General features: G+C 47.1%; 2 protein-coding genes, 1 long non-coding RNA gene and 1 other non-coding gene across 4 annotated transcripts; 2 read left to right on the top strand and 2 right to left on the bottom strand.

Annotated features, from left to right (window-relative positions):
• The first annotated feature begins 1471 nt into the window (after positions 1-1471).
• GLP1R (glucagon like peptide 1 receptor) lies at positions 1472-34326 on the top strand. The gene is made up of 13 exons (XM_088024364.1): positions 1472-1549; positions 9363-9459; positions 10242-10349; positions 18709-18827; positions 19195-19301; positions 22534-22687; positions 23213-23372; positions 27768-27828; positions 28291-28360; positions 28483-28571; positions 28904-29042; positions 29927-29968; positions 34159-34326. The coding sequence occupies exons 1-13, from the start codon at positions 1472-1474 to the stop codon at positions 34324-34326; spliced, it is 1392 nt and encodes a 463-aa protein (XP_087880490.1).
• A 16427-nt stretch (positions 34327-50753) lies between these two features.
• Positions 50754-50826, bottom strand: TRNAR-CCU (transfer RNA arginine (anticodon CCU)). The gene has a single exon. It is a non-coding gene; the product is annotated as a tRNA-Arg (tRNA).
• Positions 50827-51190: 364 nt separating this feature from the next.
• Positions 51191-57993, bottom strand: SAYSD1 (SAYSVFN motif domain containing 1). The gene is made up of 2 exons (XM_028120745.2): positions 57710-57993; positions 51191-52581 (listed from the first exon to the last, which is right to left on the bottom strand). The coding sequence occupies exons 1-2, from the start codon at positions 57914-57916 to the stop codon at positions 52237-52239; spliced, it is 552 nt and encodes a 183-aa protein (XP_027976546.1). The 5' UTR covers positions 57917-57993; the 3' UTR covers positions 51191-52236.
• On the top strand, positions 57651-74947 carry LOC114222273 (uncharacterized). Its single transcript, XR_003611896.2, has 3 exons — positions 57651-57827; positions 58328-58390; positions 74132-74947. It is a non-coding gene; the product is annotated as an uncharacterized LOC114222273 (long non-coding RNA).
• The last annotated feature ends 46949 nt before the right edge of the window (positions 74948-121896 follow it).

The following is a 121896-nucleotide window of genomic DNA, read 5'->3' as shown; positions in this document are numbered from 1 at the left end:
TTGGGCCATGAGAATGGCAGTTAGAAGACCAGGGGGAACCCTAATGATCAGAGAGCCACTGCTCCAACCCTGGGCTGAACCTCTGGTCTTGTTTTATATGCGAGCCCTTGGTTACACCATTGCTCTTTGGGCTTTTCTGTCAGATGTAACTGAACAAGCGGAAGGTGACTGTAGATCTGCCTTCTGGGCAGGGGAGGGATGACAAGACTCCCAGGGACTGGAGGTAGAGCTTGCTGGAGTGGAGGATCCCTCCGGCTGAAAGGGAGCCCCTGGCTCCTCCTACTGGCTGTCTCCTCCCTCCGCCCCATTCCCATCCGCACCCCGACGACCTTCCCTCAGGCTGCCAGAAGTTTTGTTCTCCCCCTGAGGAGCAGTTACTCTCACAGACTCTCTTTCTTTCCCTTTGGGATGATCTAGACAGGCCCCCCTATGGCGGGTCCAGGACTGCGTGCTGCTGTCACCCCCCCCTTCTCAACAGTGACATCAAAGTTCTTTTGGGGCCGGGGTAATCCCCTCTTCCCATCCTTACTCCTTAAGGGCATCAGGGAAGTAAAAAGTCAATGCATTTTGGCATTCTCTTCCGCAGCCTGGCTGTAAGAAGGGAATCTGAGGGTAGCCCGTGCACCACCCGCCCCTCAACTCCTGCCCGCACTGTGTTTGGGGGTTGGGGGGTGGATCCAAAGGCAGGTAAAATACAGAGTTCCTACAAAGCGGGTGACAGAGACGCAGGAGGCACAGGGAACAGCCATGGGCCCACGTTGGCAAAGGGACACACGGTTCTAAGAGCCTAGTGATTCAGAACAAGGGCCTTGGGGGCTGCAGGAGTTGGGGGGGGAACTCTAGACCCTCCACTCAGGGCTCCATTGAACCATTTGTCCTCGGCTCCCTGCTCCTCCCCCAAACTTAGCTCTCCCGGGGCGGCCTTCCTGACTGAGCTCGGGAATGAGGAGAGGACCTGGGGAAGGCTAACCCCGCTGGGTGTCTCTTTCTAATCCTAGTCACTCTCAGCTCTTGGGGTTACACTCTCCGGGAGGGGTCTGACGGGCAGGGTGACCTTGGACAAGTCCCACGCGCTCGTCCGGCCTCAGTTTCCTCTGGGGTAGCCTGAATAGGTGGGGGGTGGTCTGGCTTTCCTTAGCGAGGGGGAAGCTGGGGGAACCTGGGGGAGGTCGGGGGGGCGGGGGTGGAGGTGGGGGGCGAGGGAGGGCACCGGCGGCGCTGGGTGCTGGTGGCAGGCGCCTGCGTTTCCTCAGCCCGAGCGGTCCTCGCCCAGAGCTCAGCTCCCGGTGCCCCCGGCCCAGGATCGACAGGCGAGAAGGGAGGTTGGGGGGAGGCCTCGGGGCGGCCGGGGCGGAAGACGCGGGACCCCGCCGGCCCCTCCCGCGGGCGGGGCGGCCCAGCGCCGACTCCTCCCCCGGCGCCGCCGGCCGCCGGGGATCAGTCGCCTAGCGCGGTTCCGCAGGTGGCAGCGATGGCCCGCGCCCCCAGCCCGCTCTGCCTGGCGCTGCTGCTGCTCGGGGCGGTGGGCAGGGCCGGCCCCCGCCCCCAGGTGAGACCTGCGGCCCCCGGGGGAAGGGGGGGAGGAGGGGGGCCACGGGCTGCGGGCGCGGGGTCCCGGCAGGGGCGGCCCGGGACTTGAGCGAAACTCCGCGACCGCAGGCGGAGGGAACCGAAGCCCCGGGGGTGAGGGGAGTAGGGACTGGAGAGTTGGGCGCCCTGAGCCGGGGGCTTGGACGGCGACCCGAGGTGGGGGCTCGGACGGCGGCTAGCCGTCCCAGCCCCGCGAGGCGCTCCCTGCCTGGCCGTCCCCGTCCCCGCCCCGCCCCCGCCCAGGCCACCCGCTGCCCCGCGGCCGCCCTGCGCTGACTTCTGCGCCGCATCGCCCCGGACCACTTTGCCAACTCCTGCTCCTCGCAGACTCGTCGTGCCCGCTGCCCTGGCACGGCCCTGGCTCGCTGACCTCACCTCTCCCACGACTCCCCTGAGCGCTCCCTGCGGTGCCTGCCCCCAGCCCACCCTGCTCCCTCGTCAAAGACCCTGAGAAGGCTCCGGGAAGACAGAGAGGGCCAGGGTGTGGACACCAGCTCCAGTCCCCCCTCACTAGCCCCCCAGCACAGCCTTTGACTCATAGCCCCAGGGACCTTGCGGTGGCAGCTTGTTGTCCTTCTTTCTGACCTCCAGGACGGAACCTGAGTGCCCCCCCCCCTCCCAGCCCCTGCGGCAAACACGTAGGAGGCTCCCTGCTCCTCTGGAAGCAGCCAGGTCCCCTCACACACTTGTCTGACCCCCCCCCCCCCCCCCATTTTGACTAACCTGGTTGACAACATATAGCAGAACACATACTGGGACACTCAGAGACACCTTGGTCCCCTGGATGCCACTGGCCAGTGGACCACAGATAGACCCCTGCAGCCCCTCTCTGCTGCTCTCATTGCCCTCCCTGCCTTTCCGGGGTCCAGGCTCCTGGGCTGGGGGCTGTAGCCAGCCTGCCGGTGGAGTGGGGAGTTGTCCAGAGATGTTGTGAGACACTAGAGCAGAGAGGAGGCGCAGGCTTGGCTGGCCTGCCCGGTGTCAAGGGAACTATTTCTTCCTACTGCCTCCTGTTCCTACCCCCAGACCTAAACAACTGACAGCTTTGGGGAGTGGACCTGTACAGGCTTTGGAATTTGTCCCAGCACAGGTGTGGGGGGGCATGATGAGGGGCCATTGCCTTGGTGAAGGCTGACTCCAGCTGGCTGAGAATCCAGATGTGGACAGATGTGACAGCCCATTTTCAGCCCCCCCGCCCCCAAATTCTTTTCCAGACTCATTCCCTCCCTCTCCCTGTCCCCCAGCTCATCTACTGATCCTGGCCACAGGAGACACCCCTGCTTCCCTAGCACCTTCCCCCAATCCCTCACCAGGCCTTGACTTCCCTGGTGTACTTGGCATCTTTCAGGAGCCAGGACTGCAGATGCATTAGCATGACCGCCCCTCTGGTTCACCTTTACTGCCTCGGGGCTGGGACTAGGTGGAGGTGAAAGGCCCAGCGGCCTCCTCCCATCCTGCTCCAGGCCGGGTTTGCAGACCTGGTTTGGATTAAGGGAAGAGGAGAGGTTCTGGAGGCTGCCTGTCTTCTCCCCAAAGTTCCTTTTCCCAGAGGAATGGGGCTTGTTGAACCTGCCCTTACTTCTGATCCCCTCACTGCTCAGCCCTGGGCCTGTGCAAAAGCCGACTATCCTGAAGCCATAACAGGCCTGGGAGGGCCAAGCCGGGCCAGAGGAACTAGGCTCTGAGCGAGAGGGTGCAGCCTTCAGGGGATGCTCTTGGGGGGAGGGGGGCACTGAGCACCCTTGGCCACCACAGAGATATGAGCAAAGGGACTTTGGGGCTTTGAGGTTAGACTGCGGTCCTTGTGACACAACCTCATGCCCGTGTAGAAAACTCTAAAAAATGGGTGAATTTTGCATTCTATTTTCTGTTCATGAGGTCAGCAAGACTAGAGTTACTCCCTCCATGTCATCGATGGGGGACAAAAGCTCAGAAAAGGAGCATTCCTGTGCAAGATGACCCTGTCATTCAGGAACAGAGAGAAAGAGGTGAGGGGCTGGGCTGGTGCCTGATACCCGATTCCCAGAAGGAAGAACAAAAGAGTAAGCTGTCCACCGTCAGGTCTAGCTAGGCTGGAAGCAGCTTCCTCGCAGGCGGGGGATGGCTGAATTGACCTCTAAAGAAGGGGGCCAAGGCCACTCCTTCACTGTTGCTGGAAGGACCACCCCCTCCCCCATTCCTTACCTCCCCAGGAGCCCTGGGAGGGCATTGGTCTATGTATGAGGAGACAGGCAAGCCTCTGACACCCAAAATTAGAACCAGCCAAACCTGGGTTCAAATCTCAGGTCTACTATTAGCTGGTGATCTTGGGTAGGACAGTGACCATCCCAAACCTCAGTGTCCTCATCTGTAACAGGAATCACAAGTTCTACCACAGACGGTTGTGGAGAGGATTGAGACCCTGGAACCCTGAAATGGCAGCTTTAGGCATGTGGGGGAACTAACTGACCCATTTGTCCTCCAGAATCTGGAAGCCTTCTTCAGGGCAGAATAGGGCTTGGAGAGGGGCTGTGGGAGGCCTGAGCCTCCGCATGCTAGTGAAGGGCGGAGGGAGTCCGGGGTGCACAGCGGTCAGCGTGGACTTTGTTCTGAGCTGGGCTCCCTCCCGGACACGGATCCCAGGTGGGGGCCGGGACAGGAGCCGCCAAGAAACCACATCCTGCCCTCCAATTCCTTGCTCTGAGGAAAAACAGGCCCTTCCTTAGCTGCAGCCTGGCCCTAGGCAGATTCCTGTGTGTGTGTGTGTGTGTGTGTGTGTGTGTGTGATAGAGAGACACAGGGATACAGAGATAGAGACAGGTAGAGAGACACAGAAAGAGAGAGACCAGGGGGAGGAGGATGTGGGTTTTATGAGCCCCTGTTTCTCTGTGTGTTTGTGTGTGATCCTGTGTGTGGCGGTCTGTTGGTGTGCAAGTCACTGTGTGTGAAACATCTCAGCATGCAATTGTGTATCCGACGGTGTATATGTGTTTGCAACACCATGTGTGATACTGTGTCTATGGGAAGGTTTCTGTGTGTGTGTGTGTGTGTGTGTGTGAGAGAGAGAGAGAGAGAGAGAGAGAGAGATTTGTGTGTGAATGGGTGTCTGCCAGTATGTGCTAGCATGTAGGTGAGAGAGAGCATGCATATGACAGAATGTGTGTTTCTCTGTGTACATGTGTGTGACGGTGTGAGCTGAGTATATGTCAGTCAAGGAGTGTGTGTGTGTGCGCGTGTCGGGGCAATGTCTCAGCATGAGTGCATACCTGACAGTCTGTGGGGGGGGGGAGTGTCATGTCTCAGTATGTAAGCATGTGCTCAGCGGTGTGTGGGATAATGTGTATGACAGTATATCCATGTGAGGGTCCCCGAGCATACGGCACCGTGCGTCAGTTTTCCTTTCCCTGCCCTCTGCTCACATCTCTGGAGCCCTTCAGAAAAAAATAATGAGGTCAAAGAGCCAGGGGTCTGGCAGCCCGGCCCTTCCTGGGCACAGGGGCCAGGGTGATGGTTTGGGCTCTGGGAGAGGGGCAGAGAGGAAGGAGGCTGGGGGTCTGGGGAGGAGCTGCTGGGGAAAATAGGGGCCGCATCAGTTGGGAGGGCCCAGAGTTGTCTCTGGATCTCTCTTCTTTGGGGCCCTCTCCCATTTTTCCCACCTCGGTGGCCCAGAGAGGCCAAGGTCTTGTTCCTCCTTCCCTCAATCAAAAAGGTTCCCAGAAAAGGAAAGAACTTATGCACACTGAGAAATAAAACTGCAGGAGGAGTTTTTCAGGTTGGCAGCCAGTCTTTGGAGACGGAGCGCCTTCCTGGGGTACTGGAAAGCCCGTCACCTCGAGAGCATCCACTGCATCGGCATCCTTCCCTGTCTGCTCTTCCTTCTAACACTGCCCACCGGTACAGGGCTGGATAATTCTTCAAGATGTTCACCTGCTTTATGTTGCTGGATCTGTACAGTAACTCTTTTTTACAGATGAGGAAACCGAGGCCCCAAAGGATTAAAGTGCATCCTATCAATCCCACATTAACTGCCAGAGCTGGGATTTTAAATCCAGGACTTGTGGCTCTCCGTCCAGTGCTCTCTCCAGCACACCACTCCCTCCTGGCATCCTCTTTCTCACCTCCTGCTTCCTCCTGAAACGCCTGAATCTGAGAGGTGCCCCTCCTTATTATAATCTCCACCTGGGCATCGTCTCTATTTTATCCCCTCATCCCCTTCAGGGAGATCTCACAAACCCTGGCAAGTCCCGATTCTAAAACCTTCCAACCTGCCCTCACCCAGCCCCGTAGCCTCCACCGCTGCCCTCTTCTCTGGGCCAACCCTTCTGTCTCCACCACTGTGACCTTCCCATCACCAGCACTGGCAGCTCCACCTCAGCAGGCTTGGAGCAGGGACTCATGCCATAGGAGGGTGAAATGGGGCTGGGGGCCGGTGGATGGGGCCTGCCCCTCCTCACAGCTCCCTGACCATGGGCATGGAGTCCTGAGCATCCCCATGTGGGTTTGCTGCTGGAAGCTGCCACACACTGAACAGGATGATCGGTCCTTGGCATGAAAATATGTTTGTTTCCTCCTGGGAGTTTGATCCTGGAAGTGAGGGAAGAGTAGCGCCCAGACCCCCAGGAGGCCAGGCTGCCCTGTCCACTCCGTCCTGTGAACAGCAGAAGTCCTGGGAAGGGCTGCACTGGCTGCACATTTTCCATGTGCCAGGGGCCCTTCTAAACATTAACTCACTAAATTCTCACAACAATCCTGGGGGAGGGGATAAATAGAGACTATTATTATTCCCATTTTGCACATGTGTAAGCTGAGGCTAGAAGTTAAAACTCTTACACAAGGTAACAAACTTAATTTGTGGGGGAGTTAGGGTTGGGCCTGGATCTGAGCCCAAAGGCAGGGCGGCTCACCCTGCACTGTGTTACTGCGTTTACCTGAGCACTTGGGCCCTGCTTACTGGTGGTCACCAGCCTTGTCCCAGACCAGAGCCTCATATCTACCCCAGTCCTGGCCAATGCTCTCTCCCCGGCCCAGAAATTCCTCCGGAACACCAGTCCTAAGCCTTCTTTGCTGACAGGAGCATCAGCGTCCCCACCTCTGCATCTTCATCCCTGCTGGGACATCGTGCTGAAATGCCCACCCTCCACTCTTGCTAACCCAGTCTCTCCCCCAGCTCACAGTCTCCAGAGTCCCCCAGGGCTGAGTCTAAACTGAGCCTGGCCCCAACCACCCCAGCGCTTTCACTCCTGCTTTCTCTGTCACGTCCGGCTAATAAGCCCTTGACCCCACCCACCCCCAAGTAGCCTGGGGACTCTTTCAGGCCAGGGCTCTGTCTTTCCTCTTTGTGTTCCCCACCTCCTTCATCCTCACCACCTCCCAAAGCCTGGCACAATATGGCTTCCATAAACACCAGATGGGGGAGAGGCCAGAGGTTCTGGTAGTTTGTGCTGTAGGTACCAGGGTGGGGAGGGGGGCGTGCAGTGAGGAGTTTGTGGAGACCCTGAGCTGGTGTGGGAAGAAGAGAGAGGACGCAGATTGTTAGGAAGCTCTCTATCTCAGGGTAGAAATATTCCCTGCCCTCAGGGAGCCCCAGTCTGAGGAGAGACACAGTCCTGCCCTCAGGGAGGCCCAGTCTGAGGGGGAGACACAGCCCTGCCCTCAGGGAGCCCCAGTCTGAGGGGGAGACACAGCCCTGCCCTCAGGGAGCCCCAGTCTGAGAGGGGGGACACAGTTCTGCCCTCAGGGAACTCCAGTCTGAGCGGGGGGACACAGTCTGAGGGGGAGACACAGCCCTGAGCTCAGGGAACCCCAGTTTGAGGGGAGGGACAGCCATGCCTCAGAGAGCCCCAGTCTGAGCGGGGAGATATAGCCTTACCCTCAGGGAGTCCTAGTTTGAAGATAGTTTTATATTAGAAGCTCTGCTCAGAGCAGTGACAGGGCTGCCTCTGTCTTGAACCTCCCTGGAGTGTTTGTGGCCATGTTGGCCATCATGGTGCTGTCCTTAGCCTTTAACCTCATTCCTATCCACACTCTGAGATTTCCAGTTTCCATCGGCTTCCTTTTACCCATGCCCTGCCCCAGACACACCTGCCCTATTTCCCAGCTGTGACCATGACCTTGCTTCCCTACTGCTTTCCTTCTAGAAAGGGAGATCGAGGAGGATTTCTCTCTAGTCTTTCTTCCCCTTTACCACCAGCTGCTGCACTGGGGACGGGGCTGGGGGTAGAAGGAAACAGGGTGGGGAGTGGGGTTGATCCAACTGGCCCTAGTGAAAATTCTGCTGACCCTTCAGATGTAGCTAAAATCAGGACACTGCCTTCAGTACTGTTGTGTTTTACTCCTTGTTCTTTTATTTGTTTGTTTTTTAAAACAAATCACTTGACCTTTGCCCTCAGAAGAGCTCCTTCAGGTGGCATCACCTGTGGCCTCAGCACCCTAACTCAGAACATGGCTGGGGCTCTACCAAGCTACCAAGCTTGGTCCCCTTCCAGACGCTTCCTATGTGGACAGGGATGAGCACAGGACAACCTGTGTCTTTATGGGAGGTGCCCTATAAACTGTGACTCAGCTTAAACTGGGGCAGGATTACCCAAAACCAGATCCAGCATATGTTTAGGGCACCATCAACAAGTCAAGGGTGCAAGCTTCTAAAAAGAAGCTATTTTGATTTCAGCACCTGTGTATATTTTTGTGATTTCAAAAAGTGAAATTTTGTTTTAAATTATGTATAAGCCCTAAATTTTATACAAGGGGCTCCCTGGTCATTTCAGCATCTGCAGCCTCCAAATGAGGAGTATTTATAATCTTAAGCCTGTTCAAGAAAAAATACAAAGAAAAAAGAAACACCATGCCAAGACATATCTAAAAGAAGTGAATAAAAATGCTCAGACGGGTCATTTCTCATGTGGGTGGGTCTGCTTGGGTCTCTGTGCTAAAAAGCCTGTTGTGTCTACCTTATCTAAAAATTGTGGTTCATATCTCCTTACTCACAGAAAGGGGCCCATCCAGGTCCAAGCCTGATCTCCCTGTTCTGGAACTTTCCTGACCCCAAGTCCTCAGGACTTCTTCATTTGGTAGAAGCTGAGCTGAATATTTGATCTCTCTTGTTACATTAGAAAGGGACAATGGGGGGGGGGGTCCTACTGGCCTCCCAGATAACCATTGCATGTTTCAGGAGAGATGTTAATGATGTAGCATTACCAGGCTCCATAGCATTAAATCCCACCACACCACATGCCCTCCAATACTTCATCATGGTCCTTGTTCTGGGGGACTCAGAGTCCTAGCCTTAGCTCTGCTCCTTGGGGTGCTGTGTGACTTCAACTGAGTCCCTTTCCCACTCTGGGCCTGCATGTCCTCTTCTAGAATGGTTGAAAGTGCAGGAACCTTGCGGGCAGGTTGACTGAGCACTGGGAAAGGAGTCCGTGGCAGTCATGAAGTGTTGGGCCCTCAGGAACTCTGCCTTCTAGGTGAGGTGAGAGGAGACCATGAATGAGACACCCTCCCCTCCCCCTTCACTCACTCCCTTCCCAAAAGCATCATTTCTGTAGACAGTTGCTGGCCACTTATAAATCAAGCCATGCACCTGTCTGTCGGGAGTGATAAAGATGTAAAAACACCCACCTGGAGCCCCCCTGTGGCAGTGACTTGCCCTTCTTCCCTCTCAGACATAGCCAGTGCCTGGGGGGGTTGGGGTTCTAAGGTCCCCTGGAGATGGAGAAACCAAGTGTGTGGGGGCAGGGGGTAAAAGAGAGGTTGGCTGGACCCAAGGGGCTTCCGTTTCTCCCCTCCCCCCACAGGGTGCCCCTGTGTCCCTGTCGGAGACAGTGCAGAAATGGCGAGAATACCGACACCAGTGTCAGCGCTTCCTGACCGAGGCTCCACCCCCAGCCACAGGTGAGGCCAGGTGGGGCCCTCAACCAACCAGTTCCCAGGAGACTTTGAAGCCCCACCTCACTCCCCACCCCGCAAGCCATGGTTGGGTATCGCTTGCCTCTCTGGGATGCCACATCTGCCCTAGGCCTTGGGGAGCCATCTTATTCCTCCTTGAGCCTCTCAGGAGTGGGGACCTGGCCTTTCCATTCTTTGCCTTCCTTCCCACTTCCTGGCCTGTGCAGGGGTGGGGGGTGGGGAGGGAGGGCTGGAGGCCCAACCAACATATTTATAGGAATAATTGTTTCAGAGGTCTTTATGGGGTGTGCTAAAGGGCAGAGACTGGATCCAGATAGGCCTAGGTTCAAATCCTGACCCTGTGATCATGGCGCCGTGACCACAGGGAGGTTATTCCAGCCTCATGAGCTCCGTTTCCCCCTCATCTGAGACGGATACTTTAAGAATAGGCCTATAGGGATTGTTTATTGAGCACTTACATACCATGCACGGGTATCCACGTAACATACAGTTTGTCCCCAAAAGGCCCTGTGCGCTCGGGATCAACCCCATTTTACAGATGAGAAAATAGACATTAAGTAACTTGCTCAAAGTTCTACAGCTGCTAAGGGCCTGAGTCCCCTTGCACGATACCTGCCGGGTGGGAAGAGTGCTTGGCATATGGTAAATGCTCAGCTGAGCTTAGCAGGGCACAGGTTTCGGCCCTGCCAGCCTCCATGGTGGGAGTGGGGGGGAAGTGCCGCTACCAGGCCCGGCGGGGACTCAGAGACTCCTCCTCCCGCGCCCAGGCCTGTTTTGCAATCGGACCTTCGACGAGTACGCCTGCTGGCCAGACGGGCTGCCGGGCTCCTTCGTGAATGTCAGCTGCCCCTGGTACCTGCCCTGGGCTAGCAGTGGTGAGTCCTCTCTCCTTCCCCCTGTGTCCAGGAGGCTGGGGGTGGGGGTAGCATGGGAGCGTGGCTGCCTTTCTGCCCAGACTCAGCCCTCCCTGCCCCAGAAGGTCTTTAGGCCTTCTAATGGGTGTCTGTCTGCGGGTCTTTCCCCGGGAGGGGGCAGTAGGGAGCATCAAGTATAATCTAGGCTAGGGCCTGTGCTGGCGTGGGAGGGGAGGGCTAGAGCGTGGGGTTTGGCTTAAGAGAGACATGTAAGCCCCCTCCATCCAGTGGTCAGGAAAGGAGCCAAGTGGGAACAGCTACTAGGGTTGGGGGGTTACCCAGAGCAATGATGTCTCTGGGTGTGTGTGTGTGTGTGTACGTATGTGGGTGTGTGTGTGTGTGTATGTACGTATGTGGGTGTGTGTGTGTGTGTATGTACGTATGTGGGTGTGTGTGTGTGTGTATGTACGTATGTGGGTGTGTGTGTGTGTGTATGTACGTATGTGGGTGTGTGTGTGTGTATGTACGTATGTGGGTGTGTGTGTATGTACGTATGTGGTGTGTGTGTGTGTGTATGTACGTATGTGGGTGTGTGTGTGTGTGTATGTACGTATGTGGGTGTGTGTGTGTGTATGTACGTATGTGGGTGTGTGTGTGTATGTACGTATGTGGGTGTGTGTGTGTGTATGTACGTATGTGGGTGTGTGTGTGTGTGTATGTACGTATGTGGGTGTGTGTGTGTATGTACGTATGTGGGTGTGTGTGTGTGTATGTACGTATGTGGGTGTGTGTGTGTGTGTATGTACGTATGTGGGTGTGTGTGTGTGTATGTACGTATGTGGGTGTGTGTGTGTGTACGTATGTGGGTGTGTGTGTGTGTGTACGTATGTGGGTGTGTGTGTGTGTGTACGTATGTGTGTGTGTGTGTGTGTGTACGTATGTGGGTGTGTGTGTGTATGTACGTATGTGTGTGTGTGTGTGTATGTACGTATGTGTGTGTGTGTGTGTGTGTATGTACGTATGTGTGTGTGTGTGTGTATGTACGTATGTGGGGGTGTGTGTGTGTGTATGTACGTATGTGGGGGTGTGTGTGTGTGTATGTATGTGTGTGTGTTTGTAGGTGCCCCCTCCCTCGTCATGGTACCCAGCCGCCTCCTGACCCCTCAGAGGTTCACTGCTCAGATGAATACAGATGGGATGAGAGATCAGGACATTGGTGGGGTTGTCTCTCCCCAGTGGGCTTGCCTCCTTAGCTCACTCCTGCCTGCAAGGGACACCCTGCACTGGGAAAGGTATGTCGTTGGAATGCAGGGACCTAAGGAGGCTGCAGGCGGGGCTCTGACTGGAGGGGTAGTCAGTATACCCCCACTGCTACCCAACTGTCCCGGACACCAGAGAGTTTAACACAAGACAAGCATCCTTGCCTCAAGGAGCTCATAGTCTCAGTAAAGGAGAAAAGACACCCTCATAATAATAATAATAATAATAATAATAATAGCTAATATTTATTGACTACCTACTATGTGCCAAGTCTTACCCTAAAAGCAGGGTATTCATTTACTCTTTACAACTACCCCATGGTTATGCTTGTTGTACAGATGAGGCAATTGAGGCCCCAAAAAGCATAAACCACGTGCTTCAGATGATGTGGTGAATGGTAGAGTCAGGATTTGAACCCAGACTATGCTTTTAACCCCTGTGCCTTGAAGGGGCCTTCAAGCAGAAGCTGGCCCAGAAGCAAGTGTGAGAATGAGGTCACAATGTGGGAAACCAGCAGTCTTCCTGGAAGATGTGGCCCTTTAGTGGAACATCAGGGCCCCTGGCAAGGTCTGACGTGGACTTCCCCTCAAAACAAAGGACTGAGGTCAGATGAAGCTCAAGCAGGGGTGCTAAGGAGGCTCTTTCCTTCCCAGTCTTCCCAGTATACCCACCTCCCCCCAAGGTGCTCAAGGGAGAGCCTGGGCTTGGAGAGAGGCACCCACCTAGTAAGATGCAGAGCAGATCAGTGGCCCCTCCCACAGCACTTCTCTGGCCTGTTGTAAGCACTTTACATCCCTACACTCACTTACTCCTCACAATAATCCCATGAGCAAGGACTCTGATTATGCTCTCGTTTTACAGAGGGGCAAACTGAGGCACAGAGATGCCAAGTGCCTTTTCCAAGCTCACAAGCTACAGAGTAGGAGACCCAGGAATCCATTCCAGAGTCTGGTTCGGAGTGTGTGAAATTGCTGCATGAGCCTCCCTTGAGTGTACATGCACGCACATGGGTGTGCATATGTGTATGTTCCTGTGTTGTGTGGCTCTGCGCATGAAGACTGGGGAGTGGCCTGGGTCTGCTGGCTGGGCACGCTCCAGGGGAGGGCAGGGAGCTGCCTGCTCTCTCCCTACAAATGAAAAAGTTGAGTCCCACAATCTAATGGTTCTGCTTGCCGGTGCTCTGAGCAGCTTTGCGAGCCTCAGCAGATGCCCGGGCCTCTTTGTGCCTCCGCTCGCTCACCTGGGCGACGGCATAAAGCCAGGTGATAAGGGTATTAGGAGGATTGCAGGTTCTTGAAAAACAGTTGCTGTTGATTTTTTCCAGCCACCCTACTTATCTGCCCCACCTCCCCAAATCCACAGGCTTTCCCTGCCTCCCAGAGTTTTGGGACTGGCTGCTTGGCCAGCCTGGGCTGGGCCTCTAGACCCCAGGGAGCCAGGCCCCGGACAGGGCCCATCACTCAGCACTAAGCTGCCCCCAGCTCTGCCTGCCCCTTGTGGCTCCATCCATCACCTTTAATTTTATTTGAGCAGGAAATAGGTCCTGGTGGTGCCCGTTTATGAGTGAACACAGTTTTATTGCTTTCTCCATGAAGATACTGGCCAATGCACAGGCCCCCTGCCGGGCTCCACTCTCCCCCCACCCCGACTCACCGAGCTAATTCACTCTCCCTTCTGACACTCAGGATCACCGACTCTGCCTTTCTCTCTCCTCTCCCTGAGTTAGGGCCCAGCAGAGCCACCCACCGTGGGCTCCCACAGCATAATTGCTGTCTCTTGCTTGTCCTGCTGGCCCCCTTGGCAGCGGCTGGCCCCAGGGGCTTCCCTGACCCCCACCAGGGCATGTGGAAGCAGGAAGGGGGCAGTGCTGGAGCTTTCTTGGGCTGATGAGGAGAATGGCCTATGGAGAAACTTCACAGTCTGAGTTAGGGATGGGGCAAAGGAACAGGGTGTCATAGACAGGGTCCTGGCGGGAAACACACCCAGCTGGGAATCTGAAGAGAATTTAATGGAGGGGCCACTTACCGAGACGGGGCAGGGTTAAGGGGCCACTAAGGTGTGTAAAACAACCAAGGACTGTAAAAGGGGGAGGCTTTAGCATTCCTAGACCTGAGTAGAGCAGGCATGGCGCTCTGGGGCCTCCATGACAGCTGGAGGTCATGGTGATGGAGAGGCCACCCAGCAGGGCTGTGGCCACAGAGGGGCCCTCCTGCCTTTTACTTGCTCCTCCCACTGGCCAAACCCCTAGAGGGCAGGGAGCCCAAGTGATGCTGTCCACAGGGTTCAGTCTTCCGGGGTGCAGGGCAAGGCAGAGGAAGGTGTGACCAGAGAAAGAATTAAATTTAAAACAATGACCAGACACTCGGGTTAGGTCTGTGTCAGGAGATAGGGGTGCCAATGAGACCTCAGGAGTGTGCTTGTGTGTGCGTTGAGGAGAAGGGGGTGACCCCTCACCATGGGGCTGAAGAGGTCAGCTCAGCGGCCCAGGAAGTGGTGCTGAGGGAGGTCAGAGCCCCCTCTTTTGCCTGGGGTGTGGCATCAGGAAGGCTTCCAGAGAGAGGGGACATCAGCACCAGGTCTGAAAGAATAGGGAGATGGAGAAGTGGGGGGAGAGGGCCTCCACGAAGGGAGGACAGCTGGGCATCCCCTGGAGATGGGGCCGGGCCTCGGGCCTCAGAGCCTCACGACATCCCAGGGATGGGACACCAGCCAAACCCTTGACTTCTGAGCCCTCTAATTCAGAATTTGGGATCCCAGAGGGCAGAAGCAGATGAGTCAAGGAAGGAACGTATTCAAAGGAGATGCTTGGCGTTAAGAAGACTTTGTGAACCAGAAGGCTTGAGTGGCTGCTGAGAGCCCATTGCCGCCTGAGGGCCATCCAGCAGCCTCGTTTACCCACAAACAGCTGATCTGCTCATTACAAATCATTCCAGTCTCATTAGCTGCACCTCCTCCTGATCTGTACCTGTTTGTTAGTTTAGTTCTCATTATAGGAAAGTCATAAAATGCTTTTAAAATGGCCTATAACTCACAATTCTCAGAAACTGACAGGTGCCTCCCTTGAGTCTTGTCAAGCCCAGGAGCTTTCTGGGTAGGCTGGCAGGCCGGCATTGCCCCAGGGAGACCAGGGCGGAGTTTGGCCCCGGAGGAGTTGTGGCTGAGGTGGTGCCCTGCTCCAGCCCCAACCTCACTGAAAGAGTGCCTTCTGGAGAAATTGGGATGGGGGGCAGCAGGGCTTTCAATGTGACCGTGTCTTGAAGGCCTCCTATGCACCAGGCACTTCCCATGCTTTACCTCCTAATCCTCACACCACAGACCTGGGACGCCATTATGGTTCCCATTTTACAGATGAGGAAACTGAGACCCAGCAAGGTCTTCCCGAGGTCCCATGGCTGGTGGAGGGCAGAACCAGGATTTGAACTTGGGTCTGGGTAGTTCAGAACCTGAGCCCTCGTCCTGCGCCATGATTGACGCACTACCCCTGCCCCCCACCCCAAGCTGATGCCTTCAGTTCCAGCCCTGCCTTTGACCCTCATTCCACCACGGCGGGGAGGGCCTGGGACGCCCCTCCGCAAATCTTAGCTTCCCGGTCTTTCAGCTGGGGCCCAGTAGGCCTTGCTAGCCCCGCTGCTGTTGCCAGGGTGCAGGAGCTAATGGATTCATGAGCAGCTCTCCACAGCCCTGAGAGCCTGCATCCACGTGGAAGGGCGGCTGTTAGCTTGATTACAGACGCCGCTGCAGTTTCCGGGAGGGGAAGTGTTTAATTGGGGGTTTTATTTCCAGCACCAGGGTCTGACTTAATGAAATATCCCCGGGCCTCCTGGCATGCGGCCGGTGGCCTCCTGGTGTTGACAAAACCAGAGCCAAGCCCCTGGCTGTGATTTACCAGTGGTTCCTGGGCCAGATAAAGCTGAGCTGATAAGCAGGGCTGGGCCCGGACCCACCCCGCCTCTAGCCAAGATGGGCATCTGGGGATCATAGGCCTGGCCAAGAATGAGCCCTGGCTTTTAATACTGGCCGCTAATGAAGGATAATTGACAGACACACTCTCATGGGCTCCCTGAGCTTCTCAGGGATGCAGTGATCCCTTGACATGGTGCCAGTAACACATCTGGGCATGTACCCCTCCCCATCTTCCCAGCTGGCCCTGCACAGAGGGCCCAAGAATGGCCCCTATGGGATCACGCTGCCAGGGATCCACACTGACCAGAGGGTCAGCTGGGAGGACGCTGGAAGTGTTAGCAAACCCAAGCCCAGAAGAAGGGCAGAGAAATGGCACACGGCCACTGTTGACTGTTAGCAGTGAGTTTGGCTGCTAACTTTTGACCTCTGAAGGCAAAGAGCTGGGGGTCCGGACCCTGACTCTGCTACTTCCTGGCTGGATGAACTTGGGCAAGTCACCTGGCCATTCAGAGGCTCAGTTTCTTCATCCATAAAATGGGATTAACTGTGCCTTCCTTGTAATGTGGTTGTGATGTTCAAAGGTGTCAGGCATGCAGCAGGTGTTAAGAAACTGATATTGTCAGTGTGTAGCTTGCAGAGAGGCTGTATAAGGGGCATGTGGGGGAGGGAATAGCAATTGTGGGTGCACCTGTGTTAGCTGTGATATTATTAGGGTATTATCAGGGTCACCCTGCTGTGGGCTAAGGCCTAGATAAATGGGCAGTTAGGTGATTTGTGCCCCAGTGCCATGTCCTCTCCCTTCCCCTGGACCCTCTGCCTCCTCTCTCTGCCCTTGCTGTCATCAGAATGGGCTGTCAGTGAGGGCTCTGACATCAGTCTCACTCCCTATGGGATCAGCTCAGATCCCCATCACTGCTCTGAGGTTATCCCGCCACTGAAGACTGGCTTGGCCTCATTTCAGAAGATTCAGCCCCTGGTGAAGAATTCCAGGCATCCATGCAGCAGATGAGAATGGCAATGGGGGCCTGAGAGGAGCCCTTCCAGTTGCCTCCCCTTCTCTGCCTTTGTCTTGGCCTGATTTTGTTCAGAAACAAACTTGAGGGGCATTGGGACTCGGCTCTTCTCACTGCCGGAAGTCCCGCCATTTGATTTTCAGGTTTTTGTTTCTCTTCCAGGTAAAGTCTCTTAGAATGCAGGTTTTTCTAGAAGCAATGATGCTGCAAGGTGATTTACCCTACCATATTTCCAGATACCTCTTTCTCTTGAAGAGGGCCTTGGTTCAGGTCTTGTTTATGAAAGAGTGGGAGAAAGGAGAAGAGTGAACAGGGAGGATGCACTGGGTGACTGGGGGTCGGTGATAAGGAAGGACGAGGGTCTGACTGACAGGCCCTGCAGGTGTCTGACACATACCCACAGTGGGCAGACCGGTGGTTTGTGAACTGTAAGACAGACCCCCGGTCTAGATGGCTGCGTGCCTGCTGGGCCCTTTCGGGGGTTGCCGGGCTCCCGTCATGCTCCCATCATGCTCCCGTCATGCACACATGCGAATGAGTCTCTTCCCACACACAGTTCTTACTGCTACCCCTCCACCTGGAAACTTCTGACTAGGGCCTCCGACGCTTCTCCATTCTCTCTCCCTCCCTCCCTCCCTCCCACTGCACCTTCATCCCAGAGCTGGTCCTTAAAATCTTCTAGTCCTTTAGAATTTTTAAATCTTTTAAATTTCATCCTGGCTCATTTCCCTATTTGATCTCCCTGGGCTAACCTAACCCTGTTTTGACCCTGGTTTCCTGGTCCTGGGGTCAGACTTACATTCTCCTCCAGAGAGGTAATGAGGCATTTCCTCCCAGACACAAGTAAGCCCCTCATTCCCTCTCATGACCTCACAGTGAACCGGGGGCCCCAGGCCACCCACCTCCCTGGGTAGGGGGATAGTGGGGCAAGGCAGACTTGATGTAAATGGGCATAGAGAACATCCTACCCCCAGCTCTGTTAGGCCTGTGTTTGAGCTCTCTTAGTTTGCATTTATGTTATTACTTTCTGAGCACTGTTTTTTCTGTGAGAATCTTCATTCCCTGAAGCCTGGAACTGTGCTTCCTCCTTCAGACTGGGAGCTCTCTGAGGACAGGGGCTGGATCTCTCCCTCCCCTCAGACCAGGAGGTCTCCAACGGCAGTCTGTATCCCCAACATCCCCATGGAAGGGAGGAGCTGGGTCTTCCCCCTTTGAATGGAGGGTCTCCAAGGGCTGTGCCTCTATCATCAACATTGTATTCTCTTTAGATCAGGCCATCTTTGAGGATAAGACTATGTCATTTCCATCAGATTAGGACTTCCTAAAGGCAGGGCTGTGTCTCCCCTCAGACTGGGGCTCCCTAAGGCAGGACTGTGTCTCCCTCTCAGACTGGGGCTCCCTGAGGGCAGGGCTGTGTCTCCCCTCAGACTGGGGCTCCCTAAGGCAGGACTGTGTCTCCCCCTCAGACTGGGGCTCCCTGAGGCAGGGCTGTGTCTCCCCTCAGACTGGGGCTCCCTGAGGGCAGGGCTGTGTCTCCTCCTCAGACTGGGGCTCCCTGAGGCAGGGCTGTGTCTCCCCCTCAGACTGGGGCTCCCTGAGGGCAGGGCTGTGTCTCCCCCTCAGACTGGGGCTCCCTGAGGGCAGGGCTGTGTCTCCCCCTCAGACTGGGCTCCCTGAGGGCAGGGCTGTGTCTCTTCCTTCCTCTCAGGAGCTCTGTACCCACCTGTTCCAGGGTCTGTCCTGTCTGTGGAGTGTTGGAGGGAGGCAGGGCCTGAGTCCTGAAAATCAGAAGTCACAGTGGGTGTCTGTGGAGTTGTCAGGTGGTGAGCGCCAGACCTTGTCAGCAGTGTGATTTGAGGCTAGAAGCAGGCCATGGAAATGGGCTAGAGTTGTCTCATCTCAAAAACATGGCTTCATCAGACTGCATCCCAGGGTGGCCAAGAGGAAAGGCTGAAGGTGGGGCTGGGTGGCCCTTAGTGACTGCCTTTCTTGTCCTGGGCCACATGGGCACATGGCAAGAGAGGAGGGCCTGAGTGTGTGAGTGTGTGTGTGAGTGTGTGTGTATGTGTGTGTGTGTGTGTGTAAGAGGTGTTGCTAACTCCTGAAGGTCAGCCCTGGGGGAGCAGGAGTGGCCCCCAGGATGGGGAGGAATGAGGGGCCTGTGGCGTCGGGCCAAGGCGCAGCCCCTGCGTCTCTCCGCCCAGTGCTGCAGGGCCGTGTGTATCGATTCTGCACAGCTGAGGGCCTGTGGCTGCGCCAGGAGAACTCCAGCTCACCCTGGAGGAACCTGTCAGAGTGCGAGGAGTCCAAGCGAGGGGAGAGAGTGAGTTGAAGATGGGGCTCTGAGGCAGCAAGGGGTAGCAGGGTCCCGGCATCAGTGGAGCAGGGACCCTGGGCATCTGGTGGGCTGGTCTGCGGCCATCTGGTCTATGCCCCTGCCTCTGGGAGCTCTGCACACCATGCTTGCTGGGCAGAGGTGATGTGTGTTTGCCCCACTGGCCTCCCGACAAGGCCCTAGACATCCAAGGACCATGGCCATAGGTTATTTTCCTTCTTAGTTCTGGGGTCCCCGGTGCAGCCTGACTCGGGGCTCCGCCTCTGTCCCTGTCCCCTGGGAAAGGGGAAGGAAGGATGTGGGAGAGGAGGGCGTGGGCTGCCTCATGTGCACGGTATCCCTCATGTGCACACAGCACTCCCCAGAGGAACAGCTCCTGTCCTTTTCCATCATCTACACGGTGGGCTACACACTATCCTTCTCCGCTCTGGTCATCGCCTCGGCCATCCTCCTGAGCTTCAGGTAAGAAGTGGGGGTCCTGGAGGGGCTGCTTCATCCCAGCTCCCCGCTCTGTCCCCAGTAGATGAGGGAGCACCAAACTAGAGTGACAGTGCTGCAGGTTCTTCTCTTAAGAGATCTTTGGAGAGGCTGTTCCCTCCCCACATACAAGGCTGAAAACACAGGATAAGACACTGTATACTTGGTCTAATCTCTACTCTGTAAAAGCATGCCAAGAATACTGCAGAAAAGAAAGACAAATACCACACATGAAATACACAAGGCACACATCCCCAAACCGTAGTAGTGGGTGTAGGATTAGGGGACGTCCTCTCTAGCGAGCATGCGAAGCTTAAGCAGGAATTTCTTATGATTTTAGATAAGATCTCAAGGATTTAAAGATTCTGCCCACTTTGGAGCTTATCAGCGCCATGGAAAAGGTCTTCCTACGTCTAATCTCGAGACATTCCTTCCAGAGGCCCATGTTCTTTCCACTCCCTCTGCACTTGGTGGGGGTGGATGTGGGGAGGGGGCGTGGGAGGGACAGCTGGGTTCAAGGTCGGGAGGGATTCTGAGTGCAGGGACCTCAGGCTATCAGCCAGCAAAACAGGACAGGCTTCATTCCTCCTGCTGCCCCCATGGCACCTGGCACAGTGAGTGCTGGGCACACAGTCAGTGCTTAATAAATGCATTCACTCAGTGAATATTCCCCCCTTGTATTATGAAGTATTTCAGAGATCTGAAAATACAGTGGCTGATACTGAGCACTCATGCACTCAATACCCAGCACAGTCACGCTGCCCTGGGGGGCCCTCCCTGCCACTGCCCGCCACCCCCAACCAGAGGGAACCCCCAAAGGGGCTACTTATAATCTCCATGCATCTCTATACTTTGCCACATTTGTAGTATCTATAAAAATATGTAGCTGCAGGTCTTGCATATTTTTAATGGCATGTTATACATCTCCTTTCGCAATGTTATTTTTGGCGTGGCATGTTTTTGTGAGATTCATTTATGTTGATACAGGTAGTTCTGTTTCATTTATTTTAACTGTCACTCCGTTGTATAACATGTTACAATTTATTTGTTGTCACTTCAATGGGTACTTGAGGTTTCCCTTTTTTTTTCCTTCTCTGAATTACAAACCTGGCTACAAGAAACATTCTTACTTATGACCCCTTGTGCATTTCTCCAGGGGCACATACCTCTGAGTATAATTGCCTGCTCTGAACACCATGTGCTTTTGTTAATTTATTAGGTGGAGTTGCTCTCCAAAGTGGTCATACCAGTTTGCCCTCTTACCAGTAATAGATGAGAATTCCCTTTGCTTAACATCCTCACCAATATTTACTATTTTCACCTAATTGTTGCTAATCTGAAGTGTGTGAAGTATCTTTAATTTGCATAGCCCAGATTCCTAGAGAGATTAAGCATTTGTGTATGTTTCATTTTGTGAATCACTTATTCCCATCCTTTGCTTACTTTTTAATTGGTTCATTTGGCTTCTTCTTTATTATTTTGGCCTTTGATTACATATTCTTGGTCCTAATCCAGGGTATATCCTCTCTTAATCTGTGATTTATTTTTTCACTCACTTAATGGTGTCTTTTATACATGGAAGTCCTTAATTTTAATGAAAGGGAACATATCAGTGTATTCATTTTTACTGATAAAATTTATCAGTAAATGTTATTAATTGATAAAGATAGATTTTGCCAATTGATTAAAAAGAACTATCAATTTTTTCCCCAAAGACCAAATTCCTTTATGGTCTTGTTTAAGAAATCTTTATTTATGCTGGGGTCATAAGTTTTGCGCATTCATTCTGGTTCTTTAATCCACCTGAAATTTATTATTGTCAATGGTGAAATTAAGAGATTTAATTTTATTGTTTCCATATATACGTCGAGTTAATTGCTTCAGTACCATTTATGATAGCTCATCCTCTCCCCCTTAGGTTTAGGGTGCTTAATCTGCCATGCAGCAAGAGTTGTCTTTGCCTGGGTTGGTTTCTGTCATCTGTATTCCTGCCCACTGGTCTATTTATCTGTCCAATTGTCAATACCAAGGGGCCTTACCTACTGTAAATTCATTGACAATCTCGGTTCTCTTATAGTAAAGGCCCTTACTTTGTGGTTCTTTAGGAGTGTCTGGAGTGTTCTTAGCCCTTGGTTCTTTACATGTTTTGAGAGTTCCAGGAAAACAAAAAACCAACCCTGTTGGAATTTTTAGTATAGCTATATTGAATTTATCAATTACAGTGGCAAGAATTGCCACTTTCAAAATAGTGAGTCTTTCTATCCATGAATGTGGGGTTTTGTCTTCTCTAGCAATTTTAAGCAAGTTTTATTATATTCTCTGTAGAGATCTTGCCCATCTTCTGTTATACTTTTTTCCATGTAGTCAATTAAAAAAATTATAAGTGAATTTTTAGAATTTACTTTTTAATTATTGCTGCTGTATATAAGCACACATCAGTAATATTGCTAGATGAACTCTCCTATCAATTCTAATAATTTGTGTGTAGATTATCTTGGATTCTCTATGAAGATACTCTCGCCTCTATGAATAATGACAATTTTGTTCCTTTATGTCCATTTCTTATTCATTTTTTCCCTTGCACTCTTCCAGCGGCCAGGATCTGTACTACGATGTTGAATAGGTAAATAGCTTTGTAAGGCTAGGCAATCCTTATTTTCCTGATTTTGAAGGCAATGCTTATAAAATTTCTCAGTTAAGAATGATGTTTGCTCCCGGTGTGGGTAGATAGCCCTTATCAGAAATGCCCTTGTATTTGCAGTTGGCTATGCGTTTTTACCTGAAAGGATATTGAAATTGTGTCTAATATTTTCTGAATTCCTACCATGTGCTTCATGCTTGTCTGCCTCTGTAAGGCAACCTCAAGGCATGTGAGAGGTAGGTCCTTCCCTCAGGAAGTAAAGCTAAGTCTCCACTGGGGAAAGTGGTCCTCATACAGGAATCACTTAGCTTACACATGACTCTGCAGAAAAGCCGATGCCGTAGAGGGAAGGATAGTGTGGATGGACGGTGTCCGTGACCACACACCTGAAAGGACTTACATACTGGACCCAGGGAATTTGGGGGGTTGTGAGGAAGAAGGGCATTTTCAGAGGAAGAAAAGACACAGTCCCAGAGGCAGAAACATGCCTGAGGGGTCCATCAGCTTGAGAACTGAGGCTTGTGGAGCAGACCCGTTGACCATCTTGCCAGAAAGGAGTCCTGCTTTCTCCCACAGACACCTGTACTGTACCCGGAACTACATCCACCTGAACCTGTTCGCATCCTTCATCCTGCGAGCATTGTCCATCTTCATCAGGGATGCGGTCCTCAAGTGGATGTACAGCACGGCCCCCCAGCAGCACCAGTGGGATGGGCTCCTCTCCTACCAGGTGTGTGACGTGTTCAGGAAGGGGCCTGGAGAGGGATGCATAGTCAGTGAAGGCCAGCCTCTCCCCACCCACCAAGGCCTGGCACAAAGAAAAGGCAAGAGCTGCTCCGCCTGGTCCTCAGGGAGCCCCCAGTCCGATGGGAGAGGCAGTCCACCCTGGGGAGCCCCCAGGCTAAGGAGGTGGACGCTCTCCCTGCCCCTAAGGAGTGGACTTTGGAAACGGACCCAGGCTTGACTACCAGCTCTGCTACTTACTAGCTGTAGAGTTTGGGGCAAGTCACTTAAGTTCTCTGCGCCTCAGTTTTCTCACCTGTAATGGGGATCATATTAGCTTCTCCCACCCACGATAGTGATTCAGTGAGCTAGAGCAGATCAAGGTCTTGGCACTGGCCCTGGCAAGAAAGCATTAGCTCTCTCCTCCTGCATTCAAGGTGGTAGGGTAGCAGCTGGGGCAGGATGGGGAGGGGGGTCAAGAGAGGCAGGGGGCAGAGCTGTTGTCCCCTGGGGACCCTTCCTCTGCCCCCAGGATTCTCTGGGCTGCCGCCTGGTGTTCCTGCTCATGCAGTACTGCGTGGCAGCCAATTACTACTGGCTCCTGGTGGAGGGCGTGTACCTGTACACGCTGTTGGCCTTCTCTGTCTTCTCCGAGCAGCGCATCTTCAGGCTCTATCTGAGCATAGGCTGGGGTAAGGCCCACTGCCATTCGGCTCACGCGCCCCTCTGCCCCAACCTGTGGCTTGGGAGGTGGGAGACCCTGACCTCTCTCAGAACTACTGCCTTCAGCCTACCCCCAGGAAGCCAGCTTGGGACTCAGAACACACTGCTGGGCCAACAGGCCCGGCCCACTGGATAAGTCTCTCCTGGGCATAGGACTCTCTGCAGGGTGCTGTGGTTACCCTCCCCTCCCTGCATAGCCCTAACCACTTAATGGAAGCAGAGGCCTCCCCCCTATCTGGCCAGGTACACCACACGCACCATTGGCGGCCACGGCACTGTCCTCAAATACTTCTACTTCTGAGACCCCTAGGGATGGAACCCCGCACCCAGTCCTTGATACCCAGGCCCTGAGGGAAATGGAGAGTCCTGGGCCTCAGGGTAGGGTGTCTGGAGGTGAGCGCTGAGGGGCTGTGGCTCTGTCACCCGATGATGAAGAGGAGGGCTCAGAGGAGCCTGGCGGGGCAGGGCTGGTCAGCCAGAAGCCCGCTGAGGAAAGGGTGGACCGCGGATGTGCCTGGAGCCCAGCTGGAAATGTTCTAGCCAAAAAAGTTTGCAGAGAACCATTGTGTCTTTTTTTTTGCTGGAACATTTCTGGTTGTGCTTCTGCCTCTCGCCACGTGGGATTCTGATGAGAACAGGGGCTGATACCCCCCCCCCCCACCGGCAGTCCCCCAGCCCCCACCCCACGACAGGGAAAACAGATGCAACAGTGCTTACTCTGGAGGGGCCCACGGGAGCCCCCCTGGGACGGAGCCAGAGAACCCTGCCCTCTGGACCTTTCCAAACTGCCTGTGTCCCTGTCCCCACCACAGGACCCTGCCCTCCACCTTGGGCTTGCCATTCATTCCTTCATTCCCTACAGTCGTTCCGTCCTTCGGCGGCCTCAGGCTCTGACCAAGGCCACCCCGACTTCCGGGGACTTACCGCCTCAGTCAAGGCCACATGACGTCCCCCTCTCATGCTGGTTCCTGCCCCTGAGCCTTTGCAAGGCTGTCCCCCATCCAGTCCGCCTCCTCAGGAAGCCTGCACAGGTTGTCTGGCCCTCTCAGCCTCCCTGTCCCTGTCCCCCCCCTACATTCCTTTCTGCTGCTATCCCTCGTTCACTTGGCTCTCTATGGCCCCACTGTAGAAGGGGGCCTCTAAAGGGGGCCATCAGTATCTTGAAGGCACCAAGGCCCAGAGAGGGCAGACCCTTATAGGCAGAGCAAGCACTGGAAACAGGCCTCCTGACTCCCAGGCCCTGGGCCCCTGCTGCCCGTCATGGAAAGTTCTCTGTCCTGTGCTGTCTCTGTAGTCCCCTGAAGGCCCAGCTGAGCAAGCTCAGGCCTCTGCGCAGGTGGGCAGGTGGCCTGGCCTCTGTGTCCCGCTCCCTGCTTCCACCCTTCCCTCCTCCTCCCACAGGCCCCACCCCTCTCTGCTCTGCCTTCCTCCCCTCCCAGGCTAGGGCAGTCACCCAGGCAGGGGGCAGCTGGAGAGCCCTGCCGCTAACTGAGGGTGGGTGGGGTTAGCTCTTTGAGAGGAGCTCTGGGAAGTCTGTCCTTAGGGTGGGGGATCGTGTCTGTCCATTCTGGGAAACAGCATCAGCAGGGTTAGTTCCTGTCTCCATGGCGACCCGAGGGCAGGAACAATCAGAGGGACAGTGTGATGTGTGCAGAGGAGCGGGGGTGGTTGGTGGAGGCTTGGTAGGGACACATGGCGTCCTAGAGGTTTCTGAATGGGAAATGGGGGAGGAGTGCCCATCCTTTCCCACCACCCCATGCCGCGGCTCAGGGCTTAAGGTCAGTGGGGGCACTGGGGTAGGCCTGGGGGACCCTCCTTCCCCCTGAGAACACCCTTATCTTGAGGAATTGGGATGGGGATGTACAGAGAGAGACAGAGGGGCAAGGACAGAGGACAGCCAGATCCACAAAGAGCTCAGCTGTGGGGCCAGGAGACCTAGCCCACGCTGGGGTGCTTAGAAACAACTTTTAGCTTCACATGTGAGCAGAAGAATCAAAATGAAAACTCTGACACAGTTGGGGAGTCCCCAAATGACACGTCAGCTTCCACAGCCATCTGCCAGCAGCAGGGTACCCCCATAACCTACCACAAAGAGGCTGCCGGAGCCGGGGGTGGGGCAAGTGATGGACAAGGGAATCCTTACTTCTCAGGGCCAGTTCTGTGTGACTTAATTTGGGCTTTTTTTTTCTCCAGCCTGTCTTGTTGACTTTCTAAGCAGCCAGCAGGAAGTATGTCACGTTTGCATGTGGCAGAGCCCTCGTGCCTGCATTTTTAAAAGGGCTTTGTTAAGGAGAGGCTGATGAATGAATGAAGTTCGCAGGGTCTTGTTGATAACATGAGTGAACTCCCCAGTCCTTGAGTGGGGTCTCAGGGAGAAAGGACGCAGGTGGCTGGGGATGCCCAAGAAGGAGGTTTCCATGGGTGTGCGTGGCTCAGGGAATTGGCAGGTTCTTGCCTGGAGAGTTTCCCTTCTCTCATCGATATATTGCTCCACTCATTCCTTCCTTCCATCCTCTCGGAGTATCTTCTATGTGGCAAGCTCTGTGCTATGTCCTGAGGCCTTTGGAAGCCACCCGTCCCTTGTGCAGTCTCATGAAGGCCTGTTACTAAAGCATCATGGATGCTCAGAGGTCTGGCTTGTGTGAAAATAAGTGGCCAAGGAGAAAGACATCCAATGAAGAATGCTGATCAGCTGCTCTTCTTCCTCCATCCCCTGTTTGCACTGTAGTTCTAGGCATACCAGCTACTCAGGAGCTGCTCTTGAGGACATGGATCATGGTGACAGGAAAGGCTATGAAGTGGGCTCCACCCTGGAAACGTGCTCTTGGGGGAGACCCCCCCTAAAGCCACACATGCATATGCACGGAGCCCCCCACCACACACTCACATCTGTGTCCATACACCTTGATACGCACACTCTTACCTATCTCCCTCCCTGAGAGAGGCACCCCCTAGGGACAGGTGTGGGGAGTTGGTGCAGAAAGCCACTGAAGGTGGTTGGCATGGGCGTGGGAGGGCAGCCCTGCGTTCTAGTCCCACCTGTGCCCTCCTGAGCTCCTGGTTCATCTCCATCTGTTGTGAGGATGGGCAGTCCATTTGAAGTCGGCAAACGTATTGAGCCCTCAGGGCGAGCCAAGCACCGAAGCTGAGTGAGGCTCTCCCCTGAAGGAGCTAGAAACCAGGAGAATGAGTTCCCTACTGCTGCGGACAGAAGACCCCACAACTTAGCTGCTGAAAGCAGCCATTCTTATTGAAGTTTCTGTGGGCACGAATCTGGGTTCAATTGAGCTGCATGCCTCTGGCTCAAAGTCTCTAACAGGGATGCAGTTAAGCCTTCGCCCTGGACTGTTGTCAACCCAAGTCTTCCCTGGGGTTGGAGAATCCCTTGCAAACTCACTCGCAAGGCTGTCAGGAAGTGCAGGTCTTGCTGCCTGTTGGCTGGAGGCCTCCATTCCTCACCACAGGGGCCTCCATGGGCTGTCTGAGCGCCCTTATGACCTGGCAAATGGTGTCCCCCAGAGCAAGCGATCAGATTGAGAGAGAGAGAGCCCAAGGCAAGCCTTGTATAACCTTTTAAGACAGTCTTTGATAACCTAATCTCAGAAGTGACATACTGTCACTTCTGTATACATTTTCAGTCACACAGACCGATCCTGACACAGCATAGGCTACACCACGGTGTGAAAACCGGGAGGTGGGGGCCACTGGGGGCCTTTCTAGAGGCTGCCTGCCACACCTGTTGAGTCTCAGCCGAGTGTAGAGTGGAGCTGTTGTGACCGTGGGCCACTGTGCGGTTAGTTGGGCTGTTGGCATCAAAATCAGGGCCCCTACCTCCCCTCCAGGCTTCTGCCCAGCCACCTGCAGTGTGTGCAGGTTGGGCACAGGTGGCTGGAGGGGCTTCTGGTGCCTGAAGGAGTTGATCGAGATGGGCATGTGGGCCACGGCAGGGGGAGAAGGGCAGCAGAGGGTTGGCCTGTCCCCACCTCATCCAGCATGTTCTCCCCACTCCATGGCCTGGTCCCTCTGTTACCTGGGTGTCTGCATCCTCATGCCTCAGCCAGGACTTGGGGGTGAGCTCCAACAGTGTGCCTGGGAGGAGGGGACTGCAGAGGACAGATACAGCCAGACGTGGTAGGATCCTCTCTCGGAGGAAGAGTCCGGGGAGCGGGATGGGGGGTCAGTGTTGGTGCTGCCTCCACTCTCCCATGCTCCCAGACCGGCCTGGTTCCACACGTGCTAGGAAGTGGTTTTGTGGTAAAGGCAAGGGGAGGGGCCTGGGGAAGGAGAGGCCTCTGGGTGTGCCTGGTGCTGGCTCGGGCCTGCCAGCCCCTCTCCCCTCTCTCTCTGTCCCTCTCTCCTCTCAGGTGTTCCCCTGCTGTTTGTTATCCCTTGGGGCATTGTCAAGCACCTCTATGAGGATGAGGGGTGAGTGTCTTGCTTCTGGGTCCCCATCCTCAGACCTCATGGGATTCCTTGACTCCTGGGGTGCGTCGCTACAACCCATTGGGAGGATAAACCAAGGGACCAGGAGCTTAATTTGTCAATTTAGTTTTCTAGTCCCCCTTCCCTACTCCTCCCCAGGACTGTGTGATGACAGACAGTGCTGGGTCCATGGGGTCTGTAGTGGTTTTTCTGTAATAACCATGAAATGCTTCTGCTATTTTGTGTATGATACTAGGCACACATGACTGCTCGTAGGTTCCTGAAGGGGCCGTGTGTATCTCTCTGTGTGACCATGTATTTAGGACTCTGGGTGTGTGTGTGTGTCTTGAAGGACTCTGCATGCGTCTGTGGGACTAGTTGTTGGGTAGCTCATAGTGGCCGTGTTTGTGTGCCCCTGGGCCTGCACTGTGAGCTGGGGCTTTGTGTGTCTCCCTTCCTCTTCAGCTGCTGGACCAGGAACTCCAACATGAATTACTGGCTCATTATCCGGCTGCCCATTCTCTTTGCCATTGGGGTGAGTGATAGTGTGGGGGCAGGGTTGGCTGTTCTGGTGGGCCCGGAGTTGCTGCGGGAAGGCCTGGAGACCATGGGTGTTTCGAGAGGACCTCCAGCCACCCTCTCCCCTCTGCCCCCCAGGTGAACTTCCTCATCTTTATCCGGGTCATCTGCATTGTGGTGTCCAAACTCAAAGCCAATCTCATGTGCAAGACAGACATCAAGTGCAGGTGATGTGCCTGAGCTGGCTCTGTTGGACGCCCTCAGCCCTTGCTTCCAGAAGGGACAGAGAGATCCTGGGGTGCTGAGCTTGGAGCCCCACATGACCTTCTTCTCCCACCTGGCCCACCCTGGGACCCTAAGCCTTGTCCTTAGCCCTGGACCTGGGGCAGCTCCTGGGCTTCTGGGGGTCTTGACCTCTACTTCCCCCCTGCCAGGCAGCCCAGCCCATGGTATTTGGGGTGGGAAGGGGCTGTCACCCCTAGATGTGGGGTTGGGACACAGAAAGGGGAAAAGAGTCCACTGGGAGAGATCCAGAACAATGTCTTCACCTCACCCCCAGGCTTGCCAAATCCACACTGACGCTCATTCCCCTTCTGGGGACCCACGAGGTCATCTTTGCCTTTGTGATGGATGAACATGCCCGGGGGACACTGCGCTTCATCAAGCTGTTCACAGAGCTCTCCTTCACCTCCTTCCAGGTGAACTCATGGTCGGGGGTCCTCACTTGCCAAGTCGCAGAGTGGGAGTGGGGCAGAGACCAGCCTGTACCATACAGATGGGCACCCTGGGGCCTGGGGAGAAAGAGGGCTGTGCCCAGGGTTCCATGGCTGCAGCAGAGCTAGGGCTAGAATCAGCATCCAGTAGCCCCCGCGTGGGAAAGAAGCCTTCCCAGAGGTAGCCTGGCTTCACAGTGGCCATCTACTGGGCTGCTGCTCGGCGGCAGACACCCTGCCAGGGGCTTTGCACACATTGTGCATTTTTATCCTCACAGCATCCCAGGAGCTGTGCAGGATCACCCAATTTTACAGAGGAAGAAACTGAAGCTCGGAGATGTGAAAACAAAATGTGCTTGGTCACATGGTTTCCAAAGCCAAGAATTCATCCTCTCCACTAGTATTAGATGAGGCCGAGGGTGTAGATGTATGAGAGCCTGGTCCCAGCACCTCAGGAGGCCTGTGGGAGGGCCACATGAATGTAGGCCCATGCACGTGCACTTCACATATGTGCGCACGCACACACACACACACACACACACACAGAGATCACAGTTCTGGAGCACTGAGTATGCTGAGTGAGCAGACGGAGCCATGGTGGGGAAGATGGCCCATGATCAGAGGACTTTCTAGGGTCAGACCTCCTCAAGGAGAGGGCGCTAGAAGAGCTTCTGCAGTATCTAAGCAAGGGGTCTTCTTGTTTCTCCAGAAAGGAAAGGAGAAGGAACCTACCACTCCGGCTCTGGGCCTGCCTGGGCTGCCCAGTCTGAGGAGGTGGATGTTGGAGCTGGAGCCCCAAGGAGTTTAGGGTCTCCCTGCAGGGCACCTCCCTCCCGCTTCCTCCCTGCTGACATGACTCTTGTTTCCAGGGGCTGATGGTCGCCATCTTGTACTGCTTTGTCAACAATGAGGTAAGGCCTAAGGGGGACAGTGGGGACACTTATGGGCTGCTACTATGCTTATGGGCTGTTCTAGAGTTGTCAATGGGGACTCCCATCCATCTTTTCAGCTGAAACCCCAAACACATCCCACTAGGCCCCAGAGCTGAGGAGACATCTTGTCCATGAGTTGTATTCTGTGCATGGCTCTCTCTCTCTCTTTCACACCCACACCCACATATGCAGGCATACCTTAATGGATGTGAACTTGGGGAAGACCCAGCCTTGTGTAAAGGGGTCCCGAGTGAACAGGTGGTGGTTAAAAGATGATTCAGGAGCAGATGTACCCAAGTCACGTACTGGGGCTTTAATAATCACTATCTTATTTAATCGTCACTGCTTCTTCCCTCCCCCATCAAAAAAAAAAAATCCCTGCTAAAATTATGGTTTTAACATTGCCACTTTTCACACATGAGATCATTGGAGATCAGAGAGAATAGGAAGCATGCCCCAGGTTCGGCCTGGGGGTGGCAGAGCTGGGATTGGGATGCACTCTAACAGAGAGAGGAAAGTACCCACTCTGTGTGTGCAGGGGAGAGCCCCGTGCACCATGGCAAAGGGCTGTGTTCCTCCGGGAGCTTTCTGCTTGCTGGAGTGGAAGAAGGGGGCTGCTGCTGACCCCCACACCCTCTCCTGCAGACCCTCCTGGACCATAGCCCTCACTTCTCCGAGACCGTCAGCCCCTGGCAGGAGGGGGTACCTGTGCTTATGGTGCCTGGGGAAAGCCCCTTCCACCCAGGTACCCAGTTGGATCTGGCGCAGATCAGGAGCAGCCCCACTCCATCAAACTAGATGCCACAAACACCACAGTGCCACCGCCCCTTCCTTCCAGGGGGGAAACAGATAATAGTACTAGATGTGGCACCGGGGTCTTCTGGGGAAGAAGCCACAAGAGGGTTAACCCCGGCAGGGAAGAGAGCGTGGGAAATCTCCCGTTCCAGAGCCTGAGGGGCAAACTGATGACTCTCTTAACTCTACTCAGGCCCAGGCGAGAGTTTATATCCGTGAGGCTGGGGCTCAGATGGCCCGTGGACACGGCTCCCTGAAGAGCTGGTGCTCTTGGTGTGGCTTCTGTCACTGAGTCTGATATCCCACAGTTCAGAGATCTCAAGAGTCTGCATACATACACTAGTTTTACTTGTGCTCTGGGTGTAGGGGATGTGGGGGTGGCAGTGGGTGGGGACCTTGGTATTTCAAGGAGTGATGAGATGGCTCAAAGAGCAATGTGATGCCATGGGAAAGATGTGGGACGTGGGCTTTGGCATCAGGGCTCTGCTCCCATCTGGGCCCCATCGCTTAATGAGCTGTGTGGCTTTGGGCAAGTCACATGCCCACAGTCTGATACCTGTTTCCTCTTCTGCAAAGTGGAGTTAATGATGCTCAGAGCACATGGAGCTCTAAAAGGGCGGGAAACCCTTCCTGAGTGTTTACTATGTATAAGGGGCTCACATGTTTTATTAAATGCAATCTATGTAGCAGGTGTTGTCATCATTTTACAGGTGAGAAAATTAAGCCTTGGCAAAATGAAATGAATAGCCCCAATTCAGCAGCTAGAAGGTGGTTAAGCTGGTGGACGGGGAGGTGTCTCCAATAATGGCTCAGGGCTGCAGGGGCTGGGAAAGGGAGGCAGTGAGTGGCCCATAGATGCGTTCTGGCCCTTCCTATGGGCCGGTCTCAGAGGGCCAACCAGGCTCCGTGTGGGGTGGGCCGGGGAAGGAGAGGAGGCCGGTGTAGAGCATACTCACGGGGCCTTGTCCTACAGGCCCTTGATCCATGGGAGGCAGCATGATGTGCCAGCCTACTTCTTCCCCACATCCGAGCCCTCACAAAGAACTTCCTAAAAACCTGAAGAAAATGTTGAGATACGAGCTCTGCAGGGGGGGCATTCCCCTCAGGAATGGTTCTCAGCTGGAGGGGTGAGGTGCTGCCTGGCCCTAAGCTCTGCTGCTTTATTTTCCAGGGACGGGGGCAGGGTGGTGGGTGTCCCTGTGCGGGCTAGAGAGAGTGAGGCTCCCTTCTATGCACTTCTGCCACTTCTCAACTCGGTTCCTCGCTGTTCCTGTTCCCCACTTCTCCCTCCTGTTCCCCCAAACCATGCCAACACACATGAGTGCAAGGCCTCCCCACCACTTCTGTGGAGAGTTTCCCGGACCTGACTGAGTCTCCTCCCAACTCTCTTCCTCAAAGCCCATCACCCATCACCTCCCTGCTTCACCCACCCCCCAAGGCTAGCCCAGCTTTGTCAGGAGGGAGGGGCGGGCACACATGCCCCTGGGCCCTGAGCAACTAAGGACCCCTGAGTCACAGGATCCCCAGCTGGCCTCTCTCCTTGGGCTCTCCCAGGCTCATGCTGTGGGGTCTAGGAGGCCAGTGCACTGCCCACTTCCCCAGAGACGCCTCAGGGCCTAGCTCCTCCAGGGACCAGGACAGACGTGTCACCTTCACTGGGCCACAGAAACACACGTGGCTCCTGGGCTGAGATCCCTGTCCACAAAAGCTGTTCTCCAGACCCAAGGTTGCCATGGCAATGCCAGGTACTTGTGACCTGAAGAGAAAAGATGGCCTGGACATGGGTCCTACCTCAGCTGCCTGGAGAGCGGGCCTAGGGGAGGGGAGGCCTGGGGGTGGTTCTGCTGTGGCTCACGTCCTCTGCCATGCCTCTGACCCAGGAGCCTGAGTACTGGTCCCAGATCTGCTGCTTCCCAGCCGTGTGACGTGGGGCAGTCACTTTGCTTCTCCCCACAAATGTAAACAGAAGTGAGTGAGCTTCACCCATTCCTCACAAATCCCAGAGCCAGGGGCCTGACCAGACAGGCCCTTCGAGGCAGGGAGTCAGGTAAACCTAGCGTGTGAGGAAGCACACTGCCCTAAGTGGTGGGACGGGTGTCTGGGACCATGGCGTCACGCCCGCCGTTTCACTGTAATAACTCAGTAGTGGAAGGAGCCCCATGTCAGTTGCTCATTTTGTCACTCGCTCCTTCCCTCAGCCCATTTACAAAGCATGTGTGGAGCGCCTGCTCTATGTGGGACACTGTGTTAGGTCTGAGGAATCCCAGACGAGGACGAGGTGGTCCCAGCCCTCGCCAGGCTGAGTGGGAAGGAGACACGCCTGAACCAGCAGGACCTAAAGAGTCCTGGGAGCCAGGAGGCCAGGGCTTAGGAAACCAGCTTTGAGGTCAGCCCCAATCTAGGTTTGGATCCTGGCTGAGATGGAGGGAAATACGGAAATACTCTGCACCTCAGTTTCTCCACCTCGCAATGGGCAAGAACAACAGGAACTACTTCACAGGGTTGCTGTGAAAGTCAACTAAAATAATCTGTGGGAAGCGCTGGGCATGTAGCAAGTGCCCAATAAATGGTGGCTTTTCAGGACAGTTGTCTTGACGGGGACCATCGCAGAGGTTCAGGAGAAGTGCTGAGGGTGATGGAGGCCAAAAGGGCCGCATGTGTCAGCGCTCTGAGAAGTCCCGGTCCTGTCCCTCTTCCTGCCGGTGTCCAGGAAATCACCTCAGTCTCTCAGGTGGCTTCCCACAGATGTACCTCAGTTTATCATCTTTTTCCCCAGCCTCTGCAGTTAAGGGCTGTGAGACGAGATTGGTCTCCATGCTGCTGTACAAGCAGAGGCCCCCATCAGCCTCTGGTGTCCTGGTCCCCACCCTGTTGGCGACCATGGGCCCAGTCTGCTCTGCGTCCCTCCCGCACCCACGCCTAGGTGCCCCCGGTGCCACTGCCCAGGAGACCAGGGCTGTCCTGGCAGGCAGGCTTGGGCCGCCTCGGCTCCACGCTGCTCAAAGTTAGGCTCTCCCTCCTCCTTGTCTCCTCCGTCCGGGCTCCGGTCTCCCACATTGCTCTCGCTCTCATTCTCTTCCGTTAAATAATAGCATGATGGATTGCAGAGGGGCCTTAGCTGAGTCACGGAGTTTAGAGATGGAAGAGACCAATTAGGTCATCAACCTCATCTCTCTCCTGAGGAGAGGCAGAAAATAGGAGACAACAATAAACAATTTTATTGGGATATTAATTTAGGCGCCCGAAGGCCTTGACTTGTATCTCTTAATATAATACAGTGGATTTCCCCCCTCCCCTACTAATGTAATAATGGGGCCATTTTGTGGGCAGTTGGTTTGCATGACGGTTTTATTTCCCTCCTTTTCCCATGGAAGGTCCAGATGGAGTTTCGGAGGAGCTGGGAACGCTGGCGGCTCAAGCACTTGCACATCCAGAGGGGCAGCAGCATGAAACCCCTCAAGTGCCCCACCAGCAGCCTGAGCAGTGGGGGCACGGTGGGCAGCAGCATCTACGCAGCCACCTGCCAGGCCTCCTGCAGCTAAGCCCCCAGCATCTGCCCTCCCTGTGGTCTTGCTGCTGGCTGGCTGGCCAGCCCAGGTCGGAGAGCCCCTGCCTGGGCTGGGGACGGGAGGGACAAACACTCGCATCCATCCCTGCTTTCCCTTCCCAAGCCCATCAGACAGGCAAACGGGCAGTGCCTCCTGGGACCCGTGGCCACATTTCCTCTGAGGAGAAACAGCTTGCTAATTTGATCACTGTGGCAGGAGGAGAGAAAAACCGATTGCTGCTAAACTGAGCAGGGTTTCTTCCTGTGAAGCTACCAGGCCCCTGGGGTACCCCAAGACAGAGCAGCAAATCAGCCTCAGACTCGCACTCAAGGTCAATGGCTTATTAGTGGGATCGGGGCGTGCAAGAGGAGGTGCTTCTGAGAGAGGCTCATATGATCTCAGCCAAACAGAGCTGAGGGAATGCGAGCCAACTCTGTTTGCCTCCAGTTGGGTCACCACCCCCACTGCTTCCTCATGAAGGGACGCTCTTCCCATGTCTGCATTGCTTGTTCATCTTGCCCCCTCACCTCACCACCCCGCTTCTCTATGGGGGCTTTGTTTGGGCCAGCAGCGGCAGCTATTTCTAGAAATGGCTGTGGGTGGTGTTGAGCATGAGTGCTGAGAAGGTGCCTGACGGGTTCCTTTGCTGGTGTCCAATTCTCCCATGGGTATCTGACCTGCCTGGGTGCCTGCTGCCAGTGTGCCCAGGGAACCAGGGCAAGCCCACAGCCAGGAGCCCAGCTCTTGGGGTGAGCTCTGAATTCTAGTCTAGAGATGCTTCAGAACCCTCTGGGGTTCAATGAGGGAACTTCAAGAATGCTTGCACTGGGGGATAGTGTACCTGCAACTGTTGGGAACCCAGAGGGCCGAGAGCTTTACTTCCACCTCTCTGGGGAAAGGCTTTTTATTTGTGACCAAATTATGTATCTTGCATGGGAGTTTGGGTGTGCCCTCTAACTTTAAGAGACTTCTGGGGGAAACTACCCCTCGCCACTGTTACCATGGAGAGGCGGTCTTTCCCTAACATTGGTTTCTTCCCCTTGAAAGTCCCCCACTTGAGACCTTGTATATACTTGATTCATTTTTCTTTATTGCTGTGAACAGTCTGCATGTGCAAATGTGTGATTCTGATTTCCCCCACCTGATGGAAAAAAGAACGAAATCATTGTGATTGTTTGTGGTGGTGTTGCAGGGAATGGAGTAGCAATGGATTTGACTCAGCCACAGTTTGAGCTCATCAGTGTTTTCCCTGTCTCCAGTTTCATCCCATAAACGAGCAGCAGAGAGGCTACAGAGGGGAAACCCAGACAGAAGGGAGACAGCCATCCCAGGGAAGCTGGCAATGGAGTCTGTGGATGCAAAGGAAGTTCCCAGAGTAGGAGAGAGCTCTTAGGGGAGTCAAGACCTCCTGGGAAGGCAGAGGGAGTAGCTTCGGGTGAATTCCTTTATGGGCCCATCTCTCCCTCCTTCTCCTTTTTAAATGGCGGGGGACCTTCCCCCAAAACCTTGCACCAGACCCATTTTCCTGTGCCTCTCAGAGAGCCATGTTATGTACAGGGGAAATAATAATGGGACATAAAACACATCAAGCAGAAAATTTCTTATACTTCAGCTTCAGTGAAGTGTTGTGTCTATGTTAATGGGGAAGTTGAACCTCAGGCTAAAGAAGAATCGTGCAGACTGGCTCCTGGAGAAAGTGTAGAGAGGTGGGGGATGGGGATACCCCTGCTTCCCCAGAATAAGGGAGGATTTTCCAATAAGCCCCACTCCTTGGCTTTCCCTTTGGATGGGGGTGGGGGAAGATGAACACCCATGAGTTGATGTGGGGTTCAGCTCTGGTGCCAGTGTTTCAGTTTGGGATAAACTGGAAGATTTCTAGAATCATTAATACATTGCACAGAAAAAAAAAAAAAAAAGAAAGAACCAGATTGATATAACCTGAGAGAAATAAATTTTGGGGGGGGTTGGAATTGTGGGGAGAAAGTGTTTAGTCAGGCACCAGGGAAGCTCAGTTTAAACTGTAAGTTTGGTTTAAACTGTAAGTAGAGTTCTTTTCCCAGCTGGTACTGGTGATTCCTGATCTCAGAAGGCTCATCATACCCCCGTGCTCCAACCCTTGTAACACTGAGGAACTGTTTCCTTCATAGATACATATCAGATACTGAAGAAATATTTTCTTTGCTCCAAGACCCACACTATTAATATTCATTTGATTGGCAGTGTACTCCCACCAAACTATTCTGAAGCTCTCCTATGCTAAATATAACTCAAAGAGATATGGGAACGATCCCATGCCATGTACTCCCACATTCCACTAGCTGTTTACATGCGTGACGCCATAAGTGTGGAGCTTGCTGCACACACTCTTATCTGCCTCTGTCCTGGGGGTACGATTGCTGACCAGCAGGTGTGGACGGTGTGTGTGTGTGTCCGCAGCACAGCCAGCAGGGTCTGATGACTTGCGAAGCGAGCCGGAGTTCAGCACTCTGGCCAGCTCCACTCCTTAGGGGCTTAAGTCGTGTCGACTACGTCTTTACCATGTCAACCTTTAGAACAGCTAAATCACAGAACTGAAACAAACCACTTACACTGCAAAGCTGCCTTCAAGATGACTCTCCAGATTGCCCGCATGATTTTCAATTGCCTCAAGGCAATCCCCACTGAAGCCCATACCAGTGGTGTTCTTGAAGACTCAGAGCAGGGAAAGACCTGCCCTGATCTAGAGAAGTGAGGAGGGAGGATTGCAGAGCTGACTTGCTGGAGGGTGGCTGGGCTGGGCCTCCCAAGTCCAGTGAGGCCTCTGGGAAGGATAGGTAAGAAATAGAAACAGCCATTCAAGATCCTCTTAGTAAAAGTTGGCAACATGTATCTGAAGTTTCTGTTAAAAAGGAAATGCAGCAGCAAAAGGTAGACAGGTCAGCTAGTGAAGGCACCACCTCCTCAGGGACTTATACTACCAAGAGGAGGGGAAGGCTGCATTTTACTAGCTCTTACTGAGTACTTCATTCATCCTTTTCTTAAAATTAAGCAATTGAGATGCTACAGAGCACACATATACATAGACACAGCAAGTTAGCATTTTGAATAGCGACTCCAGCGCTCTTTTAATGGGTTGGCTGAATGGTTTTCTGATGCATCTGTGCTTATTTGACAAGTTGCTCTGCCAGCCACATAGAGTGAACTAAAAGAACCAGAAAAAGGTCCTGGGCCTTCCCCTTTGGCTCTCTACTCTTCCTGAAGTTGGAGAAGACTAGCAAACTGAGCAGCGTTAATCTAGCAGAGATGGAACGGCCACCACAAGGGCGAATGGAGTCAGCTCACATCCACACCCTGAAAGCCTCAGTTGCCTCATCAGGGTGGGCCATCTTTCAGCAGCTCCTGTCTCCATCCACAAGGAGAGAACACTTGGGGCGGGGGGGGGGGGGGGGGGAGGGTGTGTCCTGTGCACAGCAGCACACAGTTAGGAGATGATGAGTCTGGAAGCATCCCACCCACTGTGAAGGTCATGGGACCACAGAGTCCAGGGTGGAGATGTGCGGAAGCCTGAGCTGTAGATGTTTTCTCTCTATGCACAGACGGAGTTTGCATTATTGCTAATGCCTGCGACGTGCTCAGGGAAGATAAAATATATTCCAGAGGTTTATTTTCCCTCCACTGAATTGATTCTAATCTACGGTGCTGACCCTGCTTTTGGCTCCTATGAGGAGCCAAACTCGATAAAAAACTCTCAGATAAAATATTTCGGCTTCCTCAACTAAGACAGCTATGTGAATGACATGCTAAGTATTTCAACAGAAACCAAGTTAGTAGCAACTCAAACTTTCTTTTTTCCAGCAACTCAAACTTTCTTTTTTCCCTTTCTGTTGCTGGAGTGGGGTTTTTTGGGGAAAGAAAATATGAGAAACTGCTGCAAACAACATCGCCATGCCCCTACAGTGTCACCTGCTGGCTCAAACCAGCTCTGTGGCCATGCCTGGAGGGCCAGAGCAGGAAGTGTTGTTAAGCAGTGTAATTCAAACACTTAATGCCACCGTGTGTCTACAGTGTATATAATTACTTATGCTCTGTCAGTGGATACAGATTGGCAGGAAGCAGATAAGCATAATTGTTTCCCCATTAACGACCCAAATCTCTTGGACTTTGCCTACATCTGAATCTATCAGAGGGGAGAGTTTTTGCTTCTCCCCTTTGGCCATTTTAGGCATTTTTTCCAGACCTGATCCAGTGGTGCATTTTCTCTCTGATGCACCCCAGTTCCTCCCCACCCCCACACTACCTCCCTCACCCCCACCCTCCCCATCCCCACCATGAGCTTCCCCATACTCCTCCCCCATCTAGCCATGTTAGGAACACTGTCCTCTCAGCTGTGACCAATTTGGGGGTGCAGCTGAGAGTGAGGCACTGCCAGGGCTGAAATGATGCACCGTACTCCATACTCTGGCGCAGTGAGGAACATGGCAGCCAGCGACTTGGATCCCAACTTACACTGGGGTTTTGCAACCTTTCTAATGGAGCCTGTCAAAACTATCAGTAATTAGTCAACCCGGACAATCTAGCATGACTAATTGCCACTGTGTCAAAGCAATCCGGAAGAAGGAAAACATCTATAAATGAGAACATTGGGATGTGGTGAGCAAAAAGCTCCAAGCGAAGTTTGGAACATATTAACAAGCGAGGGTCTTGGCTTCTTTGCAGGGGAGCCAGGGGGTGGTCAAGAAGAAGCGAGATTTCTCCCAGACAGGTCTGAACCTTGCCAAACAGTTCACACTTCCAAATCTGCAGTTCTAAGCTCCTCCCACTAAAAGTAATCACATCCTCAAAGCAGATCAACCTCAACATCCCATTGGTTTTGGAGGGGGTTCAATGCAGAGCTTTAAATGCACCAGGAAAGGGGTTTGCCAGGCTCTCAGGAGCTGGGTTTCTGTCTTCAGTGCTCTTGGGGGATGTTTGCTCTTCATGAATGTTTAAACAAGATGATTTTCATGCGATTTCTTAATGTATAAATTCATGTAAAATACGACCTGCATCTATAGGTAGCAAACATGTATAATTCCTCGCACAGACGTGAAATGGATTCAGGCTCTTCCCTAATTTGCTTTGTAAACGTCAAATGAAGTCCTGTCATTACTGTGTCTCTCTTGCTCTTCCTTTGGGAGGGGAGGTTTTCTGCAATGTCAACCCAGGTGACTCATGGTGCAGCAGGAAAACACAAAAGATGCCATTTCCAGCCCAAGGGGAAAAAAAAAAACCCTTGCTCATTACTCATGTCATGATTTTCATCTTCAAAGCACTTACCAAGTACTAATTTATCCATTGCAGCCTTTATACAGGGACTGCACTGCCATTTAATTAGAGAAGTTGGGTGGTCGAGTGGCTTAAACAATGACTGGCGGCCAAATGGACGTGTATTCTAATTCCACTCATTCATTTGATCTCCCCCATCTAAATGAACTCAGTCCATTAAATCCATTTTTTCAAAAATGTCACAAAAGCACAAGCCTTGTTTGCAGAGTAGCCACAGAATTTGAATGGAGCTGCTGTTTAGAGATTCATATTCAGAGAAAGGAACTTTCCTCCAATTTAAATAATCTCTCACTCTCCAGGTTTCTAACTCACTCTTCTAGAAGAGCAGAGGAATTGCAGATTCTCCCACTTCCTCCACCATTGCAGCTACCCATTTGAAGATCCATGTGCTTATCTGAAGGTTTCCCTAAATGACCTCTTTTTTAGACAAGCGTTGGGATTTGTCTCTTTCAAACCCAATAATTCTTACTCCCGAGAGCAAACAACAAATACAGCCAACTCCTGGTATCTGCATCTTGGCTGGGCTGGTCTCCCCAATCTTGCTTTTGACTTCATTCACTCTCCTGTGATAGTCTCACCTCTGTCTTTTTTTTTTTTTAAAGATTTTATTTATTTATTAGAGAGCGAGCGAGAGAGAAACATCATGAGAGGGGAGAGAGTCAGAGGGAGAAGCAGGCTCCCCACTGAGCTGAGAGCCTGATGTGGGACTCGATCCCAGGACTCTGGGATCATGACCTGAGCCGAAGGCAGTTGCTTAACCAACTGAGCCACCCAGGCGCCCCTCACCTCTGTCTTTACTCTGCCACTCAGCAGGAGAAATAAGAGGGAGCTCAGAGCTTTCTCTCCCTGCCCCATCCCCAGGGAAACACCTGCCCAAACCAATAATGACCAGCACATTTGTAGGATGTGGAAGCTGGACAGATGCAACCTCAGGAAAAGAGGGTATGCTATGGCCTAATAGGTCTTAACCTCAGCCTGCCCTCAGGGGTAAGGGCAGCTTTCCTGCTCTGCTGGAATTTTTGGCCTCCAGACCCACTTGTGTTCACATGCAATATAGAGCCACATTCCAGGGACTGATGCTCCACAGGTGGGGATAACTGAGGTCCACAGAGCACTGGTGAAGAATCTCACTCCTATGGCTTGTGTAGCAGCATTCCCAAGGGTTGGGAATCCCCCTCCCCACCCCCACCAAATCCCTCACCATCGCCTCAAAAGCCTATGCCTTAAACACGAGCAGTTCAGTGTCTTTCAATCCCTCCCTCTCTCCTCTCTCTCTCTCTCTCTCTCACACACACACACACACACACACACTAAACAGAATACTGAAAACATGGGGTCTCCCTTACCAGAAATAGTGGGGAGAAAACCCTAGCAGTACAAATGGGAATAGAAAACAAGATAGGCAGAACATTGGAGAAGATGGAAAAATAGACGCAATATTGGAACAAGGAAGAAGTAGAAATTGAGTGTCCTCAAATGTGGGAAGAGTAGGTGGGAAAGATGATGAGGCCAGAACCTAAGAAAAGTAAATAAAGAAAAACAACAGACTGTGTAAATGTGAGAAAGAGCTCTGTAAGACACGAGGAAATTGCAGAGGTGGAGGAAAAAAAAGGGGGGGAATTACCAGTGGCAAGCCACAGGGAGCCAAGTTAGGAGCCCCATCTCTAGCCAGTGTCATTAACTCCTTCCATAAATCTAAGCTCTTTCCCTGAAGAGGTCTCTAATCCTAAACTGTAATAGATTCTTTTCTTTGGTCCTAAGGTTCATTTTAACTAACATAATGATTTTAGAGAAAAAGATCACAGCCTAGAGTAAATCCAACTAAGTTTTTTTCTTTTTTCTCCCACTGATACAGGGCACCGGTTAGAATGAATTACTGTGGCTTCTCCTCATGTAGAACCAATAGACCTCAGGATTTATCTGTGTTGCAACCTCCCAGAATAAAGTCAATAGCTGAGAATTATAAACACAGAACAGTCCCAGGCCACGAGATGGACTGCTCTGGGGCTAAAGTAGGCAGGTAACACCTGGAGGGGATTTACAAGCAACTTTTTTTTTTTAACTTTCCATATCTCTAGGGTGAAAGAGCAAGGGCTTGAAATAATAAATAATGTTTACAGAAGACTTTTCAGTTCCAATGACCTAAGGTGGAATTAGAAACACAGCGCAGGACTTGGGCGTTTTAACTGCACACATGTAAGAGGTACAACAGAACGGCCATAGTTACTGTACCTATTAGGTCCAGTCTTCAACGATCTATAACAATTTATGGACATTCCTGGCTTATAGAGACAAGTGTTTTACCACCATATATTTTGCCCTCCAGAAAGCTTTAGAACTTTAAAAATGCCTAGACAATGAAATTTACAGTTTTATTGAACCTCAACTGGTATCCACCAATTAGATGCCACTTTACAATGAAGCCACCCTCAAGCCTTTTCATTCTTCAAGTCCTGATATGGGAAGCAGAGACTGGAGAACCAACATGCAGGAGACGCACCCTAAAGACATCTCATTGTGATGAAGCTAAGCCAATGCCCTTCCAACAGCATCCTTTGGAAAGGTACAGTGAAAAATCAGATGAAAAGACATGTACACTGGGGCAACTGGCTGGCTTGTTGGTAGAGCATGCCACTCTTGACCTCAAGGGTGTGAGTTCAAGCCCCACATTGGGTGTGGAGCCTACTTAAAAAAATAAAATTAAAATTAAAAAAAGACACGTACACTCATATAAAAGAATCAGGTTACCATACAAATTATACTGTGTTGGAATATTCTTAGCAATCAAGAGAAACTTCCATAACATGACACTTTACATAAGGTATTTACAAAAATACCTTCTCTCAGAAAATGGTAAAGATTACAAAGCCTGCCATCCAAGGCATGATGGGGCCACAAGTCTAGAAAAGATGCCATATCCATGGAGTCTTGGCATCAGCTGCAACCATTCTCTCACATTCTCCTGGGCTGGAACTCCGCCTGCTTCTCAGATACAGCCCTTCTTCTTTGCCTCTTAGTTTTCTTCACTGACTTAGTCTTGGTGTTCACTCCTCACATACGAAATGCAACTGCTTTTGAGATATTCTGCATCCATGGTGCAGAGCCTCTGAGGGTATGCCAAACCACCTGAAACCCAGCAATGCCCCCAAATTGGAGTCATCTTCGTAACGGCATGTGGGGCTCAGGCACCCTCTGTTCCAGCAGCCCACATGAACAGACTTTGTTCACACCTGCACTCAGAATGGTGCACTGGTATAGATTTCCAAAGGCTGCAGCAACGAGATCATGCACACCCTATGTAGACATTTTGGAATCCAACTTCTCTCTCCTCCTTGGGGCTGGATCCTCCAAAGCTGTCATGTCCTAACATCAATTTCCCACTTAGTCATCTCTCCTTAGCGAATGTCCTCCCAATTGCCCTACTCACCCTGCATTCACCAGCCTTTTATTAGGCATGATGCTTCCTCTGCTTCTGGGAAATGTACAAATGTTAGGAAATTCTCCTTTTCCCATAAAGAGTTCTTTGAAAATCATAGATAGGGGCAGAACCTGGTATCACCCACAAGAAGTGTCAGATTAGTTAAAGGCATTACTTTTTCACTGATGAGAATCTAGAACAAAGAATTCTTCCGTATCACTCTGTGCCATTTCACCGCATGAGATGTGTAGCCCTGCCGAAGTCAGTCTAAATCTCGGGGGGAAAGTCATTAGAAGGAATGTGATTAAAACAAACTCTGCATAACAAGTCCATTTGTGTCCATAGAGATGGTCCCCTGTAAACGAACTGCTGAATGTATAAAAAATACTCTGCCTATAAATGCATATGCTTTTTCCCTAGGAATCATCAAAATATGATCAATATCATTAGCAAAGCAGCGAGATGAAGTATTTATCATAGGAGAGAGGTAAAAAGGGACATGGACACATAGGGGAGGTATGCTGTTTTTACTGGGGGATCAGGGAAGGCCTCTCAAGTGATGTGACTCCTGACTGGGGTAAGGGAACAAATCCCAGGCTCATCTAGTGAGTTCTAAGCAGAAGGAATAGCTAGCGCAAAGACATGAAAGCAGAAGCTGCTTTTGTGTGTTGGAGGCAGAGCAAACTACAGCTCACTGCTTGGTTGTATAAACAAAGTTTTATTGGCATTCCCATTTGTTCACATATTGTCCCCCATGGCTGCTTTCGCTCTTCAATAGCAAAGTCGAGTCACTGCGACAGAGACAGTATGTTCAACAAAACTATTTACTGTCTGGCCCTTAAGAGACAAAGGCCAAACCTTCTTTTTGCAAAACCCTTGTGTCTAATCAACATGAAGGAAGTGAAGATAACTGGGAGAGGCAAGCAGGGGCCAGATCACTTAGGGCCTGGTAGGATAAAACCAATAAACCACCAACCAACCCCCACGTGAAAGACACGTCTCCCAGGGTTGGGAGTGCAGACATCATCATTTATCGCTAGCTTGCTCTAGTCTGCCTGTCTAAACTCTGCCTTGTTGCTGATCTGCAGGTTCTCAACCGTTTTTCCCCTGTGGCGGCAATGTGCACATGTGATAGGCTCCCATGAACATACCCCTGATAGGCCCAGGCAAGCAAGCAGGTGTGTAACACAGGGTCACCTTGCAGGTGCATTAATAAAATGGCAAAATGAACATTCACAAATAATAATTTCCTAATATTTTAAATGTGTCACAAGGCACAATGAGAACCACTGCTACAGACTATGTTTTCTAGCATTATTTTTTTTCTCACTGGAGCAAAACTGCAGACACAAAATGTATTCAAAGACCTTGCTACTCAAAGTATGGTCTGAAGACCGTAGCATCAGCAGCACCTTGGAACTTATTTGAAATGCAGAATCTTAGGCCTTGGCCTAGACCTACAGAATCAGAATCATCATTTTAACAAGATCCCCAGGAGATTTGAATAGTCACTAGGGTTTGGGACCACTATCCTGATTGGTCTCTAATTATTCTTTTCTAAGAGTTTGAAATATGGTTTTAAATTTCAAAGAGGTTAGCCTATTTATACTATTCATACTAGTGAACACTGGCTACAATTTAATGGTTAATAATACAGGACTGGCTAAATAATTGATACATTTATCTATATAGAAAGATTAGCGGCTGGCAAAATAAATATTGTAGAAGGACGTGAGAATTTATTCATAGCTTATCATTAAGTGAAAAAATATCAATTATAGGCTGACTAAGACTAAAACATGCTAATGAAATAACAGAATGTGGCTCTTATTAATCTAAACAATATAGTAATGATATAACTAATAAAATGAGGAAAGAAAAATGGATAGGAGGTGTAAAGCAGTATAGTTATGTTGATTCCTCATCTTTCATAGCCATAGGTAATAATATGTAATTTAAGGCTAATAAATCAAGTCATAAGTTATAATTATATTTAAAAATGTGAAGTCGATTAACCGATCAGTCAATAGGATTGAGTATTGAGGAATGGAGAGACGTAGGGAAATACTAACTTCTTACATTTGTTTTTTACATGATATTAACAAATACTGCCTAAAAATCCAAAGGATTAAGTAATGAAAGTGAAAAAAAACTTTGGAACAGAAATCTAAGTTTTCCAAATTATCAAAAGAAACACACACACAAAGGGGAAAAAAACAAAACAATACAAGAAACAGAGACCAAGTGGTAAAATTACCAATAAACAGAAAGCATAACATGTGAGGAGATAAACAAGACTCAATAAATATAAATGAGCTAAACTCATCTATTAAAAGAAAAATATTCTCGTAATGTATTACAGAGTAAAATTCAACTATTCTCTACAGACAAGCAACACACCTGACAAAAATGACTCAGGCTGAAAACTACAGTATGCACAGAGGCATGCTTGGCAAACACAAACAAAAAGCAAGCAGGGGTCCCAATCTTAATACCAGATAAGGATGAATTCAGGGCAAAAAGCAATAGGGAACACAAACATGGCTTTTTATAATGATGAAAGGAGACAATCTCTAATGAAAAATAGACTTTTATATATGCCAAAACCTGAGAAATACTCAAAAAATACTATAATCTCATGAAAATTATTGATTAAAAATAGTTACAGAGTCTGTCAGCACATTATAAGAACAGTACATTGAAATCAAGGGTTATTTATTCCAGGAATAAAAGGATGGTTTAATATGAGTAAATATACAAACTGATTACCTTAATTGGCCAAAGAGAAAAATCACATAATCAGTCTCCACTACACTGAAAGAGATTTTGTGAAATGCAACATCCATTCTTAATTTAAGAAGAAAAAACCTTTTAATAACATAAATACAGATGATAATTATCCATCCACTTACCACAGAGCCAGCAGCATGCTTACTGGGAAAATACTAAAACATGCTCATTAAGGTCAAGAACAAGACAAAGACATCATTGACCATCATTCTGATTTAACATTTTCTGGATGTTCTAGCCAACGTTACTAGATAAAGAGAAAAAACAATGTTATTAAAGAGGAAAAACAAGAGCTAGAAAAAGAGGAGTTAAATTTTACATTATTGGAAAAGAAAATAATTATCTATGTGGAAAATCCAGGAAAATCGAGTGAAACACCATTATAATTAATAAGAAAATTCAATAAAGGACAAGAGCTATAACAAATTAATATACCAAAATCAATAGCTTTCATATCTATATGTTATTGTTATATATATATATATATATATATATATATATATAGTTTTATATATATATAACAACCAGTTGGAAGAAGTAATATAAGTAATATAAGAAGAAGTAATGTAAGTCCTCAGAAAGCATCACTTTTTCCCAGGCACCCTAGTCTTCCTCCCGATTGTCACCTTTTTCCTAGGTGGTTTCTTGTGACCGAAAGGCTATCTCTTTGCCCCTGCCTATTTTTCTGGGGAGTACCTGATGCTCCTTCAAAGTCAGTACAGTGGCACCTTCAGAAGGCCAGCCCTTTCTGATTCCTGATACTCTGGCCCACATTTAGACATCACACTGTCATAGCGCTTACCACACTATCCTGTAACTATCTGATTATTGGCTGTCTCTCCCATTTGACTATGAGCTCCTTGAGAAAGGGACCTTGTCTGCTTTCTCTCTGTGTGCGCAGAGCCTAGCACCAGGCCTGGCAAAGATTAGTTGCTCTATCAATCTCCACATTAGATACTACATTAGGTTTCTGATTCTCTTCATAAGAAATAACCCAAACGTGAAGACAGGACAGACTGACAGATCAATGGATAAAGATGGGCAGGTAGACAGGGAGAGATATGACATATTCCAAGAAGGTAAAAAAGCAGGTGCTGGTTTGTAGATTATTATGTCTCATCTCATATAATCCCATTTATGGATTATAATTCTTTCACTGATGAAAGAATGAATTCAGTAAAAAAAATGTATTCAGTAAAATGCTGTTAAGTTGATTAATGCAAAAATGTATCTGTTTTGGAAATAAATGGTTACAGATTTTATTTGGTTCCTTTTCTAAAATATTTGTGACTTTTATTATGTTGACTTGTAGGATATTCTGATTTAGTTTTTAATGATCATTATTAATATTATTGGTTTCCCCAAATTAAAACCTTCCACTTTAACATAAAAATTAGAATGTATAAATACACTTCATAATCCAATAATCTTGCCATACTGTCTATATTTGTTAAAAAAATCTTAAAAGGTAGCTGAATAAGAAAATATGTAAACATTTTCACCAATGGCAACGAAAAGGTTAGGTGCTCCATAAATGAATGGATGAATGGGTAGGTGGATGGACAGACCAATGAAGGACACAGAGAATGCACTTTCCACATGATAGCCCAGGTGATCTCTTAAAAATGAAAGTTGGATCATGTCATTCTCTTACATAAAAATGTTAAGTGCATGTAAATAAAGCCCAAAACCTAAAAGAGAAAAAAGAAAGCAAAGTGCAGAATAGTGTTTATAGCGTGCTGTCATTTGTGGGCTGGGCAGAGCATAACAGGACATGGGGGAGGGAGACTCTACCCCTGCATATCTCCTGCGCCTCTTGAACTCTGAAATGTATGCATGTGAGTACAAAAATAAAATATTCTTTTCTATAGTTCCAACATGTTTTAAAATGAGCTTGTACTTCTTTTTGAAATAATTGTTTTTAAAGAAAACTTCAAAATTGATGCATCTTTAATTATCTTAGTCTTTAAAGCTAGTTCCTCAGTATTTTAAAGCCATGCATGTGGTTCTTTTTCTCTGTGTGCTCCAAATGAACAGTTCAGAAAATAGTAAACCTTGTGGCCCCTTTTTAAAATACACACCCATCTTTCTTTGCTTGGCTCTCCTATGCACTGTTTCCTTCCTATTTTAACATTTGTGATTTATATCAGTGGCTCTTGATCTTTGGTGAACTGGAGCTTGCCCCAGGGAAGCTGTTAAAAAGCAGATTCTCAGGGTGCTACTCCCATACATTCTTGGGCAGTGGGTCTAGGCGGGGCCCTGGAATCTGCATTTTAGCATCACTACAAGAGATTCCAATGCAGATGGTCCATAGTCTATACTTTTCACCCAAAATATTCATCTATGACTTGTTAAGAAAACAGTATTTTTCATTTAAAAGTGACAATCCTATGTAGTCTAGAATTTAGATTTGAAAGTGATCTCTCCTGATGACTCCTTCCCTAACACACACACACACACACACACACACACACACACAACTTAGATCTTTATAAACATCAGTATTATGTTACATGCCTCATAATGTGGTTCTCTGTGTATTTTGTCTTCTCCTCAGCTTTCTGAGAGATCCAAATCTTTATCTACCCCAATTCTCCAATGTTGCAAAATAAAAAAAGCACAGAGTTCAAATTTTACTTTCTTTGGCTTAGGGATCAAGTTTCTCTGCCAGCTGTGTACGTTTCTAGTATCCCCCTCTCCACCTCCCAACGAAGCTCTGATATAGACAAGCACAGTGCTAACCCCTTCAAGCGCCATGGTGCCTGCTAAGTCCAGAGACGGTCTCTTGTTTTATTTTAAAATATTAGCATAAATCATTTCTGGTAGCTTTCTGTGCCTTTCCCAGGACCTCTGATGAGCCCTTTCCTCTGTGAATCTTAAAGTGGAAGGAACTCCTAAAAAAGCAGCACAAGTGGTTCAGATAAGCATCCCAGTGGGTTTTCCACGTGACATAAATTATCAACTGTGGGGAGAAGGGCCCAGGATGTATAGCAGCAGCTCTATGCTACCCCCTGGTGGCAAGACACTCCATGTCATCCCAGCCCCACCAGGTATCCTGGCTCTCAGACTGACTTCTCAAGCTCACTTACTGGCTCCCCAGTAAGTTCCCCAAATATTTGCTGGTAAACAGTTAACAGTGTGACTGACAGGAAGCAAAACACGCAGTTAGAATTTTAGTTTCTTCTGCCCAGCTGAGCATCATCGTTCTGCCAATTGTGTAACTTTTTTTTTTATTTTAGCACAGAGCTTATGAGCCTAATCTTAATGAAGAGATCAGTCAAAAGGCAAATGTGGAAGACCTCCTAGACTCAAAGCACAATCCTAATAGCATAAGATATATATACCTAAACCATCACTGGTAAAACTCCAGAGGTTTTGAGAAAAGTCACTGCACCCACCAACTGGGACATTCACCCCTGTCCTGACCTGGAACCTCAGAACAGGTCAGGGCTAACTCGAAAGTGATTGTCCCAGAGGTACAACTTGGATGATTCAGCCTGAAGGACAGAGAGGACTGAGAGCGAATAGAATAACAGTTCACCAGTCTGGAGGATGCTCTGTGTCCCCTGAGATTAGATAAGAAATAACATGGGGTGGCTCAAGTTCTTTCAGTAAAGAATTTCCTAAAAAGTGCCTATATCTTGTACCTGGATTCTTCTTTAAGGGTCACCAGGAAAAAAAAAAATTTGGTCAGGAATAAATGTGCCCAAGGTAAGGGGGGTGCATTTGGGGTCCCTTCCAGCCCTACAAGTAGAGGTTCATTTAACAGTCTCTGTGAATAGACGAGATAGGATAATGTGAATAAAAGCAAAAACCAATTTTCTTGTAAGATTTGGACAGAAATGACCTCACCCGTGCACATAGCAATCACTGGGACTGAATGCATCTCTGGCATTTCAAGTTCCCTGGTGACAGAGGCAGCCTTTAATGGAAGCTGCTTGCTGAGCTAATGCTTGAGCCCTGAGTGGAAATTCTGAGATCAATAGGCCTTTCTAAATTCACGAAATCAAGACTGCACCTAAAGCTTAATGGTCTGATAAGAACAGCAAATACATACTGTCCTTTCCTCTCTTCCCTGCCATGCATTTAATTGGTTCACACACCACTTTTCCTAGAAGTTAATGCTGTCATTACATGCAACCTTTGGCAAGAGGTGAGCAAGGAGAGTTAACAGATCCGTGCACAGAAAATCTCATGAAAGATGGGCTTACAGCAATCAAGCTCCACCTCATTATAAATAGCTACATTTTCAAAGAATGCTAGGGAGGTCCACTCCTAAGTTGGGTCTCTGCTATGCTTAAGCAAAGTCTCCACTTTGCTGAGATTGCTAATTGGATCAAATGTTCCCAATTCAGAGTTACAGGCACTTTGTTTTAGGTAAAAGTCTGAATTACATATTTTTAAAATGAAAATTCTTTCCTAGAACAATGCTTATTGAACTGGGCATTGTAGTGAGTCAGGGATATTTCTTCCTTGTATCTGTCTTTTATGAAATGTAAAAGCCCAAGTAAAATATCAGGGAAATGAAGAAAGCCTTAAGACAGTAAATCAGGAAACAGTATCATGTATCTTAAATACAATCAAAACTTGCCTGTTTCATAGGGATTCTGCTGTTTCCCACACTTTCTAGAGGCCCAGTTAGAAGTCATGGAAGAAAAGACTTCTTTATGAACTAAAGGGAACTTGTGCTTAAGAGATAACTCTGAAAAACAGCTAAACTCCCAATCAGGAAAGGGCTGGAGAGAGATGCTCAGCAGATGAGAAAAATGTTCAACAAGGGCTGAAACACATGGGTTAGTTAGCCACAAAGTGTGATTCCTGAGAATATCCCCTCCGTACTCCTCCTATAACTGAAACTTATCTCACTCTATTATTTTTTTAATTGTTTATTTAGTTTAAGTAATCTCAATGCCCAACATGGGGCTCGAACTCATGACCCCGAGATCAGGAGTCACATGCCCTTCCAACTGAGCCAGCAAGGCACCCCCATCTCACTCTATTATTGATATTGCTTGTTTTACCTTGTCCACCACCCCACTCCCAGCTGGACTGTATACTCAGAGCAATGAGAATATGTCTGCTTTTTTCATTATCCTATCTCAAGTGCCTACCAGAGTGTTGGCACTCAATAAGTAAAAGTTAAATTTAAATTAAGCTAAGGTTTTGTTATAATAAGCAAATCAGGCAAGAATGAAAAAAGAATTCAGCAACAAGCATCCATTATTTAATAACATCTCATAAATATTAAAATGTCATAATATAAGAATAACTGAATTCTGAAGTTGAAAACCTATTGAGGAATCATTAATTTCTTAAAATCTTAAGGTTAGAAAAAAAACCATTGCTTTAAAACCAGACTCTTCTTACTTATCAGTATTATCCATGAAAAAGATATTTAATGGTTTGCTTTGCCCAGTTTTAATGAACCCAAACTCTAACTTTGTATTAGAAAAGGAAGGGCGACTGAAATCATGTCTGGTTACCACTGTTTACATAATTTCTCACCAGAGGCCACAGGCGACAGGACTGCTTACTCTAGAGCCCTCAGAATATGAGAACCACACGGAGCAGCCAGTAAGTCTGGAGTTCAACTTCCACAACTCTTATGTGAATACACTCAAGAATTTTTTTCTTGCTGAATTTATCATGAATAACCACTTACCAAATCTACCAATATTGACTTTGTGAAATCCCTCCCCACACCTGTGACTTAGGACTCTGTCTTATCTCCCCTCATTGAGTGGGAGCAGAATAACTGAGGAGAGTGGAATTTGGTGATGGGCAACGGGGATGTTTCTGAAAAGCAGATGCTTTGAAGATATTTTATTTTTCAATACCTTTAATGACCGAAAAAAGCAAGATTTAACGCAGGAAGGAAAAAACAAAAACCACAAAACAATGAAAAAACAAACAACATCAACAACAAAAACCCGAAAAAACAAAAACCGAAACTTAAACTTTCCGGGGGGTGGGGAATGCTCTAAATATGAAATGACTTAAGAGAACACTTATTTAATATACAGTCCTGATGTACCTCACCATTCCTTCAAACAGCTGGGTATTTTAAAGTTATCTCCTCAGCGCCCTTCTAATGCTCTGAAAACCACCTTTCTCAAATAATGAGACAAACAGCTTTCTTTCCTGAGTATGTAAGTTTTATAAATTGCATCAGATCCATAGTGAGTGTCTTTCAGGGGGTTTCACCAAAACCAAAGAAAAGTTCAGAGATAAAACTGCAGCAAAGATCGGGGAAAGAATGTAGAACTTCACAGTCACAGAACTAACCTGCAAGCTGTCCTTAGTCTTGGGCACCTGAAATCAAACCCACAAGCCCACGTCCAAGGGCTAGGAGGACCACATGGGAGGCTAGCTGCATAACAAGAGAGTTGGTCCTATCTCCCCTCCAGGGGTCTAAACTGTAACTCGCGTTCCAACTGCTCTGCAGTCAGGGTGCCCTGAATGGCTTCGCAGCCTGGGTTGAATACAGAGTAGGCACTCTTCTCTCCCTCTCTCCTCTCTTCAGGGCCTCGTGTCCCGACATACATCCAGTAGAACAAGGAGAGGACAAAATAGGCCAGGCCAAATTCCAGTTCCACAAACAGTCCCAGCAGGACCAACCAAAGAAGAACCTTCAAGAAGGTGATGTTGGTCAGGAAAGACTGGTCCCGTGGCGATGGCAGAGGAATGGCTGTATTCTGTGGTGGCTGTGATGTGCTGCTCCCGGGCTGAGCCACTTCCTAGGACACACAAACAAACAAAAGTAAGAATAAAGGGCAATGGGGCTCAGAGGATCAAAACCAATCTGGAGAGACAGCTCTCATTGCTCTGAGAAGGCTTCCGGCTCATTGATTTCTATTTTCTTGCCCTGCTCTCTAAAACAATCATCTCCAAAGAGCTCACATGCCCTGCTCAGACTGAATCAAAACTGATCTGCACTTAGTGAGATGTGACCTGATAAAAACCTTACAGCATTCAGATGGATTCCCATTTGTGGGAGTCACTTCCTCAGATTAGTCTGCTGCTAACAAGAGCTAATTTGTGCCCCATACAGAAACTCCCGTTATTGATAATGCAACAACCACACCTAATGCTTCACACACAGAATCAATATGTTTATTGATTTGATTAGATGAGCTACAGTTTTGTGAGTGACATAATTCTAAAATGAGGACAATACCAGAAACAAGAAACAAAACTCCCTTCCACTTATTAAAAACAAATCATCAGGGACACCTGGGTGGCTCAGTCGGTTAAGCATCTGCCTTCGGCTCAGGTCATGATCCCAGGGTCCTGGGATCGAGTCCAATACCGGGCTCCTTGCTCAGAGGGGAGCCTACTTCTCCCTCTGCCTGCCGCTCCCCCCTGCTTGTGCTCTTTTTCTGACAAATAAATAAATAAACTCTTTAAAAAAATAAAAATAAAAATAAAAACAAATCCTCAGTATAGCCACAACCTTTCCATGCCAGGACCATCCTACACACCCCCCCGGCCCAGGCAGTGTCTCTAATGGGACTCCCTCCCTCCTATCTCTTCCCTCTGCAAACCATCCTATGTAAAGCGGCTAAGTGAATTTCCTAAAACACCCACCAACCTCCTGTTCACAAACCTTTAACAAATTTTACTGCCTGCAAGTTAAAATTTAAACTTTTTGGGCTGGAATCCAAGCAAGGCCTTCCATTTATTCAACAGATAGAAATGCCAATACACGGGTCCCTGTGTTGGGTGCTAATGTGAGACACAGATATTTAGGTAGCTTTAGGGAGGCATGATCTCTAGTCTGACATTTTCCCAACTTTTTTGGGTATGGCTCATAATAAGAAATACATTTTGTACTGGGACCCAGTGTATATACATACAAAAAATAGAAAAAGCTTCACAAACCAACAAATATTCTTCACCACATATGAAATTCTCATTTTCTATTCCATTTTTAAAAATTTATCTTTAACAGAGGACTAGATCCTCTAAATTGATTTCACCACCCACTAATGGGTCACGATTTGTAGTCTGAAAAACAATGGTCTTAAAAATTCCCTGTACAACACAATCTACAATCCATTGCACTATCAATGAACCTCTACTCCAGTTCAACAGGTCTTAACACCCAAAGACATTGCACACCTGTAGCCTGGGACAGGCATGACTGGTGAACTATGTACGCTTGACCTCTTTGGCCATTAAGGAAGGGTGCCCCCTCTGTCTCCCAGAGCACTAATTGCCTGTCTTTTTCACTGAGCACCAAACTACTTGCCAGTTAAGTGTTTTTCTTTTAATACAGGTCACATATGTCCCTAGAGTGTTACCAGGAGGCCAATGGACTACCATTTATTATCTTTTGATGTCTCCACAGCCAAACATAGCACCCCACACATAGGTTCTCAATGCAGAGCATTACTTTTGGTTCATTTCTTCAATTATATCCCCCGTTCTCCCTGCGATCATTTAAGAAGGGACCACAAACATTATTTGGTCTCGATAAAAAACACAGGTCATCTGATTTATGTTGCTTCAGATATTCTATTTTGTTAGAACCTTTTTTATTGTCAACGTTGTACTTATTACCGTTTCAGTTAAATTGGAAAAGCCCTTAACCATGCTATCAGCAACACACCCCCTCCTGACACACACACACATTTGTTAAGTAAATAAATGTCCCTTTCGGATTTGACCAGTGTGCACAACAGGGAAATCACTGAAAGTCTCAGCAGGGAACTAATATAATATGATTTATATTTAAGACTACTCTGGCTGCCAGGTAGAGAATGGGCTACAAGAGTAGAAGCAGGGAAATTATGAGTAGCTCATGCAGGAGGCCCAGTAAGAGAGGAGGACTGGGCATAACGGGGGTGGTGACATACAAGTCAGAGAGAAATTATGGACTGAGGGATACGGAATACATTTTGAAAGTGTACAACTTGAAATTCACAGTAGACTGAATTTATTATTGAGGGAGAATAATGCTTATGGCCACCACTTACTGAGTGCCTTCAAGATGTCTGATCTCCAGTAATCCAGGAGACCGGCACTATTAATCCCAATTTACTAATACAGAAACACTGAGATGTTAATTAAGTAACTCCCCTAACGTCACACAGCGAGAGATAGGCAGAGATGAGGTTGGTGTCACCAGGATCCTAGGATGGTCTCCCTCCACAGCCCTTTGTACTTTAGCAGGGGCCTTTATGGGAGATGGTAAGGGGAAGGGTTAGAGATCTAGAAGGAGATGGGGGGGGGGGGCAAACCAACTGGCAAAGGGAATAAACAAGAGGAGAGAGAAATTCCTTTACCTTATTTGGTATTTGCTTTAGTACCAGTGTGGCTTCTGTTATAAAAGCTGTGTATGGTAGTGTTTGTGGTCATCACAGCACACAGAGGCATAGTTTAGGGGAAGTACTTCCAGTTCTCAAATACCAAACTCCTTCCCCTCTCAGGGCCTTTGCACCTGTGGTTCTTTTTGAGAGGAATGCCCCCTTCCCCTCACATCACCTGGCTGGCTCACTCTCTTCTACAAACCTCAGCAAAAATGTTACCATATGTGCCCTTTGCCTTGTCCTGTTTCTCCAAGAGTGGCTCCTAATTATGAAATGCCACCTCCTCAGTGAGGTCCTCCCTGCCCACCTCATTTAAAGTAGCACTCTGCACCTGTCTCCCCCAATTCACTAGTACAGTATCCTGTTTTTTTCCCCCTTTCATGGCATTCATTATTCCGCTCTTCGGTTTCTTGTCTGTTGCCTTGAACCCAAATGCAAGTTCTGTGAGAACAGGGCTTCATCTGCTCTTATCACCCTGTTTCCCCAGATTCAGGATAGGAGCTGGAACAGAGTGGGCACATGATATAATTTTGCTGAATAAATGAATGATGGTGAGGGAAAGGAAGAAATTAAAAGATGATTCCTGGGTTTGAGAGAGTGATGCAAAGGCTATGCTTCACCAGGTGACTCCAAAGAAGGAGAGCATTTGAGCAGTGGGTCAACCCGAGCCAAGGGTTGGGGTGAGGAGTCATAGGATGTGTGGGCAACTTGGGGCTAGATGGTGCACTGGGGGCTGCTGTGGGATATGCCTGGGGAGGGAGACAGGGGGTTTTTGCAGGACTGAAAAAGTCACAAGCATTCTGGTCTTCATTTGGCAGAAGCTTGTCACAGAAATATCTTATCTTGGGGACTGTTTTCCTCAAGCTAAATTGGAGAGTGGGGGAAGGAGGATATGGATGCTTCCTTATCAATGACAACCAAGAAGCAATTACAAATAGAAGGCTAAAGAAATTTCTGACAAGCCACCATGTGTCAGCAAAATTATTAAGAGAGATGGATTGTAAATTGGGAGGAAAAGAAACAATTTAATGAGAATTTTCACACCAGAGCAAAGCCAGGAATGATAACAGAGTCAAGGAAAATGAGCTTAAGACAGAGTCCCTTATGAAAAACAGAGTAATTAATAAGAACCAACTGTGGGTCCAGCATTTCCTGTCATCCTTTTGTCAGGACATCAGCTTTTGGGCTTTTAATAATGGAAACTTTCTCCAAGTTCAGCTTCTCTAGGTTCAATTCAATGATCTCATATTCCTTTGGAAATGAGACATACAGGCAAATACTCATTGTGTGGGTTAGATTTTGATTTTTAACTGCAGAGACGAAAAAGGGTAAGGGAAGCAGATTCTAAAATCTTGAGCAATTGTGCTCAGTGAGTTCTAATCAACAATAAAGTTATCCCGAGACAAACTGCATGCAAGGAAATGGATTGTTTGAACCCTGCTGCACTCGCTTTCTGTAAGTCTGATAGAACCAGGCGTGTCATGGAGAATAATATCCAATCAAAACTGAGTAACAATGAGTTCTCCTTGGTTTAAAAAATTGCCTAAAACCAGAGGTTATGCAGTAATAAATAAACTAAGAGAAATAATCTTAAGAGGAGTAAGGTACACTTCTGCTCCAATACATTTTCATTTTCAAAAGGAATTTTTGGCTCTTGAGATACAAAAGGCTTTGTCACACACTGTCATACATTGTCTCAAGGCACCGAATTTCCCTCGATGTTGTGTCCTGTATTCCAACATAGATCATCTAATCTCACACCTGCAAGGCACCTTGCCACTCTACTCCTGAGTGAAAACTAAATGAAAATACAAGATGTGAATCAAGTCCATCTGCAAAATAAGAGAATACCAAGAATTAAAGGGGGAAAAGTCTGTAATACTCATCTAAATAATGTTTTCACCTGAACATTCACTATTAAACTTGAGTAAGTTTCCCTAGTTCAATAGCGGTGCACAAGCATCGGCCACCTCTGGCAGTTAGAGCGACCACACTTTTACAAGTTTTGTATTCAAATGCCATTTCTAAAGCACAGGCTGTTTGGGCTACTGGCTGCATGTGACCCAGGGGGTAAATCAAAGGAAGCCTTAATTACTGCCGCTTTTTAGCAGTATCCAATTAGACCTTTTACCCTCCATTAGCGGAGGGTTGCGGCTGAAAGCGGTTGTGAAGTTTCCCGAAGCCAGAGGGCATCACAATAACTCAAGGGCAGAGGTGCTTTCTTCCAGGGCTCTAGACCCTCGCTTCCCGACTGGAATCGGGAGCTGCGTGGGTCGCGGGCTGGAAAGAAAATGTCAAAGCCACGGATCAGTGCTGATACGAGTGGCCGGAGACGCCCGGCCTATCCCCCGAGCAGGGGGGAGGCGCCAGCAACCCAGCTCCGCCAGCTGAGGTGGGAACCAGAGGACGGGGCGGGTCCCGCTCCTCGACGGGGGCGTGGCCTGTAGGCCACCACGCGGTGGGCGGGCGGTGGGCGTGGCCTCGGCCACAGTTTCCGGGGAGGCCACGACAGCGTCCCTGAAGCCAGGTCCCGGGGTCGAGGCCTCACTCTCACCTGAGCGAGGCTGGACTGGGCCCGGGCACTCGCGAGCCTCGGTTTCCACACTTGGAACCGTTTTAGCCAGCCTGGGGCTGCCTTTGGAGTCGCAGCTGCTTGCGCCTTCTCTCCTGAGGTTTGTGCACTCGAGCTCGAAGTGTTAGGTTCGGCAGCCAGCCCGGCCCGTTTCCTGGCCGCCCGAAACTCGGCTAACCGCTGTTCCATGGCGCGCGCGTCGCTTCCCGCCCGCCGGGAACGCGCACCCGCCCGCCGGGCCCCTGCCCTCCGCTGTACCGGTGCCCGGCCGCACTGCGCCTGCGTAAAGACGGCTCTGTGCCGCGCCTGCGTGCTGGCGGCCGGGCCAGCGAGCGCGGGGACCGTGACGTTCGTTGGGCGGAATATCCAGCCAATAGCCCCTTCTAAGTGCGCGTGGCCGTAGTGTCAGGCTCTCTGGCGAAATATAAGATTATGAGTTGAAAGCATAGGAGCATCTGGCTGGCCCAGTCGGTAGAACATAGGGCTCTTGATCTCGGGCTAGTGAGTTTGAGCTCCTGTTGGGTGTAGAGATTACATGAATAAATAAAAACTTTTTAAAAATCTAAAACATAAAGACTTATATTGTTCCCCTCTCTCTAGGTGGCTTTTCCGAGGAAAGTTCTTCAGAGCTCCATCTCACTTCAGGGATCCGCTCCCCATCAGGTAGAGCATGCCTTTAGCTGGTAGGCACTAGTATTGCTCTCCAGTTTCAGAGGGTCCCAGGGCATTAAGGAAGGCCCATCATCTCTGGGAGGTTCTGGGTCAGAAGGAACACAGGATGCAGTCTCCCCTTTTCCTTTGAACAAGTCTGCGACCTTAGCACTTGAAGGGTGACTGTCCGCTTGCTCAGCAGCGGGCCATGCAGACCCTCTATCATTGCTTTTGCCACAATGAAAAATACCTCTCCGTGTGTCTAGATGGGTCAGAAACGAAAAAAAAAAGTCTTTTATTGGGGTGCAACTTAAAATACACAAATCTTAAGTGTATCGCTCAATAGGTTTGTAATTATGAATACACCTAAGTACTTCCTAGAAAAAGAACGTTTCTGGTACCCTGAGGGCTCCCTTGTGCCCTCTCCTAATCACTACTCACCCAAAAGTTCACAATTCAGGTGTCCGTTAGATTTTTAAAGCTCTAAGCATCTAGCTAAGTGCCGCTCACATAATTGAGACTCAAATATCTCTTGGATCTTGCTGAGTTGGAGTCAGGAACCTAGATAAAATCGAATGGAGTCTTGCATTCATTTAACACGTATTTATCAAGACCCTGCTGTATGTCAAGTATTGTACCTGGCACTAGAGATGCTGGAGTGAATGAAATGAACCTATTTTATTTGAGCTTACATTCTAAATAGGCAAATGTATAACTACATATTTATATTTAATGTAATGTCAGGTACTGATTAGTGCTGTGAAGAAAAATAAAGGACTAGGGATGGTGGGACTGTTTAGAACTAATGACCAGGGAAGACTTCTCCGAGGATTTGCCATTTCCCCAGAGACCTAAATGAAATGAGTGAGCCATGTAGGTATCTGAAAAGGAATGTTTCAGTTGTAGGAAACAGCAAGTGCAAAGGCCCTGAGACCTTAAGTCTATGCTTGACTTGCTCCTAGAACATCAGGGAGGCCAGCATAAGGGAGGGAGAGAATTGAAGAAAATAAAGATTCACGGATATCCAGATGTAAGGCCTTCTAGGCCATGGTGAAGACTTTATATTGCATTCTGAGAGTGATGGTAAGTGCTTGGAAGACTTTGACTAGGAGACAACAGAATATGACATATTTTTAAAGGATCACACTGGCTCGCTTCAGCTGGGGTCCTGGAAGAGTGCAAGAGTAGGGGGAAAAGCAGTTAGGAGCACAGTAGGACAACAGAGGCTGACTGTTTGAGCTAGAGTAGTGGTGATGGGGGTGGTCAGATTTCAAATATATTTTGAAGATCTGAGCCACCTGATGTGTGCATGGATTGGATGTGGAATGTGCAAAAAAGGAATGGAGCATGATAGATTTCTGCTATACTCTCTCCCCCTCAGACACACACCCTGAGTAACCAAGTGAAAGATGCTGTGGCCCTCTACCTAAATGAGGGAAGACTAGGAAGAGCAGATTATGGAATGAACATGGAGAGTTTTCTTTTGGACATGCCAAGAGTCTGAGATGCCTCTTGGATATCCGGTGTAGGCAACTCGATGGTGAAAATGAGTTCAGGAAGAAGGCAGTACTGGAGATGCATATTGGGAATCGTCAGCATGTGTATGATATTTAAAACCATAAAACTAGATGAGATTAAAAGGTGAGTGTGGATAAGGAGGGAGGATATTTGAGGACTGAGCCCTGAATAGAGCTGGTTTGTAAGACAGAAAAGAATGGGATCATCATACCACAATGACCTCTTCTAGAGAAACCACAGGGAAAATTTCTTGCCTATCTTGGTGTCAGGAGTAGGTCTGCTTCTCTCAAGGGACTGGAGGTTCTTTTAGTGATTGTGTTTCCCACTTGATAATCACACTGAGACCTGAGAGCTGTATTTATGGTCTACATCTAGTGTGTATTTACACTTAAGACATGTGATCTGTGGGCTCTTATAATCAGGGTCCCTGGCAGGAAAAAATGACACTTTCAAACAGGGTAAGTAAGGAGAGTTTCATGAAGGAGTTATTACAAAGGTGTGGCAGGATGGAGGGAGCCAGTCGGGGTTGGTTCACAGGCAGCATTACCAGCCTCTAGGCCTCCAGCAGCAAGAGGATACAGTGGTCATCAGACCCTGTGGGACTGTAGTATAGGACAAGCCCGAGACAGGGGAGCCCTTTAAGGAGGACAGACCAGCTAGGGAAGGGGAGAGAGAGATCAGGAGGAGCACATGGAGACTATCCAGCCCAACACTAATGCCGTTTCAGCCCCATCTTGCTTTGATAACCTTATTTTCCCTTTGCTTTGTTTTCTGATTTATTATACATTTATTTTGTCTCAGTGCTTTGTAAACCTCTTTAAATCCTTTTTGGAAGAGGTTGAAAGAATGAAAAAAAAGTAAAAATGAAAGATAATTGCTGAACTACATTTCCCTTTTGGATAAGATTATGAGGCTAGTAAATAAGAAAGATCCCAAAATATACTTAATGTGTGAATTTAACATTTATTATGAAACAGTTTGTACATACCAAGTTCATATATATATATATACACACAGACACACAGACACACGTATATACATATATAAACCTGGGGCGAATTTGTATATGTATACGTATATATCATATTTGTAAGTTAAAAGTAATAAAATATTCACAGGTCCTGTGATATTTCAAATCCTTGGCCTCAATTCTCCACTCCTTGTATCTGTGCCATAAAAAGCAGAGTATACTTTCCCATCCCTTGACTTTGAACTCAGCCATGCAGTTTGCTTTGGCCAATAGGATAATGGCAGACATTATGCAAGCGGGGGCTTGAAGCGTCTTTGTCGCACTGAGTACACCCTCTCAGTACTCTGCCCTGCCATGAGATGAGCTTGTGTCAGCTAGCCAGCCTAAGAATAATGAATCATGTGGATATCGTCACGCAGCTGACCCACAGACCTGCCATTAAAGCTGAGGTGCCCAGCTGAGCCCAGCCTCAAATAGTTGACCCTAGCTTACCCCAAGATGTATAAAAAATAAATGCGTATTTTATGTCACAGAAATTTTGTGGGTTTTGTTATACAGGAAAAGCTACTCAAGAAAAAGATTTCTCTGTGTGCTTGTGGTCCATTCCTGACTCCGTCCCCCCTCTTCAATCTATTAATGTAGTGAGTTACATTAATAGATTTCTGTTAAAACATCCTACATTCCTGGAATAACCCCACTTCAATCACTTTATAAAATAGAAAATTCGAAACTAAATTCAGCATAGTGAATTTTTTTTTAGGGACTTTTGCATCTATGTTTGTTAATGAGGTTTTTTTCCTGTAATTTTCTTTTCGTGCACTATACTTGAAAGGTTTTGGTTTTAGGATTGTACTAGCTTTATGAAATAAGCAGAAGTGTGCCTCCATCCTCGCACCCCCTCTTCTAGAAGAGCTTGAATAAAATAGAAATTAACTGTTTCTTGAATGTTTGATAGGACTTAGTAATGAAACCATCTAGACCTGATGTTTTCTTTTTTTTTTAATTTTTTTATTATGTTAATCACCATACATTACATCATTAGTTCTTGATGTAGTGTTCCATGATTCATTGTTTGTGCATAACACCCAGTGCTCCATGCAGAATGTGCCCTCTTTAATACCCATCACCAGGCTAACCCATCCCCCTACCCTCCTCCCCTCTAGAACCCTCAGTTTGTTTTTCAGAGTTCATCGTCTCTCATGGTTTGTCTCCCCCTCCAACTTACTCCCCTTCATTCTTCCCCTCCTGCTATCTTCTTTTCCTTTTTTCTTAACATATGTTGCATTATTTGTTTCAGAAGTACATAGACCTGATGTTTCTTAATCAGATAAATAAATGTAAGCTACAGTTAAGTGGAGTCATAGCTGGTCAACACGATCTTACCCAAAAAGTGTTAAGAAATGGCTCACAATTAGTCTGTCCTGTCTGATGTTTTGGGGAGTAGCCTGGATGAAAAATTTAAAAGCCAATTTATCATATTTTCAGGTGATAAAAATGTAGTAGAGAAGATCTATAATTATGTCTGTAGGGTAAAAAAAAATAAACTGAAATGAATTTGATTCAGTTTATCATGATGAAAGGATTGTGGAGATGCTAGGAGCAAACTCTACCTCCTTCTAGATTTGCATTTATGTTTTTATATCTTCGTGTCTTAGTCATTGGCCCTGAGAGCAGTTTGTTTCAATAGGACTCAGAGCTTTTCCCTGACCACAGACTGGAGGGGAGGGGGCGTATGCTCTGGGTGCTTCAGCTGCTATGGTCTGTCTGGTTGTCATAGGGAGAGAGGATCCCCCATGTTCCATGCTCTTTTTGGTCCCATCCCTGTAGGTACTGCATGTCCAGTTCTGAGCACTATGCTTTTATGACAAGCCATAACATGTGCAGAGGAGAGTGACCTGGATAATATTTCTAGAACAGAGTTTCTCAGCCTTGGTACTTCAGACCTTTTGGGCCAGATAATTCTTTGTGGTGGGGGCTGTCCTGTGCCTTTGTTGGATTCTTTTTTTTTAAGATTTTATTTATTTACTTAAAAATAAATAAAGTGGGGGAGGGGCAGAGAGAGAGTGGGGGGAGGCACAGAGAGAGAGAGGGAGGGAGAGAATCTTAAGCAAACTCTGCATGGTGCCTGATGCAGGACTCAATCTCACGACCCTGAGATCAGATCATGACCTGAGCTGAAATCAAGAGTCATTCACTTAACTGACTGAGCCACCCAGACTCCCTGTCTTGTAGGATTCTTAGCAACATGCCAGGCCATAACCCATTGTTGTCAGTAGCATGCCCTGCTAGTTGTAACAGCCAAAAATGTTTCCAGACAGTGTCACAGGTACTCTGGGAGGCACATTTGCCCCAGGTTGAGAATGACTAGTCTAGAAAACATATTGTGGCAAGAGTGGTAAAGACAGTGGATGATTTGGGCCAGAGGAGAGGAATCATAGTGAAAATACACCAGTTATAAAAGGGCTATTGTAAGTGGGGGAGGAGAATCATTCTGTGGGGCTCCAAAAGGCAGAATTAAGGCCAACAGTCAGAAATTACAAGGTAATATATGTGGAAACTTAAAAAAAAAAAAAAAAAGGATTTTTTCAGCAACTCTATTATTTCAGCAACAGCGTGGCCTGCCTCAGAACGGTGAGTTCCCTGATACCAGCAATATTCAATCAAGCTGACCAGCCACCTTTCAGGAATGTTGTCGAGGGGCTTTCTGAACTGAGGAGAGATTTGGTTAGCCCAGATGATTACCAGATCTCTTCCAACTGGAAAACTTCATGTTAATGCAAGTAGAGCAAACCGGGAGGAGAGAATGGAAGTCTTTGGGGTATCGGGCTAAGAATATGTCATATAAGGTCTTGGCACCGCTGCCCCCATCCCCTCAGATCTCACTATGGCTGCACCTGCTGATGGCTTGTTTCTGTAAGCACCTGGGGGCTTTCTCTGGCTGCTCAAGTATGTTCAACTAGTGCATGAGGCAGACTAGCAGCAGAGGGGGCTTATTCCCCCCATCCCTCAAATAGCCTCCAACCAATTGTGGGTAGGAGTTGGTGGATAAATACCCCAGATCCCTTACCCCTCATTTGGGATGACCTGAGGTGTGTTCCAGAGTCTCCCAGGGATCATCAGGAGGAGCAAGCCTCAGTTGCCCACAGCAGTACCTGCTCATTAAAGCATCCTATATCACTTTTCTTCCCTTTCCTGTCTTACTTCCCTGCTCCACCGTCTGTGCTCCTGGGACTCAATTCCCTGGTAAACTTCTTCCCTTCAAATCATTATCTCAGGATCTTCTTCCAAGAGAGTCTAAGGCAAGATCCATGCAAGACCTAAGCGAGGCAGAAAGGGAAGTCAACCAGCGGGCTAGTTGGTAGTTCAGATTTACTAGACCTCTGTCTTGAAGTTTGAAGCAACCAAAACAGGGCTTTTAGACTGGCACAGTCTAAGCAGAATGATATTTGGAGATGGGAATAAAAAAGAGAAAGGAAGAGGAGGGGAAGGCCACCAGTGCCTTGAGTGAAGCAGCCCGGGCCAGCTTCTGGGAAGACGAGTTGGCCCACACATTACGTTGAGCCCTGTGGATGACAGGATCTAGTCATTCTATGATTCAGTCCTCCAAGGACTTCAGAGACCATTCAGTCAGCAAATGTTGACTAAAATCTTGTTATAGGCCAGGCCTTGTGCCAGGCTTTGAGGAACCCAGCCCTGAGGAGTTTAAGGTCTAGTTGAGACTCATTAAAAGACAATAACACATGAATCTAAGGGAGCAGAGGAGGGTCACTAACTCAGGTTGGGGAAGTAGTATGACTTCTTTAGATTCCAATGTGGGGAAACTGAGGCCTGCAAAGCAAGCTGATGAGGTTATATATTCCTGGGCATTGCTGTAGACAACAAATATTTCTGGGGGAAGTTCTTTTTTTTGATAGCACTACCTTTTGCATTTACATTGGAAAGTGTTGCCAAATTACCCCTTGACCCCCCCATCCCCACCCCCACCACCTGTTCTTGGCTTGGTGGTCACAACTGCTTTTGCCTGACAGCTACTGCTGGTTTGAGTTTTGCCTTTTTGGGTCCCCTACCCAATTTACGGGGATCTTGTGTTGCAGAAGAGCCCAGAAGTCTCTGCAGGTTTTTCCCAGTCAGTCCTGCCTAATCCCATTATCTGAAGCTTCCTCATTACCCTTTTTGGCAGGTCTTTAACTCCCTTTCCCTCCCAAGATCTCAGGTTGTGACAGTTTCCCCGCCCACCTGACTTGCCTGGCATGGTTCTGTTTTGAGTCCTATTGTGCTTAGCTATGATGCTCAGAGAAATGCCTCCCATGGCTTGTAGGACAGATGATCAGACAAAGCCGACAGAATTATAGCAAAAATCATCTATATGTAAATCCCATCCCCAGACTCTCCTTAAAATGATCTGAAAGTATTTGGAGAAGAACCTCTTTGCAATTTGAGGATGTATGTAAAGCATAACGCAGTAGGCATTGTGTTTCAGGTAAGTTTGTTCCTCCCTGGTTATGTATGGGGATAAAGTCAGGAGGAAGGCAAGCTTTTGACCTTTAAAATCCTTTGAAGAAATGGCCTGTTTTGCTAAAATATATATATGCATGCACCCAGAGTGCTGTATTTCCTGATTCTTGACAAAATTGGCTGCTCAGCCTCTTCCTTGGAAACTCCTGCATTTCTCTTTAGCTGTTGACCTTCCAGAGTCTTGCCTGAACACAGGGGTTTGGGGCCCAAATGGACCCATCTTTCATCCTAATAGCATTAGCTGCTGCTAAGGCTTGGAGGGAAATCTGGTCCCTTCTGTGTGACTTAGCAGCAGGAACACTGCCAGGGCGCGTGATTCTGCGTGGTTGTCGCCTGCTCAGCTGTTAGTCATTTCAGTGCCCTGCACACTGGGGAGCCGTTATTGCTCCTGTGGTAAGGTGGACATGATGGAGGGGAAGTGAGGCAATTCTTATGCAACATTCGGCCTCCTTCCAACTTGCGTGTTACTTGTTTAGGCTTGTATCCCATGGAAAGATTTTCTATCTGAATTCTTCCCTAAACCAACAACAACAAAAAATGTTTTAACCTTGAGGACCAGTTGAATAATTCACTATCAACAACAGACCCTTGTTGGGCTCCAATAATAGTTAATCTTTGTGGAATGATTCATGTGTGCCAGGCACTGTGCTAGACCCTGCAAATTATAATGTGCTGTAATTTCTTCAAGGACCCTTCAGGAATGCACTTGGACGGAGATTAAGTAATTTGATATCATACAGCGAGTAACTAGCAGGGCCAGGATTTGAACCTGAGTCTGACTCCAGAGCTCAGGAACCCACTTATTCCCACTTATTCTGCCTTCTTCTCTGTGCAGACCACTTTCAAGGATCTATGAACACAAACAGGTATGAATTGTGATCCCCGGCCTTCAAAAACTTACAGACTCACTGGGAAGATGAAACAAGAATGTGAAATGCTAAATAATGCCTGACACTATCTGCTAAGTGGTTCTGTCAGTGGAACAGACAGACAGGAACTTATCAGGCAGAGGAAAAGATCAGTGAAACCAGGTGGTCTAAACGGTTCCATCGAGGAGGATGGCGTTTGATTGGCCTCGAAAGATAGAAAGCACTTAAATAAGCTAAGAGGAGGAAATCAACCAAGGTATAGAGGACTTTGAACACATGGGTTCAAGTCCCAGCTCTGACATTATCTCTACAATCTGAGGAAAGTCCTTAGCCTCTTTATTGCTCCATTTCCTTTACTATAAAGAGAGAGGCTCAGGGAGGTGGCATGGAATGGGGAGAGAAAACAGAAGTTTGGAACCAGAAGAGTCGTCAGAGAAGTGGGGAGGGAGGAGGTAGTGATTTGAGGGGGGAGGGATGTTAACAAAATTCTCTCTTGACTTAAGTGGTGATTCCCTGAGTAATCACTGTGATAATCCGTTGAGCTGTAAAAGTCAAACAAAAACCCCTAGCTTCTAATTTTTATTCTGCCTTAGGCAAGGCAGTTGTCCCTCTATTTCTTTATCTATAAATGGAGGGATAATACCTCACAGGAGGATATCAGGATGAGCTGAGCTGATAGGGAGTGCCTGGCAGTACCTGGATCATTGTAGATGCTTAGTCAACATGGACAGCTAAGAGAGTAGGACACCAGCATGGTCCATACTCCGTGGGTAACAAAAGGCCTGGGAAGGAACAGAGGGAAGAAAATAACATCTTTCTAAGCCACACAAATTGGAATGCATGTGGAGAATTGGTGTGTTGGAAGGTGTTGAGACTGAGGAGGATACTATTCACCTGAGATGGTTGAATTCAAATAGTTTCCAGGTCAAAAAACTGACACATGGCTTCAGTTTCTGCCTTCTTCCCAGACTCTTTCACTCTCCAGAACTTGTTTGAACTAAAATAAACCTCTTTCTCCCTTAATAGGCTTGGGTTAAATTTACTCAACCATTGATCTCACTTCGAGTTTGGTTTGAGGTAATATTGATAGGCCTGTCAATCAGCCAGCCTCCCACAGTCTGTAGCAGCCACTGGGGATTCCTGTCCACCTCACAAGCAATCCCACTGGCAAGGACACCAGACTGAGGCCCTCTGTGAACCTGGATTTCCATTTGGAAGCTACTAATAGGGGAAACTGTAGAGCACTTATTACTAACTCTGATTAGAGTTTTCATCATGCTACCACACCCTCTTTTCTTCCTTCACACAAAATCCACTCCCAAACTCGAGCCTCCTTACTCCTCACTGTCCATCGAAACCCTACTTTTTAGCTGTGCTAATTTATAATTTCTCAAGCATCCTACGCTCAATACATCCTGCCTCAATATCTTTGCCCACACTTTTCCTTTTTCTCTGGGGCACCCTGTCCTCCCTTCTTCACCTATCAAGTGCCATCATCTTACATACTTGACTTAAACATTTCCTTCTCTAGAAATTGTCCTGGGCCTCGTTCCCCAGCTGGGGTTTGGTTCCCTTAGATATGTTCTCCTAGCACCAGCTGCATCCTCTATAGTGGCCTTTATAGCTAATAGCACCTGTATTAAAGTGGTTGGTTTACTAGTTAGTAGGATATAATTTAAGATTTTTGAGTAAAGACCAAAAATAAGAGCAGCTTGAACAAGATAGAAATTTATGTTTTCCTTCTAGGCATCACTTGAGAGTACCATTGGACAGTGACCCAGGCTTCTCTTTTGTTGCTCTGGCATCCCTAGAGTATTGACCAGTATGGTGGTGCAAGTGGCTCACTACCGCACCAGAATCCTGGCCTGCCTTAATTCCAAAGCCAGCCTCTTAACCACTAGGTCATATTGCCTCGATTAGTGAAACTGAGCTCATTGCAGATTGGGGGAGAAGATGTGAAGAATGTTAAAAAATTTCAAGGTATATTGGGAGACATTTTGAGTGCCTGGTGGGAGTGGAAGGAGAGGAGATCATGAAGGTTGGGTCTCATTATGCAGAACTTGAGTGTCCAAAACACATCTGATGATGTCAGTGACCTTCATTGTCAGATAGTGTCATTTCTCAAGCACATACTCCAAAATTACTGCCTCTGAAGTGAGAATCAGCTCCAAGTGCCTCGCCTGAATCTTTCTCACATTACTTTGGAGAGACGTGGGTCAGATCTTTACAAAGGGAAATGGAGAGGAGAAGCTAATACTCAGTGAATCACTTCTAAAGCAGGAGCCCAGGACCTGATCTATCAACATCTGAGCTATTTCCAGACCTGACTGATAATCCTAATCACCTTGGCACTTTAACAACAACAACAAAAAGCAAAAACAAAAACAAACAAAAAACCCACCAAAAAAAAAAAAAAACAAACAAACAGGATCCTGAGCCCCTCCGTGGCCCTGGAATTTCTAGGATGGGGCTCTGGGGTCTATATATTTTTATAAAATTCTTTGAGTGATTCTGATGAAGAGTCGGGTTTGGGTACCCTTGCATGTAGGAGACTTATAGCCGCCCTGTATTTAAGTGCACATTCACCAGTTGAGCTCTGTTTCCTTTCATGGTGACATTTTTCTCTCTTTGGACCTTTGGCAAGGTAATTCTTGTTTGTTGTTCTCTTTGAACTCTAAGTAAGCCCCAGGTTGTTGCAATGTCCTAAAAGTTTTAGACCTTCTCCAAGCCTGCTCAATGACAAATCCGTTCTCTAGAAACTTAAATACAGAGCTGAGCAATTCAAAATCTCGGTTAACTCCCAACCGAACCATTTTACGTATTGTAAGGGAGTTTGGAAAATCATTAGACCTCAAAACTTCAAGTGGACCCCTGATAGAGATTTTCTTTTTCTTAGATTTGACCATCCATATCCATGATTCTCATCTCATTAGTCCTCTGGACCAAACTTTCTGTCTTTAGAAAATTACCCAGGCAGAGACCGAACTCAATAGTGATAATAGAACATTTATTTAGTGCCTTCATGAGCCATGTGCTTTATATACATCATCTCATGTAAACTTCCTTGACAAGCTGGGGATATTAAGATTGTTAGTCCAGGGGTGCCTGGGTGGCTCAGTCTGTCGGGCATCTTGCCTTGACTCAGGTCATGATCTCCAGAAGGGTCCTGGGATAGAGCCCTGCACCAGGCTCCCTGCTCAGTGTGGTGTCTGCTTCTCCTTTTCCCTCTGCCACCCCCCTCCACTTGTGGTCTCTCTCTCTCTCTCTCTCTCTCTCTAAAATAGATAAAATCTTTTCTTAAAAAAAGAGATTAGTACAAATTTATATATGAAGACTCAGGCTCAGAAAAGGAACAGAACTGGAATTCAAACTCAGATCATTTGAGTCCAAATTCTGAGTTAATAAATTACTTCTCCCCAATGTGTGTGTGTGTGTGTGTGTGTGTGTGTGTGTGTGGCAGGGGGAGGGGGTGCTGTGTGGTGGCAGGGATGAGGAAGAGAACAAGGAATGGAGGTGGTGAGATAGCATTTCCTTGTCGGGACCTGATGCTTATTATCCTTTTCTGTCCCCATCCCACCCCTCGTAGCACCTTCACGTTCTCATGCCAGTAGCAGCCAATACAGGAAGTGTTTTATGCTCCAAGGCAAACTTGAGCAAAGAAAGTTGAGCTCCTTCTACAGAATCTAGCTTTCCCTGTGCATCATTTCAGAGCCTCAGTAGACCCACAAATATCATTTCCAGCTAATCACATATGCGCCAGACAGTTATGGTATACAATAAGTGATTAACACATTCAACTGATTCCCTTGAAGACAATTCACCAAATTTATCGGAAGACACTTTTATTCAAGATGCCACACATTCTTTCTTCCACATTTCCTTCCTTTGCTGATTCACTGTGTATTGTGCCTGAATCCTTTGGCTTTTTTAAGTCAACAGAGCCGAATGGGAGAAGCCCAGGCCTCTAATTACTGCTGGGAAAATGGCAGGTTTGGCTCATGGAAGTATGTGTGGGGCACTCTTTGGGATCAGGAGCGTTCTAAATCTGAGGCACTTGAAGAGAGAGATAACCATCAAATTTGGTTCAGAGCTTCCCTTGGAGATGTTGATAGGAGGAAAGTTATGCTGGATCCCCTTGGTCTATGGCAACTAGAGTGAATTCTCCTGTGGCGGCCTGGGCCCTCTAGAGCTTTAATTGATTCTAATGCAGAGTGGCTTAAAATAATTCACTCTTCCACAAGCTGATCTCTCATTTCCCAGAGCAGATTGAATTGTTCAGAAATGAGCCATTGAGAGAAATCTTCCCACTCAGTCCTCGATTTGTGGCATATCTTTCCAGAAAAGAGAGGCCAATGTAGGGGGGGTGGGGGATAGGGGATGGGATAAGGCTGGCTGGGCCTGTTCTGTGACTCCACATTTTTTTCTCCAGTCTGAACAGTCTCATCCTTGTCCCCCAAACCTGCTTGATGAGCCCAGGATAGTGTGCATTTTAAAAAACTATTCTATTCCTACACAACTTAAAACAGTGGATAGTTAAAAAAAAAATGTTAGCCAGTTGCAACTGTGTGGAAAGGGTGCCATGATCTAAGTTCTTTCTCTGATCCTATAACCAACTAGCTCAGTTTTCTCATCTGTAAAATGAGCCAGATGGATTCCCTGGCCTCTGAAGACGTAAATGTGATAAAATCCATTTCCTTATTCTAAAACAGGGTTTCCCAACCTCTGTATGAGTAACATTTGGGGGCAGATAATTCTTGTTATAGGAGCTGTCTTGTGCATAGTAGGATGTTGAGAAGCATCCATGGTTTCTACCTACCCCACTGAGTAGCACCCACCCCGCTGAGTTGCAACAACAAAAACTATTTCCAGACATTTCCAAATGTCCTTTGGGAGGCAAAGTTACCCCTGGTTGAGAACTACCTTCAAAAGCTCCCTATTGCCTATAAATAACGCATCATTTATTAAATATTGAATATTATTTATTGGTACTTACTAAGGCTAAAGAATAACCGAGTCTCAGTCCCTTCCCTCAAGGAACTCAAAGTCTATGAGGACAAACAGACAATTGTAATCTAGTGTGGCATATATAATGATCAGGATGCAGAGGAAGGAAGGGGAAAAATTTTGAGGGAGAAGACAAAAAAAGCTCAGAAAGCTTTTTGAAGAAACTAATGATTAAATTGAACATGAAAGGATGAGTAGAAAGTAGCTGGGCCTTAGCTTAAGGGAACAGCATGAAAAACAGGCCTAGTGGTGAGAAAAATGACCTACTTCCACAAAGTTGTTTGAACTGGAGAGTAAAGTTGAATCCCTCAGGGACAAAAAGATCCCCAATCTCAGCTGTGTGTGTGTTGTTTGTTTTGTTGTTTTGTTTTTAACATTCTATTCTGGAGGTGCAGTTCCGAACCTTAGAGAACTCCAGCCATTGTTCTTTTAAATCCCCAATGAGTGTGACGATGTGGAGCTCTCCAGGGTACTGAACCGTATCCCTATAAATTGCCCTTAATCAGCAGCTCTCTACCTAAGGACCTGCCTGAACTCTGTTCTTTCCTGATCCTGACGCCTGTGCATGCCTGCTGCCCTTGGCTGAAGCTATGTAGTGGGAAGAGCATAGGTTTACCAGCCTAAACAATTCAAATTAGGAGACAGTCAAATAAATGATAAATTTATTGTTATAAATTATAGCATGTCCCTGTGAAAGAATGTTACACAGTGGTGGCCTTATATATATATATATATATATATATATATATATATATATATATATAAAATTATTTGGAAATTTACATGTTTTCTAAGATACCTATAGTGGCATGTATTTCCTTACTCAGAAGAATATCATTTAACATAAAATAAAAATAAAGAGCCTTGAAATCAAAGGACTGGAATGTGCGCCCTCTTGTCAATACCTGTCTGATCTTGAGTCAGTTAATTTAATCTTCACTGGCCATTATTTACTCAACTACAAAATGGAAAAAAAAAGGATAAATTGTTAATATTTCCCATATGCCTATAATGCAGGCCTCTTGTGGATACTAAATGAGCACAAGCGCATGAATCTATTACTGTGTTGCCTAAAGAAAAGAAACAAACACTTGGCAAATGTTTGTTATTCCCTACCCCATCACTTAGATGCTCAGTTTTCTACTACAGCAAGGGCAAGCTTGGTGTATAACAAGGGTTGCGACACGTTTTGCATGCATGGACTGACAGTGCCTTCCCACTTCCCATTCCTGAGGACTCCATTAGAAACAGAGCTCTGCAGTAGGACTAACTCTTTATATGTTTATGTTATTTCCACACCTGGCTCCCAGTACATTAGCAACTAGCCCCTTACCCTCATGGCAGGATACTGGAGGATCATTCCCTGAGTATCTAACTATCTGAAAAGTAAATGCCTATTTTTGGTGTTCTCCCAACCAACAACTAAGCCAGATCACCCTACTTTGAATCTCAAAGTTGTCAGGCCCCATACCCTGCTCAGAACTTCTAATTAGCTTTTTACTTTCCCATTCATTGTCATGAGCATACAGCCAAATTTACATCTAAGGAAAGCCTGTGTTATGGGAGCTAGAGATCAAAAACAGAGGAAAAAAGCAATTTGGAAGAAACAAACTATGCAGGGAAGAAAATTTCCCAAACAAATTTTATGGTTAATATAATTTGAGAAATAAAAGAACTTCCATGAAACAAGAACAGGATGCTATATATTTTTAAAGAATGTTCAAGGAACATTGAAAAGCTCTTGAAAATGAGAAACTTGATAGAGGAAATGAAAAACTAACTGGGTAGGAAGATAATATCGAGGAAATTTCATCTCACTCTCACCTTCCGACTAAAAGAGCAAACATACATAGAAGGAAAGTAAGAGAAAACATTAAAGAGAGGACCATCATAGATGTTCAACATTAGAATAATGGCATTTCTAAAAAGAGACAACAGGGAAAATGGGGAAGAGTAGAAAATTCTTATAGAAATAATTCAAGAAGTTTCCCAGAATGGATTGAAAGGACCCACCAAGTACCAACCTAATAAATGAAAGAAAGAAACTTACAAGGTGCATACATCATTGTGAAATTTCAGATCACTGGAGACAAAGAAAAATATTCCACAAGCTACCAGCAGCAGGAAGTATTGTGTGTATATATATATATAATCTCAAAGATCTCAAATCTGTATAATATGTATATATGTGTGTGTGTGTGTGTGTGTATATATATATATATATATAATCTCAAAGGTCTAGAATCAGAATGACTTCAGATTTCTCAACAGCAAAACTTGAAACAAGACAATAGAGAAATTCAAAATACTGATGGAAAAATTTATCCCCATCTGGAATTGTATACCCAGCCTAAGTATAAATCAACTACTGTGAAATAAAAACATTTCTGAACCTGTACAGTCTCAACAGATTTCTCCCCCCATGTGCCCTTCCTCAGGGAGTTACTAGAGTATATGCTCCACAAAAAAAGAGTATGCCAAGAAAGAGAAAGACATCAAGTACAGGAAACATATGCTCCAGCACTGGATGGGGTAAAAGAAATACCCAAAAGAATGGTAAATGGTGGTCTCAGAATGATAGCTGTGTACCAGGCGTAGGGGACAACCAGGCCAGGTGGTAGCAGAGTGCCTTAGAAGAGATGTGTTGAGAGCTGTCATCATCAAGATTCCCACTGCTATTAATCTGCTGCTGCTGCTGCTTCTGCTTCCTTCTTCCTTCTTCCTTCTTTCTTCTTTATCTAAGAACAGAATTCCCAGGTGAGTCTGGCTGAGCCCACGATATGTTCTGACTTGCCTTAATCATTTCTAATGTGGCTGCTGCTTTTCCTACTATGGCATATTTTCTGATCAGCTGAGCATGCTCTTTTCATCCCACAGAAGGACCCTGCTTTGGTCTACTTCAGAAGCTGCAAGTAGGCTGTGGTAAAGCAGAAAATCCAGAGGAATCCACACTCTGAACCATATATCTTTTGGATACCCAATGCCTGGACTCCACTATAGACCTACCAGACATCTAACTCTGCTTTCGCAAGACCCACTCATGACCTTGTCCACCTACTTCCCCAGAAGAGGCTCTTGTGAGTAAACTCTTGAGGCAACTGAAACCAGATTGACCCAAGGACTGTTTAGCTTCTCTCGCTCCTGGATGCCTTCCAACATTGCCCTTTCATTTTTTGCTAGATTTATGCTTCTACGGAATACACATTGTTTAGAAAAATATACATAAGTGGTTAACCTATCAAGAAAATCAAGAGAATGATTAGCACAAAAGTCAAGATAATGATTACTTCTGGGGACGAGGTTGGAGGTTTTATTTAGGAAAGAACATTTGGAAGACTTTTGAGGTACTGGTTAATGTTCTATTAATCTTTGTGATAAGTATGTGGGTGTTAAACATACTATATTTTCAACTTTACATGTATTTAAAATACTCCTCCATACATATAATACACTTTACAATAAAAATTTGCATACCAAGCAGAGCCACCCTGTGAAATATTGAAATCATATGTTCATATGTACCTTCTGGGCCTTGAACAGAGGGAACTATGAAGAGGGACATAAGGTTCTCCCTCTCTCACAGCCCTAATCAAGATGCAGCAGGAATAACAAAATACCCAACCAGCAGTATGATGCTGAGATTTTTCACACCACTTTAATAAATTGGTTTCACAGCACGTGGAATCCTGTTGTAATAACCTGGATTCCATGAAAGACATCTCTGCATAGAAAAGCAATCCAGAACCATTCCTTAAGCTTTTAGCAAGAGGGTAGGAGGTAGAAGGCTGTGTATTCTTCCTTTGCCCCTCCTGATCCATTCACCGTGATCCATGCCCTGTCCACCTTGCACTGTGCTCCAGAGGCTGACTTCTATGGACTACATCACCCAGGTGCCTCTGTTCTTTGGCTTTTAGTGGGTTCTGCCCATAGGAAGCGCTGTCAGGAGAACAGAAGGCAGGAAAGAGAGAGGTCAAGGGAATTTCTTCCCCTCTCCCTCCCTGCCTCACCACCCCTTATTGTTTCCTTAATTCCACACACATCCCTTTGAATAGTTCCATATGAAATTTTCTTCAGTCAGACCATTTTGAGTATCTCTTCCATTTCTTGTTGGGACCCTGACTGATACTTTATTTTAATATTATTTACTTGTCCTTACTGAGTGGTACATTTTCATGTTAATATGGATTGTGAGGGCCCAAGCAACCTTATCCAAGGGAAGATGCACATGTAAAAACATCTCTCTCCACTGGGGGGGTCCGCAGCCGTGGCTTTTTGTGGAAAGGTTATATGTTGGTTTATTATTCAGTGACTATTACTGCTAGCTAAGTGTAGAAAAGCTTAGGAGAATTTACTTCTGGCTTGTGGAAATTTTATTCCTTTTCCAACTGTGTCCCAGAAAGAAGGAAGACTTCATGCAGGCCCTTGGCAGGGATGCAGCTTTCACCAGCATCTTCGCTTCACTTTAAGTGAGGGCTTTTTTGTTGTTGTTGTTGTTTTTTTCCACAGAGTGAGTCAGATGCTGACAGACTCCTAGCATTTCTCATCATCTTCCTGTTGCCCCTTCCCCTCTGAAGATCAAAGCTCACCTCAGGAGAACTTCCAGAGAGAAGAAATAGCCAGCGGAACCCCCAGGGCCAGGCAGGAAAACCCAGTAAACAAGTGATTGACGCACTTTGTAGACAAGCTGGAGGGGCCTCCACGCAGTCTCTGCTGGGGGTGAGCGTGACCAGGGGAAGTTGAGGAAGCAGTCCAGGATGGGGGTGGAGCCCCGGAGGGCTTGGGTAACAGCTCATTGTTCCTCTGGGTTCCCAGGGAATAAGGCAAGTCTCCAACAAAACAAACTTGCCGGGAGGACAGGCTATTTGTGTTGTTAAACACGGAAAGAAGGGAAGTGACTAGCTAGAGGGAGCATGGGTTTAAGTGCCTTATCCCAGGCGCCTTGGGACACAAAAGGAAGGAGGAGAAGGAGCTTGGACAAAAGGAGGCAGTGCTGGGTGTTAAACACATGGAACCTGGAGGTCGGCAGACCTGGGTTCAAGTCCTAGGGCTCAATTTCCTAGCTCTGTAACTTGGCCCTATTATCTAATTTCTTTGGTTTTGTTATCCTTACCCATAATGTTTCCTTGAAGATGTAATAAGGGAATGCACTTTGAGTGTCTGACACATAAAAAGTTCTTGTTAGGAGATTCATCGGTGAGGAATGGGAATGTGGGGAGGAAGCAGGGTGCTGCTGTATCATCAGGCACCTGGGGTGTAGTCAGGGCTCTGGCACAAATTCATTATGTGAACTTGAGCAAGTTACTCCCTATCTCTAGTGCTGAGTTTTGCCTCCCTGGAATGAGGGTGCTGAGCAAGATCTCCAAGGTTTGTTCTAGTGCCAAGATCTAGAATTCTAAAGAACGCTATCCAAGGTGTGGCTAGGAAATTCTCTGACTTGAAAGAAAAATAATGCAGAAGCAGCCACATGAGGTGTTTGTCCCCATCATACTGGTCTCCTTGGGAACTTTACTCCTATTAACATGATGCTGCCCTTTCTCAAAACGTTTTCAAATTCATTGGTTTAAAATTATCTGCAGAGCCAGTTGTTGGAACCAAATGAGAAGATCACTTCTTTGCTTTATGAGTTTCTTTTTTGTTTGTTTGTTTCTTTCATTTTTTGAATGAAAAAAAAAGTTCTCATTCCCTTAAGGCAAATTAGATTCCACTTCCAGTGTTGCCACTAACTGGTGAAAAATTGTAATTTTATGTCTTCTGACCTTGACATGGAAGATGGGGATACTAATACCCCCATTTGTAGTGTGGCCACAGATGAGCTGAGGACTGGGACAGCAGCACCAGCCGGGGTGCGTGGCTCAGGGTAGGCAGCAAAACATATCAACACGTCCATCTACATACACCCTCACTCTGCCACTCCCTCCCCATCCCGATCACCCACTTTACCACTTGATCCACTAAATAAATTCACAACTTGGGCACCTGGGTGGCTCAGTTGGTTAAGCAACTGCCTTCGGCTCAGGTCATGATCCTGGAGTCCCAGGATCGAGTCCCGCATCGGGCTCCCTGGTCAGCAGAGAGTCTGCTTCTCCCTCTGACCCTCCCCCCTCTCATGCTCTCTCTATCTCATTCTCTCTCAAATAAATAAATAAAATCTTTTAAAAAAAAATTCACAGTTCACTCAATCCACCGAACTGCCAGGCTCTGTAGAGGCAGAACCTAAGACTTTCTCCTCCTGTGGCTTTCCCTTTACTTTCAGACAAAATACTTCCAATACTTCTGGTCACCAAATATGTGGGAGTTTCTCTGTGACATGTAGCTGGCAATTCTCTGTGACCGGGTGTCCTACAATTAAACTCAATTCTGACACTTTGCCCAGGTAAAGTCAGATCCCTGACCCTCCCAGAGACAGTGTCAGATCCCACAGGGGAAGGGCTTAATCCTACAAGACTTTTCCTCCACTTCAGATGCCAATCCCAAGTCATAGGAGCCAGGTTACCCACAATGTCTGTCTGCCTTGGCTACAGATCAGACATTCCCATGACCTCCCTCCTTGGGTTCAATTAACTTGCTAGAACAACTCACGGAACTCAGGGAAACACTTAACTTACCTTTACCAGTTTATGAAAGGCTATGATAAAGGATACAGATGAACAGCCAGATGAAGTGATGAATAGGGTGATGTCTGGGAGGGAGCTCCTGTCTCTGTGGGGTTGGGATGCTTCACTCACCTGGACACAGATGCTTTCACTTACCTGGAAGCTCTCTGAACCCTGTACTACTGGGATTTTAGGCAGATTTCTTCACATAAGCATGATTAATTATTAACTCCATTTCCAACCCCCTCTCTGTAGAGGAGTGGGGAGGGGCTGCTGAAAATTCCAAGCTTCAAATCATGGCTTGTCTTTCTTGTGACCAACCAACCCCCAACCAGGAGCCATCCAGGACCCTGCCCAGAGTTGCCTCATTAGCACAAAAGATGCTCCTAGTGCTCGTATTACTTAGGAATTTGCAAGGGCTTTAGGAGCCCATGTCAGGAACTGGAGATAAAGATCAGATCTATATTTCTCATTATAAATCACAATATCATCAGCTCCAAATGATTTTCTTCCATTTCCAAAAATCAAATAGACTTTCAGAGGTAAAAATTTGCTACCACGAAGGACATTTCAGAGGAATGTGCTCAGATTTTGAATATTTCACTTTTAGACTATATACCACGTGTGTGTGTGTATGTGTGTGTGTGTGTGGTGTGTACACATTTGGTGTTTAATAAAATCCTCAACCCCTGTGAGAACAGCAGATAGACCTGCAACCAGCGCTGTGATGCTGAATCTACCTGGTTTCAGAAAGCCAGGGCTCAGGATGATTCCCAGAGACAGGGAGATGTCCAGGCTCAGGGCAGCCCACTCTGGGTGATGCTCTGTCAATCACATCACCCTTTGAAGGTTCAGTCTATTTACCCAGAAAATGGGGGAGCTAACACAAACCTCGTAAAGTTCTTTTGAGGATTGTAAGTACGAGTTTTATGAATGAGCAAAGAAGAGGCACCAGTGGGCAGAATGTTGGTTCTATGTAAGGCAGATTACACCAGATCCTGCATGGCAGGGAAAGAGCAGTCTGAACTCTGTCCAGTGCAGCCTCTGGAAAGAAAAGTGCCTTTCCTAGTTGGAAGAGTGGTGCTGTGTTCTCTCCTTCTCTCCCAAGGAAGTCATTCCTCAGCCTCTGGCCTAAAGCTGCCAGACAAGTTTCAAACATGTTTATGAATGCCTTCACCTGAAGTCACTTGATTGGTTTATCAGCTCTGGCCCTGGACACATTTCCTTACAATGAGCAGTGACATTTACAGCTTCAAGAAGTGCAAGGGAAACATTTTTCTTGCTGACTCTCCTCTCTCTCTAATGAAGCTGTCATTATAGTCTTCCAAAGGTGGACCCTGTCGGTCAAAAACGTACCATAACTTCCCACAGGAGAAACGCTGTAAATGTCACAAACTTGATAGTATTGTCGGAAGTGCATATAATCAGCTGCTTGAAAAGTGTAAAACAAAAGCCATGTTTCTTCCCATTCTGCAGCAGGGGCCAGCTTCATGGGCATGCAAGCCTGGCAGCCACACGGAGTCCTGTGCTCACAAGGGCTCTGCTCTTGGTTTAATAGTCTGCATTGAAAACTGGTGTTACCACAGTAAAGGAAGAACAGTAAAATTCATGCTAATAATTGAAAACTGTCATTTTTCTTTACTTAGAAGGACCTTACATAGCAAATAAATAATACCATGACCAGCAGAGAGACCCCAGAAGAAAGGAAAAATCTATTTTTGGACATCTAATAACATTGTTTTCCTCCCTTTTGAACAAGGAACTCTGCGCTTTCATTTTGCAAATTAGGTAGCCAGCTCTGTCTGCAGTAGTGTAGAAACAGCGGATGTTTTCATTGTAAGGACAGAAAGTAAAAATAAACACAAATCACGGGCACATTGGCATAACGTACCTAAGGATGACCACTTTAGGCAAGTTTTTTCTTTCCAATTTGTAGTCTATTCACTGTATGTATGTATTTATTCTTGCTTACGCTAAAAAGCTGTCTTCTGCTGAACACAAATTTCTCTCCATTTCAGTTGCATGGCATTTTGTCTGGGGTTGGATGTGGAATCCTTTCCTAGGTAACTGCAGTTTTATCTATCTTTGAATGCTTGTGAAAACAAGACTCTTCTTTCTTCCTCCCTTTCGGTGGTTCTCTCTCCTATCAGTCACGATAGTGTATTAAAGCCTCTGAGAAGTCGTGCAGCAAAAACAAACAGACAAAACATCCAACCTATTTCATTTCCGTGAACCCAGAATTTCAGAAATTTGTTATTTCCCAAACTGGTTCTGGGCCCCTTCTTTGGTATAACACCTTTCATCACTCTCTGTAGTTGGCAGTACAGCACAGCGTTTACAAACCTGGTTCTGGGCTCAGACTCTCTAGATTTGACTCATGCTTCCACCAGTGCCCTGGAGGAAATCTCATAATCTTTCTAAACTTCAGTTTTCTCATAAGTAAAATGGGGCTAATAATCCTCTCTCATAGGATTGTTGTGTGGATTAAGGAACATGATATGTGAAATATACACATAGGCACTTAATAAAGGTAAAAGCTATTGTTATTAAAAAATCTTAAGGAAGTGCTTCCCTGCAAAGCCATTCCTGCCTTCAGCAGTCATATCCAGTCTGTCTTCATGTTCCTGCCTCCCTGTCTCTCCCTGTTTTCTTAACCCTCAACTTGGGGCTCCTTAAGTCAGCACTCCCCAGCCCCCAGTGTGTCTAAGGTTCTCACTGATTTTATGAATCCCTCATATCCCCCTCCTGGGCTACAGCAGGGGTGGGGCAGGGCAGGATGCAAGGTTGCTTTTGCTACTCCATGATGAAGAATTTGCAGTCTGTGTCCTCATTTGGGAAATGTGTTGTTGTTGTTGTTGTTGTTAAGGAGCTATTCCTTTAAATGCATGCAAGTGTTTATCGCTATAAATATTGCAATGCAATAAAGTCTGGCTGCAGAGAGACAGATGCCCAAGCTCGGGTCTGAGCAACATCCAGAGGCAGAACATCATGTTAATGGAAGATTCCAGTTAGCAGAACTGTCTGTTCTATGCTGAGGTCCTAATGCCAAGCAAAAGCATCAGTGCAGTTAGTGAAATGCCCTGTGGCAGGGCTGGTGGTTGCTGATGCTTTCTCTGTTTAGATCATTATGAAAGCTGTCATCATGGGGCCCTGTCTCTCTCTGAGGAGGACCCAGGGAACCTTCCTGGACCTAGAGCCTTCCAGATGCAGAGCAGAGAGCATCATGAAGTCACCTTCAGTGAAGTCTTCTGTTAGCACTCAGGATTTGGTGTGGGAAACAGAAACCACTCTTGGTTTTTGAAGCCCAAAGCAATGAGACTTGATATAAGCAATTAGGTGTCTACAGGAGGATCAGAAGTCAGGGGCCACTTGAAGGCTAATGGCTCAAGGTCATATGTCCACAGCTGCAGCCAGAGGTCAGGAAACTGCTGCTTCTGCTACTGCTGTCACCATGACGTGAACCCACAAACCTGGTGACCAGCAACTTGGACTTGGCCTCAGGCAGCTACAAGCACAACTGTCCAGTCTTCCTTAATTCCTCCTTCTAAATCTTGCCTGAGTTTATGTCAGCCTAAAATCTCTACTGCAAGGGAGTCTGGCCTTTGAAAAAACTTCCAGCCCTTGTAATACAGACAGAGGGCGGAGGGACATGGAAGAGAGTAGGCTGGGTTCCAGGAGACCATGTCAGGCACATCTTCTAGACAAAACTAGAGTACCTTTCATTTAGCAAGTGCCTGATTTGCCAGATGCTATGTTAGGTGGTTTACATATTTATCCAATTTGATTTTCACAATGGTCTTCTGAGGAAGTTGTAATCACAGCGTTGCTTCACAGCTGAGAAAACTGAGGCTCAGTGAGATCAAATAGATTACTCAAGATCTGTGATGGTTCATTTTATGTATCTACTTGGCTAGGCTATGGTGCCCATTGTTTAGTCAAACACCAGTCTAGATGTTGCTGTGGAGGTGTTTTTAAGATGTGATTAACATCTACATCAAGAGACTTTGAGTAAAGCTGATTACCCTCCTTAATATGGTTGGACTTCCTCTAAACAGCTGAAGGCCGAAGAGTGGGAAGAAGGAATTCTGCCTCCAGACTGCTTCTGGACTGAAGATTGTGATATCCATCAACACCTGACAGAATTTCCAACCTGCTGACTGACCTTCCCTGAAGATTTCAGGCTTGCCAGCCCCTCTAGTCACATGAGCCAATTCCTTAAAATCTCTCTCAGGATAGGTGGGTAGGTAGGTAGGTAGGTAGAGAGATGATACAGTTAAATAGATAAATCAGTGGATAGTATATCTTTATCTAACTAACCATATCCATCCTATTGGTTCTGTTTCTCTGGAGAACCCTGATGAGTACAATGTCCAACAAGCAGTAAATGTTAGAGCTGAATTTCAAGCTCAGATTGTCCGACTCAAAAGCCCATGCTCTTGAAAGACAGAGTCAGACAGTCTTATGTTCTTAGACTTTCCTCAGCTCTCCCAGGGCTTGCGGGGAGCTCCACACTCCTTGGGGAAAAATGTCCATGCATTCTGGGACATCTCAGATAGAGAGGAAGCAAAGGTCTGTCGCAATATGTAGACCCAGGTTATGAGGGGATTGCTCTATCTGTCAGCTAATCATTCTTCCAGCATTTATTGACTCCTTGCTAGGGATCAGAGACTGTGTCGGGCTTTGTGAAGATGCCAAAAAAAAAAAAAAAAAAGCAAAACAACCACCATGACGGTATGGTCCCTGATTTCCAGTTGGAAGATGAGAGCCTCAAGTAGATGTGTCCCTGTTCTGGAAATCACCTACAAGCAACAAGGAGATACAAGAAACAGAAATTCAAACTCTGTCTCTGTTTCAACTCTAAGAAAGTCAGAACTCTAATTAGGGGGAAAGAGTGTCAAAAGATGTAGAAATAGATCAGGAGTGAGGGAGGGAAGAGCAGAGAAGGCAGAGGCTGCAAATGTCTGAGAGTTTGCCAAGCACACTTACCTGAGGTGAGGGCCACACACCTGAAATGTTAGAACCTCAATCCTTTGCTTAGAAGAGTGAGAAATGGGTGCCCAGAGCAGGAACCAGAGCTTCCCTGCATCTAGCTTGGTCCTGAGGAAGGAAGGAGATGGGGAAACTCTCAGTGTGACAGTGGGGAGAGGAGAGGTTTTCCTTAGTATCAGGCCACTGGCTGTCTATACCTACTGTCTGAAGAGAAGTGAAGACCAAACTTCCATCCCTGGGTTTTAGGGAAAATTCCTGCTGATTTGGATCCTAACTTCCTGGATGAACTCCTGCAAGTACCAGGTGGAGAAGAAACACTCTTCTCTCAGTTTATCCATCCAAAAGTCTATATAACAGTGACTTCTGCTTCTGAACAAGATGGCATAATAAGGACTAGACTTACCCTCTGCCTGAAGAAAGAAAAAGAAAAAACTAAAAAAGCAGACAAAATATTTGAAGCGAAGATCTTCAAAATATTGGATATCATTCAGTGGTATTCACTGAGTTTGGAGAGATGGGAAATTCATGAGATGAGTCCTACTATTGCCCCAGGAGAAAGAGAAACAGAGAATGAGAGAGCACGTGTGCTCTCCAGAGATGTATCGAAGGCCCTCCTGAGTCTTCAGCTGAATTCTGATAAGTGCACGCATGTCAGACCAACAAAAGAATATATACTGTATGATGATACCATTTACATAAAATTTTAGAAAATGCAAACTAATCTAAAGTGACCGAAAGCAGATCAGTGGTGCATGGGAATGGGGAAAGGGTGGGAAAGGACACAGGGAGGGATTATAAAGGGTCCTGGGAAATTTGGGGGGTGATAAATATGCTCATTCTTTGTGAAAATGGTTTCACGGGTGTATATAGATGTTAAAATGTATCAAATTGTACACTTAAATATGTGCGGTTTCTTGTATATAATTACACCAGAAGAAAAATACAACCAAAAAAAAAAAAAAAGACAAGAAATGTCGAGGAAATACAACATACTAAAAAAAATGGGTGGCCCTGGAGGGAAAAAATAAAACAGAAATCATGAATAGAACAAATATTTAAAGATACAATTCATCAGAACTTCCCAGAAACCAAGGAAGATTTGAATTCAGCTATTGAAAAGGGGCAGCTGATGGGGCGCCTGGGTGTCTCAGTCATTAAGCGTCAGCCTTCAGCTCAGGTCATGATCCCAGAGTCCTGGGATGGAGCCCCACATCGGGCTCCCTGCTCAGTGGGAAGCCTGCTTCTCCTTCTCCCACTACCCCTGCTTGTGTTCCCTCTCTCGCTGTGTCTCTCTCTGTCAAATAAATTAATAAAATCTTAAAAAAAGGGGGGGGCAGTTGATTCCAGGAAAAACAAAACAAAACAAGGATTCTCATCATCAAGATCTATACTAGTGAAATTACTAAACTTCAGATATAAAGGGTGAATCAGATTTAAAAAACCAAGATTAGGGGTGCCTGGGAGGTTCAGTTCATTGTGTCTGACTCCTGGTTTCAGCTCAGGTCATGATCTCAGGGTTGTGAGATTGAGCCCTGTGTCCAAGCTCAGAGCAGAGTCTGATCTTTCCCTCTCCCCATTCACACACAGACTCTCTCTAGCTCTCTAAACAAATGAAAAAAAAAAAAAAACAAGATTAGTGACTTGCTGAATTCAGGCTTCTCTAAGTCAATACCCATTGCTAGAAGATAATAGAACAAATTCAAATAATCTTTCAAAGGAAAGAGGGATCTAAAGTTTTTATTTAAAATTTTCCTTTAAAATTGTAATTCAATGACTTCTATTTAAAAGCTATAAAATTAAACATTTTATGAACATGCAAGAATTTAGGAAAGATTGTTCTTTTTTTTAAATAATTTTTATTATGTTAATCACCATACATTACATCATTAGTTTTTGATGTAGTGTTCCATGATTCATTGTTGGTGCATAACACCCAGTGCTCCACGCAGAATGTGCCCTCTTTAGTACCTGTCACCAGGCTAACCCATCCCCCCACCCCCCTCCCCTCTAGAACCCTTAGTTTGTTTTTCAGAGTCCATCATCTCTCATGGTTCGTCTCCCCCTCCGACTTACTCCCCTTCATCCTTCCCCTCCTGCTATCTTCTTTTTTTTTCTTAACATATATTGCATTATTTGTTTCAGAAGTACAGGTCTGTGATTCATCAGTCTTGTACAATTCACAGCGCTCACCATAGCACATACCCTCCCCAATGTCTATCACCCAGCCACCACATCCCTCCCATCCCCCACCACTCCAGCAACCCTCAGTTTGTTTCCTGAGATTAAGAATTCCTCATATCAGTGAGGTCATATGATACATGTCTTTCTCTGATTGACTTATTTCACTCAGCATAACACCCTCCAGTTCCATCCATGTCGTTGCAAATGGCAAGATCTCATTCCTTTTTATGGCTGCATAATATTCCATTGTGTATATATACCACATCTTTTTATCCATTCATCTGTCGATGGACATCTTGGCTCTTTAGGAAAGATTGTTCTTATGAACTCTTCCTGAAGAAACTACTAGAGGACCAACTTCAACCCAAATAACATTCAGAATGGAAAGATAACAAGGAATTATATGGGGAGCATTGCCTGGGAAAGGAGTCCATTGTTAGAATGGAAATGACTGAAAAGGATTTAAATATGTTAGAAGAGTCTGGAAACTTAATTGTCCATGAACTGGGAAGCATCGGTGCCTCAGAATATGGCCAAGAACAAATGGAGAAAAGCAGCTATATCTGACAGCAGTGGAGATGATGAAACCTAAGCTGATATGTCAGGAGTGGCCAAGTGGCCACTCCACCTGAGGAATTCAGGCCAGGCTGGACTTTTATCCTGTGCCCTTGGAACATAGAATTTTTACTGCATTCTTGAGAGTGGTGCATTTGCCCATTTCTTTTGGGGAGGACACTTGTTTCTATAAAGAGTAGAAGATAATGAAGTGATCAAATAACAGGTTACACAGTATTTTTAGATGATCTTGGCAGAATTAAAAGAAGTGATTGAAAATTTGTCCCATTCATTTTTGGTACAAGTAAGGAAATTTTCCATATAGGTCGTATTTTAGATTTTGGAATTATTGTTAATTTTCTGAAATGGGAACATGGTATTATGGTAGGAAAAGGTTCTTACTTACAGGAGATTTATGCTGAAATATTTAAAGATGGAATGTCCTATCTGTGATTTGCTTCCAGATTATTCAGCAAAAAAGTATATATCATACATAAAAAGAAGATATGGCAAAATGTTAACAATTGGTGAATCCTGGCGAGGAGCATATGGGATGTTCATTACACAAATCTTTCGATTTTTCTGTAGGTGTGACATTTCCAAAATAAGAAGTTATCCCGTTAAGAATAGAATATCAAAACAGCAAAGATTATCTTTTAGGGAAGTCAAGACCTAAAAAACATCTCCCTGAGGAAGTATCCAGGCTTAAGGTATAACCAGATGACTTGAAGAAATAATTCAGATACACAGGAAATGTGCTTGCTGCTTGGAGGACTGAGAAGGGCAAAATATGAAGAATTCCCTGGAAAGCTGACACTCTGTAGGAAGGTCACACATTTTTACTAGTGATTTTATAAGGCTTCCAGAGAGTGAAAAGAATCCCTAATAAAGATTAGCTAAGTAAAGTGAAGATGATGCCCGGACACTCTTCAGTTCAGGAAAAGAAAATCTCAGGCTAAAGCTGGCATGCAACTCTTAGGGAGAAGATTGGAATGAATGAAATATTGAGCTCAGAAAATGAATCAAATTTTATCAGAAGTCTCAGAAAGTCCTAAAAGAAGCTCTACTGCACCAAGAGGATGAAACTCCCCTTCTGAAGAATGGCACTGGGAGGCTGAAATGCCTGATGGCTGGGGGTGAGAAGAGAAATGGTCAAAGGAGACGGGCAACAGCTACCTCTCATCAAAATGAAGAATGGTTGAAAACCTAGAGTCCACCTCCAATCCAAACTGAGTCACGAGATGTCAACTAGGCATAGGCTAAAAGCACAGAGAAGCTAGACACTGACCCTGGGACTCAGCATTCCATCAAGGCTCCCCTGGAAAATGGATGCACAGCCTTGCAGGCAACGCCCAAGTTTTTAATGACCTGGGCAGGTGGAGAATTATGGCCCTGCAGGAGCAGGAGCGGGAAGAGGGAGAGCAGGTGCTCTCAGCTGCAGAGGAGGTAAAAGCTTATAAACAGAATTTAGGAGCAGGAGGATGAATTGAGGGGGAGGAGGGGATGAGACGTCATAAAACCTAAATTGCTCTTTTTGATCAGAAAGTCTGTGACAGCAGGTGTCGCGCTGGTGCTGTAGAAAGAGCTCTTGCTGGAGGGAAAGGCAAGCTGCTAGCTGGGGACAGAAAGGAATACAAGTAAAACCCAGGCACCAGGACCTCAAACACTCGTGACTATAACTCCAGGAAGACATGATTATCAAGTCCTACTACAGAGAGATCCCAGCTTCTTCCAGAACCTCGGGTGTCTTCTACCCAGGGCCAACTACATAACTTGCCGTCTTTGTGCAAAATGAAATTTCAGGTCCCTTGATTAAAAAGCATTTTCCAACGGGAAAATGCCATTAAAGGTACTAGAATACATGCTCTTTCTTTTCTTCTGGGGGCTCTTGATGTGGCATGGTGTTTTATCATCAATTTTATCATTCATCTTTATATTATCCTATGGCACTTTCACATGCAAATAGAAGAGCCTTTATAACATCAGCAGAATCACCAGAATTATAGGGTTCTCATTTTGTAGCTTATACACGTATATGTGTTTAGTTCTTACCGGAATAGTGGAAACACTGCACCAAACTAAATTTTTAAATTTCACTTCTTGATTCGTGTGCATTCCACCAACCTTCTCTCCCTTTGGCTGACTGAGGAGGAAGAAGGACTGAAGGAAAGGGAACTATTGTCACCCTGTCTTTGCCTTCCCTTCTGTGTCATCGTTTTAGGTGTCAAGTGGTTGGCAAATTCAAGAAAGTTGCATGAGCGAAGAAGATATGACAGTTCCTTGGTCATTTGTGTTTCTTAGACCATCACCACCTTCTGGCTGCATTCAAAGCAAGTTCTGGTTCTAATGGAAGGTGTGGCCTCTCTGGGCTGTGAGCAGCTCTGCTTAGTCCTCAAACACTGCTTATCTTATACATGCTGTCCCCCTTGCCTCACTCAACTCCTGCACATTGTGGGTCCACCAGAATTCTGTACTCATGAAGCCAAAACACAAGTTCAAAGAGAAAATTATTAAGAATTTCAGGATGGCGGGGTGCCTAGGTGGCTCAGTGGGTTGTCTGCCTTCAGCTCCTGTCATGATCATGGGATCCTGGGATTGAGCCCTTCAGTGGACTCCCTGCTTAATTGGGAAACCGTTTCACCCTTTCCTCCCTGCTCATGCTCTCTCTCTCGCTATCTCCCTCTCCCTCAAATAAATTTTAAAAAACTCAAAAAAAAAAAAAAAAAGAAGAAAAGAAGAATTTCAAGATGGCAACCGCAGAACGTTAAACCAAACATGGGGCCTGTCTAAGCTGCATGCCCACAAAACCAGCCCTGATTCTTATCTCCCAAACCATGATTTGTTTCCTGGGGGAATCCTTTGATCCTTAATGATCTGGATCTAGAAGGGAACTTGTGGCTGTCAACCAGCCTCTGCCCAGTTCTAGAAGCCTCTCTCCTTAACCATGATGGATGATATAGTTGATGCTGTCCCAGGAGTGCCAGCATGATCTTGCCAATAGGAGGATGCCACCACCCTGCGCGATTGGACTACCTCCTAACCTGTGGCCCACCACCTTCCTTAGGGACCTCCACCCATTTTCCTTATCAGATTCCCAGTGCTCTTCCAGACCAGAAGAGTCCCTAGACTGTCACCAGGAATAAAGGTCCTTCAAGCCCTTCATGGATATCCATCTTCTAGGTCCTTAGTTTCTTGGTGTAAAATCATACATTCCTTCTGGTTCCCATTTACCCCTCACCCTCTCACTGCCATCCAACGGGTGACCTCCACAGTTTAGCACAGGCACTGCCCACGCACAAAAATTGCCTTCAGTGTCACACAGGAAAATCCACAGGCTTCTCTTGGCCTTTCAGCCTGAGTCAGTGAAAGGAATTTTTGGAACATTTCACATTTCAGAATAAAATATACATTTGCTTTGAATACTGGACTTGTGTTTCCATTTTAAAAGTTCTTTTCCTTTGTGCCTTAGCCTGACCAAGAAGATCACCCCTGAATTTTGTAGTTGGGGAAAAAAATTATAATTATTCAAATAAAGATCACCCCCTAAGCATTATCCTGCTTCCCATTTTAGTTATAGTTCCTATAGATTGGGTAATTGATAAATATTTTTAAATGTTATGAAAATGTAATACATTTAAATACTTTTCTTTTCCAAATTCCAACAAACTGGTTCCATCCTAACTGTAGCAGATGAAAGGCCACAGCCAAGCCTCACATAAGGGGTAGTTTGACTGTCAACTTCTCTAAGGAGCCCCCAAATTCTGGTCCACTCTACACATTGATATCACCCTTCTCTGAGCTCCCTGGCTCCTCATTTTCCCATCTGATCACCCTCTGCCTATTGCTGAGCTATTGATTTTTTTTTTCAGAGAATATCCTTTATTTAGAGTATTTGGCCCAGAGTTTTTCAAAATGTGTCCAGAGACCCTGACATCAGAATCCCCCTAGGGGTGGGGGTCAGGAGACTACTAAAGTATAGACTCCAGCCTCCTCTGCAGACATTTGAAAGCAGAATCTCTGAGAATCTCAGGAATCTTCAGCTTTAACAAGTTCCCTAGAGAATTGTAATGCCTAATGACCTAGTCCCACCATCCGTTTTACATGTGAGGAAATTGAGGCCCTGAGGTCACCCAAGTCAGAAGCAGTGAAGTTAGGTCTTTTCTCTTTTAGCCCATCCTGAGTCTCTACACCAGGATGCCTAGTCCCCCAGGTTCTTAATATACAACCTGAGCCTCAATCATCTTGTAAACTCCTAAATGACAAGAACCATATGAATCAAAGTGAGTACCCAGCCCAGGGCTGGTGTGACATAGTGAATTGCTCTTTCAGCAAGTAGACCAGTGAATGAAGGAATGAATAACTCCCTACAGTAAGGTTTTAAAGCTTCCTAGCTCATTTTAACTTCACTTTTAGGTGTCTTTATTGCTAGCCATTGCAAATCCTCTTTGGCAGAGGGCTGGGTTTAAAAGAGAAAATAAATCGGGCGGATGAAAGCAAGGGGTTCCAGTGGGATAGAACCCCCCTGGCCTGCCTGCTCTAGTACCCAGGATGGGGCTTCCAGAAGAATGACTACACAGCAGAGCCATCACTCACTTCCTGCCTCAGCATGCCACCTACACCCTCCCTGCTTTAATGCGTGGCTGTGGCTCTATGTCCTCCCCAGACACCCAAGGTCAATTTAATCCAATAATCATAATTGTTTGTTGCCTCTCATTTGGGCTGTTGGTGCTTTGATTGTAAAAACACCCACCACCCTCACGGGGTCAGGGACTGGGAAGGAGAAGTTCATCAGTCTTCAAAGCCGCGACAATATTTCATGTCAAGGTAGCAGGTGGATTGGCCCACGCACACTCCAGCCCCCTGCGCCTCCCGTGCCTCATGGTTGGCTGTATTGTATTGATCACATCTCTAAGGACATGATGGCTACTCTCCTGGAGTGGGCCATGTGAATATCTTGGCTCTCAGATGGGAGGGAAAGGATCTTTGTCAAAGGCAGAGATGTGTCCTCGGAGATCCTGAGAGGACAATTACCAGGTCTCCTCTCTTTCCCAGAATGGCCTAATCCCAGTGCCCCCCCGCCCCGCTGGCCAACCAAGACCCCTACTCTATTTTTTTTAATTTTTTATTGTTATGTTAATCACCATACATTACATCATTAGTTTTGGATGTAGTGTTCCATGTTTCATTGTGCATAACACTCAGTGCTCCATGCAGAACGTGCCCTCTTTAATACCCATCACCAGGCTAACCCATCCCCCCACCCCCCGCCCCTCTAGAACCCTCAGTTTGTTTTTCAGAGTCCATCGTCTCTCATGGTTCGTCTCCCCCTCCGATTTCCCCCCCATCATTCTTCCCTTCCTGCTATCTTCTTCTTTGTTTCTTAACATATATTGCATTATTTGTTTCAGAGGTACAGATCTGTGATTCAACAGTCTTGCACAGTTCACAGCACTCGCCATAGCACATACCCTCCCCAATGTCTATCACCCAGCCACCCCATCCCTCCCACCCCCCCACCACTCCAGCAACCCTCAGTTTGTTTCCTGAGATTAAGAATTCCTCATATCAGTGAGGTCATATGATACATGTCTTTTTCTAATTGACTTATTTCACTCAGTATAACACCCTCCAGTTCCATCCACGTCGTTGCAAATGGCAAGATCTCATTCCTTTTGATGGCTGCATAATATTCCATTGTGTATATATACCACATCTTCTTTATCCATTCATCTCAAGACCCCTATTCTTGAAAGCGATGGAAAGGATCGGTGGATGAATGGAATCGCTTCAGTTAAATGGGACGAGTTTTAGAGCATCTGAAGTCAAAGAGCCCCCACAGATCTTTGAATCCAGCACCCTCATTAGACAGATGAGGGAAACGAGGCTCTGAGAGAAGAAGATTGGGGGTTTTAAGACTTCTGATTGGATGTCCAGAATGTTAATAGGCCTTCATTCTAGTAAAAAACAGCTATGTACTAAGGGAAGGGCTGCTTCTAGCCCTTGGGATCCCTTCCTCCTGGAGACACAGCTCTGCTCTGGGGTGTGTGGCTTGGCAGGCAGGGTGGCAGCTAGATTTCAGGGCACCCTTGGCAGGGCACCCTTGGCAGGTTGCACAACTTTTATGATTCATACTGGTGGCTCTGGCCACGGAAATGTAAAATTTGTCTCCAAGGACAGGACCTGAGCCTTATTTACCCCTATAAATCCTGCCTCATCTAGACCTGTGCCCGTCCCAGTACAGGAGAAAGAGAAATATTTATAGAAGGAAATGTGGGGGGTGGCGGGGGGAAGGGGCACTACCTATATCTTTGGGAATTTCACAAGTGAAACTTTGTGAAATTGTGATCCTTTTTTTTTCTTAAAGATTTTATTTATTTATTGGAGAGAGAAACACGGAGGGAGAGAGAGCACAAGCAGGGGGAGGGGCAGAGGCAGAGTGAGAAGCAGACTCCCCGCTGAGCAGGGAGCCAGATGCGGGGCTTGGGACTCAATCCCAGGACCCCGGTATCATGACCTGAGCAGAAGGCAGACGCTTAAACCAAATGAGTCACCCAGGCACCTGAGTCGCAGATCCTTTCGAAAATCTGCTCAAAGTATAAGGAATCCCACCTCAGAAAAGATGTACATATGCCTATGCAGACACACTTTGACAAACAATTTCAAAGGATTCATACATCCCCTGAAGTCCGTCCTCGGATCCCAAGTTAAAAACACCTGTTTTAGAGCCTGGAATGGAAGTCATTTTGGAGAGGGTCCTAGGAGTTTAATGATGACACCTAATGCTGTCCTTTCATTTTTTAAAAATTTTTTATTGTTATGTTAATCACCATAATTACATCATTAGTTTTTTTTACTTTTTTATTGTTATGTTAATCACCATATATTACATCATTAGTTTTTGATGCAGTGTTCCATGATTCATTGTTTGTTCATAACACCCAGTGCTCCATGCAGAACGTGCCCTCCTCAATACCCATCACCAGGCTAACCCATCCCCCTACCCTCCTCCCCTCTAGAACCCTCAGTTTGTTTTTCAGAGTCCCTCGTCTCTCATGGTTCGTCTCCCCCTCTGATTTCCCCCCCCTTCATTTTTCCCCTCCTGCTATCTTCTTCTTTTTTTTCTTAACAAAAATTGCATTATTTGTTTCAGAGGTACAGATCTGTGATTCAACAGTCTTGCACAATTCACAGCGCTCACCATAGCACATACCCTACCCAATGTCTATCACCCAGCCACCCCATCCCTCCCACCCCCCACCACTCCAGCAACACTCAGTTTGTTTCCTGAGATTAAGAATTCCTCATATCGGGGCGCCTGGGTGGCTCAGTTGGTTAAGTGACTGCCTTCGGCTCAGGTCATGATCCTGGAGTCCCGGGATCGAGTCCCACATCGGGTTCCCTGCTTAGCTGGGAGTCTGCTTCTCCCTCTGACCCTCACCCCTCTTGTGCTCTCTCTCTCTCTCAAATAATAATAAAATAAAATCTTTAAAAAAAAAAAGAATTCCTCATATCAGTGAGGTCATATGATACATGTCTTTCTCTGATTGACTTATTTCGCTCAGCATAACACCCTCCAGTTCCATCCACGTCATTGCAAATGGCAAGATCTCATTCCTTTTGATGGCTGCATAATATTCCATATATATATATATATATATATATATATATATATATATATATATATATACCACTTCTTCTTTATCCATTCATCTGTTGATGGACATCTTGGCTCTTTCCACAGTTTGGCTATTGTGGCCATTGCTGCTATAAACATTGGGGTGCACATACCCCTTCGGATCCCTACATTTGTATCTTTGGGGTAAATACCCAGTAGTGCAATTGCTGGGTTGTAGCGTAGCTCTATTTTCAACTGTTTGAGGAACCTCCATACTCTTTTCCAGAGTGGCCGCACCAGCTTGCATTCCCACCAACAGTGCAGGAGGGTTCCCCTTTCTCTGCATCCCCGCCAACATCTGTCATTTCCTCACTTGTTAATTTTAGCCATCTGACTGGTGTGAGGTGGTATCTCATTGAGGTTTTGATTTGGATTTCCCTGATGCCGAGCGATGTTGAGCACTTTTTCATGTGTCTGTTGGCCATTTGGATGTCTTCTTTGGAAAAATGTCTGTTCATGTCTTCTGCCCATTTCTTGATTGGATCATTTGTTCTTTGGGTGTTGAGTTTGATAAGTTCTTTATAGATTTTGGATACTAGCCCTTTATCTGATATGTCATTTGCAAATATTTTCTCCCATTCTGTCAGTTGTCTTTTGGTTTTGTGGGCTATTTCTTTTGCTGTGCAAAAGCTTTTTATCTTGATGAAGTCCCAATAGTTCATTTTTGCCCTCGCTTCCCTTGCCTTTGGCGATGTTTCTAGGAAGAAGTTGCTGCGGCTGAGGTCGAACAGGTTGCTGCCTGTGTTCTCCTTTAGGATTTTGATGGACTCCTGTCTCACATTGAGGTCTTTCAACCATTTGGAGTCTATTTGTGTGTGTGGTGTAAGGAAATGGTCCAGTGTCATTCTTCTGCATGTGGCTGTCCAATTTTTCCACCACCATTTGTTGAAGAGACTGTCTTCTTTCCATTGGACATTCTTTCCTGCTTTGTCAAAGATGAGTTGACCATAGAGTTGAGGGTCCATTTCTGGGCTTTCTATTCTGTTCCATTGATCTGTGTGTTTGTTTTTGTGCCAATACCATACTGTCTTGATGATGACAGCTTTGTAATAGAGCTTGAAGTCCGGAATTGTGCTGCCGCCAGCTTTGCTTTTCTTTTTCAGTATTCCTCTGGCTATTCAGAATCTTTTCTGGTTCCAAAAAATTTTAGGATTATTTGTTCCATTTCTTTGAAAAAAGTGGATGGTATTTTGATGGGGATTGCATTGAATGTGTAGATTGCTCTGGGTAGCATTGACATCTTCACAATATTTGTTCTTCCAATCCATGAGCATGGAACGTTTTTCCATCTCTTTGTGTCTTCCTCAATTCCTTTCATGAGTATTTTCTAGTTTTCTGAGTACAGATCCTTTGCCTCTTTGGTTAGATTTATTCCTAGATATCTTAAGGAAGGTATCTTTGGGTGCCATTGTAAATGGGATCGACTGCTTAATTTCTCTCTCTTCTGTCTTGTTGTTGGTGTATAGGAATGCCACTGATTTCTGTGCATTGATTTTATATCCTGCCACTTGACTGAATTCCTGTATGAATTCTAGCAGTTTTGGGGTGGAGTCTTTTGGGTTTTCCACATCCAGTATCATATCATCTGCAAAGAGTGAGAGTTTGACTTCCTCTTTGCTGATTTGGATGCCTTTGATTTCTTTTTGTTGTCTGATTGCTGTGGCTAGGACTTCTAATACTATGTTGGATAGCAGTGGTGATAGTGGACGTCCCTGCCCTGTTCCTGACCTCAGGGGGAAAGCTCTCAGTTTTTCCCCATTGAGAATGATATTCGCTGTAGGTTTTTCATAGATGGCTTTTATGATATTGAGGTATGTACCCTCTATCCCTAGACTCTGAAGAGTTTTGATCAAGAAAGGATGCTGTACTTTGTCAAATGCTTTTTCTGCATCTATTGAGAGGATCATATGATTCTTGTTCTTTCTTTTGTTAATGTATTGTATCACGTTGATTGATTTGCGGATGTTGAACCAACCTTGCAGCCCGGGGATAAATCTCACTTTGTCGTGGTGAATAATCCTTTTAATGTACTGTTGGATCTTGTTGGCTAGTATTTTGGTGAGAATTTTTGCATCCATGTTCATCAAGGATATTGGTCCGTAATTCTCCTTTTTGATGGAGTCTTTGTCTGTTTTGGGGATCAAGGTAATGGTGACCTCATAAAATGAGTTTGGAAGTTTTCCTTCCATTTCTATTTTTTGGAACAGTTTCAGGAGAATAGGTATTAATTCTTCTTTAAATGTCTGATAGAATTCCCCTGGGAAGCCATCTGGCCCTGGGCTTTTGTTTCTTGGGAGATTTTTGATGACTGCTTTAATTTCCTTAGTGATTATAGGTCTGTTCAGGTTTCTATTTCTTCCTGGTTCAATTTTAGTAGTTGATACATCTCTAGGAATGCACCCATTTCTTCCAGGTTATCTGATTTGCTGGCATAGAGTTGCTCATAATATGTTCTTATAATTGTTTGTATTTCTTTGGTGTTGGTTGTGATCTCTCCTCTTTCATTCATGATTTTGTTGATTTGGGTCATTTCTCTTTTCTTTTAAGTCTGGCCAGGGGTTTATCAATCTTGTTACTTCTTTCAAAGAACCAGCTCCTAGTTTCGTTGATCTGTTCTACTGTTCTTTTGGTTTCTATTTCATTGATTTCTGCTCTGATCTTTATTATTTCTCTTCTCCTGCTGGGTTTAGGCTTTATTTGCTGTTCTTTCTCTAGCTCCTTTAGGTGTAGGGTTAGGTTGTGTATTTGAGACCTTTCTTTTTTCTTGAGAAAGGCTTGTATTGCTATATACTTTCCTCTCAGGACTGCCTTTGCTGTATCCCAAAGATTTTGAACAGTTGTGTTTTCATTTTCATTGGTTTCCATGAATTTTTTTTAATTCTTCTTTAATTTTCTGGTTGACCCATTCATTCCTTAGTAGGATGCTCTTTAGCCTCCATGTATTTGATTTCTTTCCAACTTTCCTCTTGTGATTGAGTTCTAGTTTCATAGCATTGTGGTCTGAAAATATGCAGGGAATAATCCCAATCTTTTGGTACTGGTTGAGACCTGATTTGTGACCTAGGATGTGATCTATTCTGGAGAATGTTCCATGGGCACTAGAGAAGAATGTGTATTCCGTTGCTTTGGGATGGAATGTTCTGAATATGTCTGTGAAGTCCATTTGGACCAGTGTGTCATTTAAAGTCTTTATTTCCTCATTGAACTTTTGCTTAGATGATCTGTCCATTTCAGTGAGGGGGTTGTTAAAGTCCCCCACTATTACTGTATTGTTGTCAATGTGTTTCTTTGCTTTTGTTATTAATTGCCTTGTATAATTGGCCTTCCCATGTTAGGGGCATAGATATTTACAATTGTTAGATCTTCTTGTTGAATAGACCCTTTAAGTAGGATATAGTGTCCTTCTTCATCTCTTATTACAGTCTTTGTTTTAAAATCTAGTTTGTCTGATATAAGGATTGCCACCCCAGCTTTCTTTTGGTGTCCATTAGCATGGTAAATGGTTTTCCATTCTCTCACTTTCAATCTGGGGGTGTCTTTGGATCTAAAATGAGTCTCTTGCAGACAGCATATTGATGGGTCTTGTTTTTTAATCCAATCTGATAGCCTGTGTCTTTTGATTGGGGCATTTAGCCATTTACATTCAGGGTAACTATTGAAAGATATGAATTTAGTGCCATTGTATTGCCTGTAACGTGACTGTGACTATATATTGTCTGTGTTCCTTTCTGATCTATGCTGCTTTTAGGCTCTTTCTTTGCTTAGAGGACCCCTTTCAATATTTCTTGGAGGGCTGGTTTCGTGTTTGCAAATTCCTTTAGGTTTTGTTTGTCCTGGAAGCTTTTTATCTCTCATTCTATTTTCAATGACAGCCTAGCTGGATATAGTATTCTTGTCTGCATATTTTTCTCATTTAGTGCTCTGAAGATCTCATGCCAGTCCTTTCTGGCCTGCCAGGTCTCTGTGGATAGGTCTGTTGCCAATCTAATTCTATATTTATAGGTTACATATCTCTTCTCCCGAGCTGCTTTCAGGATTTTCTCTTTGTCTCTGAGACTTGTAAGTTTTACTATTAGATGTCAGGGTGTTGACCTATTTTTATTGATTTTGAGAGGGGTTCTCTGTGCCTCCTGGATTTTGATGCCTGTTTCCTTCCCCACGTTAGGGAAGTTCTCTGTTATAATTTGCTCCAATATACCTTCTGCCCCTCTCTTTTTTCTTCTTCTGGGATCCCAATTATTCTAATGTTGTTTCATCTTATGGTATCACTTATCTCTCGAATTCTGCCCTCGTAATCCAGTAGTTGTTAATCTCTCTTTTTCTCAGCTTCTTTATTTTCCATCATTTGGTCTTCTATATCACTGATTCTCTCTTCTGCCTCATTTATCCTAGCAGTTAGTGCCCCCATTTTTTATTGCACCTCATTAATAGCCTTTTTGATTTTGACTTGGTTAGATTTTAGTTCTCCAGAAAAGGTTTCTCTAATAACTTCCATGCTTTTTTCAAGCTCAGCTAGTATCTTTAAAATCATAATTCTGAACTCTAGGTCTGACATCGTACTAATATCCATATTGAATAGGTCCCTGGCAGTTGGTACTACCTCTTGTTCTTTTTGTTGAGGGGATTTTTTCTGTCTTGTCATTTTGTCCAGAGGAGAATAGATGAGTGAGAGAACAAAATGCTAACAGGGTAACAACGTCTTCAGACAATATACTCTAAACAAATCAGAAAAGACCTGAAACCAGGGGAAAAGAAAGGGAAAGAAAGAAAAAAGAAAAAGATAAAGTTTAAAACAAACAAAAACAGAACAAAAAAACCAGAATATGATCAAATATGACCAGGCTGGTGCATAGATTAGTGCCACACAGTAGATTTCGGGTGTATTTTGGTCTGTTAGAAGAAAGTGCCTCCCAAAATTTTAAAGAAAGAAAAACTTATATATGTACAAAAATAAGGATTGATATGATGAAGGGATGGAATATGACTGTAAAAATGAAAATTATAAAAAATTTTATAAAAGGAATTGATGATAAGAAGTTGTTTGAAAAAAGATGAGGATTTAAAAATAAAAAAAAAAAGGGAGAGAATGTGATCAGGCAGGAGACTAGAACAAAGCCATACACTAGAGATTTAGGGTATATTTTGATCTGTTAGAAGAAACCATATCTCAAAATTTTAAAGAGAGAACAACTTATATATATATGCCAAAAATAAGGGTAAGTATTATGAAGCGATAGAATATGACTCTAAAAATGAAAAATAAAAATGCCTTTTAAAAAAGGGATTGATAAGATGTTGGTTGAAAAACAGAAAAAGAAAAATTCAAAAAAATTTAACTTTGAAAGACTAAAGAATCATGGGGAAACAGCCATGATTTCTATGTGCAGTATTCCCCTAGCTCTGGAGTTCTGCCATTCTCACTGATTCCTAAACTTGGTCTTGGCTGGCTGTTCTTGCTGGTCTTCTGGGGGAGGGCCCTGTTGCCGTGGTTCCCAAATGTCTTTGACGGAGGTGGAATGGCCCCCCTTGCCTGGTCCAGACTAAGCAATCTGCTCGGGTTTGCTCTCAGGAGCTTTTGTTCCCTGCATGCTTTCCATACAGCTTTGGAGGATGAGAGTGAAAATGGCGGCCTCCCAGTCTCCACCCCAGAGGAGCCGAGAACTTGGGGCCCTGCTCCTCAGTGTGCCCCCAGAGAAAAGCGGTCAGTCACTCCCGCGTCCCCGGTCTCTGGCCACACTCTGTGCTCACTTAGCCTGTGACTGGGCGTTTCTACCGCTGGCACCCGACTCGGTGTAGAGTCTCCAAACCCAGCAGATCCCTCCAGTGTTCTCCCGTGCCGCTCTTTCCGGGGGAGGAAGGGGAGTCTCCCCGGATCTGCCGCTTGTTGGGTTCCTGCTGGAGGAGCAGTGGCCCAACTGTGCTGTGGATCACAGTTTATGGCAACCCCGAGCTGAGAGCCCACTCCTCGGCTCCATCTCTGCAGCCGGCTTCCCCGCTCCGATACCTGGGAGCTCTGCCGCACTCAGGCACCCCCGGCCTTTCTGTGACCCCGAGGGTCCTGAGACCACACTGTCCCAGTGAGTGTTCTACCCCCCCGCTTAGCCAGTGGAGCAATGTCCCTCAGCAGAGCCGACTTCTAAAATTTCCGATTTTGTGCTCTGCTACTCTATCACTTGCGAGAAGCAGCCAACGGAGGCCCCCTCCCCCGCCATCTATCCTCCTGAATATTGCCTCGGATTCACTTCTCCGTACATCCTACCTTCCAGAAAGTGGTCGCTTTTCTGTTCAGAGAGTTGTTGCTCTTCTCTTCTTTGATCTCCTGTTGAGTTCGTCAGTGTTCAGAATGGTTTGATCCCTATCCAGCTGAATTCCTGGAACCAGACGAAATCCAGATCTCCTACTCCTCCGCCATCTTGCTGCACCCCTGTCCTTTTGCATTTTAAGGAGAGTTTGAAGACCTCAATTGCATTATGAGGAGCAACTTGGAAATGGCCTACCCCAGAAGCATTAGTGGGCCTGTACCTCTGAAACAAATAATACATTATATGTTAATAAAAAAAATTTTTTTTTTAAAAAGCAGCATTAGTGGGGACCCTGCTAGCTGAGACTGAGTAAGGGACAGGCAGGGCTAGGTAGGGGGAGATAGGTAGGGGGCTACATGATCAGGCTCACCAAAAATCCCCGGAATGCTTAAGCATAATGAAACCAGAGATAAGGGAACATAGCCAGACCACCTCATTTGTCTTAAACATCAGTGATGAGATATGTAAAGGAAAAGTAATCATGGTGCTATCAGTGGTGACGTCAAGAAGATTTAAGTTCCCTGGTCAGTTTTCTCAAAAAGACTGACCATGAAAGCCCTCAGTGACAACCCATTTGGGACCCCTCTCGCTCTAGAGAGCTTTCTTTCTGTTCTCACCTTCACTTAATAAACTATCACTTCACCCTTTTGTGTCCGTGAGATTCATCCTTCAACTCCACGAGACAAGAACCCTGCAACAAGACCTTGGGTGGAAGGGGAAAATTTGTCAGGGAAATGCTAGCCCTGTCTTTATGAGGAACACTTCAAAGTTCCAAAAGTCAGGTCTTCACTGAAGTTTAGCCTGTAATTTACCAATGCTACCACAAGGTGGCGGTGCTGCAGTCATGGTTTTTCTTCCAAGTAAGCCTGTGTGTGCATATTTCTGGGTCCCAAAATCAAAAATTTTCCATTTGGCTTTTTCAGTAACTCAGGAACAAATATAGAGACCCAAATGCTTGCCTACCAAGTATCTACTGCTGACTTAGGTATTGAGGGTGCAAAGATAAAGAAGACCCATCAGTGTTTTTACATTCCATTCTTTTTACTTCCTGTAGCAATAGTTAGCCTTCATGTGGCTAGATTTTCATTTCTGAAATTCTATCAGCCATTTTCCCTTTCAGACTCAGGTAGTGAGTACATATATATATCTTGCCTTTTAATTTCACAAAATCTGTGTGGGCTGTACCTGGCATTTTTCCCCCCTGAATTTCCTGAACTCTGAGATGATGCAGCATCTTTTTTTCTGAATAACAAAATAAGAAATTTTTATTAAACCAGCTAACTCTTATACAGATGAAGTATTACTGGTCACCTAGGAGTTCACTAAGCTCTCTTCATAAACTAGAGGTATTGTTCTTAGATGCCCCTGACCCACACACCTCTAACACACACACACACACACACACACACACACACACACACACACACACACACACACACATACATACACACACACACACACACACCATTCTTTAGGCTGCTGGGAAGTAGGTCGACTTCTGTAAGGAAGTTGACTTTGACTTAGGCCTTGAAGGAAATTTTCTGTGGTTATTGCTCAAAGTATTTGTCTTCTCTGAATTCCAAAGTTCTTATGATCTGACATTTAGTGTAAATGACCTAGACTTTCAGCTACTTGTGTGCCTATCCTTCCTGCAGGACGGGGATGTGTTCCCATCTGCCAGAGCATCTTCAGTAAAATGCCCAACAAGTAACATTGATGGAATATATCAGTCGGGAGGGATGAACAATAAGACAAAGTTGTAGGGAAGGGGCCATACTCGGCAGAAAGAATAGCAAGGGCAAGGCCAGCTGGGTAGGAGACTCCAAGGCTCTCCCAGGAGAAGGTGATTCATCCCAGTGTGACCAGGGAGGTATCACAAGGGTGGAGGAAGACAGAAGACTGGGGAGTGGGGAGCAGACAGACTGAAGTAACCTTGAATGTTAACCTAAAGAATCTGGACTTGGTTCAGTAGGCAAAGGGGAGCCAGTGAAGGGTTCCAAGTAAAGATTTCAGCAAGATGCAGAAAGAACAGTGTGGGCTAAGCAAGAGGAGTTGGAATCTACTACACACATTCAAGGGTGAGATCATAAGGGTCTGAAACCTCTTATGCAATACCTTTCAAAGTGACAGAGAAGGGTGGATGGAAGTGAGACGGTTAATGGAAGAATAAATTAACAGAACCTGGTGCCTGCATGTGAAGTGACCACGGAGAGTGACCTGGGGCCTATAGGGAAATAAAGTGCTAGATTGGGAGCCAAGATACACATTCAAAAGAGTACCAAATGTAAACTTCCAATGTTATCTCCAAATGAATTTGAATATAAAATTACAAAGGCACACACAAACAACATTATTCATAGATATAGGCAGGCTGATTCCTAAAATTACATGGGAAGGTAAAGAAACTTGAATAGTCAAAATATTTTGAAATAGAAAATCAAAACTGAAGAATTTGTACTACCTGATTTTAAGACATACTATACACTACAGTAATCAGGACAGTGTGGTATTAGGGAAAGAATAGACATATAGTTCAACAGAGAGAAATAGAGAGTCCAGGAACATACTCACAGAAATATGATCAACTGATTTTTGGCAAAGGTTTATAGGCAATTCAGTGGTATGTTTTCAACAAATGGTGCTGGGACCACTGGATTTCCATATATTAAACCTCAACCTCAACCTACCTCACACCATATATAAAAATTAACCGAAATGAATCATGGATCCAAATATAAAATGTAAAGCAATAAAATTCTTACAAGAAAACATCATAAAATCTTTGTGACCTTGAGTTTGGCAAAGAGTTCTTAGATATGACACCAAAATGGTGATTCATAAAAGAACAAACAATCCTAAAATTGCATGCAACCACACAAAATAAGACCCTGATTAGTCAAAGGAATCTTGAGAAAGAAGAACAATGCTGGAGGCATCACACTCCTTGATTTTAAGCTATAGTACAAACTATAATAATCAAAATAGTATGGTATTGCCATAAAAACAGATGCACAAATCAATGGAAAAGACTAGAAGGCCCAGAATTAATTCACACATAAATGGTCAATTAATTTACAACAAAGTAGCCAAGGATATACAATGGGGGAAAGGTCAATATCTTCAATAAATGGTGTTGGGAAAACTGGACAGCCAAAGCAAAAGAACACTCAGCCACTACCTTACACCATACACAAAAATTACCTCAAAATCGATTAAAGACTTGATCTGAAACCATAAAACTCCCAGAAGAAAACATAGGCAGTAAATTCCTTGACATCAGTGTTGGTGATGATTTTTTGGAGTTGACACCAAAAGCAAAGGCAACAAAAGCAAAAATAAACAAGTGGGGCTTCGTCAAACTAAAAAGCTTCTGCACAGCAAAGGAAACCATCAATAAAATGAAAAGGCAACCTCCTAAATGGGAGAAGATATGTGCAAATCTTATATCTGATAAGGAGTTAATATCAAAATATACAAAGAACTCATACAAGTCAATAACAAAAACAATCTGATTTAAAAATGAACAGAGTATCTGAATAAACATAATTCCAAAAAAGACATGCAGATGGCCAATAGGTACATGAGAAGGGGCTCAGCATCACTAATCAGGGAAATGCAAAATAAATATTATCAAAAAACAAGAAATAACAAGAATGGGCAAGGATGTGGAGGAAAGAGAACCTTTGTGCCTTGTTGGTAGGAATGTAAATTGGTGTAGCCACAGTGGAAAACAGTATGGAGATTCCTCAGAAATAAAAAATAGAACTACTATATGATCTAGTAATTCTACTTCTGGGTATTTGAAGGAATCTGAAGGAAATTAAAACACTAACTTGAAAAGATATGTTCACCCCCCTATTCATTGAGGCATTATTTAAAAAGCCAAGATACAGAAACAACCTAATTGTCCATCCGTGGCTGAATGGATAAAGTAAATGTGAGATATATATATATATATATAAAATGGGATATTATTCACAGCCATAAAAGAGAAAGAAGTCTTGCCATTTGTGACAACATAAATGGACTTTGAGGGCATTATGCTAAGTGAAATAAGTTAGACATAGAAGAAAATATGTGATCTCACTTACATGTGGAATCTAAAACAAACAAACAAAAAACGGGCTCATAGACACAGAAAACAGATTGATGGCTGCCTAAGGTGGGAGGAGGGGTGGGGAAAATGAATAAAGGGGACTCAAAAGGCACCAACTTGAGAAAGGGAGAAGCAGACCCTCCCCTGAGCAGGTAGCGGGAGCCAGGTGCTGGGCTGGATCCCAAGACCCTGAGATCATGACCTGAGCCGAAGGTGGGCACTTAATGGACTGAGCCACCCAGGCGTCCCTGCATTTAAATTTTTAAAAAATTGATCAGTAAAATTTTTAAATTAAAAAAAAATACTGGACTCTCAAAATGAGACGTGGTCCCACTCAGAGCAAAGCTAAGGGGAAGCCAGTTCTCCAGCCCAGGGGATTCGGAGGCTATTACAGGATGTGGCAGGAGGAGCTGCTGGGTCTCTGTGGAGCCGGGGGGCTGGGGGATGAAGGAGGAAAGGCTATCAAGCTTGTTTCAGACACTATGAACTTGAGGACACCTCAGGCTACCTAGGCGGAAATGTGCAGCAGGTGGTGGAAATGGTGACTTGGAGAAAGAGGACGGTGTGGGAGGTTGGAGGGAGCAGGTGGTTATGAGCAGACTTTCTTTTTTTTTTTAATTTAAATTCAATTAGTCAAGGTATAGTACATCATTAGTTTTTGATATAATGTTCAATGATTCATTAGTTGAGTATATCACCCAGTGCTCATTATATCACATGCCCTCCTTAATGCCCATCACCCAGTTACCCCATCCCCCCACCCACCTCCCCTCCAGCGACTCTCAGTTTGTTTCCCAGAGTCAAGAGTCTCATATGGTCTGTCTCTCTCTCTCTGATTTCTTCCCATTCAGTTTTGTCCCCCTACCCCTATTGTCCTCTGCACTATTCTTTATGTTCCATATATGAGTGAAACCAGATCATAATTGTGTTTCTCTGAGCAACGTAGTTCACTTAGCATAATCCCCTACAGTTCCATCCATGTCGCTGTAAAGGAGCAGACTTTCAACCAAGAGGAACCTGTGGGCATATCCCAGCTGTGTGTGTGACTTTGGCAAGTTACTCAGCCTCTCTGAACCTCAGTTTCATCTAGGAAATTGGGATAATGTTGGCACTTAACCTCATGAGAGGACTCAATAAGAGAAAGCAAGTAAAACATCCGACCCTAAGCCTGGCACATGACAAGGGTGGGAAGTGTGAGCTGGGACAATTATTGTCAAGAGTGATGGGGACCCAACGCATGGAACCACGAGGGGACTGAGGATCTGATTTAGGACCATTGCAGAGATGCACGGAGGGATGTCGCAGGAGTAAATGGGGCCGGCTGCAGAGATGGAAGAAGGGGGGCTCTCCTGGGTACAGGAGCAGAACAGGTAGCTAGAAGAGAATGGAGTGGTGGCTATTAGTTTGCGAGGGCTTCTGAAACACAGTAACCACAAACCGGGTGGCTTAAAACAACAGTCCAAATTAAGCCAGAAGTCCCAGATAAGATGCCGGTGGGGTTGGTTCCTTTGGAGGGCTGAGAGGAAGAATCTATGTCTCCATGCTTCTCTCCTAGCTTCTGGGGGTTCTGGGATGCTGCTGCAACAAATACCCAAAAATGTGGAAATACCTTTGGAATTGGGTAATAGGCTGAGGCTGGAGGAGTTTGAAGGCGACTGATAGAAGCCTAACTTGGCCGTGAAAGAGACTGTTGCTAGATAGCCACGTGTTCAAGGTGAGGTCTCAGATGGGAAGGAGGAACACGTTGCGGGAAACTGGAGGAAGGGCGACCCCTGCTCTATGTACCCCAGGGCTGGGGAGAATAAATGCAATGGTCCCTGGACATCGGGTGTGCAGCAGACATGAGGGCTCTGATGTCCCCTTACGGTGTCTCGCCAAGGGGTCAGCGTGAGGCTCAACAGGGGAGGACTGGAGGGACAGGGGCATAAGAAGCTTTGACGACAAGATGAGTTTCTTTTAAAGGCAAGGGGTGAGGGATTCTAGGGGATTGTCTCGGGGGTCGCCCTGGCTGAGTTCCTCCTTCCTGCTTTCCTTTTCCTGTAGTCTCCTGCAAACTCCCCCAGCACTGATTTCTCCAGGTTGCCCCTCCCAACCCTGCTTTCCACTCCCCTCCCCTGGTACCTGCCCCAGGGCTTTATGCAAAGGGTGTTTCCCCAGCCCTCACCACCGGTCCTGACACTAGCAGGATGGAAACTGTTAGCCTGATCTTATAAATGAGGATGTGGAGGCTCAGAGACTGTTGTCGGGCTTAACCAGGACACATAGCATGTTGAAGGGAGCCGTGTTTAAGCTTCCGGTATCTAGACTCCAGCCCAGAGCTGGGCTCTCCACACCACATGGCTTTGGTTTTTGGTGGTTGCCGTGCTGGGAGGCTTGACCCGAGAGAGAAAATGAGGCCAGAGGCAGTTACCCTGTGTTTCCCAGTCCTGACCCCTGCCAGAAAGTCTGGCTCCTGGGAGGTCTTCCTCCCCACGCACTTTGAGCCTCCCTGAGGGACAGAGGCTTCAGCGGTGCTGTCAGAGTGACCACAAGGGGGCAGGAGCACCCCCGTGATGATCTGCCGGCTGTTAGAGTTCCCGGTCTGCAGAAGTGGGGAGGGGCTCTGCTTCCCCAGATGTTCTCAGAGCTCCCCGCTGCCAGGACCCTTCCCAGATTCCCTTCCTCCACGGAGAGTCTCATCACCCTTCAGGGTGTATAAATTTGACTCAAATTGGTTGTTCCAGCATTTCCTGAGCTGGGGCTGGTTTTGAAGCTGGAGGATTCCCCCGTTTCCCACCGGGAACACACACATTCAGCCTTGACCCGAAATCCTTAGAGCCCCTCCCTCTGCCTCCCTGGGGACAGAGTTAAGATGAAGTCCACATCCACAACCTCCTCTGCCGCTCCCTGGGCACTGTGGGCGGAGAGGGTCTGCTCCAACCCTTCCTGCTCCCTCCTTCTCTACCCTTCCTCAGGATCTGAGAATTCTGAGAGATCAGCCCCTCCAGGGATTCTCAAACTGGGCTCAAACAGGACTTATTGGATCCAGGGAATCTGAGGGGAAGGGGGAGTGGGAGGGGGTGGACTGGAGTCTAGCGACTCCCTTTAGAGACCTTCTAGTATTGGCTATTTTGTATTTTGAGTGCTTTCTTAAGATTTCTTTTGAAGAAAGGGCACCACCATTGGGAGGGCAGAGGAGAAGTCTTTGCAAATCACTGAACTAATCGAGTCTCCTTTTGTTGGAAACACTGACTGAGACCCAAGGGCTGAGACTTGCCTGAACACGCACCTCAAGAGGAGCAGGGTCAAACCTGAAACTCAGGTCTCCTGGCCACCAGGCCCACCCCACACAGCCCGCCATGGGCATATGGGGTATGTGAGTGGGGTGAGGGTGAGGAGCAGAGGAAACTCCTATAACTGTCAGGAACAAGATAGAAGGGTCCAGAAGTCCATGAAACCACACCAGTTGAGAATCTGTCACTCACTCAAGTGTTAATTGAGCACCTACTATGTGCCAGGCACAGTGAACAAAACAACAGTGAATAAAACAAAGATCCCAGCCTTCAAGAAGCTTAAGTTCTAGTGGGAGTTCTGTTTGTTCTGTGACAAAGCAAAAATGGCAAGACAGAGGATTAAAAGCTTACCTCCACCTTATCCAATTTTATAGTTGCGGTGCCTGAATGCCACCCTTGTCATGATCTGTCCTCTGTTTTCTTAGAACCCCTTACCCATCTCTTCCATAGCTTTCCTGCTTCCTGGATCCATTCTCTTCCTCCTCCAAAGGCATCATGACAGGCAAGAAGGGGCCTGCCCTTCTGGATGCATGCAGGGCCAAGGGATGAACCCTGAGAGAGCCATTCACGTGGGAGGCCAGGCGGAAGGGAGGAAGCCAGAGGTCCTGCTGTGTGAAGCCTGGAGCAGGCTGCCCCTCGGCCCATCATTGGTGGGGACGCTTCCGGAGAAGGACCCCTCTGTCAGGGACAGCCATGGTTACAGGTCTCAGACTCAACCATCCACACCCCATGGCAGAGGGAGGGGAAAAGCGAAGGAATAGGAGGGAGGGGCAGGATTCAGTTGGAGCCCTGGGCCGGGGTGGGGGGGGTGGGGGGTGGGGAGGGGAGAGCCCCAGGTCCAAAGCCCATCCAAGTCATCTTTGTGAATGACGACATTCAGGCTGGACCTCCCTAAACTCCAGCCCAGAAACAGAGTGCATTTCCTGGGTATTTCTACAGAAGCTTCTGACCTTAATAAAAGTGTACCAGTCACATAAATCATGGTAAACACACACAGTACTTGTGGTTCTTTATTCCCTGGTAGATCAGCTTCTCAGGGAGCCCTAGACTGAGGGAAAGGAACAGTCCTTCCCCAGGGAATTCCAGTCTGAGGGGGAGACACAGCCCTGCCTCAGGGAGCCCCAGTCTGAGGGGGAGACACAGCCCTGCCTCAGGGAGCCCCAGTCTGAGGGGGAGACACAGCCCTGCCTCAGGGAGCCCCAGTCTGAGGGGGAGACACAGCCCTGCCCTCAGGGAGCCCCAGTCTGAGGGGAGACACAGCCCTGCCTCAGGGAGCCCCAGTCTGTGGGGAGACAGAGCCCTGCCCTCAGGGAGCCCCAGTCTGAGGGGAGGCACAGCCCTGTCTTCAGGGAGCTTCTGTCCAAAGGAGGAAGACACCGCCCTGCTGAGGGAAGAGATACAGTCTGAGGGAAGAGACACAATTTCTGATCTCCAAGGGTCTCTGAGAGGATATCCTTCTGTCTTCCTGCCACTGTCTTGCCTCTATTTCTTTCTGTCTCTCTGCATCTTTCTCTTCCTCATGTGTGTGCACATGCAGAAACACAGACATGCACACACCCCCATGCAGATATTCAGAAGAAGACTTAAAAACACTCAAGACCAAATCTCAATAAATGCTAAAACACAGTCCAAACTCTAAGAACTATGGAGACCCAGACTCAGGGATGTGTCAAGTAAGATCTTGAGGTTGAGCTGCTAGGGGTAAGGCTCCAGAGCTCACCTGAACTCAGGGGCCTTGAATCCAATGGGCCTTCTGAGGCTCTGAGTGTGACTGCCTTCTCCAGCAGATGTATCCTCTGTGGGTCACTGGGTTGGGGTGTGAACCTTCCCCCCTTGGAGCAGTTTCCTCCCATAATCAGCGGTCCTGATACATCATCTGGCTGCTAAGGAAGCAGGACCTGGAAGGGTGAGGAAAACAGTGACTGAAGACATCTTAGGGAAAGGGGGGTTGGGAGCCGTGGAGCTGACTACTAGCTGTCCAAGCTCCCCATGAGGCCGGGGCCAAGAAACAGAGAATCCCCACCACACACATGCACACATACACTGCCTTGACTTCTAGATCCCAGAGGGGAGAGAACCCAGGCCTTGGTATCTTCCAAGGATGTGCTCCATTGTCCTTGTTTGGAGCTCTATGCTGGGGAGGGCCCAGGGATGGGCAGGAAGGGACCCCAAATAGAGTTCAATTCCAATAATGTTTAGAAAACACCCTTCTGTCACTTACACGCCCTAGTCACTTTCTGTCCCAAGAAAAGGGCCACTCAATTCATTTATAAACATGGAGACTAGATTCTGTCCCCCAGAAGTGACACGGTTCAAATGAGAGCCAGGCAGAAGGAAGCCATGATGTCCCATGAAGTCAAGGGATTTGGAGAAGCTGTGAAGTCAGCCTTTCTGGCACTCTCTAAACTCAGGACCAGTTGCCTTCCTTGTAGTTCGTTCAGGCTAGAGGCAGAGGAATGAAGAATTAATGTCTTTAACTGCAGAAGCACGTGGCAAGACCGCCCATCTCCCAGATAGGTCACCTCTCCAGTGACAGGGAGCTCGCTCTCTTTTGAAGCTGCCTTTGCTTTCACTAGATGCCTCTCACGGCGTTGCGGGGGGGTATGGATTGTGAGGCTGCTGGGTCCCCTGCCCTCCACCTGTCACTGCAGGTCCTGGCACAGAGGATGGGGCACTGGAGTCCACGCTCCGTTTTGCTCGGAGGCCCAGAGCCTTCCTGGCTGCGTCTGGGAACTCGTCCTGGGAAGACAGCTTTCACAGTTGGGATTTTGCTCTGAGGCGGCCCCATTGTGCTCTTGGGTGGAGCCAGGGAGGTGGGGGTGGTGAGGCGAGAAGGCTGCATTCAGAGCCACCACGTGATGAAGGTACATCTGGCCTCAGCCCTGGCCGGTCCCATCCACAGGCCTGGCGTGGTGTCTCCTTGCCTTGGCATTGCTCACGCCGGATTGGGGTCCAGCCAGACTTCCTGTGCAGGTCTAGCCAGTCCTGAGCCCTGGGGGGCAGAAGGAGGAGTGTAAGCCCTGGAGCTACTGTCTGGTGGACAAACAAGATGTTTATTCAGTAAAGGTGAATGCGGCGGTTCGGGGATGAAGCTGCTGGTGCCTCGGCCCTTCCTGCCTGCCTTCCCGTCCCCCGGCCACACACGGTGAAAGCACTGCACTAGAGACAGAGGCCCCGGCGTGCATGCTCGGACGTCAACACCAAAGGATCCATGATGGACATTACAGACAGACACACACACACACACACACACACACACACACACACACACACGTACAACAAGGGGACACCTGTGGACAAGGCTATGTTCACTTTTCTGATATAACCTTCCTAATTGCACACACATACATACACACACACAGAGACAGAGACACTTACATACAGAGCCTTTTTGTTTTAAAGGGGTGGCTCGGGTCCAAGGGTGTCACAGTGGCCCCCAATGCCGAGCTGGCAGAAATTGGCGCAGAGAGGGAAGGAGGTGGTAACTGGCGGTAGGGGACAGGGCACACAGGGTGCCGCTGCCCGGTGTGTGGTGTGGCACCTCTGGAGTTAATGCACTGGGCCTCGCTTGATCCTGGGTGCTGTCCTGGAAGACTGAAAGGACAAGGGACCTGCCTCCCTGGACTAACGATCCAGGCTCTGGGGCCCTGTGTACGGACAGAACAGGAGAGGGCACAGATGGACAGATGGACCCCCAGAGGGAATCTGAGGCTCCCTTGGGCCTTGCTCCTCCAAGTGTAATTCATAGACAGCAACATGACATGGGAGCATCTCAGAAATGCAGAGTCTTGGGTCCAACCCAGACCCACTGATTATCCATTTACATAATCAGGCTGTGGAGGCACTTCTCTGGGAGCTTCCTGGGCCCCGGATGAGTTTCCCTGTGAGCAAGGCACAGATGACAATGTCATCACAACGGACTTCACTGCAATTCTGAAAGGCCCCTCACTGAAGTCAGCCCAGCCATTTCCCAGCCTCCTGGTCATGGCTGCATGTCTGGCCTCCCAGACGGATGCATTCATTCATCCCAGGTGTTTACTGCAGCACCGTGTTAGGCGTGGGAGATACAGGAGTAAGCAAAAGCCAGACAGGGTGCCTGCCCTTGTGGAGTTCTCGGGCTAGTGGGACTGACAGATAAGGCTTTCCTGAAGTGTCACTTGATTTTTGCATTTGAAAACGTTACTTTGGTGAAAGGGGGAGAGAAGCCTATTCCAGGCAGAGGGAACAGCATAAGCAAAGGCCTTGTGGTAAGAAGGAACATGGCCGGTTTGAGGAACTAAAGATCACTGTGGCTGGAGGGCAGAAAGGGGGCAGGACCACTGTATCAGATGACACTGAGTGTAAAAGTCTCCGGTGAGCCAGAGTTCCTGGGTGCCTGCCACACTCTTTGATTCAGAATAGGTTTCAGCTAATCCTAGAATGCCAGAAATGGAAAGAACATCGGGCTTTGTCCATGCCAGAGCTTTGAACCTGTCTTCAAGCCTCAGCTCCATCATGAATGAACTGTAATGGTGACTTGGGTCATGAATTTTTCGTCTGAAAAGTGCAAGAAGTGACACCTACTTTGCCTGGGCTAGGAGTAACTTGTGTTAAGACTTTAATGAGGAGTTAATTTAGCTAGGAAACATTTAGGCTGCTACAAAAAAGAGAGCTCCCCAGGGGCGCCTAGGTGGCGCAGTCTGTTAAGCGGCTGACCCTTGGTTTCAGCTCAGGTCATGATCTCCCCTACAGAGATCGAGCCTCACATCTGGCCCCGTGCTCAGCAGAGAGTCTGCATCTCCCTCTCCCCCTGCCCCTCCCCCTGCTCTCTCTCTTCTTTAAAAAAAGAGAGACTCCCAAATATAGTGACTTGAAATAGGAAACAATTTCCTTTCCCTCTCATGTAGAAGTCTGAGTAGATGGTACAGTGAGGAGGGCAGCTGAGTGGTGATGGAGAGCCAGGTGTCTTCCTCCGTTTTGATCTCCCATCCTCAACACATAGCTTCATAGGATCCAAAATGGAGGCTGCAGCTCCTGCCATCACATTTGGACCCTCCTTCCTCTAGCTAGATGTTGCGCCCAGCCCTTCTGCTCATATCTCATTGGCCGGAACTTAGTCATGTGGCCACACCTAGCCACAAGAGGGTGTGGGAATTGAAGTCTGAAGCTGGGCCGTGTGTGCCCAGCTGAAAATTTTACTACTATGTGAAAGTGGGAGAATGGATATTGAGGGGCCACAGAGGGTGACACAGAATCTGAAGGTCCAGTTGGAGTGAGGGCACCCAACCAGGTGTCTCTAGGGTTCTCCTCTTGGCTTTGAGCTGCCGTGGCCCTCTTCACTGAGCTCATCAGGGCTAGGCTCTGTCCTGTCCACAATCTGTCCCCCTTCCTACCAACTTCGGGAAGTGGACGCCGCCTGTGGAGGCTTTGGTAGTATAGGAGGTGGCCCCAGCTCTTGCCTGGCCCCCCCATGACACCACACACTGGGGTTTAGGAGGGTTTGTGGCAGGCTGGGCGGACAGGCTCAGGAAGAAGGAGCTTTCCACTGCTCACACTCATCAGAGGTGACTCCATCTGTCCTCAGAGTGGTAGGAGAGGCCAGGGGGCTGGGGAGTGGGCTGGCTGTGATTTCATTATCTGCCCCTGAGCCAGGACTGGGGCGGTCCCATGGCCAGGTAAACTGCTGGGGGCAGCAGCTGTAGAGGCTAAGGAGCACTTTCCCACCAGATTGACCCTGAGAAGGCCAAAACCGACAGCGGGGACTCCCGGGGCTGCATCTTGTCCACTCTCTGGGATGCTCATCACGGCTGGCTGCTGGCAATGGCTGGCCTTCTGGGCCTCTGTTCTCACCTCTTGTTTTCTCCGAGAGGAACTGGGGAAGTGTGTATGAAGTCGGGGTTATAGGGGATCGGGGTTTCTCAACCTTGGCACTGTTGACCTCTTGGGGCCGGACAATTCTTTGTCCTGGGGGGCTGTCCTTTGCATAGAACAATGTTTGGCAACATCCCTGGTCTCTCCCCTCTAGGTATTAGTAGCACCAAGTCCCTCCCCAGTTGCCAGATGTTTCCTGGGGGAGCGGGGGGAAATCAGCCCTAGTTGAGAGCCACCGGAATAGATTGAAAATGTCCTGATTTCCTGAGGGAAGAAGTCAGGGATGGATGAAGAAAAAGAGGGGAGAGAGAATGGGGGGAAGGGGGAAAGAGAAAAATAGATGGGAGAGAAAAATAGGTGCGAGAGAAAAAAGGAAGAAGAGATAGCGAGAGTGAGAAAATGAGATAAAAAGAGGAAAAAAATGAAAGGAGTGAAAGAGAAAAGCAGGTGTGGAGGGCCAGAGTGAGGGCCAGGCCCTGGAAGGCAGGGGAGCACAAACAGGCCCCGGAGATTGTGCGGGAGTCTGGGGATATAATGGGGCCATGCAGGAACTGGCTTGGGGCAAAGGGACCATCTCAGAACTCTAGTGTCATGGTCAAAACCGAGATCCTGGCACCCCACTCTCCAGATGCCAGGCCACGGAGCTTTTAGGGGTCAAAATTCTCCCAGGTCTCTGGCCATGCTGCTTTCTTTGTGGGGTTGGAATTTGGATATGGGATCTCCTCAAAGTTTCTCTAAGCCTCAATTTTCACCTGCAGAGAATGGGCCATTGCTGGAGAGAAAGCATGGAGGATGCCTGCTCTCTCCTAGAACCCCACAAAGATGATCATAATAAGGCATCTCCCACAAGGACAAAAAGAGTGGAGCTGGACTGGAGGCAGCAAAATTCTGGAAGCTGGAAAGGGATGGGCAGTTAGCCTGGCCAAAGCTGCACCTTCACTGCCTGGGGTAGGGGGATGGAAGATGGGCAGGCTAGTAATGAGAAGCAGGCTGCTTGGGGGCACGTGGGTGGCTCAGTCGGTTAAGTGTCTGCCTTTGGCTTGGGTCATGATCCCAGGGTCCTGGGATCGGCCCCGAGTTGGACTCCTTGCTCAGCGGGGAGTCTACTTCTCCCTCTCCCTCTGCCTGCCACTCTTCCTGCTTGTGCTCTTTCTCTTTCTCTGTCAAATAAATAAATAAAATCTTTAAAAAAAAAAAAAGAAAAGAAACAGACTGCTTGGAGCTGCAAGTGTCTTGAACGCCTCAGCATTGGGCAACACGAGGTCCCTCTGAAAGGAGGTACAGGTGGGGCTGAAGAGGACTGGTTGGAAGTGGGTAAAGGAGGAGTGACAGCCCCAGGCCTCCTCTTGCATCTTACATAGCTAGACACCGGCTTCCCCACCTTAGCAGAAAATAGGCTTGCTGAGCATCAAAGACGTTTACACAGCTGAGGCAGGGAGTTAAGTGCCACTACCCTGAACATGAATAGTAAGTTCCCTGAATCCCTTCCCCACTCCACATTGGAGTATTGAAAACAGGTGTACATATCCGGACACATTCTGGGGACTCTCTTTAGGAAAATTACAGACACTGACATTTAGGGGAGTTCTCGATGAAAAGTTCAGCTTGCCACCAAGTCCGCTAGGCACAAGCCCTGGTCATATGATCAGAGATTCAGTCTTAAAGATCAACAGACAACCAGGGGTCGCTGGGTAATGGGAAAGAGGCATTGCTATGAAAACGGAAACCAAAATAAGCAAATAAGAAAAAAAGAAAAACATAACTCAGAGATGATGCAGAAGGCAGAATCTTTTTTTGTCTCTTTGAGATAATATTCTCAGAGATAAGAGAACTGCTGTAGCCTTTGAAACAAGAATAGGACGCTATAAAAAAGGAACATTCACAGAATAAAAAATAGCTCTTGAAAACTAAAAATATGATAGCAACCTATTTGCATCTTTGCTAAAAATATTTAACCTGAATCTCACCATGATCTTACTTCCAGTCTCCAGTGAATGCAGGGGGTGGAGGGATGAATTAAATGACATCACAAGGAAATAATCAGACAAATCCAGAATGTAGGACATTCTGTAAGACAACTTGCCTAGACTCTTAAATTGTCAATGTTGTAAGAGAAACTATCATGGTTTTTAAAAAGACTAAGGAGATCCAACAACCAAATAAAACTAGACAGGATCTCAGTTCAAACAGACCACCTATAAAAGAAAATGTGGACACAATTGGGGAAATTGGGATCTGGACAAGATATTAAATATATTATGGGATTATTGTTAATTTTGTTAGGGGTGTTAATAGTGGTGGGATTGTGTACCAGAACATTTTTAATCTTAGGATCTGCAGGCTAAGATATTTAAAAATCTAGTGTAGGGGCACCTGGGTGGCTCAGTTGGTTGGGCGTCCTGCTCTTGGTTTTGGCTCAGGTCGTGATCCTGAGGTGGTGGGATGGAGCCCCGAGTTGGGCTCTGTGCTCAGCAGGGAGTCTGCTTGAGATTCACTCCCTCTCCCTGTGCCCCTCTCCCCCATCCCCCACTTACTCCCTCTCTCTTAAATAAATCTTTTAAAAAATAAAAAAATAGTGTAATATGACCTGCAAATTCCTTTCAAATGACTCTACTAAAATAGTTCATAGATAGATACGTTCAATCTAGTCCTGTGCTGTCTAATACAGTAACTACTAGTCACGTGTGGCTACGAAGCACTTGACATCATCTGAATTGAGATATGCTGTGATCATAAAGTACACACTGGATTTCAAAGACTTAGTACAAAAAAAGGAATGTAAATTTATCTTAATAATTGTTTTAATAATTATTTACTAAAATATATTTTGAAATAAAATATTAAATTTAATTTCACGTTTCTTTTTACCTTTTTAATGTGGCTACTAGAAGGTTTTTTTTTGAAGATTTTATTTATTTGAGAGAGAGAAAGCATGTGTGAGAGAGAGCGTGAGCAAGAGAGAGGGGTAGAGGGAGAAGTAGACTCCCCACTGAGCAGGGAGCTTGATGTGGGACTCAGTCCGAAGACCCTGGGATCATGACCTGAGCTGAAAGCAAATGCTTAATCGACTGAGCCATGCAGGTGCCCACTATTAGAAGGTTTAAAATCACCTATATGGCTCACATTATATTTCTATTAAACAACACTGATCTAAATGTCAGGAAAAGAATGTTAACTATATTATTTTTTTCAACTTTTCTGCATTTGTCTTAATAAAAAGTTAGAAAAAGAAAAAATAAGGTAGAAGACTTTCTTTTTGCAATTGTCTTAATAAAAAGTTAGAAAAAGAAAAAATAATAAGGTAGAAGACTTTCTTTTTAATCAATAAGAGTATTGACAATAAAGTTTGGAAAATCCTCTTGAAAGTAGGATAAGGGGATGCCTGGGTGGCTCAGTCGGTTAAGCGTCTGCCTTCGGCTCAGGTCATGATCCCAGGGTCCTGGGATCAAGTCCCACACTGGGCTCCTTGCTCAGCAGGGAGCCTGCTTCTCCCTCTGCCTTCTGCTCCCCCTGGTTATGCTCTCTCTCTCTTTGACAAATAAATAAATAAAATCTTAAAAAAAAAAAGAAAGAAAGAAAGTAGGATAAGAAGACAAAAAGTAAAGATTAGAAAATCAGAGAACCAACCCCAGAGTCCTAACTGAAAATATATAGAACATAATAAGCACAGAAAGGAGCCAAATAGCATGAGCTTCTAGATTGAAGGGAAGCCTGAGGGCTAAACAGTGAACTCAAGAATATACAGACCAGTGCACAGATAGTTAAAGAGACCATAAAAAGTTCCCAGGGTGAAAAGACAGCAACAACAAAGGTCACATACAAAGGCCCAGGACTATTTCACTGAACTTCTCTGCAACCACACAGGAAGCTAGAAAACAAAGGAGAAAAGCTCTCGAAATTCTGAAGGAAACAATTTCCAACCTAGGGTTAGATACCCAGCCCAGCTATCAATCAAGATGAAGGTAGAATAAAGATCTCTTTAGACATACAAGATCTCAAATATTGTACCTCCCTTGCACCATTTCTTAGAAAGCTACTGAAGGTAGTGCTCCATCAGACAAGGAAGTAAACAAAGATGGAAGACATTGGATACAGAAAACAGGGGCTTCAATGCAGGAAGAAGGCAAAAGGAATCCCCAATGAGTAGTGAAATGACACTTGAGGCTGCTAGCTCTATAGCCCCTGGAAGATGTTTGGTTCTTAAAGAAATTCACCAAGAAATAAACAAATGTGACTGATGGATAATCCTGGGAGGAGTTTTGCAATTGTAGCCAGCCTTGGAAATTAATCAGGGATAGGAATATACAAAATTAAACAAACAAAACACATGGAAAACAAAATGAATGCAAGAAAGGGTAACCAAGTACATTAGGTAGTATTTAATAGTAATGTGAACACAGAATAGGGATCTAACCATAAATTGAATCTAACTATAGTAGAAGGGCTGGGGAAAAAGTTTGTGTGTTGGACGTCGTGCAGAGCTAATCCCCATCTTTTCTAGTAGGGAGATGATCATTGCTAAAGTAGGATAACAAAAATAATAATAGGGTACAAAAATAGCTGTATGTTATTTGGAGAAGTGGAAGAAAAATAAGAAATGGTTGAAAAGTCTAAAAGAAGTTACCTCTGGGGACTGGGGATGGGGAAGGGTGAGGCAGGCAATTGCCGTTTTCCGCTACCGTCTGTGTAGTATTTTTTTTTTTTTTTTTTTTACTTTTTGGAAGTATTTTTATATATATATCATTTTGCTAAAAATAAAAATTGAATTAAAAGATAAAAAGAAAACCCAGGTCATCCAGGGCAGGGTAAGTGAATGCCCAGAACTGAGGGTCATTCCAGGTGTCACTGCCTGGCAGTTGCCTACGTCAGCAACTCCGGACATGGCTGGAGGAGCTTTTTTGGAGAAACATTATCCTGCCTACCCCCATGACTCATAGGTTCCCATTGTTTCCACCCCCCTTGCCATTCTCCCACCATGGTGATGTGTGCACTGATGTGGGGAGCAGGGACAGAAGAATCTTTCTTGTGCTCTTTGTTTACTGCGTGCCCCACTCCCATCCCCAGGGATATAGACTTCCTTGCCAGGGACCAGGTGTGAGGCAGGGGGCACTGGGTGCCAAGGAGAAAAAACAATCTTAAAATACCCCTATGCCTTCCCATTGTGGAAATTCAGAATCATGTGTTTAAGCAGGACTTATGAGGTCAACTGCCAATATCTCCAAGGAGTGGCCACTGACCCTTTGCCTGAGTATGCTGAGTGACAGGGAACTCAGTGTCTTAGAGGGACAATGTGGGGGTTTGGGGGCAAAGGGACGGGCACATGGGGGTCTTTAGTGCTTACAGGCTTTTGTAGGGGCTGTTCAAAGCCTATTATATTGATCAAGGCCCATTAGTTATAAAAGGTGAAGTTCCACGGAAGGATGCAGCTCTCAAGGGAAGCAAAGCCCATCCAGTTCCTTATCTCTGCCTTTCTTACTATGTGTTTTCTTTATCCTTCTGCTTCTCTCTGCACACCTTCATCCTCTGGTTCACACATGACCACAGAGGTTGGCCACCACTCCCAAGCCTCTGTGACCTCACGGCTCTGCTCCCTACAGCTCACTGTCCCCGTCTCTCAACATCCTAGCTTCGAATGCCTAGCCAGGTCATCCCACTGGTGCATCTCGGTTCCGGTTTCCTCTCCCAGTCCAATCAGCATTGCCAAGGTTGGGGGGGGGGTGTCACATGGTTCACAGCTATAAGCAATGGTCTGAGGGGCCCCAGGGGATACAAGTGGCTCTTCATGAGCTATGATCTCCCTGAAATCCAGACACGCTGGCTCCTTTCCAAGCTAGGCAAAACCTCAACTGTCCCTCCCACCCCACTTAGTCCACTTGGCCAGTCCAGAAGGAGCTCAGTGCAATGATGTGCTGGACACGTGACACATCTGGCCATGTTGAACATCCGGCTCTCCGAGGAGGGGAGAGCCCAAATTTGTAGTGTCTGTCCATTTGCATGGTGTCAATGCTCCCGTTATGGCCAATTTTAAGCTACCAACACAATGTCACAAAACGTGAAGTTGGGGAGAGAAACACAGTAGCTAACTATTATATAATAGTCCCTCCACATACCTCCAGTAGATGCAAATATCCTCAAAAGCCTGGGTAACAGTGACATGCAATTAGGAAATGAGGAGTTTTGCATAGTTATTACATTGGTTCTTAATATAATTTGTGTGTTTACATAATTTAATGTCTAATACAATCAGCTTATAAAATGTCTGAAACTGGAACCATTGGCTCTCCTGAGCCAGTACGAACAGGCTCCAGGGCACTGAGTCAGAACCTTTCCCCTGGAGTGAACTATTGAGGGTGGGAATCTGAGTGGATGGAGAGACGGAGAGGGTCCTGACTGCCTGGCAGGTCAGTATCTGTTCCTCATTTTCCTTCCTCCTTCACCAACATCAGCTGTTCCAGGTAACCTAAGAGAGACAACAAATAGAGGTGATTTGAATTGAATGGAGTGTGATGTCAACACCCCAAACAGAGCTGCTCAGCTGGCCAGCACTGCAGGTGAAGGAATCAAAGAATGACAAGGAAGTTTCATAGAACTGGAAGTAAACATGGATTTCAATGCAGAATGAAAACACGGGCAGGGATGGATTGCCAGAGGTTGCCAGAAACACTGAGGGACCGGACCTCTGAGGTCTCCAGCCAGGTGTTCCCAGAACCTGGGTATTTCCAAGGTTTTACCCCAGACGTTCTGATTCAGAATCTCCCAAGGTGGAGCCCAGGAATCCCCTGGTGATTTTAGGGGGTAGTCGCCACAAGGGCTGGGATCTACTTATTGGGTCACTTCACTGGTCTTACAGGTGACGATTGGCTGGGAAATGCAGCCAGGGCACCTTCCCTGGTCACCTCTCCTGTGAGCAGGAGAGAGCCTTGTTATGGCAGCCTCGTGTGGTAGTTAGTAGCCCAAGCTGGGGCTTCTCAGCTTAGAATTGAGGTGAGGCTTCTAGCTGTGTGACTTTGGGCAAGTTACATAACCGCTCTGAGCCTCCACTTCCAAATGCAGCTAATGTTGTGGGGATTAAATGAGACCATGGGCCTAAAGTGTCCCTGTCAGGGCCCGTGTGTGGTAAGGATCCCAAAAATGGCAGACGTGGCTATGTAGGTCACACTGCCTACATGGTAGCAGCCCCCAGGCCTCCCAGGACTGTTGAAACCTAGCAGAGAGGGGATAAACATAGTTAGAGACCCCATAATAGAAGGGGCTTTGATATCTTGAAAGTAAAAAACTTTGATCTTAGGTGAGGAATTATGAAACCTGCCGGCATTTGGTCTCAGCTGTGCTACTTCTTCAAAGAGTTTTGGATTCAGGGAAGATGTTATTTGTGTCCCATGTCCCCATCCCTCTGCCTGCTCTGGGTGTCAGCCCCGCTGCAGTGGACATCCCCACGCATGCTGCCCAAGAGCTTCCCCAGTGTGCTTTGGGGCCTCTCTGCTTCTCTACCTCAGAGCTCCCTCTAAAGCCTGGCAGAAAGTTGCTTAGCTCAGGGCAAGCCCATCTCGTGTTCTCATTATCTACCGCTGTGTCACAAACCACCCCAAACACTGACAGGCTCAAAACAATACCAATTATTTATTGGCTCACGATTCTGCAGTCTGCCAGACTCTCTTCCACGTGACCTCAAGCTGGGTCTTGGATGTCCAAGATGGTGCCTTGGCGGGGCAGATTCTCTGTCCCTGGGCCTTCCCCACGTGCCTAGTTTGGTTCTTCGCAGCATGGGGCTCAAGGTACTTGGGTTCCTTACATTTCAGCTGGCTTCCCCAAGAGCACAAAAGTGGAAGCTGCCAGACCTCTTAACAGGTAGGTTCAGAAAGCACAGAAGGTCATTTCCACAGTCCCAGCCACATGCCGAGGGAATAGACTCCACGTCTCACTGGGGGAGTGGTGAGGTCACTTTGCCAACAACTACGTGGGAGCGGAGACACTGTCTTGGCCATCTTCAGACAATGCCATCTGCCACATCCAGCCTGTATGGGAGGAAGGTGGGGATTAACACCCCTGGAGGCATCCTCAACCAATGAGGGTGGCATTTGGTGGGTAAATGCAGGGCTCTTGTCCTTCAGAGGGACAGTTCCGAGGTGTACTGGCCAGGCTTTTCAGGCGGATCCCAGCAGGACTGAACCCCAATTTCAACCTCTCAACAGTGCCCACTGAATTACCTTTTGCTTTCCCCATCTTTGTCTCCCCTCCCTTTCTGTACTTCCTCCAACCATCTCCCAGTTCTACTCTTAGGCCTTGCTCTCCTGGGAAAACAAACCAAGACACTCAGTTTCCTCACTTGAAAAAGCCCCTTAAATGGGGCTGTAAAATATTGCACCTGCCTCTCAAAGCTGTTGAATAATCCCACAAGAACTGATGTGAACGAGCTTTGTAGAGTGGGCGGCTGGCTTCTGAGGTGAGGGGTCACTGCGAGCGGAGGTATTACTCCCTAGGGAAGTGCGGGACTTGGGGGCTGCTGGGGTGGGAGGCCCAGTCCCCCGGGGTCATCCGTTAGTTGTGACTGGGGCTGCTGTGGGGGTGATGAGAGGTGAGGGGAGCTGCCAGAGAGGGTGTGGAAAAACAAGGTGTCCCGTGTCCCTGTCCTGCCTGCCAGATGGAGGTGACTTGGCACAACTACATGACTCACCAGGTCACCACAGCCTGGGACAAGGTCCCTCAAGATCATCCACCCGGCTCTGCTGAGACTCGCCCTTGTGGGATAAGATCTACCTCCTGATTTGGCTTCTACCACAAGAAGAGGGATGGAGTTACCCCTGGGAGGGTCCAGGACTCTGGTTCATTCACCTTCCTCTCAGGAACCACTGAAAAACTGAGCCCTTCTCTGTGCTGGGTCCTGTGGGAAGGAGCCGAAGGTGAACAAGCCACCACCCACTCTCTTTTCGGGCTCCCAGTCAGGGACCTGGGCTGTTAGACCAGGAGACACGCAACTCGAACTGCATGGAAGGAGATGCTTGCTGAACTCTTCCCAGAGAAACTGATGGCCCCTATCAATCCCACCAGGCCTTAGGACGACACCGGGAGAGAGGACAGGCACATCCCGGAAACAGCGTGGGGCAAAGACCTGGGTGGCCTGGCTCACTG

This window comes from Eumetopias jubatus, unplaced genomic scaffold (genome assembly GCF_037043125.1).
Source record: "Eumetopias jubatus isolate StellerSeaLion01/CBP00866 unplaced genomic scaffold, mEumJub1_p1.0 scaffold_6, whole genome shotgun sequence".
NCBI classification, from domain to species: Eukaryota; Metazoa; Chordata; class Mammalia; order Carnivora; family Otariidae; genus Eumetopias; species Eumetopias jubatus.
This window is presented reverse-complemented; position numbering and strand designations above follow the sequence as displayed.

Bases quoted from the DNA above. Each gene is read 5' to 3' on its own strand.
- GLP1R (XM_088024364.1), top strand. From the start codon at position 1,472: ATGGCCCGCGCCCCCAGCCCGCTCTGCCTGGCGCTGCTGCTGCTCGGG. The intron at 19,302-22,533 runs GTAAGAAGTGGG...TTTCTCCCACAG, and splicing joins GCCATCCTCCTGAGCTTCAG to ACACCTGTACTGTACCCGGA. The intron at 27,829-28,290 runs GTGAGTGTCTTG...CTTCCTCTTCAG, and splicing joins CACCTCTATGAGGATGAGGG to CTGCTGGACCAGGAACTCCA.
- SAYSD1 (XM_028120745.2), bottom strand. From the start codon at position 57,916: ATGGAACAGCGGTTAGCCGAGTTTCGGGCGGCCAGGAAACGGGCCGGG. The intron at 52,582-57,709 runs GTGAGAGTGAGG...TGTGTGTCCTAG, and splicing joins CCCAGTCCAGCCTCGCTCAG to GAAGTGGCTCAGCCCGGGAG.